Source organism: Kryptolebias marmoratus, linkage group LG21, assembly GCF_001649575.2.
Source record: "Kryptolebias marmoratus isolate JLee-2015 linkage group LG21, ASM164957v2, whole genome shotgun sequence".
NCBI classification, from domain to species: domain Eukaryota; kingdom Metazoa; phylum Chordata; class Actinopteri; order Cyprinodontiformes; family Rivulidae; genus Kryptolebias; species Kryptolebias marmoratus.
The window spans coordinates 17,615,761-17,742,383 of record NC_051450.1 but is presented as its reverse complement, the minus strand read 5'-3'; the positions used below and the strand labels follow the sequence as shown (position 1 = coordinate 17,742,383).

The 126,623-nt window shown below is 39.4% G+C and overlaps 4 protein-coding genes across 10 annotated transcripts; 2 read left to right on the top strand and 2 right to left on the bottom strand.

Annotated features, from left to right (window-relative positions):
- The first annotated feature begins 5,071 nt into the window (after positions 1-5,071).
- rttn (rotatin) lies at positions 5,072-33,932 on the top strand. 3 transcript variants are annotated; one of them, XM_037973252.1, is made up of 49 exons: positions 5,072-5,249; positions 5,479-5,666; positions 7,011-7,200; positions 7,305-7,403; positions 7,496-7,586; positions 7,831-7,945; positions 9,008-9,158; positions 9,891-10,059; positions 10,576-10,766; positions 10,952-11,064; positions 11,971-12,138; positions 12,225-12,437; positions 12,512-12,624; positions 12,725-12,851; positions 13,154-13,279; positions 13,457-13,573; positions 14,103-14,242; positions 14,845-15,016; positions 15,101-15,200; positions 15,430-15,515; positions 16,025-16,142; positions 16,586-16,682; positions 16,914-16,979; positions 17,083-17,271; positions 18,054-18,296; positions 18,804-18,960; positions 19,891-20,057; positions 20,255-20,474; positions 21,372-21,500; positions 21,624-21,734; positions 22,274-22,432; positions 22,809-22,886; positions 23,458-23,656; positions 23,793-23,902; positions 24,321-24,411; positions 24,723-24,924; positions 25,634-25,724; positions 26,029-26,179; positions 26,412-26,549; positions 27,455-27,657; positions 27,790-27,895; positions 28,016-28,113; positions 28,363-28,440; positions 28,722-28,848; positions 31,453-31,643; positions 31,821-32,091; positions 33,208-33,311; positions 33,604-33,673; positions 33,779-33,932. In XM_037973252.1, exons 1-49 carry the CDS (start codon positions 5,219-5,221, stop codon positions 33,856-33,858), a joined length of 6,744 nt encoding a protein of 2,247 aa, XP_037829180.1. In that variant the 5' UTR covers positions 5,072-5,218; the 3' UTR covers positions 33,859-33,932. The 3 variants fall into 3 exon arrangements, with proteins under 3 accessions (XP_037829180.1, XP_017262215.1, XP_017262214.1); XM_017406725.3 differs by having other exon boundaries at positions 5,219-5,249; positions 10,949-11,064; XM_017406726.3 differs by lacking the exon at positions 28,363-28,440 and having other exon boundaries at positions 10,949-11,064.
- Positions 33,933-34,084: 152 nt separating this feature from the next.
- On the top strand, positions 34,085-41,634 carry cd226 (CD226 molecule). Of its 4 annotated transcripts, none has more exons than XM_017406729.3 (6): positions 34,085-34,424; positions 36,102-36,425; positions 36,574-36,954; positions 37,324-37,429; positions 39,769-39,823; positions 40,323-41,633. In XM_017406729.3, the coding sequence occupies exons 1-6, from the start codon at positions 34,361-34,363 to the stop codon at positions 40,434-40,436; spliced, it is 1,044 nt and encodes a 347-aa protein (XP_017262218.1). In that variant the 5' UTR covers positions 34,085-34,360; the 3' UTR covers positions 40,437-41,633. The 4 variants fall into 4 exon arrangements, with proteins under 4 accessions (XP_017262218.1, XP_017262219.1, XP_017262216.1 ...); XM_017406730.3 differs by having other exon boundaries at positions 41,328-41,632; XM_017406727.3 differs by having other exon boundaries at positions 40,287-41,631.
- A 1,438-nt stretch (positions 41,635-43,072) lies between these two features.
- Positions 43,073-93,588, bottom strand: dok6 (docking protein 6). Of its 2 annotated transcripts, XM_017406323.3 has the most exons (9): positions 93,204-93,583; positions 69,055-69,162; positions 63,733-63,847; positions 59,322-59,441; positions 55,515-55,704; positions 55,051-55,189; positions 53,372-53,477; positions 48,068-48,100; positions 43,073-46,206 (listed from the first exon to the last, which is right to left on the bottom strand). In XM_017406323.3, the coding sequence occupies exons 1-9, from the start codon at positions 93,393-93,395 to the stop codon at positions 46,052-46,054; spliced, it is 1,158 nt and encodes a 385-aa protein (XP_017261812.1). In that variant the 5' UTR covers positions 93,396-93,583; the 3' UTR covers positions 43,073-46,051. The 2 variants fall into 2 exon arrangements, with proteins under 2 accessions (XP_017261812.1, XP_017261813.1); XM_017406324.3 differs by lacking the exon at positions 48,068-48,100 and having other exon boundaries at positions 93,204-93,588.
- Positions 93,589-106,298: 12,710 nt separating this feature from the next.
- crispld1a (cysteine-rich secretory protein LCCL domain containing 1a) lies at positions 106,299-122,700 on the bottom strand. The gene is made up of 15 exons (XM_017406392.3): positions 122,455-122,700; positions 121,167-121,517; positions 114,881-114,999; positions 113,130-113,262; positions 112,926-113,041; positions 112,688-112,788; positions 112,415-112,612; positions 111,649-111,709; positions 111,497-111,563; positions 110,076-110,206; positions 109,894-109,937; positions 109,715-109,787; positions 109,533-109,608; positions 109,289-109,422; positions 106,299-107,894 (listed from the first exon to the last, which is right to left on the bottom strand). The coding sequence occupies exons 2-15, from the start codon at positions 121,428-121,430 to the stop codon at positions 107,843-107,845; spliced, it is 1,569 nt and encodes a 522-aa protein (XP_017261881.1). The 5' UTR covers positions 121,431-121,517; positions 122,455-122,700; the 3' UTR covers positions 106,299-107,842.
- Positions 122,701-126,623: the final 3,923 nt, after the last annotated feature.

Genomic DNA, 126,623 nt, shown 5'->3' with positions numbered 1-126,623 from the left:
TATTAGATATAACACCAAGGAGACTGAGAAGCAGGGAGGCAATGTTTCTACAAGCCAATTTAGACCTGACAAACAAACTTTTAGTGCGGCTGATATTTGTTGCCAGACCATAAAAAACAAGTAAATATTCAGCCACGTTTCTTTTATCATGACAGGGTAAACAGATCCGATAATAGCAGGGCTGTTCAAAGTTTACAGAAATAATAATCTCGCTGTACTATGTTTATGGGAGTTATGTATCTGAACACATGGGAGTCTGAAGAACCATCTCTCTCAACTCTCAAAATCAATTCCTCCTAAAGATTTTGATTTTATGTATAAGCATGACTCAAAACATAGGATCTGAATTCAAGATGGAATGTTTTGCAGGTGAAGAGGGCCACGCTGTTTAATAATATACCTCTACATGTGGAGAAGCTCCTTGTATTTCATCTTAATTTCAAATGAACGCTGCATCAGCCATAAATTATTTGCACAGTACGTCTGCACTTGCTTCAGTTTGGCTGAGGCATTTGACTTAACTACTTTGCCGGTGGGGGGATTGCTGGGAGTAGAGGCGGAGGCGAGGTGCCCACCTCCATATCCTCAACACTTGAAGCAGAGCGGAAGAAGAATACAGCATGTCAGATAGTGACAGGGCCAGAGGGACAACTTGGGTTTTTGTTTCACGAGTGACTCTGGTGTAGAATATGAACAGTTTGGCTGAAAATATAATGTAAATACCAAAGATTAACGTTTTTTTTTTTTATGGCTGCTAGATTACGTTTATCAATACAGAAGGTCAATTAGGCTTTTATTTCAACATGACTATGACCCAAATCAAAAATTAATTAAGAAAACTCCCAAAATGTCACCCAGATATGAAGTCTAAGATTTAAACCCTGGAGGATTTCTTCTGGAAAAACCTTATTATGGCTCTGCAAGGCTGGCCATAACTGGTTGAGTTTGAATATTTCTGTTAAAGTGAAAGACCTAGCATTTCTTCAAGGAATGCATATCACCCACCCCATTCATGCCAGAGTGTTAAACTAAGATCATCTTATGTTGAGAAATGATGGAGTTGTAGCCGTTTTGGTCAAACTTTGAAAATACATTATGTACAATCTCATGCAGTATTGTCAAATTTTGCAAACATTTTGGCTTAACATCTGTAAAATTGACAGCGCTACATCCATTGTTGTGTTGGCTGATGTTGATTAGTTGCGGAGGCCACATTGAATCAGGTTGTAAATGTTCATGAAATATTTTGCTAACAGACAGAAACAGATGATTTTAATAGTTAATGCCAAAGTTTTAAAAACAAATCTGGCACAATCAGTTAGCCGTCAAAGTGTAAGTTTGCTGAACATTTTGAGGTTGGCTGAGTTAAAGTAATGTTGATGTTCGATAAAGTCGCTTAAGTGGTGGTCATCTTGAATGTGGCCCCTTCCAAGTTACACACATTCACATACAGGCAAAAACATTGTCGCTGCTTCACCTTCAGTGGTGGGCGATAATAAAAAGGAGAAACTTTCTAAATCAAAGTTGTCTCAGCCGGATTGCAGGATCTTCACCAAGAAGACCTAAAGCTGACAGTGGTGCCACAAAATGCCTTAATTGTTTAACTTATGATTGTATATTGTATGTATAATATTTCTATTTTTTTTTATTTTCAATACCTTCAGAAGGACTTGCAGTATTACTGCAGTAAGACTTGAAGTAAAAAACACAAAATATAGATACCTTATGGATAAGAATTAGCATTGTTTAAAATCCTTACATTAAATTTGAATACCTGGGCAATTAAAGGTTGAACGTATTAAGCAGCAAATATGCCTTCAAGCTAATCCTGTATTAACACACAGATGAAGGCAAAATTAAATACTATATGTTTTCATTTAATGAAAGAAAGTTCTTGCTCGAAGCCTAAGTCTGAAGCCATGGTTTACAACAAGAACAAGGTGGAATGCTCCTTCTCGGGGAGAGAGTCTCAAAAGGAGGAGTTCAAGGATTTTGGATGAAGAGCTCCATTCAGTAGGAGCTAAAGACCTGATGCTCCTCCTCATTGAAACGTGTTAGCTGAGGTGGTTCTGGCATCTGATTGGAATAACTCCTGGACATCCCCTGCTTGAGATTTTCAGGGCAATTCCCACTGTGAGGATACCCAGAACTTGCTGGAAAGATTAAATTTCCTGTTTGGCTTGGGAACAACCTTGGGAGGAGCTGAAGAGTGTCACTAAAAACAGGGAGGTCTGGGTTTATCTTCTTGCCCTGCTGCCTCTGCAACCTATTTTTGAGAGGAAGAATTGTGATAATTTGGTGAGATTTTTTTTTCTTGTCAGGAGGTGGTGTCAAACAATGATGTGACATGACTGAAAACTTGGACTGACCAAAAGTAGTGTCTTTTTCCTCCGATTAAAAAGACTTCTACTACTTTTTAGTGTGAGAAGTCTCTCTGCATCTTATCTTTAATTCAATAACTAAAGTGACCAAAAGAATAAAAAATAAACAGAGAAAATGTTTTTTTTTTAAACACCGTGGGTCACTGACACATCTGGTAGATTTATTACCAATATTATACCGATAAGGTTGCTTCTAAGCAGTACATTTTTCCTAAACTTTGCTGACATTATGCAGATGTTTCCAGAAATAAATATATACCATAAAATTTTAAATTGTGTATAAAATAAGTTTTTCTAAAATCTGAAGGCGCAGCAGTAAAAAAAAAAAAAAAAAATCCATATGATTGTGATTATTCGGCCTACTTTGATATACATGCATGAAAATGAAGATACTTATGGAATGTTGTTAGACATGAGAGATGAGAAACACATTTATCTAAATCTAAAGTAACTTGTAAATAATTTAAGAAACTTTAGCTAAATGCCTAAATGCAGCAGTCGCAAATTAGGAAACTGATCATGTTCTTTTCAGTTCGAGTCTCAGAGCATCACTGTGTTAATGTGTCAGTAGAACATACACTGTAAGGCTCAAATTAAATATAGGGCCTAAATCCCAGTGAAATTGTTAAAAATGTGATTACCTTATAATGATGTCAAATCTTTTGCTAAGCACATTAATTATCACCCTGCCGGCTGATCATATCCGTGTCAGATCTCAAGTGTGAGATTTCCTGCAACTGCTTTAATTCACACACAGAAAAAAGAAAAATAATTTAAATGTAGTCACTTGTTTGAAGAAGTAACGCACATGAGCTTTAAATTTTTTTGACAGCGTCAGTGTTTGGAAAACAAAAAGAGACACGTTTGATGACAGGATGATGTCACTGAGAACACGGCTTTATGTCAGCATTGCACAGGCTTTTAATGATGAAAAAAAACATCATAGGCAACATCTCAGGAACTTTATCAAGTAGAAGAAGTGCAGCATTTCCTTGGAGGAATGCATATCACCAATCACCTTACATGCCAGAGTTTTAAACAAAGATCATATTTTGATGGGAAATGATGGAGTTGTTGCTGTTTTGGTCAAACCTTGTAAATAAGGTTTTACACAATCTTATGTGATGTTGCAAGATCTTGCATGATCTGTTAGCACTTGAAGTATGTGCTGAGAATGACTCTCAGCTGGTACCGTGCCAACTTTTATCTAAATATCTGCAAAACTGGCTGAGTTGTAGCTATTTTTGTGTTGGCAAAGTCTGATCAGCTGTAGCAACCATCTTAAATTGGGCGAACCCCAGAGGATAATGGTGATTATTTTCTGGGAGTTTCTTTAAAATCCACCCTGTGGTTCATGAGATATTTGGCTGACAGACAGGCAGAGTTGACTGTATTACTTAATAGCAAAGTTTTAAAAATAGATCTTGCTTAATTAGTTAGTGCTAGGAGTATTTGTCTGGGATGGGATGTTCGCTACTAACGCATTAAATTTTAGCTCAATATTTGCACTGTAGTACATCATAGTAATAGTTACATCTCCAAAACAAGTTATAGGTTATTATGCAGAAAAGTAAAACATGCATGAAGAAGTTTTAGAAAAGCTGTCATGTTCTCTAGACCTAAGTTCACTTGAGGTGGACTGATGAGAGGTTTAAAACTGTCCTCTGGTCTGATGGATTATTCTTTATGGACACCATGAATGATATGTGTCCTCTGTGCTAAAGAGAGGGACCATCTGGCATGATATTAGCACACAGTTCAAAAGCCAGCATCTGTGATGGTATAAGGGTGTATTAGAGCACATGGCTGACATATCTGGGAGTGAGGGCACCATTTACAAATGTCAAATATGGGGTTTTGAAATAACATACGCTGCAACACGTGATCAATTTTAAAAGTTCATAGAAAAGAAAAACAACATTTTTGTGTTTTTTAGTAATGTGGGGGTTGTATTTTCGCAATGATTCTGTGCTTGCCTTTTTCATTTTTACAAAGAATGACAGTATGACATCATCTTGATGAAATGGCCACAACTTATATGGGTGTGCCCCCCCCCCCCACACACACACACACACACACCCACACACACCGCCACATACAGCTTGATTAAAGTAATGTGCTTTAATCAAATTTATTAGAAACAAAAATATCTGTAAAATAGTATGAAATGATTAGTTTAAATAATGTCTTAATTGCTTATCTTTCTAGTATTTTGGTCTAAATTTATAATTTGAACATCCTTGCATTAAGAAATACATTTCAAACAGCATTATGGTTTTAAAACAGGGTTCCATCTTGCATTGTTTCATTTTATTTTGACTGTACAAAAAATAATAATGTTAAAATTGCGAACAATACAATAGTTGCTCTGCATAACTTATAGCCAATGGCTACTTTGTGGTCCTTTTCCATGCTGGGACCTTTTAGCATCAAATCTCACTTTTCATATCACAGTTTTAGCCCGCGAAGTTTAGTTCAAGTGAACTAAATATTTCAAAAAAATATTTACTGATAATTGCAACTTTCTGTAAAAACGACGTGATTTGATTAACGTGGATGCGCGTCATTACCTTACGTATTTATTGTATGTCGTTGTGAAGCGTTGTGAAGCGCTGTGTGTATATTTCCCCACACGGTTGGTGCTCTTGAACGCACCGTGTCAGGACTTCCACAGGAAGTGGAGTGACGCTGGCGCGGTTGTTGAAAACAAACCCGGTTAGAGACGTCGTTGACATGAAACTGTCGGCGTACAGACACTTTTCAGACGCACCAGTGTCAAAGCAGCTTTTATAAGTCGTCTTTTAAACGGAAAAACGTGTTATACCAATACGACAAACATGGAGTTATCTCCCCTTATAAAGAAAACAGGTGGGTTGAACCGCTAGCTGGGTTTGGAGGCTCAGTTTTCCTCGCTTCTTGCTAACATTAGCTAATATATTTTCGTGAATTCTAACTTTTTCTTCCTTCTTTAGGTGGCTTTTAGCTCAAATAAACCGTACCTTGCTAGCTTTCGTAGCTGACCAAAGTTTGAGCAGCTGAGAATGTGAAAACTTTTACCGTGTCTGCTCCTAGCAACTTTGTTTTCTTCAAATCTTAGGTCACTCTTTGGTGGAGATAAGGGTTCGAGCGTTGAAAAGCATCTTGTGTAAACTGGACCATTCCCTTATCTCCGTGACTGACATTGTACAAGAAAAGATGCTGTTCGTGCATCTCCTGGAGTGGTTCAATTTCCCCGAGGTGCCAATGAAGGAGGAAGTCCTCGGGTTGCTTTTAATGTTATCAAAGGTAAGATATGCACTGTGCTGATAAGAGAAACAAGCCAGGAAGGTAAGATTTTGGCTGAAGGAGGATGGAAATTAATACACTGTTCGAGTACATTTGGTTCTACCTGCTTGGCTTTAACAAGAAGTAGGATAAATATTTACCATTGTTATAAACAATATAGAAGTCTTTAATTGCCCTTCACATGTGTCACAAATGAAATTATTCAACTTTAAGACTTATTTGGTATAATTTTATTGTCAAACATGTCATTAGGATTCATTACTTAGTTGGCAAACTTACCCTTATAACTTGTTTTCTGTGAGCGTCAACATTATTAGAATATATATATATATAGAATAAAGAGGACCAGTTTATTAGGTTTATATGCAGGGAGATTATATCTGAAGGTATGAAAGCCAGTATCAGATAATTTTTGTTTGACAAGTCTCTAATCTCTACACACTGATGCCTAAAAAGGCTCCTTAAATCAACAGGTTATCCAGTGTTGTGTTGATGCATACTTGTAGTTGACAATATAACAAATAACCAACATTAAATTGGATTCTTAGGTACTTGTAAGCCTTTAAAGTGGTCTTGATTGATAGTTCTCCAAACTATTACCAGGAGAATGTCACAAAGGCACAATTTATTATACTTTCTTTAGTCCATTCTGTTAAATAAATACTAAATATAACACATTGTGACACACAAGTAGTATTTGAGCTGCAACAAAGCTGTCTTTCAAAGAGTTATTAGCTGAAAGCTTTGCCTACAGTAAATGATCAACTGAACCCTCAGATCCTGTGACAAGTCTTTGGTTAATTATTTTCCCCTCTTTCCTAAAAATGTGACTTTTAGATACTGTTCAGCAGGTGTCAGTAGTTTTTTAAAATTCTGATTCTTCTTCTTTTGTCCTCCACTTTTCTACTTTTCTCACTTTTTAAGCACAAACTGCACAATTTCCTGTCATGGTCAAGTACAAGGGCCGGACAGAAAATGATTGGAAATGGCAGCCAAAGCCTAAAGAAAACAACAAACAAACAAAAAACTCTTGAAAGAACTATTGATCAAGATCATTTTAAAAGACTGAACGAATGTATGCCTCAGGAATGCAGGGTGGTTTAAAATGGTTTTACTGTCCTGTATACAAAATTAAGTAGGGAAAATAATGATAATAACTGCAAACATGGTGGGGAACTCATATACAGTAACTGGGATAACACAAATATTCAATAATTTTAACACTTTAAACTGCAGGAGTTATTTGTAACATTTTTAAAGCAACACCCAAGCACGACACTTTAATGACAACATGCCTGTCATTATGCCTCTTGTTCTTATTTTGTATTTATTTTGTCTTCCAAGCATCCCAGTGCAGCCCAGATGCTGAGAGATGTCGGGGCGGTGGACTTCCTCACTCAGCTAGCTCCTACGATGGAGCCCAGACTGCGAGCTGTCATCGATGGAACCCTGGACCAGCTGTTCCAGCTTCCCGAGCTTCTCCCCAGTCAGTCAGCTGTCTACTCACATGGACCATGCAGCACAACTACAACAGGTGTCTCAAGTTAAACCAAATCTCGCCCGACTTAGGAGTCACTGTCGTTTCACAATCTCGTGCTGCAGACGTCCAGGTTGTTATTTTTATTTTACCTTCTGCAGCTCCAACATGTGTTACACCTGATGGTAATTTGCCTAAAACGGGTTATTTCCACAAGCCCATTCACCACAACACAGACGTACCACCTCAGAAGATAGCAGGTAACTCTTGATGGGGGAATTTTCCTTCATTCTCCTCTGAAGGTTATTCTTTTCTATATATGACTCATGTTTTATTCTTCTCTTCGGAGCAGTGCATGAATCTGTGAGATGTCTGAGGTTTTCTGTGTTTCCGTGGCTGACTTTGACAAACACAGACAGGCACATACTTTCTTCCAATGAGAGGTAAAAAAAAAGAATCCCACAATTCACTGTTGTTGTTTTTTTCCTGTTTTCTAATTAACTTCTGGCACACTATAGTCTCTATGCCATATAAAGTGCTGGATTTATGCCCAACTCTATTAACAGGGTAGAAATATTTTTCTTCTTCTTTTAGAAGCTTTTTGGGGAGGTTACTTAAATTCCTCATTAATGTTTAATAACTGATTACTGAATATTAAATATATCTGCTTTAATTAACTTAATGCAGCTCTCTGAGGAGCACCAATCCCAACCTGGTGAGAACAACCTGTGAGCTTCTGTGTGACGTCATTATGCAGGACTTTCCTGCAGAAATCTTCCTGCAGAGACCTGGTATTGTAAAGGTACTGTTGCATCATGGTCTTCATGGACTGGTAATATTGACAATGCCTGGGTTCTTTTTCTCTATTTTTTTTTTCCTCACAAAATATGTATGCAGCATTAATACTTGTCTGTCCACAGAATTGAACTGTCTTGATCTAAAACCTCTGGAGTATTACCAGAGCAGCATGCAGACTTTATTTTAATTATTCTGGTTTCTGGCTGTCTACAATGTATTCTTCTTTATTCTGATCACATCAGTTAATTGAGTAAATTCTTTTTTGTGTGTAGTATGGCTAAAATTCTAATAGATGTAGAGGGTGGGTACTCCACTGTCAAAATAAAAACCTGTCAAACAGTATTTTATTTTGCAATAGGACGTGTTCAACCAAAAGTTCTGAGCAGTCGCCAAACTTCTTTGCTTGCTTTGATTTGAAGCACATTCACCACTGACGTCTGCAGTCTTTAACCTGAAGCCTGGAACAGCTTTACAATTTTAACATTTGCCAGATAACCGTTTTTTTTTATGTCACAAGAGTTATACTTTTAGACATAAAAAGAATTTTAGAATACAGCTTTGCAGCATCGGATTGAATTTGTTGTCTGAGCCTTTCATTCTGACGTGTGTACAGTGTTTGAGGAGACACCATTTAGCCCAAATGAGCCACAGTGAGCGATGCTATTTTATTAATAAAGTAGTGCATTAAATTAGATCAGTCTCAGTGTAGTATTAGCATACTGTCAGCCTGCAGACTAATCTTCAAAAGAAATCATTGCTGGAAAACACTTTTTCTCATTGTGTGGCCTTGCTTCTCCCTCTGTTGAGTTACTATTAATATTAAGCAAAAGTAAAAATGACTTGAATTTAGATGACACACAGTTCACGATAAACAAAGAGCAGGAAATTAAAACTGGTAACAAATTGCTGCTTAAGTGATTCAGTTCCAGTTGGCCTTTTTATTTATTGAACTTTATCACCACTTTCCGTCACCGAGTTTAAGTCCTCACTGAGCAATAAAAACAAGTGATTATAATAAGACAACGTAAAGTGATCAAACACAACTAATATAATCTTCTGTTTTCAGAACCTCCTGTCTCTGCTGAAGTTGGCTTTGGGGAAAGGTGAGGGGGTCTACCTCCACTCTCCTGCGCTTTCCTGCCTGCGGCAGCTTTGTGTGGGAATCAAAAGGAGGATGCGTTTTCATCAAGATCCAAGCTTCTACACTGCAAAGCAAGGTGCCTGCCATCCTATTAGGTTCATGTACAGATGATTTAAATGTTGACACCAAGTAGTGTCTGTATTAACAGGTTTTCTGTGCATCACTTTTCTATCAGCATGTAATTAAACAACTGTAAAGAAACACCGGGCTCTCTAACAGACAATTTTGTAACACTGCTATATTTATTTCTATTTTTTGCCATATGTTTTTTGCAGTCTAACTACTTATGCGTACTTTGTTCCATTTTAGCTCTTCATATATCAAAATGTTCAGCTCAGTCAGGAGATGGGTGCTAGGACTTTTAGTTTTTGTAACAATTATACTTTTCAAAAAGATTTTGCTAAATTTACAAATATTTTCTCCATAAATTATATGGAAATTTCTTCAGTTCTTTCAAAAACATTGTTCTTCTTTAGCATACTTGCTCCATTTTTATTTTTTATGCTACTTTTAGCTAGCCTTTTGTTACTTTGGCTTTTAGCTAGCCTTTTTCTGTTTTTAGTTAGCATGTTGCTATTTCTACCTTTTAGCTAACCTCTTGTTCTTTTTAGCTTCTGGCTACTATTTTGCTACTTTTAGTCTTTTACTTCTTTTAGCTTTACCAACTCAGTTCAAGCAACTTGCAGCAAAGTCGTTCAGCTCTCAGCCTTCATGCTGTATTTTCACAGAAAATGCCATTTCTCTAGTTCTGCGTGGCTTTTCGTAAAGACTTATGGATGCGAGTGTAACTCTTCTCGTGGTCACGTAGATCTAACGTCCCAGAACTCGTCCTTCTCCTACACTCATGAAGTTTTGGGGAACCAGCGTTCACAGGCATCCTCTCCTGCGGCGGCGTGCTCTCCACGCCCTTCTGTGGTGGGTCACGCAAGCCAGAGAGCCATGGGTGACGGCCAAGATGAAGACATCGCCTCTAACAGGTATGTGATTGAAGGTAACTTTACATATATTACATTTTAAAGAATAAAAGATTATTTTAACAAAAGAGGGATCCATTTTGCTCATCTGCTCCTGATGTCTAAGGTATTGTTTCTGTGGATTCTTAGTTATGATCAGTTTGGTTTCTCTCATGCTTCTAAAACAAATATGGTTTTAGGTTAGTCTTTTCACTCCTTTCCTACTGTTTTACTTTTTTGGAAATTTGTTGCACAGTTGGGTTTTCTGTGGCTTTTGTAGTGTTAAAACGGCTCGTGACCCAAGCAGCCCACACGAGCAGATAAAGCAGTGTGAAGATGAAAAAGAAGGATTTCCCACTTCTTAGACACAAACAGCGCAAGGAGCTGCCTCGTAGTCTTTCTGTACTTTTTTAAAATGAATTCTCAATCCTTTTTATAATCCATCCTTTTATCCTTTTCTTTCACGTTATCGAATAGACCGAGTTCTGTTTCTAAAAGGAAATTACTGTTGTCGTGCTTACTTGTTTTTGATTCATCTAGTGGCAGCTCACACCAAGGTGGGGCAGCAGTTCAGGCCCCCAGACAGATGCCCCCTTCACCTGCCGATGTGGCCCAGTTGGCGCTTCCTGATCTGGGTGTCGAAGATGTTTTAGAGCTGCAGTTACAGCAGCTCACGGTGGCCCAGTTCACAGTTGCTACCATGCAACATGCCATACCTCTACTTAAGACTGGTGGGAATCAGTATTGTTGTTTTTTTTTTTCATGTCTTTCAGTTTTCTTTCTTCTCTGCTTGAATAAACTTGAGGTTTTGTAAATATCCCCAGTCCTGCTTCTCTAGATTCTATCCAGTGTTATTTGATCTTGTCAGAAAAATCTCTTCTGCTTTTGTTCTGTTTCCTCTCTTCCCCCTCAGAAGGTTTGCATGTGTTCCACCGTGTTCTGGAGCTGCTGTGTGATGCCGTCCTCCTGCTCGGGGACAGCGTTTGCGAGCTGGTCTGGGACGATCGCAGCCTGGTGGGGATGGAGCTGGCAAGTCAACACAACTCATGACAGCCTCTTATGTAGATGAATGGATACACTTCACTGAAACAGGGAGCTAGCTTGGCCACCAGACAGTTTGTCACAGACACACAAGCATACGGTACTCAACTGTCAAGGAGAACTGTGGGCATGTGATAGAGCCGAATGAATTATATTAGGTTACAAAGGCTTTCTGCCAGCTACAAAGAGCTTCACACACGTACATGCAAACTCCTTGTCTGCTCCCCTGGGTTTATCCAAGATCAGAATTGCTGGGTTAGTAAATGTCTTCATCTATTATGTGTTGAAAGTCCAAACAATAGATAGTGTTAAACAGGTTTGTGAATATTAACCACGCAGTATCATTTATTATATTCCCTGGCAGTTTAAAAGAGTATGTTCTCTGCAGTGGGATTTAAACACTTGTCAAGTCCAGGCCCCTGTGGCCCTCTGCTGTTTAATACATGCCCAGAGTCATGCAGCCTAAGAACTATTTTGTTATCTTTATGTGGAGAGCAGCTTTTGTTTGCCAGACCTCTCGGGTTTTCCTTTGGGAATGAGCCGAACTGTGCAATGCACAGGGTATGTACTGCCCCCTGCTGGCCTTTATTTTCTACCTTTTAACTTCAACATTCAGAACAAAGTAGCTGAGAATAGATTGTTCCAATTTATTCATTCTGAGATAGGGTGGATATGTATCTCATCCTAAAATAACCCTGAAATCTGATTACATTCAATTCCTCAACCCTTGGAATGAACAATTTTCCTCTTGGCTCCCAGCCAGCAGCTGTGTTTGAGTGTATGAAAATGCACGCAGTCTGAGTACATTTGTGTTTGTGTGGCATGTGTGTTTTTGTTGACGTTTCTGTTTTTTTTCCCCCTATCTGTTTTCATTTCTGTCTGGGTGTACTTTAGAAGGAAAAGCTGCAAGTATGCATGGAGCTACTAGGGGATATTCTCAACTATCATCAGAACTATCCAGCAGATGCCCCTCACCGTTTCCATGTCCACCACAGAATGGCCTATATAGGCACTGCCATATTTACCATTAAACTCCTACAAACTATCCTCCCTCCTGAGAAGGTGTGTTCAGGTGCCTGGGCAATCAGATCACATCATTAAATTGTTATTTATATTTAAAAATTAATGTTTCTGTGAATCTCACACAGGCTAGTGATAATCTCCCAGAAAACACAGCAACAGCTCTCTTTCACTTATGTTTGGATGCGTCATTGGGAAGTTTATTACCCAGCATGCAAGAGACAGCAGTGGCCTACTTGGAGCAAGTGAACTCAGACAACCATGACCTCTACAGGAGGGCAACCAGAGCTGCTCTGTGGATGGAATCAACCTGCAACTTCCTGAAGGAAGTACAAGCTGAGGTGTGATCTGTAGCATACAGTTATTGAGGCATCTTTGAGATGGGATCCAGTAACTGATTTCTTTCTTCATAAAGGGGGAAAAGAACTGGTTGGAGTTACTGGAACTTGCAGAACAAGCTATAAGTGGCCTTCCATTTCACCAGCACTTGCACATCATCAAAGAATGTGTTCACATGTGCTCCTATCTGTAAGCGAAAAATGTGTTAATTGTATTGCAATTATTTATTTATTTTTTTAACAAGAGATGGTTCATGCGAGCTTAAGTGCATTTGGTTGTTTCTCTTTAGGTGGAAGTTTGATCAACCCAGTCCTCTCCTTCAGACTGAGAGCCAGAAAGTCTTCCTCCGGCTGCTGTCCCATCCGTCACTGCCTGTCAAAACAGAAACATACGAATGCACGTTAAACCTGGTCAAGGTCAGGGCAAGATGGTTTTTTTTCATAGCCATTGTTTAGAAGTGATTCCAAAGGGTCATGGAAAAACCATATCAGCCTGATGTTGCTGTCTCATAGGGCATCCATATGTAAATAAGTCAAATGAAAATGGATGACCCACTGCTCTTTGGCGGCATGCTAAAAAAAACACTTGACATTTTGAATCAGTCTTTCACTGATAGCTGTCTGGAATTGAGAGAGAATTGAAACTTATGAATGCAAGCACGAGTGAGAGAATGGCGATAATTTATGATGTGCTCTGGTGTGATTACATATACCCGTAGGACTGCCTTGGCATCCAGAATATTTCACGACAGGAATCAGCTGCGTGCACAGGCGTCAACTTCCTTCTCCACCACAAAGTGCTCTATGAAGTGAGCACTTTTGGACTCCAGGACTCTGCAGAAAAGGTGCCTCCATGTAGTGTTTTTTTTCTTATGAATTTCCAAACATACTTTTAAATATTTGACAAAGATCAGTGTAACTAGTCAAGGTGTCCTGTGTGTGTATTTGTTGATAATACAGACACATGTAGTACTTGTTAGTAGTTGTTTCGTTGGCTTCAGCAGTGTACCTGTGATCTATAGGTGAACACAGCTGCCAAGGATATTCTGCTATTCCTGCTCAAGGGACGATTGATGATGACACCATCAACCTGGGACAGATTCAATGAGGAGCTTTATTCGGTCATACCCATTTTACAGGTGTTGTTCTCTTTGTAAATGATTCATAGTAGTTTCACTGCAAGGCTCCTAAAGCAGCATCGTGTTTGGAACATTTCTTTGTATTCATGTAGGAAAGTATTATTAAGCAGCATGTAATATTCACTTCCTTGGATCACAAAGACTGAATATTGTGCTGCCTGTGGGGAAAAATGTTCTCTTGTTTACATTTTTTGTGTTATATTGTTTCCTTTTTGGGCGGGAAGTAAAAAAGAAAAGCAATCTTCCAACCAAGTTCTTTTAATTGTTGAGTTCGAGGCAACAGGAAACCAAGAAAGTCTTCATGAATATACATGAGATTTTGACAAGGCTGTCAAGTGTGATTTAATTCAAGGAGGCCATTCAGAGATGGGCCCACCATGTCAACAAGAGACAAAATGAAACCACCCCTAATCAAAGCGATGCAGATTTTATTTACTGTTGCACTGCTTAGCTGGAATTCCCTGCTGCTCCCTCTTTTGTCTTCTAAGACAGTCTGACAGTATTTTGTGTGTGTGTGTGTGTGTGGCAGGGCTATGCCAGCACTGAAGAGTCACTTGGAAAGTGTGTCCTGCTGATAAGCGACATGTTGGATGTGGCGAGAGACGATGTTTTCCCAAGCACAGCCCGGCTTAAAGCAGCACTCCGACTCCTTTTTACCAAGCAGCCCACGTGAGTTTGAGCTCTGGGTCCTCCCATTGTCTCTGTTTTGTTTGATTGTTAGGCGCTCAGATGTGTGTATGTTGTGTGTGATTTGTGTCTGGTATGTTTCTACTGCATCTTTTTTTTGTGTGTGTGTGAAGTTCTTTTTAGAGTTTGGTTTTCGGTCTCAGGGTTTTTGTAAGCCACATAAAAAAGTGTGCAAGATTTTTGACATATTTAGTGGACTTTTTTTTAATGGTGTATAGCTGTCACTCTGTGTGCTCATCAGTTCCTCTAAATACTCTTTGAGACCTGTGTAAATGTGCTTCCCATCAAGTCCCAGACTATGAATATTGATAGAGATGGAAATTAACACCAGTGAAGCCTTGGTAAATTTTAGTAGCAGTTAATAGATTTGTCTATATCCTGCCAGACTTTTTTTTTTTTTTAAGGAGATTACATCTAATTCTGCTAACATTTTTAATCATTAGTCAGTGCTGTGATGCAGATAAAACTTCATGCTTCACCACACAGCTAAAGTTGTTTATGATGGAACAAAATCACAACTGGGTTTTCGGTGATTTCCAAAATAATTGGTTTGTTTAAATCCTGGCGTCACTTTTAATTAACAGTGTAAGACTAGCAGCAGTGCAACAAATCCTGCCCCACCTAACCAGCAGCAGTGACGCAAACGTTGCCACACCCGACATGGATCAATCAGCGATTGCATCCCTCGCCAACCTCTTTTGCCTCAGAAACCCTGTGGACGTCACACTTGACACCAGCAGCAAGTCCATTTTAAAGGTAGACACTTTCAAGTGTACAGAAAAAGGAGATCTGCAGTGAAATAAACAGCCTCATTTACTGTATGTGCTTAATGTTGTTTAGATGGAGTCAGTGAAGAAGCTGTTTTGTATCCTTCATTCAGACACTGTTGACATTTCCCTCAGAAGATCAGCAGCAGAACAGCTGTCTGTTGTGCTGCAAGGTGAGGTGTCCTTAAAGCAAAGCAGTGTTAATAAAATGGAAAATGTTCAGACAGAAATCAGTTACAATTGATTGATTCCTTTACCCTTGTGAAAACTACTGTTTGCAGATATTGCAGCTGTGTTTGTTTCCTCCCACTGCCATATGTTTGAGACATCCAGGAAGAAAAAGGCAACAATTAGCTAAACGTTTATTGCTTTATATTGAATTGTTCTCTCTCTCTCCTACAGACACAACAATGCACCCAGTACTGAAGAATCTGAGCATAACAGAGAAAGTAATTTCTTTAATCACGGAGTGTGTAAATGGCAACAAGGTAAAAGGAAAAAAAAAACCTTGGCAAAGTGATAAATTCATGTTTATTGAAAGAATTACTGCTGCAAGCAAATCAAACAAACCTGAACTTGCAAAATGGGTCAGACGTGTTCCTGTTTATGTACATGGGTTTGATTGCATTCTTGTGTGAGTGTAGAGGAAAACCACAGAGGCTTGGATGACAGAAGGATGAAATGGCCTGTGTTAATAGTGTCAGACAGGCCCTGGTCAAGAGCAATTTCTGCCCTGAGTCCAAAAATACTTCAGTCTGCTGATCATTCCCAGTTCTGGAAACAGAAACTGCCAGGGGTAATCGTCCAGCCTGGCTACGTAGAATTGGCAGATCCGGGCTACAAAATCTTGCATTCACCTAACATAGAAGGAGCGTTGAGGATGTAGCTTCCCCATCACTAAATTTGGGTTTAGCTTGTGTGTATTGACTGTGTATCTGTGCCAGGATGTGTGTGTTTGCAATTAAACACCAAGCACGCATGTTGCTGTTCTCCCCAGAGCTTTGATTGTCTTCTGGAGCCGTGTGTTTGCATCTTGAGAAAACTGGTGTATGCTGATCCGTCTCTGAGGCACAGCCTGGCGCAGCGCAGCCCCCTGCTCCTCGCCCTGCTCAGGGGTACGCTCACACAACAGCTCATTAAGCAACAGCTACACACATTGTTTTGAGTGGCTCGTGGGGAAAATTTCCAAGTCATCGGGCGCACTATTTTTAAACATGTTGTCACACTGCAGTAAGCGGCATACAGTAAGGTGCATAACTGCACGTTCAGCCAGCAGCCATTTTTAACAGAAGTTGGCAAGAAATGGTGCAACTCAAACAAGTGTCAGTCTGTCGTTGAACACTTATAAACCTAATTTCAGGAGTTTTTGTCTAATTTCCTTATGTTGATGTAGAAAGTAAAGAGCTCTATTCAGGCATTTGTGCAAAAGCCACCTCAGGTTTTTATACATACATAGTCTTGCAGTGTCTTTATAAAATTTTAAGTAAAAAAAAAAAGTCTTCCAAATGTATTCATTAGCCTTTGGTTAATATGTTAACTATATGTTTGTTTATTGTAGCATCTTTGATACTGAAGGAGAACAAAGGAAATGGAGGTGAGACTGCTGTCCTCATGACTCTGCTGCTCTTTGATGAGATCGCCAGCATTCAAACGTGGTGAGTTTAAATTTCTTTTTTTATGACTTTATTTTTCTTTGAGTTTTCTGTGGTCTTATTATATATGTCAGGGTTTCCATCAAACGGAGTTCTTCAACATTAAATCCATTCATTCAGAGTGAATGAATGAATAAATAGTTTGTTTTCTAATTTCTAACTAGCAGATATCCTCTTCTCTGCTATTAATGTCCATTAATGAAATGTGTCCTAATTTGTAACTTTTCTTATCAGGTCAGACAAATCCACCACAGATGCAACCCTTTCTCCGTTCTCCTTACCGCTGACAGCAGTACGCAGGTACATGCATTCATAAAGCAGTCAGAAACATCCAACACTTCATTTATTCATCTCATAGAAACACCTGACAAATATTCTATTTTTTGACTAATGTTTCCTCAAGGTACAACATACCCTTCCAGGCAGCCACTTATCACGCCGTCAGCCCATACTGCTGTGTCTTGGCTCCTGCTGACCTCCTGACCCTTACCCCCGCACGCCAAGCCTTGCAGGTAGCCTGGAACACCGCATGGCATTCTGGGATGGATAACCTCCTGGAGAAGCTGCACAATGATGCTGATGATGCTGACCAGTAAGATGCAAATTTTTACCAACAGTGTTTAGATATTTTTAATAACAAAGCAATTTATTGTTATATGTTTATATACAGTTCATCTATTACTCTATTAAGTTTTTAATACTTTGGTTTGTTGGAGAAGATAGAACTAGAGCAAGTGTACAGCAGTATTTTTGAGCTTAAAAGGAGCCTGCTACATATCACTCTTGTCCAATGATGTCTCCAGTGGGGAGTTCAGTAAACTATTTGAATCAGAGTTGTGGCATATTGTGTTTCATCTGTCTTCATTTGGTACTAATGTGACCTAATTCAAACAAATGAGAATGTCTCTCCACAGTTTTAACCAGCTTGATTAAGGCAGAGACATTTGAAACACACCGTGGACAGATCAATCCATCTGAAGTGGTGTACAGGGCTATGACAGGGAGAAGGATAGCGATTTAAGATGGATGACTCTGTGACAACTGAGAAGCATCTTCTTGTTGCAAATGCATTTCTATAGACATATCATCATGGTATAATTAATTATTTTCTTGAATTTTGCTCATTGATCACCAGTAATGTGATCATTTCTGTCTCTGCTTGAGTCAATAACAACAAATCTGGAGGAAACTTTTTTTTTGAAGACTCATGAATGTTTAATCCCTGTGGAGTGTTGATCAAATATGTTTGTTAATGCAGTCATTAGTATGCTTTTGAGTACGCTGTTTATGCAATACACTTGTCAGCACATCCATAATCATGTAATCTGATTTTATTTATTTTTTCTTAACTGTTTGCACATTGATCCCCGACAGATTTCATCCCGATTTAAAACTATCAACGTCGCAGCTTGTGTCGCTGCAGGCAGTGCGGCTTCCGTTTGCAGTGCAGGACTGCATCCAGGCCATCACCACCGCGTCAGGTCACAGGTCCGTGGCCTCTGCTCTGTCCAGGCTCAGCCTTTACATGTTGTTTGACAGACTGGCTCTGCCTCACGTTCCCACCCACGGCTGCAGAGACATCCTCCATTCCCTCAGCTGGCAGGCAGCACTGACTAGGTCTGCTAACATTCACATCCTAATACCAAAATAACTGTATATGTTCATTGCTATGTGTAGATATGGTTTTTATCTTTATTGTTACTGCTACAATATGTCTGTAAAATGGTGACAAACCAGTTCTTTGTTTTATTTCTGCATTCACAAGACTGTTAAAACACTATTTTATCTTTTGTTTAATTACAACAATTATACTTCTTTGTTCTTATGTTGTTGCCTAATTCCAGAAAGGTTGAAATTTAGAAAAAATATAGTTTTGTGGCATGTCTGTGATTTATTTATTTTTTATGGAAAATTAAAATAATTGAAAGTACATCCTCTAAAAATGGTGATTGCATAATTCTTTGCTAAGGGTTGTATCATGTTTGGTCACAAAGGAAAATAAATAAACCAAAAAGCTCCATTTAAAAACAAGAGTGGATAGCACTCTTGCTTGAAATCTGTGAATATTCTTTCACCAGTTGCTCTTCCTCTCTTGTCACAGTGTCTGTCTCTTCCTCCCCACAGGTTTCTCCAGGTGCGCCCAACCTGTGTTGAGGATGAAAGCCTGCTGGTGGGAATTGTGACATTTTTGAATGCCTACTTCAAACAAATTCCCACAGAGTTTGTGTGTGAAGCCGAGGACAGGAACCTACACTGGATATTGGAGCTGCTTCTCAACCAGGTACAGATAATTCACACTTTCTGGACAAGCATGAAAGTAAAACCCACAACACCAGTCCACTTTCTCTTCTCAAGGTTAGGACTCGAAAGGATGCTGAAGATTTCCTATATTTTATTTCAAATATTTATTTATTTTTTAATGTGGTTCAACTAACTTGTGGTTTTGACACTCCATCTTATTTATACGTGCTTATTTAAAAATGTGTGCTGCTGTAGCGTGGTTTTAATGTGTGTGTGTGTGTGTGTGTGTGTGTGTGTACCAGTAAAATACAACACGCAGGTGAGCATCTTCATTAAGCAGTAATTTGTTTAGGCTTTTACCTCTTCAGCACAGAGGGTTTTATACCACCAATTAAAGCTTGAATAAATCACACTGAAACTATAATCATAGCAAAAAAGCAGCTTTCCCTCTTAGATGTGCCACAGATTATTTCCTGAGCTTTTTAAACATAACTGGTATTTTTGTTTGAGGAGAGGAATCACCACTCTCTTTTAATAAGAACAGCTACTTTTTTGGATTTAATCAGGCTCACCTTCTAATAAATGTGTGTAAACAATAAGTCCTCTCCTGGCAGCTTAAAAAAAAGACTCAGATTTAATGTCTGGTAGGGGTGAGCAGAGCTGCTCCATGCCGTCTTTTCTGCAATTACTGAGCTGTTTCAGGAGCATCTGTCGCCTTACACACTTTCATTAAAGCAGAATTTTAGTTTACATATTTCTATTTGTAGTTCACACCACATTGAAGCTGTTTAAACTAGTTATGGAACAAGCTGAAGAATATACTGGTGAACTGCTGCAATAAAAGCTTTTTGTAGGTCGATGGGAACAAATAGGGATATTTTGGAAGCATTAAAATGACGAAATGATAGCATCAAATGTAACATTAAGCTAGTAAAAGTCATTAGTTTCGTTTTATTCATTTGTGCTCCAGGAGACTGCAGCTCTCCTTCATTTGCTTCTTGGTGTGGAGACGCAGAGCTCCACTCAGAGCCCGGGGGAACCAGAGGAGCTGAAGGACCATGTCAGACAGAGGCTGCAGAGAGAACTCACCTGCTTCTTTAACACGTTACTCCACAGACTGTCACTCACCACCGACAGGTAGGAGGAAGGACACAAACCTTTGGAGGTGCTGTTTGTAAGGCTTGAGTTTAAATAAAAGGATTAAATGTAATGCTTGTTAGTTAGAGTTGTTAGAGTGCACCTTTAAACCTGTTCAACCTGTCTTCATTTTATTCCTGTCTGTTTGTGGGGTTTTCTTGTTTTCTCGCTGTCACCTTCCCCCCCTGTCTGTCCAGGCTGTGTTTGGCACTAGCAGGCCCCTTTAAGAGCCAGCTGGCAGTCCGTTTGCTTCAGAGCCTGCGGGTGTCCGATGCCCCACGTTTCTATGGCCTTCCCAGCCTGGAGAGGACACTGCAGGGCATGGTGAGCCTGACCGCCCAGCCTGGGTGGAGCTCCCACTGCCCCGACCAGGAGCCCAGCTCCCTCTGCTCCAAGTACCTCAGTGGATTACTGGAGGTAAGTGTTCCTGCATCAGCTTGTATTTGCACGTGACATTTGTGTGTGCGTGCATATGCTCATGTGTTGATTGGACTCATTCCACCCTCCTACTTGTTCATCAGATCTGAGAGTGCCTACAGAAAAGCCGAAGCATTGTACTTTATGAGGGAATAATTGAAATTCAGCTAAATGCAGTTGGAAAACAGGAATAGGAGAGGCTGAATATCTCATTGATAAGATCTGCCACACTGTTAGGATGCTGATGAGATTAATCAACCTTGCTTTTTCCATCTGTTCAGCTGCTCACCAGTGCATAAAACAATAGCCTAACAGTGTAGACCAGCTTGTACAGCACTCCTTAGCACAGAGGTGTCAGAAACTGTTGTTTTTGCTTAAGAATAAAGACCCCTGCAAATACACAACACAAATGTTTTCCTTTTTTGTCATGTATATGTCATTGAAATTAAATTAAAAGCATATTTACAACAATTTCTGTTAGATGCTTCCATCTACCTATTAACTCTGAGACTCTTTTCAACCCTTTAAATCCTCTGACCTGCCTCTTTTTTTTCACATTTTTTGGCAGCGTAGGATCCTAAAGCACAGCAGGCCTTTGGCTCCTCTCTTTTCATCTGCTCTTTCTGTGCAGTCTTGCATCCTGATGGCACACAAAACCAGAATAATTAGTCTCTCAGCTGTATTGAAGTTCAATTTGAATGCTGTGCATATCCAGCGTACAATTGGCAGGAACAGAGTTCTGACTGTATGCTCACACATTTAAATGGGCCGTTTGTTTGCAGATGAAACTTTAAATGATAAATTTAAACAAGCTCTTCGTTTGCATTTTTTTTTGTACGTATGCCAAATTTATGATGGAAGACATTGATGCATAATAGCGCTGTGTCATTACTGCAGGTGATCTCCTCATTCTACGTGGAGTGGAGGGGGAACTCCTTGTCTTTCATGGGAAAAGGTGTGACCAAAAATGCTGTCATCTGCCTGCTTCATCTGTGCCATGAGATGATGGCTGAAAACAAAGAAAAGGCAAGGATCAATCATGCTTTTTGCCGATCTGAAGATAGTCTTAATATTTAACTGATCATTCATAGTGTATTTTGATAAAGAGAGAATGCTACCCAGTTAAACTCATATTGTTATTTGCTCTAGGATTTGATTTCCCAGTGGTGTTTGGGAAATGAGGGAACTACTGAGGAATCTGGTTCTTCTCAGCTGGGTTTGGCCTGGCTTATCCCACTGTGGGTGGACCGAGATCAAGAGGTAAAATTAATCACTTATCTTAATTTTACTTGAAATAATACAAACGTATGAACTAATACTTATTGTATAATCATGGTGCAAGAAATATAGTCCCAAATATACAAAAGTTACCGTTCTACAGCTTCACTTTCTAAACTTTTTTTGTCATAAACCAAGTTTTTGATGTTTGGCATTTGGGATGAAATGCATAGAATTTGCACAAAAAAAAATCACAATGTTCATATGACAGATACTCATACCAAAGTTTCTGCTTGTCTCAAAAAATAAGTTCCCAGACATGTCAGTTAAAGAGTGTCCCTTGTGAAGAAAGAGTTTTTTGTCAATGACAACTGAAAGGCTTTTCTCTAATTAGGACAAATCTTACATTTCAAATTTCTACAGTTCGGTTTCTCATAACATCAGCAACTTGTTAAAAATCACTTTTTAACCTGCAGAGCTGTACACATCTAATACCTCGTGGGCCTCCTTCTTTTTATTCCCGTTATCTTTCTTCTTTGTTCAAGCATCCACCCAAATGCATGTCTCTCCCCTCCTTCCAGGTGAGGTTTGCCAGTTTGAGTTTGGGTTCGGCTCTGACCTCGATGCCCAGCGGGTGCCAGGCTCTGTGTGCCAGCTGTCAGAACATCAGCGGAGGCCTGTGGGGCACGTTGCTCAACATCCTCCTGGATCAGCAGGATAGCAGCATGGTCCGCAGAGAGGTACGCAGCTTAAAAAATTTGCCTTAGCTCTATGAAATGTGAGACTTCTCATGTTCTCATGTGCCATTGTTCCAATTAAAGAAAATTCTTATAGAAGTTTTTTGTAATGAGTGAAAATATAGACATTTGTGTGTTTCTGTCTAAGTTAAACTTTTGATGCTAATGTTCTCATTAATTATTTACTGTACTCAAACCAGTATTAAACAGTAAAATTAAAGAACTTCACTGGACAGAAAATAAGGCTAGACTTTTATGTATTAGCAGCCAAATGCAGGCAGATGGCACTGTTGCCGATGCAGTCCAACTTAACCCAGTGTGTCTGTCTGTGTGTGTGTTTATCTCTCTGTGGTGTGTGTGTGTGTGTGTGTGTGTCTAGGCTGCGTTTATCTTGCAGAACTTGCTGGTGATGCCGATGCCTGCCAACGCAGAGGAGGCCAAGGACTCCCACTGGCAGGTCAGCAGATCTGCCTGCCAGTTTAAAAAGCTTTTACAGACCGTGAACCTTTTTTTTTTCTTCTTCTTTTGGATCCGCTCCCCATCTCTCCTTTCCAAACCTAACCTTCCTTGTCTCTTTTGCTGAGAGAGGAAACTCTTGTTGAGTTCAGATCAGGGGTGTTGCTGAGTTGGAGCTGTGCTGAAGTGCAGGCATACAGCTTTCTCATCCAAATTAATTAAGTTTCTCTGTTGAAACACCAGAAGCATCCTAATTTAGGATACAGGTATCTGGGAAGGGAGCTGTATGTCTGAAGTATTTACCTAATATGATGCAGAAAGAAGTACAGAACTGAGTGAAAGGAATTGGATTTTGAAACTAGCTGTGCAGGGACCACCCAGGAACAAGAAACAAAAATCTGGGACACAAAATGTCATTCAGAAGATATGAAGTGACATTTTTGAAAATGTCGTATATCATTGTTTAAACTTAACAGATATCTGTTCCAAATCCCTTTTTACCTTTTGTACAGTAAAAAGGTAGTTTTACATCAAATTTCACTGAACTTTATCTTCCCTTTTGTCTCTTTCAGCACCCATGTGTCCACGATGAGGTGTCTGGTGTGTCTGTGGTGGGTCTTCCTGCGCTACAGGCTCTGCTTTACCACTGTCAGTATTTCCAAAATGTGGCACTCTCCGCTTCAAATTGTTACCGCGGCAGATACGTTTTCCAGGTCCAGCCTCGGGCCGCAGGTAGCACTGGCTCCACTCTTCAGGAGAGCACTTCAACTGGTAAGCCATTATTAAACTCTTCACAATGAATTACAGACAAGGAAATTATTATATTATAATTATCATAAATGCCGCTTTTTTTTATAATCCTGGTATTGTAGTATTTTGTTTCATTTTTGTGTATATACTCTTCTAGATTCTGAGAATTCCTTGCTGTTTTGGAGATGGGACCCACCACCCAGCATCAGCTCGGGACGACCTTCCAGCTCCCTTTCCACCTCCAGCACTGTGGTCAGCAATGCTCTGGTATGGTTTGATATAAACCCCAACAAATAAACTCATACATTTATAAAATGTAGTTTATTAATGAACCTAGGTCTCTTTTCCTCCAATTTTTAGGATCTATAAATTGAATATGAGCAAAAATATTGCAATTAGCCTTTATAAAACTGGTGCAATGTAATCTGCTGATTTATTTTACATCTAGATTAGTAGTTAGTGATATAAAGGCCACACGTTTTTATCTCCCACCCAACTTGTTGTGAGAGCCAGTCTGCACTGACCTAATCTACACGAAAATACAAACACATTCACTTTGATGGATATAATTTTAACTCCTTAAACACTAGTTTAACTCCTAAAAACAGGAAAATAAATCGTCAAAGTTTTAGTCACTCAAATCAAATGGAGCTTATGAATTTTTATGTTTTTTTTCCTGTTGCAGATCAGAGGTTCAGGACCAAACACTCCTCAGGTTTCCTCCCCATTGAGCATCCCAGATGATACTCCGGCTGCCAGCAGACTGATGGCTCAAGGTACCACAGAGAGAAATGTCTGTGTGTATAAATGTGTGCACGTGTGCATTCATGATTACTGTAAAAATGCTTTTATAGTTTCATACCACATAAACTTTTATACTACTTACCCTTGGACAGTGAGAACCTCAATGGGGGGTCAGCAACAGCTATAAACTAAATTCACTCCTAAATATACAGCTCAGAAAGTAAAACTGTGGGCTTTTCTGTCTCCTTTATCTTGGTTTGATGCTTTTGATTTTATAATCAAGATGTGGCCGGAGACAGACTGAGATGTGATTCACACTTTGCCTATCTGACGTGTCAAACAGGTCAGAGTGATGGAGACACAAGCAACTCGATTACCTCGCAGGATTCCCAACAAGCAGAGCCTTCAGCCGTGGAGCCCGTCTTCATGGTAACCCCTGACCTCCTGACAGCCCACTGTGGCCTGCTGACCAATCTGCTGGCCATCCTGCCCGAATTCACCCTCGCTGCTCTCCGACATAACCAGCTCCTCCAGGTTCTGGCCAGGTGAGAGGCCACACGTGAGCACCACAACACCACCACCTGTTGTTCTTTTGTTAATATAGCAAAAAATGTACCGTTAAGTTTAGTACTAAATTAATTCTTTAAACTACAGAGTGAGCCGTTTATATGGATACACCTTAATAAAATGGGAATGGTTGGTGATATTAACTTTCTGTTTGCGGCACATTAGTATATGGGAGGGGGAAAACTTTTCAAGATGGGGGGTGACCATGGCGGCCATTTGGAAGTCGGCCATTTTGGAACCAACTTTTGTTTTTTCAATCGGAAGAGGGTCATGTGACACATCAAACTTATTGGGAATTTCACAAGAAAAACAATGGTGTGCTTGGTTTGAACGTAACTTTATTCTTTCATGAGTTATTTACAAGTTTCTCACCACTTATAAAATGTGTTTAAAGTGCTGCCCATTGTGTTGGATTGTCAATGCAACCCTCTTCTCTTCACCCTGTACTACATATTTGCTATGGTTCTGACAATCATTTTATTATTTTGAACAAAACCACCACTGTCTCTTTTCTATTTTTCTACTGTAAAGACAAAATCAACACTTTGATACCTGGCACTATGCTAGAAAAAAAGACTAAGCAATAGATCTGTTTGTCATATTCTGTAGCTAATTGTAGCCTTATTTTCCTCATGCGTTTGTCTTTCAAACACTTTGTTCTTCTATTATGTGTATTTTCCTTTACAGTCTTGTGGATATAGAGCCTATTGAGAAATCTCTGACTGAGCTGAGAACGCCCAACATCCTTCCTGGGGAGAAAGAAGACATCAAGACTCAGGTGAAGAACACTGACGGAAACAGTTTTGAGAAGTTTTTTTTTTTCTGTAAGTTTCATTATTGTGATCCACCAGAAAATATGTGGGTTGGAACATAGTGCCAGTTTCATCACAGGTTATCTGAGGGCACCTCCAGATTTTTGGTGTGGGTGGAATACTTAACAAGTTTCTGCTCGAAGCATACAATTGGGGTTTGTTTTCTGGCTTTGTAACAATTTTTTGTTCTTTTCTTCAACATTGACAGCTCAACAGATTGTCTCTCCCTGCATTTGTTGTTAAATCTGCATCTATCTGTGTGTTTTTTAGCTCGTCACTGCACTTCGGTTCTTGTCCAGCTTTTCCAAACTACTGCAGTCTTGTATCATGGCAAGCAAGGAGCTGATTGGCCAGATGGACTTCCTGAAACAGCTGCTGTCTCATCTTTTGGCTGTTCTCATGCTGGATACGAAAGGATTAGGTCAGACTCGGTTAGATTTTGATGAAATAGAGTTGGTGAGAAAACTTTTTACAATAATGGTAATGACAAAATAATGTACTGTATGCATCAGTCCTGACCTTTTTAGGATACCCTCTCATCCAAATTCCAATCTCGCCATCTGCTCCAGCCTCCTCTGCAGTTTTTTGCCCCACAGTGCAATCTGTGGTTGTCTGGTGTCATAAAAACTGTGACTCACTCTTTCCCTCCTCAGACGCAGGTACCCGGGATGTGGTTCGTGTGAGCTGGACAGACGTGTTTATGCTCCTGGCTACTCTGCTGAAGAGAGACAGCTCAGCAGCGCACCCATCTGTCTCTGCCGTGTTGGGGAGACGCTGGCGGACATTTGCAGGTACGCATATACTGAAAGGGAGAGAAAGTGACAAAGGTAATTACTCTGCTTTAGAAGGCAAAAATAGTTTGGAGAAATATAGTTATTGAACAGAACATTATATTAGTTCTGCCAGAATAACTGTAGAGCAAAACTGATGGTAATCTTAAGGTTTTTAAAACAGTGTTAGCATTAAATGCGATAAAATATTTTAGGCTGGAGCTGTTTTAGATGGCAGCAGTCCACTTTCATCTTATACTAGCTGTTAGTTTGTCAATCTGGTCAGAATTAAACTCTATTTCTCCAAACTAAAGTTGTTTAAAGAGCTGTCCTCAACAGGTAAGATATTAATTGTTCATATGATTCTCACAGCTTCAAAAAATCAGAACGATCACTGTAACAAGTTGAGGCCTTACATCAGAGAAAAGACTGAAAATAATCAAACTGGTGGTTACTAACATATAAGTATTAGCATCTAAAGTATATTTGTGCCGCTTCAGTTCGAACTGAGAAATAAAGAATTCATTAACATTCTATTTGCATCATTTCTGTTTGTGTAAACTTTCTTTAACTGATGCGAGGATAGGATAATTAAACTACCTCTACACCTCCTACTCATATCCACCTCTTTGATTAATGATGCTGCGGGAAAGTTTAATGAGTCCAGTAAAAGATGAATGTCGAGCCTTTGTGTGTGTGTTTTTGTCAGCACAGACGTGTTTATGGTAACCAGGTGTCTGCAGACAGATTGAAATGATTAGTGTATCCTCCACCTCAGTCATAGACAAATATCAAGCTGTCGAGGGGTTTAAACTATGGATTTCCTATTTAGTCTCGCTGTGATTCAGTGTGTATTTCAGTGTCATTCATTAAAATAAAATCTATTCTCCTTCCAAACTTTTATTTTTTTTCCTGTATGTCTGCAGGAACAATATCCGAGTGTGTGAATGAGAAGTTTGCAGACTCTCTTCTCCACACAGCCACTCTGCAGTTCCTCTCCACAGTGTTCACAGAGGAGACTAAGTGCCGCAGCAAAGAGGTCACAAGCTCCGTATCCAAACACCGCACAAATCTGTCAGACATCCTAAATGGTCCCTCTGCCAGCCAGCTGTGTGAACTGTTACTGCAGGTAGGTGGAGAAGTTACAGATGCATGAGTCATCCCAGTTATCAGCTGTCAATGCAAGGAGGAAAAAAACGATGGATGTTTTCAATTCAAGCTGTGTGTGCTCGTGACAGAAGTTTATGACTGTTGTTGGCAGAGCTTTGAGAAAAGGACCCTTCAGGATCCGTTAAAGAAGCTCACAGCTCGAGCTCTGATGACGCTGCTGACCTGCAGTCCCGCAGCTCAGAGCTATGCAGCCAAAGGTAACCTGACGTTTGAGTCCAGTCATCATTAAGAGCTGGTTTTGTCAATGATGTTAATACACCAGAATAAAATCCGCCTCTTTTCACTCGGCGTGATTCTCTCACTGTCCGTTTGTGTAGCCGGTTTAATCGACAGCTGTGTGGAGCAGCTGAAGCAGACTCATTCGCAGCTCCGCCTGGAGTCGGTCCGACCCGACAGGGCTTCTCACCGCAAAAAGGTGAGGCAGAAACTCCCAATCTCAGCACTTTTCAGCTGCTTGCGAGCGTCTCTCTCGGTCGGATAGAATAACAAACCGAGCCGACATGAAAGAGCTGTGGGATAAATATTATGAATATGCATCGTACTATTCAGCAGAAAGCTCTCTTTCTCTTCTTGTCAAGTGTTTAATGAGGGCAGTAAAGGTTGTTTGTGGTTCAGGACTGATAAACGTGTTGATTTTTATTCCGTTTTTTTTTTACATCGTCAGGACGGGGGCTATTTAAAGGAAGTCAAGCGGACTGTGGAGATCCTGTGGAGTGCTCTTTATTGCAACGATGAATGCAAAGTGAGCTTCTGTGCCTGGCTTTTAATTCCCCGCTGCTAATTGGTTTTTAATGGAACCTCTCTAAATGAGATTCACCTACAGTAAACGTGCAAGGTCCTGCTAACATTGTTGCCAGTTTCGCTTCTTTATTCTTGTTTAGCAGTACTTTAAAAGCATTTTTCTAAGTAGCTGGTAAAGCAGGGTTTAACATGTCATATTCTGCTCCCCAGTGGGGTTCTTTTTGAGTTTTTTTTTTTCCTTTGCAAGCTCAAATCTATAATCTTCTTTATATTTGTGTGTAGGTGGTTGCTGCAGATGCTCGTCTAACCCCGACACTTTACGCTCTCTGGCCGTGGCTCTTGTTCGACGACACCACGATGGAAGCGGCGCTGGAGCTTTTGTGCGTCTACACGGCCGACTGCCCAGCAGGTCCGCATGTGTTTGTGTGTCTGTGCTGTCTGCCCGGAGTGTTTGCGCAGTCATTGTGCCCTGCCCGTGCCTCACTGAGTCATGCACACTTTGCATTAAAAGTCCCATTGTCCTTTTCCCAAAGACGACATTGTGTTTCTCAGTATACGACCAGTGCGTGGCTCCAATAGGTGCCGTGTCCAGATCGATCAGGCTGCTCGTCGTCCCGATGTCACTTGTATTCCAGTTCCGTCACGCAAATGTAAACACCCCGCATGTGAAAATCAGCACACCTGCAGACATATTTCGTCGAGAAGGGGAAACATTCAAAGGGGAGCGAACAGACGGGAAATTTCTCTTCAGCAGTTCACGTTGACTTTGATCTGTTACAAAATGACAAAGTTGTGCAATACAATTCAGTTTCAGCAGCAGGAAGACAAAATCTAAGCAGTTCTGATAACAAACGTCGATAAGTTTTGGCATGTTTGTAAGTAAATCTTTGATTGATTGACATCAGTTTCCACTAGATGTGTGTTCATTCTGATCTGAACTCACTTGCTCCAGACCCCCCCGTAAGCTCAAGCTGTGAAGCAGCAGAAATCGGTGAAGTCAGGCACACTATTCCTCTAAAGGTTAACAGAACAGCGGGTTGTGTTTGGGCTTGGTGTTGCACCATCCACCCTCGGGCTGCCGCTGACTCTCCTGAGACACCTACATTTCTACTCTTTCATCTCCACCTTTATCCAAAACCTTGTTAGATTTGCTAGTTCAAGTAGGATCCTTCAAGAAAACACCTTTTTGTTTTTTAACTTTTTGGATAAGATGGGCTATTTGTTGGTAAAAGACAGTTCCGGACTAAAATTAACTATGTCACTTACGTACGTGTGAATGTGGCACCAAAACAGAAATGTTGGTGTAGATCCTCAGTCATCCAGACAGTAGCAAACCTAACAGTTTCTTTTACATTGATTACACTTCTTTTCTTGTTATTAGAAGACATTTTGCTATTCATTCATTCATTTTTCTCAATTTAAACCAAAATATTCCAAGCTTTGAAACTGAAATGAGTTACCCCATTTATGCAAGTTGAACTCACATACAAATCACTCTCCCTCCACTCCCTCCTGTAGTGGTCTTTGCTGGTTTGGTCCATGTAAGAGATGTTTTAGACACATGCATGAAGGTGAAACTGACTGAGGCTACGATTCAACACTACATCGAATGTTTTGGAAAGTTAAAGCCTGACATGTTTAATCTTTCTTGTTTTCCCGTATATGGCATTCTTCACCCTCCTCTCAAACCATCCATCTTCTCTGTCCAGAATATGAACAATTATGTCCTCTAAAGAGTGTCCTTTATCCCTGAGTTGTAGGCTGACAGCTGGGTCTTGGTTCTGTCGGGCTGGCTCTCCCGGGTTGTGCCATTCGTCGGTGGAGAGGTTGTTTAGTTTCCCTCCTGTAGAGGTCAGGAAACATTTAGCTGCTCTGAACGACACACACACCGCACCGCCACATTTGTGTCTGAGTGTTGCACTCTTAGGGTGTAAGGACAAAACACCCAAACACAAACTCCGTGTTGTGGCTCAGAAGGAAGAGCGGCAGACTAACACAGACCCTAACAACCAGTCAGGAGAGGAGGGAGAGTGATTTGCATGTGTGTTCAGCTTACAAAACAAGGGGGATCAAACCATCTGGTTTATCTGGTTATTAGCTCGTCACCTTTAAGAAGTTAAGCATTTAGCTATCTCTATTAGCCATTCTCATCGTAACGCTTGTGTTCCTCTTCATGAGTCTGGTCATCTTTCTTGACAGCCTGTACGTAAAAAAGCTGCCCTACATGTAGCCGTGCATGTAGAGTTTTGGTATAGTGGCAGACAGCCGTGGAAGCCAAAGACCCAGTCTGTGTTTTTGCTGCGACTGGCGCTTCAGGCTGCCAAGCTCCCCAGCTTTAAGATAAACAGAAAGAAGCGAGCGGTTCCAACAACGTTCCATTGTTGCTCTGAGCGTTTCTTGATGCTGAAAGAGGCTGACTGGTTAAACAGGACCGTACAGAACATTACTGCAGCTTCCAGATGAATAATTTGAAATAACGCAGTTTTCCGTTTGGAGCATGTTTTTAACGTCAGCTGTCCTTCTGCTACTTGACCAACAAAAAAATTCTTTTTTACAATCTCATTTTTCTTTCTAAAATAAACCGAAGGGTTTTTTTTTTTGTTAGGCAACAAAAACATTTAGAAATGTAAAAACAAAGTGTTAAAGCCACAGTCTGGTATAGACATCCACCAACAGGCTTTGTAACATGTTTGTGTGAAGATGGCATTCATGCGTAACTGTATACCTAAAGTTTAAACAGACATATCCTGTTATTTATGTGGTGTCTTTTCTTGGGAAGTCCCTGTTTCTCATTAATAGAAAAATAACAGATTTTATTCTACACAATTTTAAGCAATGTGGGTTTATAGGTTCCTTACAGATATGCTCTGGTTACCAATAATTAGAAGTATATTGGTTGTATATCAGTACGTATGAGAAAACTTTGTCATAAACTGGTTAACAGCTATTTGTGATATTCTGTGTTGTGTGAGGGGATTATTACAACAATTGTTTATTTTTTTCCTGTTCCCAGCATGCAGTTCTCTGTGTAGCAGCAGCCCCAGTGGGGTACCAGGTTCGAAAGGCTCCTCGAACAACTCTCTGATGCACTCGGTCATGAAGCTGACCTCGCTCGCCTCAGACAACGGCCCCATCCAGAACCTGGCCTTCTCTCTCCTGGTGAACCTGACGGTGTCACGGGACTGCAGATGCATCCTGCAGAAGGTACAGTGATGGAGGACAGGTGACAGGATTTCTTTCAGGCACGACAAACTAAAGAAACTTAACTTTCTTTTTCTTTCTGCTCCAGAAAGTTTCACTTTATGTGAAACGGTCTTTGTAAAGTATCTTCCTGAGACGTTGCTCTCTCGCTCATTTGATGCTAAAACTCATTTTTTTCAGAACAATTTTCTTCAGGCGTTCCTCTCGGTGCCCGTGCCCAAAGCGGCGGGTGCGAAGGCCACGTCAGTAGGTGGCGGTGCGAGCCCCCTGGCCCTCTGGCTCAGACTGCTGGTCAGTCTGTCATCGGCGGAGGACGGCCAGCAGAGCATCCTTAAGGTGACCGGAGCCCTGGAGCTGCTGGCTGACTTGGCACCGCACCGGCGGCACGCTCTGCTCGCCCTTCACAACCTCTGCTTCTGCTCTGCCAACAAATCGCACGTCATCGCCAACGGTACGGGGGAAAAAAAAAGCTGAGGTTAAATTTCACAATCAGTTACAAATACAGGCACTGTGGGAGTCGTATAGGGTAATGTTCCTAGTTTTACCTCCGTGCTACAAGCCCGCACGAGTGGAATCAATCTCCTCGCCTACTGTAGCTCCTTGCAGTGAAATAAATATTAATATTTAGCCAAATTTCAAACTGATTACATAAAAAGAAATTGATTGGTTTAATGTGTCAGGGTTGCCAGCTGTGCTAAACTCCAGCTTTCATTGTTTTTTATTGTTATATTTCATTTTTGTGTTCATAAAAAATTTAGTTTCACTCTGGATCTCAACAGTCTTGTGATTTATAATTATTTCCACATGGTTCTACAAGCCGTCTCCACATTAAGCTGTCATCCATCGACTCTGGATCACTAAACCAGAGCCAAACAGGGAATGAAGTTAGTAAAATATGCCTTCTGCATATCATAATTCAGATCACTGATACTGAGACCTTCAGTTTCAGAGCAGAACCAATCAATGGTAATTTACATTTGTTGGACAAATAAAGACAAAAATGTGCACAAAAGCAATTAGATGCGCAGTTTAGTGTCAGATTTGCAGCTGAGGTTTAATTTTAGCAGTTTATGACCAACGCTGCAACTGCGAGAAGATCAATGATCTAAGACACGTCAGATGATGAAAGCAGAGGAAGCTGCTGAAGCCGCCCCCCTCCACCCCCGAACCCCCTCGCAGTGTGAGCTGCAGGGGCTTGTTGCAGGACCAGGTGCGTGGAAACTGTCACATGATGGTAATTTGGTGTGTTTCCTGTGTAAAATGACATTTCCTGTGTCAGTGAGACTTAGAGGATCATTTCAACCAATAAGGAAATTGACAGGTTTTCTTTTTTTACACCTATTCTGACCACATTGGGAAACTATTTGCCTTGTGTTAATAGAATTTAAAACGAAAATTACGATGTAGTTGGGATGGTAACAGTGTTTATGACAGTATTTAACCCTTTCTTTATAATTCCAGGTGTTCATTTTAAATTATATCAGCAGTAGAGTAGAGTGGACAGTCAGTAGTCGAGTTCATTAATCAGAAACTTGTAGGCATGTCTAATTTTCTCTGTTTTTTCCAGACAAAGTTCTGAAAGTTTTGCTGACATGTTTGGAAAGTAGAGAAATGGAAACGTGCTGTATGGGAGCGTCTGCACTGTGGGCGTTGCTCTACAACAATCAAAGGGTACACACACACACACACACAAACATTTCAGGACCAAAACAATCTTTTTATTGTTCCTATATTGGTCGTTTTTATTAAGTAACAGACACAATAAAACCAATAAAATCCAGATTTATATTTATTTATGCATTTATTTTACTCTGACTGGTTTTATGCTTGTAAGTCAAGCACATAAATCTATCTTAAAGCTTTTTCATCCTTCTGTATGTAAAGTATTATATTAATATTATACTAATATCCTCATATTTCCTACTCTGGTTATGATTTTCTCATTTCCTTGATCCCGTCGAAGGCGAAGACTTCCCTGAAGTGTCCTTCGGTTCGGTTGAAAATCGAGGAGGCACATTCCTTCTTCAAAAAAGGCACGTATTTATTTACTCCGAGAGCGACCCGGCTTTACGTTTGCACAAAAAGCTTTTTGCCAGTTTGTCGGTGATGTTTATTGTTTGTCTTCTTTGTGACCGTAGATGCCGAGAAGAAGCAGGAGCCTCTGAGTGTTTACCTGCTGAAGTGCCTGGAGCACGTCTCCCAGCTGCTGAAAAGCTGACTGTAGTAAATGGATTTGTAAAGATTTGTATCATGTTTTATATACAATAAATGTGATTTAGTTGGGTTAATAAAGTAGCATCACCTTCCTCATGTGTGTATTGTCCCTGTACAGGGATGTAGCTTCAGGCTGATGTGTTATGGTCGTGCTGCTCAGCTGCTGTCTCACACCAGCCGTGACGTGGTGAATCACTCACACCTTCTCAGGCTCTAAATTCACACTCATCTGAAATATTCTAGCTAAAAACGTTGGTTTAAGATGTTAAAATAGGTACGCCGTGTAAGTTTCTCGTGACGTTATTGAATCCGCCACAAAGTATTTTGTCGCAAGTTTCCCTAGTCGCAGAGACAAAGCGCCCCCTCTGTGTGGAGTGGCTTATCATGAAGTGCGCCCCTGAAGCTGAAGAGTTTCTCTGTAGCCAGAGAGCTAACAGGAAGTGCAGCTCGGGCGCCTCTCCACTCGTCTCCTCAATGCAGCTTTCATTCTCCCTCTGTGAGGCAAAATGGAAGCTGTACAAAAGGACTCCTGGTACTTCGTGGTACTCATCTTTCTTCATTTTCTTAAAGGTATGGAGGTAGTATACGTTTGTTTGTTTGCTTTAAATGTTCCTGAACCTGTTTTAGGTGTTTGTTAATATATTTACTGTTTACAGATTTGAAAATGATGCCTGCTGCTGGCTCAAAAAAAAAACTGATTGTGTTTACATTTTGGAGTAGTTTAACTTATTTATTAAATGATTAAAAAGCTCTACATTCAAGAGGTTTTTTTTTATATAACAAATTCTAAAAAAGGTTTTCTTTATATTAAACTTGCAAAATCTCTTCCGAGGGTGAAATCAGCTGCCCTTCAGCTGCAATAAAATATTTAGGAAGAACTTTAAGGCTTGAACACCAGCTTTGTGTGTACTGGCACAAAAAAGTAATTATCATTAACTGTGGGATGGCCTTAAAGCTGGAACGGGTTCTATTAGTCCTCCAGGTGGGGTTCAGAAGGATTTCTTCTTTTCAGTCCACAAGGCGTAGGAGTATTTGCACAGTAAGTAAAGAATAATATTTTGAACCTTTCTGTATTTACTTTAAAAATGTTTGAAACCAACTATAATTTTTATATTTTGCTTCTAAAGGGCCAGATTTATTTGTCATTTTTGAAATTGGTCTTGATGAACAGTTCTTCAGGATTTCTGCAGGTCCTTCAAAGTTTTTCTTTTAACTTTTGCTGCTTTTTGCTCCTTTTCTGTCCAGTTTTTAGACCTGACCATAGCAGCATTTGTTCAGTTTGTGTGTTTTTTTTTTTTTTAAAATAAGGAAATTAGACAAGTGAGTCTTTGGTGGGAATTTTTGTTCTTCTTGTTGTTGTAGATTCAGCGAAAGAAATGGGAACAAATTGATTCTTTGTGACAGGCTGCTGGTAACAAAGTGCCTAAAGATCCAATTTAAAATCCTAAGTTGTCTGAGTTGTGGAGCCTTTTTATGCCTGAGTGATTTAAAAGTCAGAGTTTAGAGGCCTAACACACAAAACGACCAGAAAGCCAAATAACTATTGATTAAGACCACTTTAAAAAATTGCAAAAAAATAAATAAATCCGACTGCCTGGAGGTAAAATATAAAGAAATGATAGACGACTCAAGACTTTTTCACTGTAGTCTTCTGTTATTTTCGATACATCACATAAATAAGCATTTATTTATAATTACAGGGAGGTTATATCTGAAATATTTTGTGTCAAATGTCTAGAGTTATTATGTAGTTTCTTTTTAGTATTTGTAGTTTTAGAGATTTTTTTTAAAATCCCAAAACTAAGTCGACACATTAAACCAGTGGTTCCCAATGTTGGGGTCAGAACCTCTTTGTGGGTCACAAACCACCCAGATGGGGGTCCTGAGATGATTTTCTTCTACAAGCATAACAAATAAACACATATAAGTTACTTAGAATTTGAGTTTATTAAAGTTGTTATTGTGCCCTTATTTAATTACTTTTTTCATCAATGTTTGTCTCGTTCAACAAGGATATTTGGGGCCATAAATCTTTGTTACTGTAAAGAGTCAAAGCTAAAACGTTTGGGAACCACTGGTCTAGAAGGCTCATCTACAGGATGACATCAATATGTAAAATTATTTACCGTTTTAAGTAAGATTTTATTAATAGTAGTAATGATGCATTTTAACTAGACAGAAGCTGTGATGTCTGGAGTATTTTGTGTCATAGTTCAGATGTAAACGGGTCAAACCCCCGCTGTCCAGTTGCTGTCCAACAGAAAGAAGTTGACGTGGTCCGGTTGGAGGAGGGGATGGTGCTCAGCTGCTTGTGCCCCTGGGATGGTAAACTGACCATGGTGTCCTGGACCAAAGTGCCAGACAATAATCCCATGGCTGTCTTACACCCAGACCTCGGAGAGTCGTTCTCTCACCTGTACCAAGACAGGCTGGAGTTCCTGAGGCTCTCGCAGATGGATGGAAGTATTTCCCTGAGGAATGTTACTCATCAGGATATTGGGGAGTACCACTGCTCCATCCAGACCTTCCCTAGGGGACCCTGGACCAGGAACATTCAGGTGGAGGATTTAGGTAAACAACAGAAAGGAGTGAAATGGAACCTTGAAGCTATTGAAAATGAACCTGCCTCTGTTGAACAACTTCCCAAACAAAAGTTGAACCAAAACCCACTAATGTGAGAAATGGAACTGTTTGCCTTTTTTTTTTGCTGTTCTTGCAGACGAGGCACCAGAGGAAGAGAACATCACTGAGCCCGTCCCCACAGAGGTGACTGTAGCAGACACAGTGTTGGTAGCGGAGCAGAGCAACAACATGACCATTAGATGTAACCACCAGCCCAACAGCACCGTCTACCAGGTCATATTCGAGAGGATGATGCTCGGCCATCACTGGGCCATTATAGGGGTGTGTAAGACGGTGGAGGGGGGCCTGGTGGGCGAGGACTACAGCGACAGGGGCAGAGTCGACTGTGCAGACAGCCTGGATGTCACTTTGCACCTGACTGATGTCGTGCCAGAGGACAGCGGCTTCTATCGCTGTACCTTCAACACAGATGTGGGGGTGCAGACCACCACGATCCAGCTCACAGTTGCTGTTTCAGGTACAAGAAAAACAGCTACACACAGACTTTAACACAGTCATTAAAATCATTTTTCATACTGAATATGATTAATAAGTGCAAACATGCCTCACAGATTAGAATGACTGATAAAATACAATGAAACTAAAATGTGTGTGACTGAAAATGCTTGTGACATTGGGCCCAACCAAAAAAGGTGTGAAAACCACAGACTCTTATGTCTGGTTTCTCAGCTCTGAGCTGTACGTTCAAACTTTGACTTGTTAATAGAACATTTTTTATGTGGCACAAACACTCGTAGAATTCCAGAGTTCTATTGATGAATTCAAGACACGCTTTTTCTTTCAGGTTGTATTTAATTTGTATTATTTTGCATTTTCATTCTACAAGCAGGTGGATTCAGCCTGTCGTTATACATGATGTACATTTACATCGGGGCCGGAGCTGCTGGACTCTTCCTGCTCACCGCCGTCCTCATCCTCGTTATGAGGCACAGGTACAGACCTTTAGGCTCGTCAGAAAACTTTGATTGATTTAAAAAATAGGTTTGTGTTCTTCTGGGTTTGATAACAAATGAACAGTAATATCTGAACAAGACTGTTTGACATTTTGAAATGCCGTTTTGTAAAAAAAAAAAAAAAAAGTTACCAGCAGCCAGTATCTTACCTGCAGTAGATAGCAGTCTAGAAAAGATCAATTCCAGAGGGATTTCTGCCATCTATAAACCAATTCAAGCTTCAAAGTTGTTGCAGTTGAAGTGAATGTTAAAAATCCAGCATCCCTCGGCTGCAGCTGCTTGCAGCAAACTGCCTTCAGGAGGGAGTTTCCAAAATGTCTCAAACTGATGGAGGGGGTTCTGTTTGCTCTTGTTCTTGTATCGCTTGAATTTTTTGAACATGCTCCAAAAGATTACAAGACATTTTTTTCTCTCTGGATTCTGCAGAGTTGTCACATGATCTGGAAAGTGTAGCTTTCGTACATCTAGAGCCCTACAGCTGTATGTTACATGTTTTTTTTTGTTTTGTTTTGGGTTTTTTGCACAAAGTTGTCGCCTTTTTTTGTCTCCCGGGGGTCGAGAATGTTTCTTGTGAAAACAGTCCGGTCTGATAATTAAATCAGAGGAATGGACACCTCTGCACCCACCTCCACCTGAAACGGGAGTATTTATAATTTTAACTGGGTAAAAATAAAGACAGACAGGTACAGGGCTTTCTGGATTGGATTTCTCATTTTATTTGAGGTAATACTTCTGGAATAATACTTGAGTTTACTAAAGGTAAATGGTGGAGAAATGTCTGTGAAGTAATCCAAAAACATATAAAACGAAAGTAGTGTTTCTGACACACATATATATATTAAACCCTTTGATGAAAGCCCCAACCTTGGCTCGAACCTCCAGCTTCGAGATCACTAAAACCCAGAACCAACCACTGACCTCTGCAGAACGAGCTGCAGGAAGCCACAGAATCAGTGAGATAAGATCCACCTGTGGTTGATCTACATACGTACTGACAGAAAATGAAGAAAATGTCCTGTTGCTAACTCCTCTCTGTCTTTAGTTTTCTGTGTTCCGTCTCATAAATGGATTTTTAACCAGGAAAAATCCTCACTGTTGGTTTTGCTGCAACTATTCCTGCATTAAATACGATCAGGTGAGGTGTAACGTTTGTAGTGGTTGTGTTGCTGAGCTAAAAGCAGCAGAATGGGGGCGTAATATTTTCTGCCCCAGTGAGACTCAGTTGGAGCTGCCCTGCAGTCCTGATCACTGCCGACAGGCGCCGTGAGCTGTACCACCCAAAAACTGAGAATGAATCAGAAAAAAAAAGGTTTTAAATTCCTGTTAAAATTGTCAAAATAGTTAAAAAAACATACAGAACAAAACAATACACCGCAAGCTACGTAATTAAATAATTAACTTTGTTTATTAGGAGGAACTACTTTATGGGGCGGATGATGTTTTTTTTTTAGGTGGGGGCTGCGCCTCACCTGTCCTTATGGACCAGTCGCACCTGGTGACATGCATGCAAACTCCCAGAACACACGCACACACACACTCCTAATGTGTTGTAAATACAAATTCCACTAGACTGCAACTGAAAAATTGCAGTTTTTTATTTTTATTTTTTATCATTTTTCTGCAATTTTGAGTCAACAGTTGCAGCTCAGTCAGACACTGAGTCTAAAATATTATGGATTTTTACACCACATTACTTTTACCTCAGATAGTTGCTTTTAAAACAATCTGGTTCATAAGAAACATGAGAATGGGCCGTGACTGTGTCCCAACCTGGCTGTTTTTAGTTTAAATGAAAATGTAATGAACTGCCAGTCGTATAAGTGACGTGGTGTACAAGTTTACATTACAACATTCACTCAAACTGCTCTGAAATCTTTAAAGTTTGTGATGTTTAAAAGGGTTCAAATATTGCTCTGAATCTTAGCTGCTAGCTTAGCTCCCTCGTGAGGATTCCTCCAGTTCTGCAGCCTGATATCTGCTGCAGGTAAGACACTCGCTACTTTTTGAAGTCAAGTTGTCACAAACTCAGTTCAAAAAGCGCCAAACTATTTTTTTTTATAAATATCAACCAGACTAAATCCAAAGCCACAGAAGGATTTCATCATCTGGAGTTGAATTTCTACGAGAATCTTTTATTTTGAAAGTCCGCTGTGCAGCAAACAACCATATTTTACTGATCCTTTCAGAAACTGGTGCTAGCAATAAATATATTACCAAACCTGGATGATACCTATATTATTATTCCTATATAACACTTTTATGTCATGCAGTAATAATAAATTCTGCGCTTATTGTATCTTTTTGTTCGATATTGACAGAAAGAAAAACAAGAGGAAGGAGTATCGAGTCAAACTGCACCCGTCTCAGAGACAGGTAGATGTTGCTTTATTCATTCTATCAACCCTCGTCTTCACACTTGACACCTTCAAGGCGCTGCCTCACCTCCTAATGCGGCATGCGCTGAGCTACAAACCTGTTACGCTTTACAATTAATATTTAAACAGCTACATCCCATCATCAGCTCACCTGATACAGGGAAATTCATGCTTCTTGACTCAACTAATGAAGCTTCGCCATCAGCAGCTGCTTCGTTTACATAACGTAGAAGAGCCCAGTGTTAAAACTGTGCTACTATAAGTGCAGTTTAAAGTAGCTGCAATTCTTTATGTTATTCCATTAATATAATTATTTTGATTATCTGGACTCCTAAAAATAAATCAACTTAATCAAATCTACGTAATTAAGCAGCTGTACTGTTGGTGAATCTGTTATTAACTGCAACATGTGTTTTGCTGACCTCCTGATAACCTATTAACCTTTTACTCCACCCTCACAGCCAAACCTGTACGAGAACATCCCTTTGTATCCTCAGATTGCGAAGAACTCCAGGCAGTCCAAAAACTGCCCGATCTATGCCAACCTGCAGGCCGGACGTTCCCTCCAGACCACACGCCGGCCTCGCGACAAACGAACGTGCATGCTGTAACTCCCGTGGGATAACGTGCGTCTTTGCCCTCCTCGTCCGTCAGCGCGCTCCCCGTGTACATCTGAGCAAAGGATAAACAAATATTGGCAGATTATAATTATCCGTTTGAGGGTTTTTTTTTTTCCCTCTTCTTAGTCAGATGCAGGGATCGCGCTGACGCTGTTTAATATTCACACGGCGGTTTGAAATGAGTTAACAAGCTGGTGCTCATCTTGGAGTCAGAAAGCTGACAGCCCTCTCTTCCCACCCCCTAATTAAATGTAGTGTGTAATTATTTTTGATGGAATGTTTGTGTTTGTCAAAACAATATTTGACAGTAACTATCACACAGAAGAGAAAAAGGACAAAAGCCCGTATAATCATTCTTTTCACTCCTCTAACCCCCCCAAGTAAAACGATTGACAAAAGCCTGTGTAATTGCCCTCTTTTCACTTTCATCCCTCCTGGTTTCTATTCAAAGCTTGACAATAGTGTCTAATCATCTAACGGAAAAGAAAAGCAGTCACTTAGCAATGTACCATCACTTGAGACTGCTGCTTTTCCCCCAGTAGGCTTTCTGACTAGTAGAGCTGCTTTCTAGTTCCGGCACGCTCTTCGTATGAAAGCTAAACTCTAATTAGCAAATCCTGAGCTGTGGTTTATGGCTCCTTTTCCTCTTCTGTGTCTGTTTTTGATGAACGTGTGTTCTTTTCTTTCTCTGTCTTAGAAAATATGGAAAGGAAAAGTCATTTCCTAGATGAACTGTCGAGCGTTTTCTCGTTTTGTATTTATTCTTTTTTTGTTGTTGTTGTTGTTGCTTGCTTCTGTAAATCAATATTTAAGGTTTATGGCACTGTCGTACAAATAAACTGTGTGTGCCGTTTGTGTAATTCCTTTCATTTATCTCCATAGAAATGGAGGCAGTGGCTGAGGCAGTAATGGATAAGCGGACTATTCCGCTAGGAAACGAGACAAATGTGGACGAGGTAGAAAAGTGGAACATAAAAGGGACTTTACTGTTTGGAATCAAAGGTTTTGCTTTAATTCTCCCCCTTTTGAAACAGTAGAAGCTGTATCTGTACATTTGACTGTAATACTTCTGATTGTTTCTGTGTGAACAGCAGCACTGAAGCTGATATTTGTGACGGAGAGAAAAACAAGTTGCAAAATAAAACTGTCAGTAGCCTAAACCTTGACAAGTTTGTTGTGGTGTGTGTGTGTGTGTGTGTGTGTGTGTGTGTGTTTGAAGGAAAATGAACTAATCACTGTGTTCTGAAAGTAATATCGGAAATCAAATAACCACGTACATTCTTAAATGAGAGGTTTCCATGTCTTTTAACTATAAAAAAGAAAAGTTATTTGAAGAAACTACCATGCCTTGAGGCTAAAGTGATTTCAAAATCCCCTAGATCTGCTTTCTATTTTAAAAAAAGGAACTTCTGAAGTCAATTTTTGTATTGCTTCAGATCCAGATGTCGACTCTTTTGAGACTATTATTCTGTTTGTAATATTTGAAGACGTCTGAGTTGTTTAAGCTGTTGACTGACACTTCAGCAGCGGCTCTCCGTTACTCTTGGATTTGCTTCTTGCAGACTTTGAGTTTCCTGCTTTAAAGAATACATTTTAATATTACTCATCTAAGTGTTATTTACTTGTGTTTGTTTTGTTGTGCTGTGTCCAAATCCCACCTGGCTACATCCTGGCTACACTATTATCCAAAGAAATCTCCCTACATCATAGCTTAATTGCACTGAATGCTCTGATCGTTGTATTCTTTTAAAAACCAAACAGGGGCAATCAGGAAGACATTTTCCTTCAAGGTCACGGTCACATTTTATACTTTTAAAAGAAGTGATAAAACTCAACAAACTTCTCCTTTACATAAAATTTAAACCCTCAATCAGGTTCAATAAAATTGATCTCGGTGCTTTTTGAGTAATCTGATCGCAGGTTTCCGTAGGGGGTCTTCAGGTACTTGGACGTCTGTGATGTCATTGATGCATTAGCAGGGACTGAGGCCACATAGGAGGCACTCACCATCTTTACTATCAGCTTTTTGTACCGCAGTGGGTTGTCACACTTACCCAACCAATGTGTAATGTTCCATCCATCCATTTTCTGCTGCTTATCTGAGGTAACAGGTCCAGGAGGGAAACCCAGACATTCTTTTTCTCCATGACCCTTTCCAGCTCCTCCTCGGTGATCCTAAGGCACACCCAGGCCAGAGAGGGTACATAAACCCTCCAGATAGTTCTGGTTCTTTTGGGGGTTTCTTCCTAGTGGGACGAGTTGAGATCGGCCCGACACCCACTCTCAGGCCGGTGCAAGTAAAGGATGTTGCTTAAGACTGTGTGTCTGTGTGTGTATTTAATACAATAAGGTCATGTGGCTTTATGACTTTATGCTGAGGATGCGGACACACCTCTTGCTTTGGTTGAACAGAGACCGGAGAACCCTTAAAACTGGAATGCTGCAGCTGCATAAATCAAAATGATAAACCTGCCTGAGGGAGACAATTACCTATAAATGAGTAAGGATGTGTTTGAACGTCACTGCTGTGTCCATTCTTAGTTTTTCACAGACTGAGCTGATTGTCGAACAAATTTCACCCGAGCTGCGTTTGAAATGTCACTACTGACATCTCAAAACAGATGAGATACATGAGAGAACATTTAATTTATTACCCTTGAGCATCAAAACATTACATATGTACATTTAGAGAAAACTGCAGTCCTACACTCTTGTATTCAAAGTGCTAATAACAGATAAACTTATAGGACAGAAAGACATTTAGGACACAAGCAATCATATTGTAACGAACAAGTGGAAGGCTACAATAAACCAAAATGGCAATGGGTTCTCTAGTCATTTCAGGAAGTACAAATGGAGGGGACTAATTTACATATAGTTAAGCACAACTGAGCTAAAACTCAAGAAAACTACGGTATAGATGTGGCCAAATATATCAAGAACTGTCTTCCTAAATTAAAATACTCGTCACAGATATTTGAGGCCCTGGAATGCAGACTAACTTTCTAATGATAGTCAAGTTGAGACTCAATATTATGCTTGTTTCTTCATCTGCATACAACATAAAATAACCACTGCCAAATGTAAATTTCAGACAAAATGTGCTTGTACTTTTGTAGCTCCTTGGGAACAGTACCTAGAGTACTTCAAGACAAATCAATGACAAGACAACATTGAGGGGGAAGAGACACAAAAGACTGAAAGGGCTGCTTTGCTGCCTACATTTGATTGTCCATGGAAACCCTTTTTTTTTTTATTACACTGTTACAGATTTATTTTTTTTATTTTTAACTTTCCCCACCTCTGACTTGACCAAAAGAACAAGCGTCTGATGACAGAAACCAGAGAGCTGCAAGCGTTGTACTTAATTTCCTCAGCGCTGGCTCTAAAATAATTCATGAAAACTCGAGACTTTTCATATCCGAGCCCAAAATCTGCTTTGGTTGGATGTCACTGCAGTCAGTGTCCGAAGGCACTTTGTATTGAATAGATTATAGGGTCGTTATCATCGCAAGGGTCATGTGTATATACAGTTACATTTCAGTCATGCAACCAAGAAAACAATAATAAGAATGATTACATATGATACATTTTCTGCCATTATTTTAGCTACAGTGCTAATGTCTTGCTAGCGCATACTGCTACTAACAGTAAACAGGAATTTGTCCTTTTTTTTTACATTTTGGGAAATAGTTTTTTTGTTGTTTTCTTTTTTTGACAAAAAAAAAACAACATGTTTGTATAGTAGCACTAAAACTTAACAGCTTGACAACAAAGGGACACTTCTCCTATCTTTTATAGCTAACAGTTTGGGCACAAACAACTCTAAAGATGAATTATAAACGAGTCAGACCTTCCGTCTTCAAACTATACATGAACTTTACTCTTAAAAAAAAAATCCTGAATTTACAAGTGGCGACTTTTAGATTTTATCTTTACAAAGTGTAAAACTGGCAGCTAACGGTGCAGCTATTAAATCAAAAGTGGGGGAGGGGTGTCGGACTCAAAGGCCACCATGATGTCACAACTTCAGTCCTGCTGGGAACCTCATGACACGCACACCCATTAATCAGCAACTTCCTCATTTAAAGGCTGCGCTGGGATACATTCTGCTGTAGAGCCTTTTTTGCTCTTCATGGGACAATACTATGCTATACTGAATGCTTGCTTATTTTAACAGAGGCTGCACAGATCTGCCATAACATTATGACCACTTGCCAACTTTGCCAACAAGTCAGAGCAAAGACAGAAACCACCAGAGGGTCCTGAAGTGATTCATATTGGCTCAGCAGCAGTAAATCCTTTTGACCCTGTGGATTTTTGGGGCAATCAGGGATTGGGCTTGCTTTCCATAATTGCCATCAGATCCCATCACATGAGTATTTGGGGGCGTTTGGAGGGGCGTTTGGAAGCCATACACCTCAGAAATCTGTTTTATTTCGCAGTTCATGCTGATGTCCAGAAAATAAGTTGGTACCTTTCCGATTTAAAATGTTTACTGTCCACCTGTCAGTGGTCATAATGTTATGATTAATTGGTGAAGAAACTCCCTTGGAAAGTGTTTATTGAGATGATACTTCATATGAAAAGTGTTCTGATGGACCCAAACACCATCCGGTTTGCTTTGACATTCCCAAAACAGAGGTCAGCTTTAAGGCACTTAACATTTGCTTCACTTCCCAGAACTGCAGCCTGCTTCCATCTTTAATCGACACTGAGGGACATAAACGATTTGCTTTCTGGTCATTTTATGAGCCATTTCTTTCCCTCATGTGTTCACAGAACCCATACACCAAATTGATCTCCCGTTTTGCACAGCGCATCCCATCAGGTCACTCTGTCGTCGCCTTTTGCTAACGAACATCTCATCAGTTACTCCTGACAGATGAAGCTGCTGAAGAGCTAAGGAGCTATTAAAGTCAATTTAGCCGAGTGAAAGTTAGTGAAAGGCAGAAATGAAAGCAGAGGCTGTGAGAGGGTGGCACTTTTATCATCTCCGACGTGGCGATACACCCTTCTATCCTTGGAGCGCATTTCTGAATGACTTTTGCCTTTTTTTGACGGTTGTAACCGATTAGGGAGTTTAGCTGATTCATCACTGCCATCAACGTCAAACCGTTCTGGTGTAAGGCAATGATCGATTTCACATTCGTGAGAGAAAGCAGAGTGCAGCTAAGTGTGGGAGGATTATGTGTCAAAACTGGTGGGGTTTCTCTCAAGCCGGTCGCTGAGGCAGCACATTGTTGGACTGAGCCTGATGTCATTTCATCAACTTTGGAACCGAAACCTCTTTTAAAAATTGAGATCATTAAGTTAGTGCTTTTAATGTTTTTGTCAAGTGCTTCGATAGGGGAAAAACAGGGAAGAACAAAGTAATGAAGACATAAAACACTTTAAATCCATCCTAAAAGAATTTTTGGTGCAATCGTTACCTCTGCAGTCACACAAAAAAAGGATGCAATCATCCTCTGAATCGTTTTCAAGGACCACTCATTCTAGTGTTGTTAATAAGTATCACCAAGAAACAATATATTATATGTCAGTGTACAGATTTCTGAATCTACAGTCATGGGTAAAGTGTCCACAGTTGCTCGAGCAGCTCACTGTCATTGAAGCAGTCTGAGGCTGCAACTTGATTCACAACCACTGGAGGGCGATGGTGCCTCTTCCTGGTGGTGGCTCTCCTCCTGCTCCGGCTCGTCAGACAGAAAGCTGGGGAACGTCTGCGCTCGGGGGATAAAAGTCATCGACAGCCGGGATTCTGTTCAGAAAAAGAATACGGATAAACTTTGAAAAGGAGTAAATTTAACCAAAAGGGTTTTCTTTTCTGTTTTTGCACTTTTACTCTTAAACAACAAACTAATATCTCCTTGTCAGTCTTGTCGCGGTACCACTGCATTGCTTAGTTACTGTTAGTGCTCGGAGTGTGTGTTGAGGATGACTCTCAGCGACTACCACGTCAAACTTTAGCTCATTATCTGTAAATGTGACTGAGTTGTGTTTGCTAAGGTTAGCTGTAGCAGCCATCTTGAAAGGGGTCGACTCAGAAAGTTCATTCGGAGATGTACATCCTGTTATTACCTTCTTAAAGTTTCATTAAAGTCCATCTAGTTGTTCATGAGATATCTTGCTGACAGACTCACACGACGACGTGGGAAAAAACATCACCCCTTGGTGACAGGTGATAAAAAATACATATATAAACCTGGCAAGCTTAGTTTAATTTGGAACAGTTGGTTAGATTGTTAACAGGTTTGTTTTTTTAAAAACACCATGTAAGATAACTTCATTAAATCATTTTCTAAACTGTTTTCTGTCATCCCCTTCTGCAACTTAATTGCAATGAATTGGACCAATTTGCTCTGCAGTTCATTTTGGTTAAACTCGCTAAGAGGGAGTAATGGATAGTTGCGGGCGGAGGGCTGTTCCTGTGCAGCTGTGGGGCCATTAATAATACATTAGGATGCTGTTTGGGGATGTGAACACAGAGGTGGGTTGAGGATAAAGTGGCTGGCAGGCTGCTGATCGTGCACCAAACAAGAAGGAAGTGGCCACTGATCAATATTTCAGGAGGTGCAAAACCAAACGCAACGCTGTAATCAAGTCTAACCTGCAGCACGCATGGAAGCCGCTAACGAAGCTGGTGGGAAGTTGTTGCGGGACTTTTGGAATCGATGTGCGTGCAGGGGTTAATTGAAATTTGATTCGCAAATTAGAGTTTTATTGTTTTGCTCCTGAACTGCAAATGGCAAAATTGACAAAAAGATCATTTTCAAAACTGTTGTTGCTGCAAAAATGCTGGGCAAATCATAGAGAACATGCATTCACACACACACACACACACACAGGTTTGTATTTCTACCCTCAGTAGGACACTGTGTTAAGACCAGGCTTTGGTCCTCATAAGGACTACCGGTCCTGAAAAGGTAGGTGATCATACCAAAAACAGGTCTTTAAAGGGTAACAGAAACCAGGTAAACATGCACACATAAACATGTCTTTCTATCCTTATTAGGACATTGTATTGACTTCCATTGATTTCTGTAGCCTAACCCTAACCTAAACTCAATTCCCACCTTAGCCTTAAACCTATTCCCTAATCCAAAAATGATTTTTCACCGTATTAGGTCCTGGCTTTGCTCCCCATAAGGACTACTGGACCTGTCAAGGTAGGTAATTAGACCGAAAAAGGTCCTAAAGGAAACCACAAACAAGTATACACACACACACACACACACAGAGTAGCTGCTGTGTGAGGAGCCACGAGTCATGATGCCATTAAAGGGAAACGGGCTCCGACGCAACTCACCAGGACTTGGAATATAAAACACGAGCCAGTTAGCCTGGCAATCAGTGTCAAGTGACTGGGTGAGTGCGAGTCAGAGCCACGGGGAGAGAGGGTCTAGTTAAAAATAAAAAAGAAGGCGCATGAAGGAATATGATGTGCAAGTAAAGAAAGAGAGAGACACTGAAAATGAAAAAAAAAAGAAAAAGAAAAACACAAAAAAAGCTTTTTCCTGTGCGAGTTTAGGGAACAGTTTGTGGGAGGAGGCGCAGAGGGGCCAGTGTGGGTGTGAGACCAAAACAGTATCTGTCATAACAGGTGAGTCATACATACACACCTCTGTCTTTTAGTCTTTCTTCTCCACCACTCCCTGAAACAAAGGAGAAGAAGAAACATAAGCCTATATTCACGTTTTAAATGCAGCTCAGTTCATGGTATAGAAAGTTTCTGCGTGCTGAAGAGGTGAGTGCTCTCTCTTTCCTTCGAGTTGCATTTAAGAGATTGCTGAAACGATTGGTGCGCAACCAGGCATATCCTTTTCACATCTTTGCCAAGACAATCCCTCTCCTCAACCAAAGCCAATTAAGGTTAAAAAAAAAAAAAGAAAAAGCGAGGCAGAGAGCCTAGAGAGGACGGAGAGGCCGAAGCACATCCCATCAGTCATAAACACTGTTTTTGTGGTGCCAGATCTTAGAAGAGGGCCATATTTTTGGACAGGAGACATAAATGTAGACACACTTACATAAAAATAATAATAAACCCACAGGGAGAGAATAAAACGGAGAGAGAGAGCGAGGGAAACGGAGGATGATGGCGTCAGCATCCCTCCTCCTGTGCTCTCTCTGTGAGAAGCAGACAGTGATTTGTCAGTGCCTTTTCATTACCAGGGAAGGTCATGTCATCTTATCTGGCCTGGGGTGGCAGCTGCTGGGGCCAGAGCAGACAGGACACACACACACACACACACACACACACACACTCCACACAGAGACAGAGAGGAGCGGCGAGGACACAAGCAGCTATTCATGCATGCATGTTGACACACACCTGTCTGCACCTTGCTTCCTCAAAGTGTAACAACCCAGATGGCAGCCTAGCAGCAGCTGGGACCACGGAAGCAGGGAGGCTGCATGTACCACGACGTCCAGATTATGCAAGGCAGCTGCAACTAGGAGCTCGAGGAAAGGAAACGACTGTCGCTCCGAAAGTGCAATGATCCACTCATCAAAGTCTGGAATATGATGATGTGAACCAGTGACGGAGTTCCACTAAAGGTCCAGCATTTCTCATACGAATGCACATCACCTGCCACCTTTCATGACAGAGTTTTAGACTAATATTGTCTAAATGTTGAGAAATAACAGAGCTGTAGCCATTTTGGTCAAACCTCGGAAAAACCTTCTGCTCAGTCTCATGCAATACCTTTCATGATCTGTTAGCCCTTGAAGTATGAGTTGTGAACGACTGTCCGCTACTACCGCACGACATTTAGGAGTTATAGCTATTTTTGTGTTGGCTGACGTTGATTCGTTGTGATGGCCATCTTGAATTGGGTTGACTCCAGAAGTTACAGATTTGTCAACATCCATTCATTCCCTACTTCTTGAAAGTTTCACTAAAATCTGTCCAGGAGCTCCTGAGATGTTTTGCGAACAGACAAACAAACACATGCATGCGCACACACACACAGGCAATCTGAGATGCAGGTTAGTTTTTGTTTCCCTGTAATAATGACACTATTAGTTCCCGGAGTAATAATTTGCATCTGAATAGAGGTTAGAAATCAGGTTTTTGGACCATGTTGGTCGGGTGTGTTTGCTCTCTGAATGTTTCACCGCGCACGTGATGAATATCCAATCAGCACAGTCAATTTGCTGAGTCATGCTTGGGTTGCTTTCAAACACCCCGTGGGTCCGAGGGAATAATTAAGGAGAACACTTCCTTTTTCCCCCACTGAGGTTTATTCACCCATTTGTTTATTTCTTTGCCTGACTTAGCAGAGGAGCACAGCACTGAAGATGTAAATCTGCTTTATCTTAGTAGATTTCACAACTGAATTTTATGTAGCAGGAAACCTCTCAGCAGTGCCTCCTAGAAGGTCTGCTCACTACAAATAAAAACAAAAATTATTACATTTTTTGCGTCTAAAAATTACATTTGTTGCAGAGACGAATCTTCCCTCAGAGGAATGTTTTTAATCTCCAGAAACTGCAGTAAAGACTCTAAGACAACATACCTACTTTCTGTCGAATCCCACCTTGTTCTTTCCTAATGTTATTCATTCTTTTGCATTTCAGTGAGGCTGCTGGCTGCTTCGAGTTTGCTGATGCATAGAAATAAGTGCACTTTAAAGTTGAGCTGGAAAAGCAAGGCCCCACGCCTGTCAGAGATGGTTCAATTATGTACTTCTAACTTGGAAAAGGAAAAAAAGGACAAGAATACTTATATCTTTTTTTTTTTCATTTACACCGTTTGCAGGCAATCCCTCTTACTCCTCCTCACTCTGTGTTTTATTGTGCTCCACAGTTTACTGCCGTAGCATTAGCAATTCTAATGAAATGGGAGCGCTGTACTTATTTTGATCCACTGGGAGTGATACTAAAGGGATTTTACCAAGAGGTAGTGAGTATCAAAGGCAACAGACGAGCTGCAAGAACAGGATGATGACACATTCTTACCTTTAACAGGCAGGAGAGATCAGTGCAGATGCAAAACAAGGGAAATAACTGGCGCTAAAGTCAGGTGAAATTAGGCTGTTTTGGTTTATTTCTAGTAGAAGATTGAGAAGTTTTAATTGCTTGCTACCGAAGGTAAAAGGTGATAATGTGTGTTTGTCATGTTAGCATAATATATTTTAAAACAGTAGATGGATTTTAATGAAACTCAGAAAGTAATCACTGAATGTACAATCCCAAATGCAAAAAAGTTGTGACATTGTGTAAGATGTAATTAAAAATTAATGCAATGATTTGCACATGTCATAAACCCATATTTTATTCAGAATGGAACATAATAAACATATTAGATGGTTAAACTAAGAAATTGGATTAAAAAAAAGGTAATTTAAAATTTGATGGTAGCAACACATTTAAAAGAAAAACTGGAACAGGGACAACAAAAGGCTATAAAAAGAGGGGTAAAATGACAACTTGAAGAATATTTTGCAACTCATTAAGCTAATTGGCAACAGGTCAGTAAGAGGACTGGGTATAAAAAGAGCATTTTAGAGAAACTGAGTCTCTTAAAAGTAAAGATGGGCAGAGGTTCACTAGACTTAAGTTGAAATTCTTTTTGGAAATCATGGTGGCCACAGTACTAAAGTCTACCCCAGTGCCTCTGGCATGGGCAGCTTACACATCTAGAAAGGCCCCATCAACGCAGAAAATTATGTACAGATTTTGGAACAACATGTGACCCCAATCAAATTATGCCTTTTTTCAGGGAAAGTCTTTAATATTTCAGCAGGACAATGCTAAACTGCATGCATATTATATATCAACAGCATGGCTTTGTAGCAGAAGAAACAGAGAGCAGAACTAGGTCTGGACCTGTAGTCCAGACCTCTCACCAATTAAAAACATTTGAAGCATCATAATACAAAGCAAATCTAGCAAAGTCTATATAAATTGAATTTAATTGAACTGAATCTTTTTAATAAAAACATGCTCAATAATATTACCACAACTAGATATTTTCCTTATATTCTGCAACACAAAATATGTGTACATCTCACCACACATACTGAGAACTGTGCTAAGAGTTTATTTTCTGTTGACATACATATACAGATTGCAAATTACCCCCAGAATGATAGAGACCTTACGTCAAGGAGGAATAAATGCAATCATTATCTACGGTTGGTTTCATTCCAGAATGGCTTGCCCCCAAGATCAAAGCAGTACCTGTCCTTAGAAACGTATTCATCACATGTCTTTCACAGTCCAAACATCCCATGACACAAGGAGACTTAAACTCCCATCGCTCCCCAGAATCACCTTGTCGTCCTCCTTGTCTGACAAGACCTCAAACACACTGATGCATTCAATTTATTCATAGGGAAGGAGGGAAATAACGGCAGCACTGAATGTGTATGAGCAGGAGAAGGTGGAGGTTTGTTGTGAACCGGCGGGACGCGGGGAAAGTGTGGGAGGACCAGTGGAGACGCCAAGGTGATGGATGGCAGAGAAGCTCCTCTGCTCACCGGAGTTTCAGAGAAAGAGTTTAAAAGGAGAATTCACTGAGACTGGGGCTACTATAGAACGAGCTCAGAGGTGGCAGCTTTATCTTTTAGCTTATGCTACATAAAAACATGTTGATGTTTGCAGCGGAGACCGCACATTTTGCTTTTAAGCTTATCAGGCTACAATTAAATGATAATGAGCTGGGGGGGGGGGGGGGGGGGGGGGGGAATGCTCTAAAACAGTCTTAGCTTTTCAAAGGAAAATTATGACGTTAGGTCGATGCTTTCATGCTTGCTTGGCTTTCTTTTTTGCTCTGTCAGTGAAAGCAAAAAGTCCCATAATCCTCAGATAAGTCTTCTAATCAACTAATACTATGGACAGGATAATATCATCAGCTCACTAATCACCTTTCTGCTGCTGGTCGTCATCTAGACATTAAAACACACACATTTCTTTTTTTTTTAACATAATGTGCGGTTGATCTGCACACACAGGTCAAAAGGTGTTGGATTTAGATGTTGTGTGTAGTGGTGCAGATGCATCTGTGGTGAATTCCTCCCTCGGTTGTAGACATCTCGACATGAAAGTGTTCCTTTGCATAATCACACACACAAATAAGATGTCATTGTGTAATTTAGCGAGTGTCTCTTTTTGTTTGTTTCTTTTTATCAAAGATCTAGTTCAGCGCTATTTTTGGCTAGCCTAAAACTTGGGCTCTGACTGAGCTGCGATTTTCATTTGCTGCTCTTGTAGACTATTTACCATGCTTGTGGTCATTAATCTGCTGCAGGTGAACACCCACCCCAACAATGTCCTGGGTGAGAGTTTTAAATTTGGTGGCCAATGCATTTTTTTCCTCAGTGATGTCCAAGCCCAGAAAATAGGGCTACAATTTGGTTTTCCAATCTATGCTATAATTGTTGATTACACTCAACAAACAGTTATTTTAATTAAAAAATTAATTTGTATTTGAAGGATGACAAATATTTCAAGGCCAAGGTGGTGAAAAATAGTTTGTCATTCAGATGGAAAGGCATAAAATACACATATGGTTTTGTTTTTTTCCTACAAAAGAAATGCTTCCAGTGCTTAACAAGTTTTTCTTTTATAATTTTGACTGCTAAATTATGGACTGTAGCTCTAAAAAAATAGATGTTACAGAAGAAGTATCAAATCTTTGCTGGTCAAGAGCAAATAACAGCTTTTGTCAGAAACTAGACTGGTCCTAAAATCTGCATGTGAGGTGTTTAAGTGACATCAGTAAATTCCACCCTCAGGAAATAACTAGAATTGTTTTCTTTCTGCAGGTACATCATTGGTATAGCCAAAGGCCAGCTATTGTAAAAACCCTCATTAACAGTGTTGTCCTGTGCTCGTTTGCTTTTGCTTTATTTTCAGGTAAAAATAAAAAGCAACACAGCGAGTTTGATAATTAGGAAAATTCCTGCTTGTACTTGTACCTTGGTAACCGTAGAGATCTCCCACGCTGGTTTGGCGCGTGATGTGCTGCCAGTAGGCGCTGCGCGGCAGGGAGATGGACTTGGTTAACATCTCTCTGGAGTGGAACTGAAACAGACAGAATATTTTAAGTGTTTCACTTTGCCATCACTCCCTCACAGCGAGAGAAACTGATCTACATCAGTCAATACACAAAGAGGAGTGTGAACGTGTCTCCAGGCTGAATGGCTGCTTGATGGTTAGGATGAGGATGCATTTAAGTTCATGATGTTTTACGACTGGATCGGTGCCTGAAGTGGAGGAAAAAAGCACCTGGACTATTACCCTACCTACCCTGTACCATTTGTGACATACTGTAATACTAGCAATTAGCAAATTACAAACTGTTAAATTTAACTACTGTAAAAAACAATACTTGGACATATTTCTGTAAACTTTATTAAGTTAACCTTTATTAAAGGATGCATGCAGTAAGTGGGGTATGCTTGTATGTGTATAGAACTCCATGAACACCCCCAAAAAAAAAATTGTGTGTCACTGTTTTCCATACTTTTTTTTTTTCAATGTTTTATAGTGTAACCACATTTTTATCTAAATAGTGTTGTATATGATGGATTATTAATATGTTACCAATTCGGTATTAAAATATCCCAAATTAAAATCTTGGCATAGATGGACAACAACATATAGTGCACAGCCTAGAATACAGTTTTGAGAGCTGCGCACACACAAAAAAAGCAACGATTTCCAAAAACTGCTCAAAGGCAGCCACACAGTTGACAAAACTGCAGCAGAAAATTTGCCTGTTTTTTTTTTTTTTTTTTCAATTTTGAGTCGTCAACTAGTCTCCAACAGTAGCAGCACAGAGAAATACCACCTTAAATGAATGTAGCTTTAACATATTTTATAGCAGAATGTCCCTCACATCTGGTTTCTCCTGGTGAGTTTTTATGAGCAAGAGTTTGCTGAAGTGAGGCTGACTTTAACTGGACCGTACTACTTGTGCCTAACTTTGAACCAATCATTGTTCGTTATGAGTCAAGCGCCACTTGATCCCCAAAATCCAACCCAGTCAGAAGCAGCGCAGAGTGGGTCACGACTATGAATGTCCTGTGGGTAATGTAGTTTAAATAAATCGGCCGTAGGTTACAGTTTGGTTATATTAGCTCTGTTAGACCTGTTCTTTAAATCATGGCATATAGGAGCATGGCCATATGGTCAAGGCTAGATAAATAAAAAAATACAGATGATCGCGGAGAGGAAGGAAGGAAGGAGGGGAAGGAGGGAGCAGAGGCCAAGACTGTGGGGTGTCAGAGGGCTTCTGGTCCAACACAGAGAAAGACGATGTAACAAAACCTAAGGAGAAATCTGCAGTCTTGTGTGTGGGTGTGTTTGAAAATCATGACTTATTAGTTCAAATGTTTCTAAAAATATTCTCAGTGAAATCCTTTGTTTGATCCAACTAAATCAAAACAGGAAGTGAACTTGAAACGCCTAAGAATCAAGGCTTTAAAAAGAAGAAAAGACAAGTTTTTCCGCACACACGTCTCGGTGTTTCTTTCAGCACGATTTCATTTGGTGCATGCTGTTCCTAAACAGAGTCTTAAATGTTTGAAATGGTGGCGGTGCAAGAATACGATCACATCATGAGGTAAAAAACAAGCCAAAAAAACAGATATACCTGGGAACTCTTCTCCATCTCTTCCATCATCCTCTCGTGCTGCTGGGCGATAGCCAGCGTGGCCGAGTGGACCCGCTGGTAGATCATCTCCCCCTCTCGCGTCTGGAACGTAAACAAACCCTCTCCTGTGTCACACATCCTGCGCCAGGAACACACACACAGAGACACTTTGATCGAGCTCACTCTCGGATTGCTGGTTTACAAATATGCACGGCTGAACGTTCGGTTTCGGGGAGGGCTGTGGATGAAAGCAGCCCTCCCCCTGAAGTCACGAACACACGAATGAAGACGCGCGTTCGCAGAAGCGGCTGTCACGTCATCGCCCGAAGGGCTCAGCGGCATATATCCCGGGATGTTTTCGGATATTAAAAGTTTCTTTGTGGCTGCATTTCCAAAACTAAGTTTCAGCATATCAGTCGCACAAATACCCCTGAGATAACACAAGCGTCTGCACACGCACACACCTGCCGGATTCAAATGTGAACCAGGTGGACTCTCGGCCGTATCTGCGCAGGGAGCTGAGAGGCCACATGACGAGCTTGATGCGGGCGTTGTGAATGTCCCACAGGTAGATGTTTTCGTGGGTGATCTGCATGGTGCACTCCCCGTAGATGTCCAGGTTAGGGGTGGGCATGAGGTACACGTTGAAACGTTCTGCAAGAATTCACAAACATTTCCTAAAAGGAGGAATCTCACAGTGAAGAATAATTACAGCAACAACTTCCTTTCACACTCACCTTAAAACACAGCACTTGTGATAAAATGCAGATATTTAGTAACAGGATTCATTTACACTTTCCATGGAAAAATATCAAACTGCTCCAGACTTAAATTTGGAGATTTCTTCAACAACATTTAACTCATTATTAATGTATCAGTAATTTTTGATTGTGTAAACAGATGGTTTTAAAATCCAGCTTTTAAAATATTTGATGTGTAATAGCAAACTGTTGTCACTTTTCTATGAGTCACATAAATCAATACCAAACCCATCGGAGTTTTATTCAGTGTTTCATTCAAATTGCAAATAAAAAGCAACAAACTGCAAAAGAGAAAATAAACTAATTAATCTTCCCTAATGTGCAACTCCAAATGAGCTGGGATGTTGTGTAAAATGTAAATAAAAGACAAATGCAATGGTTTGCAAATCTTATAAAGCCATATTTTAATCCCAGTGGAACATAGTAAATGTATCAAATGTTGAAACTAAGAAACTATATAAAACATCTCAAAAAGATGGGTCAGAGCCATGTTTCCCCTCTGTTCAGCATCACTTCTTTTACCTAGCTGTAAACGTCTAGGAACAGAGGAGAGCAGCAGCTGGAGGTTTTGGAAGGAATTTTGTTTTTCTGATTCTGGTCTGATTCTACCTAAGTCTTCTTTGATGTTTGTTTGTTTGTTTGGTTTTTTTGTTATTTTCTTGTTTGTTTTTTGTTAAATGGGAGCATATGTTATTCTAAAACCTGTATGTATTTTTCTGCATGGATGGTGCCTTTTTCAGATGTGTAAACTGCACATGCAAGAGGAACTAATGAACCTCCATACCATCATAGAGGCAGGCTAGGAGCTGATATCAAGCTAGATGGTCCTGCTTTTCTTTAGTATGAAGGACATGGTGTGGATGATTTTATGAAGTGTAGATGATGGGATACTAAATACGTTCATAATTTTCCATTGAACATTATTCTTGACAGGTCTAGTGGTCGCGACAGGGTACTTTTCCAGCCCCTGTGCTTTTTTTCTGACACAACACCTACTGACCACCCCACCTCCCCCTGAAAAAAATTAATAAGTAAATGAAAAACAACCCTGAGCATCCCAGTGTCTGTCTGCCATTGCAGTTTATTTTGAAAGGATTACAGTATTAAGTGGAAACGATGGTCACATGTGCGTTTAGCTTTACTGCCAGAATACAGAGGATCAAATATTCAAAGAAAATTCTGTCAGGATTCGGTTTAACTGGGTGTTTGTTTTGTATTTAGTGTTTCTGGTTCCTTTTGGTTTGGATTCATTGTTGTCTTCACGTTTTGTCTTGTTCTCTGAGCCTCTCTTGTCTGCCTGCCACGCCCATCCACACCTGCCCCAAGTTTTGTAATCATCTCACCTGTGCCCACTTCCCCTAATTACCTCCTGTCTTTAAAACCCGGTCATCCCTTCACTTCCTCGCTGGTCTGTTGTCGCTTCATGGGCTGTCTGGTTGTCCCTCTCAGCTCGTGTCTCAGTTTTGATGCCACGTCAGCCTTTGTTTTTGATTATCTTTTATTTTAATCAATTAGTTTCTTTATTTAGTTTAGTTTTCTGTGTTCTGGGTTCGCCTCCTTCTCTACCCAACATGACAAAATCCAATAATTACAGACAAAATTGAAGACTTTTTTTGTTTAAAACGCCCATCCCCAGTTAATGGTAGAGTGTGTGAAAGAATAGGGCTCAGAACAAGTTAATTTAAAGCAATTCTAGATGTTAAAACATTAGGTTTTGTGTTGTGATGCTTTTAAGACTACAAAGTCACTGGTGATGATTGAGACGATGACTTTGGTCAACAGTCTGTAATTTTATTTTATGAACTATAGTAAAGAATAATAAAGCTGAAAGTTGAGTTATAAAAATGAAACTATCTTTGGAATCTGCAGGTGTTGTGCCAAAAAGCACCCAAAGGCAGCACACTGACACAAGTTTTGTGCATTGTGCTACCCACAGAAGTGTCTGCCTTTTTAATTGGCTTAAAATGTTCAGACATTTTAAAAAATTGGCAAAGATCAGCCTAATTATTTGTTCAACTAATTAATCGAGTGGCTGAGGCTAGAGGGAAAAGCAGATGTCCACTGACTGGAGGGTCGCCGGTTCAAACCCAGCTTCCCCTAACATGTCCTCCCCCAGGATTCTCTTGAAAAATAAATAATTTATCTCAATGAAACATTCCTGGTTAAAGAAAACTGAAAAAAAAAAGCCATAATTTACTTTTCACAGTCTGCTATGCAAATCAATAACACTAGGTTTGTCAAGATTAGATTTGGCTTTACTTTTTGAGGCTGAAACCTTGAAATCTTTAATTTCTTGCAAAGATGATTAAATATGACCACTGTGCAGAAACAAAGTGTAGAAAAGTAGGTCTTATTTAAACATCCTTACTTGTAGTTAATATTTGATATAGCATGTTAGGTGTTTGAAATAAATGTAACCAAGTTACAGCTATAACTAGGCATCCATTACTGTGAAATAAAGATAATAAAGTGTCTCGTTCACATTAAACCATCTCTCTGAGGCAGACCAACAGGCAGAGAGAATGTTGCCCACAATCTAAATTAGGTCTCACTAATTACGTTTAATGATTCTAAATAAACCACGTATCTCCAGTGGACAGAAAAGCAGCAATGTCACGGTGTGGCATATTCTTGGGGGCAGTGAAAATGAACTCTGATCTAATTACTGGCCCCTCCTGTTTGGGGGGTTGGAGGCAATATTTGAAAGTGCAAGCTGAAGCTGTTTGAGTCATTTGTTGAAAGGCAGGGTGAGAGGTGCCAGTTCGGTGTGTTTCAATCACATCCTGCTGAAACCTTTAAATGAACAGCAAACAGCACGATTCCAGCCATGACAGAAAGAAGAGGGATTGTGTTACGCTTCAGCAGCATCACCCCATCTCGGTCAAAAGCTTGTGCACCAATATCTTCTACAAATGAGGCCAAATACGGCTAATTTCTTTCAAAACTCACTCTTTTAAAAACTTAAACTCCTCCTCCTTTTTGTGCCTAACAGAAAATGAGCTTTTCTGTGATAGCGGGGTACTGTTCTCGCCTCTATTTACCATTTTCTGTGAGTGGAATATTTGGCAAGGCACATTTATTTCACGCAGCTTTAGCGGCCATAATCTCATCCATCTCCATGACAAGCTTCATTACGGGGGAAGCCAGTAATGCACAGCACCTCTCATTAGGCCAGGAACAGAGGCCCCGACACAGCCTGTGACCTGTGCTTACGCACACACTCATCCAAACATGGCTCTGAAGCTGAACGATAGCGTGCTAATACAACTAAAGACTCTAACATGGGATTTTAAATCAAATATCGACAAAAACAAACAAAAAAAAAAACGTCCTTATTAGCAAGGCCTAATTGGACAGTGGCTGTTCCACTCCCCCGGCCCTCTGAAGTCTCAGTTGCTTTAACACAAACAGGCCCCCGAATGCAACAGCTAACTGCTCGGCAGCGAGCTGAGTGAAAGAGATTGACCCCAAATAGCAGTCTGTGTTAGCAGGGACTAATTGGGCACTCACCGTTCTGTTCTCGCTGCACCCCCGCTGCTAACAGGTCCGGCTCTCCCAGGCTGATGTCAGTCAGACGGGTGCCCAGACACTCCATGCACAGCAGTTTGCACCATTCCTCTGAATCCAGCTCTGCAAAGTGAAGGCACCTTTAAACAGCCACACAGCTCCCTCATATTAAACATCCTGCCTGTACAACTTTTACCTTCAGGGTCCTTTCACACAAACATGAGTCACTTGAGGAGTTTCAAAACAAAATGATGTATGTATTTAGCTGGAAAACTAACAGTAACTAAGGGGGGGAATCAATCTGATCTATTTGATGTAGGTGAAAAAAAAATCTATTGAGTTCAGCAAAACCAAATGACAGATAAAGGATGGGAGGAAGAGAGAAGAGATCCTTCTGCCTTTGCCAACACTCAAATAGAAAGCAGTCAAAATAAAGATCAGCACTTCTGTTATTCCTTTCTAAATATCCAAGGTTTTCAAAAGGTAAAAAACGGAATACATTACTTGTTTTTTTAATAGAGTTGATGTCATTTACCTCACTTTTGAGCAGAGCAATGACAGCTGATTTACCCTGCTTTAATATTATCACCCACCACTGAAGGTGATAATGTTTTTGTCCATGTCTGTGCCTGTTCATTAGTGTTTGTTAATGTGCAGATTTAATGAAACTCTCAGAAAGTCATCAGTGGATGTAAGTCTGTAATTAAGTCAACCCCGATCAAGATGGCCGCCACAGCTAAGCAATCTTAGCAAGGACAAAAATGGCTACAACTCAGCTAATTTTACATACACTGGGCTAATATTTGGTGTGGTGGTAGCACGGTAGTTACAGTTAACCCAAGATCTTGCAGTGTCCATGAGACATCATTTACAAGGTTTGACCAAAACAACTATAACTCCATCACTTCTCAACATAAGATGATCTTAATAATAAACTCTGTCAAGAAAGATGGAGACAATATGCATACCTTCAAGGAATTTAATGCACCAAAAGCTCTCTTCTTCACAACCAAATCTTAGTGATAAAATAAACAAACTTCTCAAAATGCTTAATATTTCTTTTTTTGTGTTGTTGTTTTTAAGTAGAAACATTCTCTGTTTTAATAACCCCATCTACCAGCACAGCAGAAGTCAAAGTGTTGTGAAATATGCAGTCTTTTAAGCCTTTACGCTGAGTTATGTGCAGGAGCGGCTCTTGGGTTTTCCAGTTTCTTGTAATTAGCTTTTGGCTGCCGTTCACATTTGAGCTCACTCTTTAAGAAATCTTTAAGACGTTTTTACATAATCTGAATGTTTTATTCATATTGGCTCAAACCTAATAAAGCCAAAGGTTTGCACCAAAATAAAATCAGCTCACTACTGGCCAATGTCTCATTCAGATGTGACAACATGGTGTCCAGTTTCTACAACTTCCCTTTTATATTATGGTGCAGCAGCTGTTTCAGATCATTTTCTTTGTTTGGACTTTCTTCTCCTTGGTCCACAATAGGGCTGAATGATATTAGAAAATGAAAGGACTTTCTTAAAGAATGCATATCACCCTTTCATGACAGGGTTTTAGACTAAGATCATCTTCGCGTGAGAAATGACAGAGTTGGAGCTGTTTTGGTCAAACCTTAATAAAAAATGGAAAACACCAGAGTTGTTCATCTACATGAAGCCTCCCGTTCATAGTCTTGGAGATGTAACTATAGCCACTCATGTGGACAGAAACACACACGCATGTGAATACTAGCATGTCGTGTGCTTTGAGGACATGCGTGACAGGTATGTTCATTTCTCGAGAGAAGGTTGTGTAAATGTCAGCATTATAAAACAAACTAAGTGAAAAAAAAAAGCAGATTGGACCGAAGGGTTGAGGAAAGGTCTGCAGCTGTTCTGAAGCACTTCATTTACACACACACACACACACACACACAAGAAAACAGAAATTCCGCTTTTTCCTCGCGCCTCCATTCATTCCCTTTGCCGTGGCCTTTAAGTGTTTTTGAACCCTACACTTTTTGAGGCCACTGAGTGGAAAAATCAGCTAAACAAACACTTCATCAGCGCAGCGGCACCTGGGCCGCTCGACGTGGGACGCATTAAGAGATACGGCAGGATGTGTCTAGAACTAGCATTTTGTGTGATGAGCATGAGAAAGCAAACACACAAAGAAAAAAAAAAGCAAGATGAGGCTAGAGTGAGAGTATGCTGCATGAAAAAATCAAATCGGGAGACTCTCTGAACTCATTATCAGACAATACGTACTGTATTTCCACGTGTCTCCGTATTTGTCAGACCCAAACCCTCCGTGGAATTAAAGAGTTGACATTTTCAACAATAGTCATAACTTGAGGTCACACTCTCATCTTTCTTTATGTGCATATTTGACAGCTGCACCCAGAGCTGTCAAAAACATAGGATTATATTGTTTTTCTCTGTTTTATTCTGTGTTTTATTGACAGCACACATGGCAGTGCTTGGGTGGGTGCTTCAAAAGGTTAGCGAATTTAAAAATAAAACACCAGAAGATTTTAATAAGTGATAAAAGCCCTCTGTCTCCAAGAAAGCAGGCAGCGTCTCAGAATGTTTTGTGCAAATTTGAATATTGTCTTTGAATAGGGGGTTCGAAAGGCTGTCAGGTTCACTTTTAAAATCCATTCTCCCATTAATACCGTTCTGTGGTTGAGGGGAAGCTTGCTAAATCTGAATCTTTTATACATGAGTTTATGTTAAATTAATTTGAATTTAAATCTTACTTAATTTTTCCATTTACTTACCCATAATGGCTTTAAAGATGTGAAAAAAGATGTTTGAGTTTTCCTATGGTTGTGCTTAAAGATAATTTGAACAATGAAAAAAAAGAAAGATGATCACAGTAGGGTGTTTATTTTGTAAAATGATCCATGTAAATCTGTAAGCAGCTAATGTTTGTGAACCTATTTTAGCAGTTATTTGGAGCACAGTGGTGGTATCATCATGGTTTGAATCTGTTTTGTTGTATGTGGCTTGTCAAAACTGATGTACCAGTGAACTGTGAAGTAAAATAGTAATTTTTTTAAAAGAAAATGCTTGAACTCCTGTCAATGCCATTAAGATTTAAGAGGTGTTTCTCTACTAGAAGCTGCAGGATTGTCACAAAAGTCTGACTACATTCTGATAGCAGGTCAAGCTGTCTTTTTCAGTGAAACAACTCTCTGGCTCTGACGAAGGCTGGTTGCCTTTGTGTGCCAACTGTGCAGATAAGCATTTTTGACAGTATACATCTTGTACCCATTATCTTTATAGCAGACATTTTTTGCTGCCAGGCTACAGCAGTAGGAACTGTCTCGTCCCATGAGAGTTTATATGGACCATTTTGAGTTTTTCCTGTCTTACATATTTACTGTTTTGTCACTCCAGTCTGTGATTTAAATCTCCTAAAGTCATGTCAATGGCCAAAGCACATTATTGTTTTTACCCTACAAATGCAAAAAAATTTAAAAGTGAACATTTTGGGTTATTTAAGTCAAAGTTCTGACCTTCATTCAATGTAAACCTTCAGTGAGCAGGTTATGAGAGGAGCATCCTAGAGTTGTACAGGAAAAAGGCAACAAAAATCCTCCAGATCAAAACTCAAGACTGATAAATAGTTTTTGAAACAGTTTGGTTGCAGTTTCTGCAGCACACAAAGCCAACATCCCTTCCTGAAAGCAAGCGTTAACATGCTTCCAGACATGCAGTGTTGGTTTTTTTTTCAGAAATATTTTCAGGATGGAGTTCATATTTATGAAGGACTTCCAGGAAGTGAAGTTCTATGGGAGGTCAGTGGTCACAAGATTGGAAAATATCAGCGTGAGGCGGGACTGAGCCAAAACTAAAGGACAAAAACTGAAAGATTGTAGAAGACAGAGTTAAGAAAAACATTCTGCCCTTTAACAGTGCCCAAATATCCAAACTTTATGCGCACACATGCATGCACACTCCTTCAAGCATTCATTTTTTTATTTTTGTTAGTTTAGCTATAGTGGTTCAAGCCGTTTTCCATATTCAGCTCTGGAGGTCTTGTGCCTCTTTGGCTTTCTACCCACGTATTAGAAGCAATCTCTATTGTTACAGTGCATAATTGGGCAGAAAAAAACCACAAATTATGCCTAATATTGCTTTTCATACCTGCACAATAAAAATCAATATTTCAGTACACACTCTCCTACTTCTTAATATTGTGGCAAATGAGCATTACTTGGCTCAGCTCCAATTCTCCACCGCCTCCTTCACTTTTCTCTATTTTTCTTTCCCTTTTGGCCTCTAACTTCTCATTATTCCTCCATCAAACTTTTCAAAAACCACATCCTACATGAAAGGAGAATCAATTGATCCCCCCCCCCTGCTTTGCTACCTCTGTAGCTAAAAAAGACAATTTCGAACTTTGCATAAAGAAAAAGGCACTAACCTGATTCACAGGCAAATGTCTTGGACGTGTCATCACAGAAGATGATAGCGACAGCATGCTTCTTTGTCTCCCGTGGCATCCGGGTAATGTTCTTGATGTTACTGAGCTCAATAATCTAGCAAAAAAAAAAAAAAGGAGCACAGTACCTTGAATGAACCCAGCAGCAACAACAGCAAGGTGTAATACAGAAAGTAGAAGAGTATGTTGATGGTGATGGAGAGTCGTAAAGTCAAAAAGACCATAAGAAATAAATAAATGGTGGTATTTATCCTGAAGATTCTAAAAAGCTTAAGTAAAAAAAGAAATCACACAAATTTCCCTTTTTGAAGGATGGTGCCTGCTGTAATGTAATGTGTAATATGCACGCATGTTATTTATGTTAAAAGCACTCTTATGAATAAATGTGCACTAAAGCTCGCTCTGGATACACTGCACATCCATTGTTGTGCGTCTTCTTCAAGCGACTCTTCCAGTTAATACAGAGGAAAGCAATCATAAGCATCTAAATCACTTTACCAAGTGGCTTATGGTGAATGAAAAAAGAGAAGATTGCATTTTATTGAATATCACCGGCATTCACAGGCCATTTTGTTCAACAGTCTTCTCCCTGTTCACTCTCTCCAGCAGATAAGACCCATTACATTAATGTAGTCTATTGTGTGCTAACTGTGGGCCCTTTGCCAGACTGTTACAAATGAATTAGCTGGGCTCACTGCCCATGTTGTAAAGCTGAACTGTTAAAGGTTAAAAGACCAAACCTTATAACACACTGACACACACACACACACCATATTTGGACTCTAGATTTCTTTGTTCGATACCATGACATGTAATGAATTTTCTTCTACTGTTCTTCTTATTGAAGCTCAGCAAAGTTCAGCAGAAGATTGTTCTGTAGTGTGCAGCTCCCCAGCCTCCCGTTTCTTTTTGTTTAGCCTGTAACAACAGCTTTTCGTTTATTTGAACGTTGTTCTGTAATTAAGCTTTCACATTCTTAACTGAAGTCATCTCTTTCCAAAAGCAAGTTTAAAACCATAAACGTTGCTCATTTTGGTTATTCTTGTATATACAGGATGTATAATAATTCTCATTCCTACCTTGTCATATGTATGATTAAGAGCCCATTGTACCAGTTTTTATTTTACACTGATGCCGTTTACCATTGGCTTTTGTGCAGAGAACTATTCTACAGCTGCATATTTAAGGGTGCCAATGCATAAGCACTGACGCACCCTCATTACTATTTTGTTAAAAAAAAAGTCTGTTATTTTACGGCACAGCTTTAAAATTCACATGCAAATTATACATCAAAACATGCAGCTCAATGGGGAATAGTGTGATATGACTTTAGGCAGTGGTACGTCACACAACCTAGAAAAAATATGCACAAATCTACAAGAAAAAAAGGATATAAATGGGATTTTGGTGAAACACATAAGACCTCACTATAATTTGCCACTGGCACCAAATTTAAAATCATGGTTCTCTTCACACTTTTTATACATCTTAGATTATTACAAAGTTATGTTGGATTTTGGGCAGTATAGCTGCACTCGCACCGTGCAAAATTTCTTCAATAATTTTCTAGTTCAACTTATTTTTCTGTGGCCATGCTTGATGCACACCCTGTGGCAAAAGTAAATGATGATAGAAAACATCATTCTTTAGTGGCCCTTATCTGCAAGTTACACCGTCCTTGTAACAAGGTCAGAGGAAGTCAGTCAGCTATCAAGCATGGGAATAAACTACGAGACATTAGGACATAAGAGTTTTACACATCCTTCCTTTCGTGCTATCTTTATTTTGACTTTCCATCTCTCTATTACTATTCCTACATGCTTTTGGAGTACTTAATTATTGTTGGACAATAAAAGTACTAGATTAAGATTAGGGAGACATGGTGACACATAAAATGACTCTGAAAATCTCACATGATGCACTCACATCAGTAACTCAAAAACTGCACAAGGTATTACTTTATTCTATTGAAACAAATCACTAAAGCTAGTTTCTCAAATTGTGATACTTCTGCATATAATGTGCTATTTTTGTTGCAGTTTATTCAGAAAATAAATGATTATGTCTCAGTTTGATTGCAGTTTATTCTTTTTGTTTCCAGTTCCAGTCCAGTTCCAATTCAGATCAGTGATTCCCAAGCCTGGTCCTCAAGGAACACTATCCTGCATGTTTTAGTTGTTTCCCTGCTTTGACACACCTGATTTGAATGAGTGAGTGATTAACAGGCTTCTTCAGAACTTAAAGACCTGTTGAAGAGAGGAGAAACAATAAAAACATGCAGGATAGTGTTCCTTGAGGACCAGGCTTGGGAACCACTGTCTTAGATCACCAAACCCTCCCAAAATTGTCTCACATTTTCTGACTCTCTAAACTGAAAGGGACTCAAGACTGGTTCCAAACATTAGCAATGACTTTGTGACTATGATGAGAGTTAATTTGTTACACAAGTTTTTCAATCATGTCCAAAGTTCCTGCAACATTAGAGTAAGGATCCTGGTTCGTGATCTCCAAAAAATGGTGGTCCCACATGATGGTTTACACTTTATTAAAACGATTAGGCTGTAGTAGTAATGTCCTTATTCACCTACTTTTATTGTTTTCTAGGGAAGGCAAGTGGCCAAGTCCAGTAGCTTTTCCAAAACCTAAACAAGTAGATTTGTTTCCAAACAGTGACAAACCCCAAAACAAGAAGTTTTTCCCAAAACTAAACAGAACCTGCAAACAAAGATAAGAATAGCCTAAAATAAAATGCCGAAGATTGGAACTAGGTCAAAAAGTGTGCACCCCACAGGGAAAAGTCCTGGAAAAGCAGTGTATTAAAGAAAGTCCTGTGTTCGTGTCAGTTATGTTCCCACCCTTGAACGTTGCTACTTCATTGTGTTTGCGGCAATTAATTTTAACAAGATGCTTCGCAATACCATTTAATTCAGTGTTGACATATTGACGTCTTCTCACTTTTTTTTGTCTGTATGGCAAGAACGGTGCAAGACAAAAACAGCCACCTGTTTGAAATAAATTGGTTTCACCCTGAGGCATCAATAATATCATAGCAAATTTGCATGAGATATAGCTCAACAGCTGTTTTACTTTAGACCTCTGTGGTGAACGAACAAACATGTGCCCCATTTGGATCAGCCCTGCTTACTTTACCCGTTTCCAATATTGAGAATACAGCTCCATCTTTCCACAAGGGAGCACAACAAATGCAGTCCACCCAAAGACAACTCTGTGGAGAGCTAAAAATATGTCTAAAATTATGCAAGGTCCATTTTACTGTGTGGGCCAGTAGTCCTCAGACAGAGAAAGCTGCAAAAGAGAGCAGAAAAGAGTGCCTAACAGATAAAAGAAAGACAAAAGTGAGAGAAAAGATATAATCCCCCTTGTGTTGATTGTGTAAATCAGCCACCATTGCAACCCATTTCCTCCCCAAAGCACTGCAGCGTTGAATGAAGCCCTCAGACAGGACCTTTCTTGATCTTGGAGGCAATGCATTACCAGGTGCACTGGTGCATGCGCGAACCCATTGCTCCCTCCAGCACTGGCTGTATGAGATCCCTCTGGGAGGGGGCTTACAGCCACACAGGTTGCCCCAAATGACAGCATGATGTACTAGGCAGAGAGACACCCAATTCACAAGACAAGACTGATACTACAGCAGGAAGTGATGCTAACAAAGACGATATAACCTCTATCTAGCTTGTGCTTACAAGAAAAAGCAAGAATCAGAAAACAAAATAGTAACATTTCAGCTAGAAATGAGACCTCCTCATTCTGCCTCATAATGACAAGGTAGTCAAAAGATAACTAAATTGCCTCTCAAACTAAAACCACGTAAGAAAGCTTTTTTTTTCATAGTCCTCTATTATCTGCTGTTATCTCCTCTCATTACGATAAAACACTGTACATGATTTTCCTTTAACATCGTCTCCACTTACCAGGATAATGAATCATAATTGGAGCATTTCAAAGGGCTCAGGAGGTGAGGAGAGAGATAATATACAAAGGATTATTACTTTCAAAAGAGAGGAAAAAAGGCCCAAAGGACAAGATAAAGTTGTAAAATGAGCCCTAATAGATCCTTAACGCCATCATTCAAGGCCAGTGGAAAAAACTTTTAATATAAAGGTGCTTATCTTGTGTTTAAAACAGCTGAGTGCCCTGTAGATATAAAGTAAAAACACTGAGTTTGAAACAAAAAGTAAAGCAATTTACAACAAAATGATTAAAATAAAAACAAAAAGTATCACACTATTATTCTGTGTTAAGTATTTGGTGAGTAATTCTCAGCTGATGTTACCATCTGAGGCTAATTAATTCCACTGGTTGGCCAAATTACAAAATGAAACTCTTGGCTGTTGGCTGATAATTGTGCTCTGCATGTTAATATCCAAAGCTGCCCGTGAAGCAAACACACCAGGTTTAGTCTTCTTTTAGTTTTTTTGTTGTTTTTTTTAAGTGTAAAACAAATACCAATCAAGATCTTACCACCATGAATGCCTACAAGATAGAGAAAAATCCATATATTGACAACATTATCACAGACTTACATGTCATATGGATGCACTTAAGTTTCAATATGAGACTTATGATGGCATAGGACAAAAAGTCAGTCAGAGTCATACTTTAGAAAACATCGATACTTCATTTCATGGAAATTTGACCACTACATGATGCAGTATCTTGATTACTGGATAGGCTGAGCGACACAAACCTCATCAGTGATAACAAAACAGCTGATTGGAACACCCACCTTGCTAAAGCAAGATACTGCAAGAATTCAAAGAGTAAGGATGAACCGATCAATCAGTTCATGACTGGAATTGAAGACATTTTAGCTTGGCTGACTTAACCAGTGACGAGCTGATCTGACATTCAAAAACACATTGGTTTGTTGTATTGTTTCTCTCCCCAGTTGATGAATATAACATAGCTAAATGGATATTTTTTTCTTAAAATAGTCACAAAGTTGTTGCGGATGTCTCAAACCCATCTCAATCTAGTTTCCATAAAATTTAGCGCTAGAGCTGTATATCAGCTGCCAGGGTAAGAGCGAAGCAAGCCAATGTGGGTACGATGTGGACAGAGAAAGGCAACAAAATAATGTGTAGAATACAGTAAATAAAGACTTAAACTTTAATTTGTTCTGATTATCAAGCTGTAATTTGCCGTTTATCTCAGAAATATTATGTTCTAAATCCACTTTTCATTTCAAATAGATTGTTTGATCTTATAGACAAGAACAAAAGACATTCAATAAAGAGTAAATTAAAAATGACTAATAATGTGTTCATGACAGCTATTTACCTTGTGGAAGCTCCTGAAGAAGGCTGCCTTCTCATCGGGGTACTTTTCTAACCGTCTGGGTCCTTTACTGGAGGCCTTCTTGAACACCAGCCAACACCTCCTGAAGATCTGACAACAAAGAGTAATGGCAACGCCGTTACAAAGGCACAGCTCGACTAAAATGGAGCAATACGTGTTGGTGGCTGGAAAACTAGAAAACAGCAAAACACAAGCTGCACATCTATAGGGGCTTGACCTCAGAGAGAACAAAATAAAAGACCCGCAGAGATCAAACTGACATCAAATCAACACTACAGGGAAAAAATTAAAAATGATTGCTGCGATACTAAACGTATAACAAGCACATCAAAATAAATAAAAATGCATTAAAGCAGGACTGAAGGCTTTTCCATTGATCAAAATAAAGATTGGCCCTAATGGTTCATTCATGTAGTTTATTAAGGGAAAGCAATGACATAACATAAATTATACAGATTCTTCCTCTGATTAAATCCCTAAACTGATTTTGATGGAATGCTATTCCATTTTGTACAATAATCAACAAAGGATGTTGGAAAGGAAATTAAATCTTTGTACATTAATCAAAAAACCTCTGCTAATATATTAGTGCAGATTTCAAAGCCCATCATTCACAACGTCATGTTTGTGTCCATGAGTGATGATTCTGCATCAGCGGTTTGAGAAAACATTTTGGTCAAATTTAACTCCAATTACTCTTCCTTTGACTGTGTCCCCTCCTTTTTGTGGACTCAGGAGGCATTCAGACATTGCACTGTTGCATTGAAAAAGGACATATTTCTTCATGAGTGATTTCTTTTTGCTTTAGTGTGTTAGGTTTTTATGCGTCTGTAAAGGATCTGTAATCTTCCCTCAGAAGACATTTACTCCTGAGGTCAACGAAACAATTTGTTGGCAGTCCAGCCTTTTTTTGCTGTTACCTATCTGTTTTATCGTGCAATATTTCCACATTGTCTTCTGAGTAACCAGAGATTCACATGTTGCCATTTAGACCAGAGATCCCCAACTCTGGTCCTAAGGGATCGCTGTTGTGCATGGTTTAGATCAGTGGTGTCCAATTCTTATCCTGGAAGGCCACTATCCTGAATGTTTTAGATGTTTCTCTGCTTTGACACAACTGATTTGAATGACTAAGTGATTAACAGGCTTCTGCAGAACTTAAAGACCTGCTGAAGAGCAGGGAAACATCTAAAACATGCAGGATAGTGGTCCTCCAGGACCAGGATTGGACAACACTGGCTTAGATGTTTCCCTGTTCCAACGTGCCTGATAAAACGTTTTTGCAAAAAATGATGGAAAATTAAAAAGGCTATAAAATTACAGTTCAGAAGATATCTGTTTAGCACCTGTAAAAACAGGTCCTTAACATAACTATTTCTTATTGATTTGACATGCAAAAACAAAATGAAGAAATCTCTAAATGTATGTGCCGTGTGTATCTCTCTTGAGCTAAGTAGACACATTATTGTTTGTGCAAACAGCTGCAGCAGTCTGCCGATTGCATAGCATTCCCTGACTAGGATTGTATCCTATCAACACAATCAGATGCTTATCAATGCAGCCCTGTGAATCTGCGCTGACAGACAGACATGAAACAAAACATCCTTTTGTGTGTGTATCTAGAGTGGCCATTGCATTGTATCAGTGCGTACGCATGCATTGAAGTGTCTGACATCTTTTCAGATTAAAAATAACAAGTGTGCGCTACAGAGATCCGCTCAGCTCAGAAGGATAAAAAAAATAAAAAGTGGTGTAAATCCATACCCTGCCAAATGCCCATCCACCATGCAACTCAAGCTCAGGACTTGACTGATGTAATGTAAATGAAGAAATCAACCCTAATAGGAGGACAACCAACTTAATTCAGATTTCTCTTCGTTTCTACAAACCTGTTACATCAGACAAGTGGTTTCAATCACATTTAATTGTAGCTGACTGGCAGTGCTACACAAACCTCAAGCTGTCATCATATTCAAGCCTGATGGGTGCACAAACATGACATAACCTTTTCCTAGCTGTCCAGGGTGCATTTGTGTCAATAAAAGCCCGATTTGCTGTCATCCGAGTCACCTCTTTGTTAAATGTTTTAATGAAGAAAAGCCTCTTCAGCCTCTTTGGCACGAGGATGAAATATCTAAAGCTCCTTTTTACAAAACACTTTTAAGCCGAACTGAGAGGCCCTCTTTCTCTCAGTGGGATTCATGTAAGGATCAAGGCAACATGGGGGTTTGAAATCAACCTGCTTCTGTTGCACATCTGAGCTGCCAAGGGAGCTGAAATGGTCAGTATGTGTAAGGGTAAGTCAGCATTGTCGATCAAGGATGGGATGGAGTTATGACAGGTGTTCTGTGTGACCAGCTGGCTACGAGTTTTAGAATGGGAAATGTTTGACATATTTTCTGTGTAGTGCTTCAGACCATGGTTCCTGCTTCATTGTTTCAGCTCACATGTCATGAGACCAGGTAGACCTGATTGGGGCATCTCTGAATGGCAACGCACAGCTTAAGAGGGGCTCATTTTTGTGGCCATTTTGCAGAATCTTTTGTAAAATAAAAAAGAAAACAAAGGACTTCTAGCAGTTCTTACTTTACACAGAAAGACTGGTTCAAAAATTGAAAAAAAAGTTTTTTTTACAGCTTTTCAGACTTGCTCTGATACATGAACTGGTACATGATGGCTAATTTAGACTAATGTTGACTGGAACACAAATTTAAATCAAAGATGAATGGGTTTGACCTTTTTGGATTGAATCATAAAAATTGGACTTTCTCTTTTTTCATTTGTGTGAATTTTTGAAGTAGTGACTATTTGGTTTGATCCCAGAGGGTGTATATACCTTCAAAAGCAGTTTAGTATATTGACTCATTTATTATAGCCCACCACTGCCAAAAGGTGGGCAATAATGTAATTGTCAATGTCTTGGTATGCAAATAGTCCTTTTTCTGTTCCTCTGTCAGCAAAATATCTCATGTACTATAGTACAAACTTTAATTAACTTTCAGAAAGTAATCTCTGGATGTACGTTTAGAACTGATTCATTTTTGGAGTCAATCTAATTCAAGATGGATATCACAACTAATCAAATTCAAAAAATACAGAAATGGCTATAACTCAGTCAGTTTTAACCTGTGATAGTAGTTAAGAGTTATCCCCAGCACATATAGTGCTAATAGATCACACAAGATCTTTGTTTAAAACTTTACATTCAAGGAGGCAGGTGATGTGTATTGCTTCAAGGAATGATAGGCTATGACTTGGTTATTGATTGGCATGCTGAGTTCTGTACATTTCAGTTCTGTATTTTTCTTTTCTCGGTGCACCAGTGCATTGCTTATTTACTTCTAATAAGGCAAATACAACTTTAAAATGCTTCCAATCAGACTACAAGCATACACATTAAATACTACTCTAAAGTCTGAAATTTGAGGTTAAGTGTTAAAAATGTTCCCAAATAAGCAAATAACTCCAGAGAGCTGTGGACAAACTGCACTCGGCTGTATAAGCTTAACAACCTTCTAACTTAATTTGAACCTGAAGTGATGTGTTTCCATTTTTAGATGCTGTGGAGCACACACCGTTTCTCCCGCTTATGATGTAATCTGCAGTCATATAGAGAAACACACGCACACACACATATATAAGAACAGATACACAGAGCTGCCCACTCTGGTGCTGCAGGTTATAGTACTTCAGTAATTACTGGACCAGTCTGGTCCAATACCGGTTAATAAAGACACTACTGACGGTTGCTGAACTGTATATGAGACTAATCGAAAAAACAAACCATAAAAACGACACTTTCCTGTTTATACAGACAACACAAACATATATGAAAGTGAATAATTTTGCCTATTTGTTCCTTTAACTCTCTTCATGCATAGATCAACACAGAAAACTCTTAAGACTCTTATTCAGTTTAGCTGCACTATTTTATCAGTCAACAGAAGCAGAGCAGTGTACTTGAGAGGGAAGGATAAGTATGAATTCCAGTAACCAATGGGTCCTTTGAGGTTGCCTATCTTTAATAGTAGGACCCCTCTATTTGCTGGTGGAGACAGTTGCTATCACTCTGTCTGATGTATGATTGCCCCAGGCTCCGTCATTGTACTGGGGAACCATGGCTGTACGATTAATTTGTTTACCCAGCTGGTGTACTCCATAAAAGGCTCACTGAGTTGAACTTGCCACTTTGCAGTAAATGACTAAAGTAGATCCCTAAGTCCTTATCGGTCTGCTCTGATGGGTTCCCAATCTAATAGGGTGTTACATGGGTCCATTAGAAACAGCACAAAGCAGAAAAAGTGCACTAAACACTTTGAAATACACTGTGGATAATTGTGTGAATGCTAAGTCAGCATTCATGCCATCGTTTTCCTGTTTATAGTTTCTTCTGTATATGTTTTTGCAGTCAAACTACTTCTGAATACTTTGTGCTATTTTATTCATTCACATATCAAACCGTTCACCTTATCAGGAATAGTGTGCTATTGTAACTTTTATACATTTCAAAATATTTCACTATTTGAAATAAAATTCCCCACTGAGACCACTTCAAATCTTTCAAAATGTTTTTTTTTTAATCTGTCAGTATACATGTTTGATTTTTAGTCTTCTTATACTAGTTTTAGTTACCATTCTGTGGCGTTTAGCATCCATTTTGCTCCTTTTAACTTTTAGCTACACATTTGCTAATTTTAGCTTTAGGATTTTTTCTAATTTAAACTACTGTTTTGCTTATTTTAGGGACCGTTTTTGCTAATTGAAGCTACTGTTTTGTTCATTTTAGCTTCTGTTTCCCACAGAGAATGCCTAAAAAGATCAAAAGCATAGGTTTAATGAAGTAAATAAACAAACTGGTGTTATTTTAGTGGAACAAAATCCAGTGGCTTTGATGGAAACACACATACAATATGTGAATCTTTGCTGAACATCACTGCATTTGTAATTTTAAACCAACGGCCCAAGTCAGTTGGAAGCTGGCTTGAGGCTTCTAAAGTAATGCACCTTTGGAGCTCTCAGATGAAGTCATTGTGCAGCAGCAGAAAAGCACACTCAGTAAGAATGATCCAGCATAATAAGAACAACAAGGTACGAATAGAAAAGAGCTTAATTTTTCTTGTTCCACTGTTGTAAATGCTTTATCAATGCGGTCCTGTTCTCGGGCTGCTGGTGGGTCTTATTCAGAGAGACTCTTACACTGATTGTAATTACACAGAAATAAATTAGACTATTCGCTGCTCTGGTGTGACTCATTTAATGCTAGAACAGCAGAGAATGCACAGTTGAGCACTTAAGGCCAATTTACCAGTATTGGAAAATAAACAATACAATATTAAAGAACCCGGTCTGATGAAAGTAAAGCCTCAGAGGTTTTGCTTTAAGTGTCTCCCAAAAACAGTTTTACCTCCACCATGTTTTCTTATGCATGGGTTTAAAGACATAATGGCAAACATTTATGTTATAGTCTTAAGAAAATGAGACAAAAAAAGTAAAACCACCTTCAGATTTGTCCTGTGCAGAACACCAACAGACTGACCTTGTTTTCACTGCCTTTGTCATTTCATTGCCCTTGAAATTCCCTGAAAAGTTCCAGTGTCCTAATTAAAAAAATATATATATATATATATATATATATATATATATATATATATATATATGTATATTGGCTTTAATAGTTTTGCATAAAAAGACAAAATTTCTTGTTTTTAGAATTTGCAACTCTTCTTTTTCTTTCGGCTGTTTCCTTTTCAGGGGTCACTACAGTGAGTCATCCTCCTCCATCTGTCTTCTGTGTCCTCTGTCCTCACTCCAGCTACCTGCATGTCCTCTCTAACTGCATCCATGTACCTCCTCTTTAGTCTGTCTTTAAAACAATTTTATTTACAGGTGATGTTAGGGGTATTGTAAGGCACTTGACTTCCCTCTTATCTTTTCTGTGAGACATGTTTTTGCAGATGGTTGTATAGACACAAAGTACACGTGATAATTTTTGAGGACAGCAAACAGTTCCCACAGTAGAAAGACTTATGAGATTTTGCAGTAAACAGAAAAGCAAAAGAAAGAAAAAAACTTATTGTTTCTGTTTCTGAAGTACTGTGAATCCAGCATGATCTGAAGTTGACATTAGGAGGAAATAAAGATGAATAGACCTAATTTTCTCAGCTTTAAGTGGTTAAAGTGATGTACTGTTCCACTATATATCTGAAATGCTAAAAGAAATGACAATGTTGAGGTTTTTAACTGTTTTTGAGTTAATGGAGGCTTCAGACACCTAGAAATATGCCATTAAACCAAAAAAAGTGGCATTTTTCACAATATGCCCACTTTAAACTGTTGAAAGAAAATGCTTGTCTATAAACTACCTTTATGATGTAGCAACATTTAATGTGCCTGTCTGCGGTGTATAAAACCATGACTGAGAGGGCGAGTGGCACATTTAGGAACTCAGACACTTCATGGTACAAAGTATTGAGCCATCTTTAGAGCCATAGCCATTTTCTGTAAATGGCCTCAAACACAAAGTCCATTCACTTCAGGGAACATTATGAAACTTCTGGTGTTATTGAGGAACTGTCTTGCCTCTCAATAAAATATGGGCCCTGTTCCCCCCACAGGCAAAATCGCTCATTATTTGGATGAACTGAGGAACTGTCTAAAGACATGAAAATGATTTCCAATGACAGCTCTCCTCAGTTTAATGACTAATCACGCAGCAGAATAAAAATAGCCGTCTGCTAGAATGGGGGAACCAGTGACTATTGAAACGTAATCGTAATACTTAAGAGGTGCAAATCCATTTACTATTCCTTGAGAAGGGACAAATGTGGGAAGGGTTAGTAACCTCTTGATGATTCATGTCTTACAAACTATGATTTAGGGATGATTGGTGCTGTTCTTACAGGCAATACAAGACATGAGAACACTTCAATCAAGGTAATCCCGCAACACTCACACACAGTGGTACCAGGCTGGATTTAGCAAAGACTTAGGGTGTTGCATATTTTACTATTCAATAGTATTCAAAAAACCTTGAAATATACAAAAAAAAAAACATACATTTAAAACCCAAACACGGCTCTGTCTGTGTTTTTGTTTTTCGGCAGTTTCTCGCAAGACAGCAGATGGCTTCTTCCTCATTCAGCTCTGCATAAGGTTTAGAGTTCCCTTGGCGATAATGACTTCTGATGGACTATGACAGACCAGACCCGGCAATATCAGCTCCTGGTGCTAGCAATCAATTTCAGACAGCGGCGGGGTCTGTGCTCGGGTGTCCGTCTTTATAATTTGATTTGTTATCCCGTCGGACAGTTGTTACAGCAATCATGGCAGCGATCAGTCCTCCAAACCATGACCCCCAGCTTACGATTCCCTCTCCACAAATCCTCTCAAGACTCCACCACCACTTCAACAATTCTCTGACAAATCCAAGGACTTATAAAAAGGGTTTGTATCGACTGGGCTACATTTGCTGTGTCACCTATTCCCCAACGGCAGACGGTCACCTTTGACTTCATGCATAACGTTCATCTGGCCAACTTTCACCCCGCTGCTGTACCAATATGTATTTCCCGCTGCACCTAAAATGTTTGGACATCTCATAATTTTGAAATCCCCCCCTGACTACAGCTGTTGGCAGGGTGGCAGGACAGCCGTGCCCTAGTTAATCATAGATTACTTTATCTGGGCCGTTCCAAATCCTCATGTGTAATGCAGTGCTACCTCAGCAGCAAGTAATCACACCCCTGTATACACACACTTCATCCCAACACACACATATACATTCCCCTCACTAACTATCCAAGCATGATTTACCTTTTGCCCTTCTCTTCCTTCCAAATTTCTTCTGTAGCTCCTTCTTCTGTTTATGCATGATTGGACATTCTCATTAAGCATTCATGAGGCAAACTAGTCCCTAAATGTAATATCATAGCATTAGCAGGCGTTATTTCATTAGTCGAGGCCTCGGCCGTGGGATCACAGTATTCAAACTGGAGTATTCACAGATAAATGGATCCCAGAGGGAGCGTGGCAGGGAAGATGATGGATATCAGGTTCTGACTGACTGCTTACCAAAATCAAACAGGTTCCAACAATCTTTGTAGATCATAAAACAAGGTAGGGTTAAAGAACAACAGCAAAGGTGTTTTCATTTAGCTTTCTAATACATAAAGAACAAATTGTCCTGCAATGGTTTTACTTTTTGTTTGTTTCCTGTGCAAGAGAGAAACAACCATATAGGACAGAGGTTGGGAAATATCAAACTGAACTTTTTTGGGATGAAAACACTTATCATAAGCACTTAAAACAACTAAAATAATCACTTAATAAAAACATACGGCTACTGATATTCATCCTTAAAAAATATCAAAGAAAAAAGCTAAAAGAAAGCATAAATTCAAGCTATTTGTATTTGTTTTGGAGGACTATTTGTTGCTCTGATATGGTCTGATGGCCATCAGCCTAAACCAACTACATGACATCTTTTCTTGGCTCCAAGTTCAATCAGCCATGTTTGGTCATGCAGAGGTGCTCTTCTGACGTCAACATCAAATGGATCACTGAGAAGTTCAAACTTCATTTTGTCAGCTTCAAAGTCAGCACACTGCAATGTGGACTTGGTAATAAATATGCTGAATTTTTCAGCGAAATGTGCTCTTGGAAACACAGTTATGGAGAATTGGTCTGCACAGGCTGGCAGCACAAAAAATGATTCAGGTTTCCTTGCGGCGGCTGCTTTTCCCACAGGTGCAGCTCGGTTGTAAAAGCCCTCTCTGCAGCGTGCATGTCGGTAAATCTGCTCGTGAAGCTGCAGGTTGAGGGTGTAGGGATGGTTTGTTGTGTTTCACAGAAACACCGGTTCACACAGGGTCTGTTCCTCCTGGAACTCTGTGGCATCTCTTTGTTTGTTACTCATTAACACAACTAAAACAATATTTGGCTTAGAAAATACTGACAATATAAACTAATATTCAATGCAAAAGATGAGAAAATACTTAATGTTTTGCTCAAAGTACCAGCAAAGCTTTCAGTAGCTGTTAGTGTGATTCTCCAAACTAAGATTGATCTATTGCAGTCTGTTGCAGGTAGGATACTGACTGCTTGTAACAACTCCATACAACCCCACTTAAAACAATAATTATTCCTTTACGGGAAATTTTAAAATAAGGTGGTGAGAATGGCGGCTGAAAGGCCAGAGACACAAAAGCGACGTGGCTGCAGCTTTCTACTTGGGTTCATGACAAGTCATTCTTTTAAAACCAACTCTGAGGATAAGTTACAGTGATGACTTTCTGTTGCACAGCTCAAAGGGATCTTTAAACTTCACATATAACATTATAGAGCACAGATTAGTGGTTTCAAAACTTCATTCTGAGCTTTCACAACCCTTATAAACACCCTTTGTTTCTTGTGTAAATAACACTGGTGAGCTCTAGAAAAGTACATTTACTGTTTCTTATTTGTGTGTGTGTGTGTGTGTGTGAGAGTAGGGGTTGACAAGGGGGACTGTTTGACCCAGGCAGAGCTGTGCAGCCTTGAGGAAAAAACACAACTTAAAATGTCACATACTGTGTGGATCCAGCCATCACGCTTGTGGCAGAGCAGCGTTTTTGTTAAGGCACTGTACAAAAATAGCAGCAAAATTATTCTGAAGGAGATGTGGGTCAATACCGAAGTTTCTCTCTCAGGTACGACGGAGCAAAGAGAAGTAGGGTGGGGGCTTTTTTAAGCTATAAATAGGGTGATGCATTGCCTGCATTGTCTCAGGGTCAACCTGCTCTTTCTCTGGGGTACTGGGCGTCTAGACTGAGCGAGTAAACACTGATTTTACAAGAAGGGAGAGGACAAAGGCTTACACTGTAATCATAATCCCATAATCTACCAATACAGTTTTATAACACTGCTTACTTCACTGTGGTGAAGTTATTCATTCATAAATTTTTAGCCAGTATTGATCCGAGTGACACTGAGGCTGGCAAGCGTTGCTACAGTGATGGACTCGCGTGCATGTGCGAAACATCTTTACGACGGTACAATTCTGGTTTAAGTCATCATTATGACAATTGCCTGCTCTTTAAACCATCCCTCTTCCAAAGCTCTTTATGTATTACAGCTTTAGTCAGCAATCCTCTGCACACAAACACACACACACACACACCACAATTTCCATTTAATCCATGTACAAGCTAAAGCTTTCACAGTCAATAACACACAGACAAAGAGGAATTTGACTATGGCAGAATGCCCTCACCGACAAGAATACTTAGACCACCGCAGGAAAAGTGCACCAAGCAGCACAGTGTTATGTTTTTATAGACCAAAATAAGCTGTCCAACAATTTGTATCTTTTCTCCAGGCTGATTGATGAACTTATAAAACTGATCCGGTGGTTCATGAGGTATTTTGCTAAGAACAATTAAGGTTGTCATTTTAAATAAAAGTCTCATGCGACCTGTTGGTGCTTGGGGAGGAGTCTCAGCAACTACTACACCGAATTTTAGCTCAGTATCTGTAAAATTGACTCAGTTATAGCCATTGTTGTGATTCGGAAGGTCGATTAGCTGTGGCGACCATCTTAAATCGGATTGATTCCAAAAGTTAATCAATTGTAGGCACACATCCAGTAAATACGTTCTGAGAGTTTCATTAAAATCTGTCCAAAATAAAAGAACAAAACTTACATTTAGATTCTGACGTAAGATAGAAAAAAAACCCTTTTTTTTCCCATTCTACATTTTAAATCGAAATTAGCATTTAGCTCAACAGGTGAAACATTGCCACGTGGAAACCAAATCCCATGCGTTAGAAATGGCCGACCTGTTGGAACAGGATACAAAGATGAAAGGAGCTTTTGCCCAGAACCATCAAGCATCTCTGCCAAGCTTGATTACCATTAGCTGACCACTCCATTATCATATCAATAAACACTGTGAAATCAAACGAGGCACAGAGCACTGTTCAGTGTTCCAGCAAATATTTGCATGTTGAAGAGGACAGAACAAAACCAGCGCTTTCCAGGACATTTTGTTTTCCTGAAGCTCATCAGAAGCCCTAAAAGCAGTAACTGTCATGCAGTGGCGCCATTAACCCACCACCCCCCTCGGAGGATTATTTTTAAAGAAGTGCCCCCTCCCTGGTGTTCGAGCAGCTTCTCGGATACGGTTTACTGGGAAAGCGGCAAGCGTTCTGGGTCCACAACAACTGTTCCCTCACAACTTGGTGGAACTAACTTGACTCAGCCACATTCAGTCTGCAAATCAAAGACGACGCTCGGGGAATAAACATGCGAGTGTGTGTGTTGCGAGCCAGGAAAATACGGACCTTTTATGTCAAAGAACAGGGTCCGATGGAGTTTGTCATATTGTTTTTGTCTCATTTCCTCCCAAAGAACACACTCTCTCGGAATAAGTGGGCTGCGATTCAGCGTCACTCTGTGTCTCAGCATGAAATCATAGAGGAATGCAATTATCACTTCGCCCAACAGACATTTCTCTGAAATGAGAGGGAACAATTGGGAGCGTGAGAGGGGGAGCGTGGTGGGAGGAGGGTGTATGAGTGGGAAGGGGTTGACCCCTGTGCTTGCTCTGAGGTTCAAACTTCATTTTATGTTTGCCGAATCTGACTGTGCTGGCACATTTATATTAAACAGTGAGTGAAAAGTTACTTCTGTTTAATATTATTCTACCTGATGTTTTCTGTAGTTCTATGATTCTTAACAGCAATTATGTTCCCCTAATATATCGTTAAAATTACCTCCTTGGAGGGCTAGGACTATTTTTGTTTGCTCTTGGCAGATCTTATCCAAAATTTATTCCACGAGTAATATTTCTTGGAAAATAATAAAAGCTGTTAAACAGTGAGAAGATCAGATTACCTTGGCCTACACTTGAGATTATTTTGGCTCATTACTAATGCTTTTCTGAGAATGCCTCACCTAATCGGGCGTAGCCTTTATATTTCTTCTAGAAGAATATCAGATTTAAAGATACAAAGTCTTTGATCCCTTCACGTCTTGTTTGTGAACCGGTGAAGAAGCAAGCCATGCCAAAAGGAAGCATCTCTCCGAGCTGTGACTGTTGGGGACTTGTTGAAGACCCCAAATTGCGAGAAAATTGGCAAATCTTTACTTGGAATCACACTAAATTGGTACTTATAACACAATACATTTTATTTTATATATCTAGGTTTTAATAAGCTAAGCTAAAGGTATAAAACTCTGACTGCATCTTGTAGCAAAAACAAAAATACAACTTTTCACAAACATTTCAATGTACATTTTAATTTGCGTGTGCAATCGATGTAAACAGCAGTGCCAAGATACAAATACACATAAAAGTAAAAAAAATTACATTAAAATAAACAGGTGGCAATTCACATACAAAAAATACACAGCTCTAGAACTGTAAAATTACAAAAAGTCAAAAAATAAATTGACAAGGGTATCAAACACATTTTGAGAGAAAATTAGTTTTGTTAATTTTTCGTTGTTCAAAATTCCAGCAACACTTTGGAACTCAAGCAAGGAAGTTTGAAAAAGTTTGTGAAAGTTTCAAGACATATTGGAAACTCCACAAATGTTGTTTTGTTTTTTTTGTCGCCAAGAGTGACAGCCAGGAATGGACACTTTTAACAAAAAATACTCTTCAAATTTGTAGGTAGTTATTCAATTTTTCATTAAATATTCAATATTAAATATTCATTTCTTTCCCCCTTATGTTTTTGCATAAAATATGATTGTGTCCACACAGTTGGGACTTAATAAATAAAGTTTATTCACTCCAAGTCCTGCAGCTGAAAACTCTCTAATGAACCAAAGGTTTCAGGTACAGAGACGTCAGCTGCTGCTAATCCTGCTAGCTGGGGGCTCTTTATATTCTTATATAATCACCTGTCAAATGGATCAATGTGGAGGGAGACGCACAAATTCTGACAAAGCTGAGCTCACCCGCAACCATAGTTTCCACTTAATTCTTTAATCCTTTCAAAATAAACTACACTGACAGAAACAAAGACTGGGACTCTCTGAATTGTTTTTTTTTTTCTTTTATTCTTTTTACTTATTTGTTTTTGTTAAATTATGTTCACATATTTTAAAAAAATATATATTTTTTGCTTTTTATTTATATGTCCAGTTCTATCCCTGAAATCGTAGGGCCTGACAGTCGGATTGAGGGCAAATTTAAAACCTTTTGCATGCAATGTGAGGGAGACCTCTCGAGTGTTTTGCGCAAAGCTGGGCAGGAACCCAAACTGTCACCCCCTGGTGCTCAGCCAGATGCAAACTGTCACCTCCTTACTATTAAAAGAAGTCCCAAGAAAGGACGAGGGAAAGGAGGAGAGCGGAGCGTCTAAACTCGGCCCCAAACTAACAGAAACAAACAGGAGCTCCAGCGCTGACAGGTAACACACACCACTTGTTTTCTTTTTTTGTCCCCCCCCCCACTTACAGATGACTCAGAGGTCAGGACGTTTGTGACGGCGCATTAACAAATAATATTTTAAAAAATCACCTAACAATTAGTGCCACAAATAAAGCCAGCTGACAGAATTGCCATGGGGACATTATTCAACGAGACTGCATTTAATGCAGAGCAGGTGCAACATTTTATTCGTTTAGCAAGGCCATAATAATGTTTACCTATGCACCACAGCGAGTAAATTAAGAACACAGACACAAAGACAAGCCCCTTAACACACACAGACACACAGCTGAAGCTATCTTTGGCTGCACACTGTACTGAATGTGCTTGGCAAGCAGGCTGATGAAAGGTAACTGCAGGAGAGGAACTCATTATAGACAATGATTCAAACATAAAAGCTAGGTGAGACTTTTCTCCGAGAATAACTTCCTCCGACTCCCCCCCCCCCTTTAAAAAACCATATGCACGCATGGTTTTTAAACAAGACGACTCATCTCAAAAGAGACAATTTGGTACAATATTCAAAGATCAAATGAGGACTAAATTGAATTTGGCAGCACTTTCGGTGAGATAAGTGACTGATGAGAGGCTTCTCTGGGGAGAGCTGACAGTTACGATGTTAGTTTCTATCTGATTTTTAATTTGACAGAAAACTGAATTAAATCAAATGCGTTCACGCAGAAACAAAATCACTGTGGGTCATTTAAACACATAAAAATCACCCATGCGTGCAATCATATGCAAATACAGACACAAACAATGCCCTTGTACTGTACGCCCACACACACTCAGACACACACTGAAGGGAGAGCTTAGCCGCAAAGTAGAGCCCCGAGGGCTGGTCTGCTGATTAATGAGGGGAAGAAGGCAAGGAGAGGAGGATGAAGCTGAAGTTTTAATGGAGCTATGATAGATTCTTCCAGAACCGTTGTTTTCTAGGTGAGTCTCCAGAGTATCGTCACATTGTAGCATGAGAAGTGAAATATGTAGATCAAATGGAGTCGTGTAAGGCACAATATTTTTCGGAATTCGACTGCGCATCTCTTGCATTACTGAGCAAAATAAATAATGTTATCATAGATTTCTCTTGGTCTGGCTTTTTTTATTAATACGACATAGAATCACCTCTAAAACAAGACTGGCTTGTGACACACTGTTGAGTGACCTACGCTTTGACAGCCAACTTTATGATAACAGTGAAAGCAGTCAGTGAAATTCTGCATGAACAGCCAATTTGTTCATGACTGGAGGCAGGAGGAGGTAAAGCTCAATGAGGTGAAATGACAGCATTATGATGGTCCTAATATAGTAGTAGTAGTAGTAATATGATAGTCTCTCCCTGAAAGTACTCACTGACTTGAGTGAATGTGATCATAATGTACGTGGTAAAATGGAGATAAACACCAATTTTTAAAAAAGAATTTATTTTAAAGCTAAGATCTGTTCTTATTAGCTTAAACTGCACTCTGATATGGTGTTGAACCACCAACATCCTGAAACTAATGAGATTTTAAAGCCAGTATCACACTGGGCTGTGACTGTTGGAGGCTAGTTTGTGACTCAAACTTGCAAGAAAATTGCAATATTGTCGGCAAATTTTCTGTTGGACTCTCACTGATATCCGAGTGCAGCCAAGCAAACCAGCGTTTTGGGCCGTCACTTTTTAAAAATTACAGCCTATGTTCATGTGCACAAGTTGGAAAACGGTATTCTAGGCCAGGCGTATCATTGCTCTGTGCCCACCTTGACAGCCACTCCCACAGTTATGATTTAATCTTTAAGTACACATTTGAAATGAAGATAAGCAGATGTGAACCAGGTTTTTATTCCTATTTACAATTGGAGTGATTAGACCAGGACAATCGAGACTTTGGCTTTGGATATTTTCTGTCGTAAGGAAAGCTCCTGTCAGGTGTCAAAATACAGCTCTAGAATTATGCAATCTAAATTGAGTCGGGTTCAAGAAATCTCATAGCAGTTCATGCAAACATTATTTTAATAACATTTACATCACTATCACTTTTGCATTACACTGAAGACCGAATCAGTCCGCAGTCCTTTACCAGTAATGGTCAATGTGAAACTCGCATAGCAAATTTTTGTTTCTTACACCACATTACTTTTGCATCAGAAACTTTCTCTGCCTGGCATGCTGATTATGGTTCGTTTCACAACATAACTTTCACATGAATCGTTACTGGTAATGGACCACAGACGGACGTAGTCTTCGGGGTAAATAACCATAAATATCTTTGTAAATAACCACCTTATGTGAAAGTCAAGGTGAATGGTGTAAAGGGTTATAAGACAGCAGATGCATGAACCGCTTTAAAAAAATCAGATTAGAGATGTTTTAAGACAGCATCAGTCTAATGGAAGTAGCCTCGTTCTGACCAGACAATAGCTCAATTTCCCCTAAAATAGCTTCTGCTTGATATTCTAAACTGATAATCTTCTGAGTGATTCTTACTGCAGGTAAGATGTCTATCTAAAAAGTCATTTTTTTTTTAGCTTGGTCTAAGGTGGTTCTGCTGACAACAGAGTGTTGTCAAATGGCAAAGAAAAGCATTTGGTAATAATGAGCCATTATTTACAAACCTTAATCGAGCATATTACTTTATCAATTGGGTTTTAGACATGAGTAACTGCTAATAACAGCATTAGGCCCTGTTCAATATCTTTTGATAATTAGTAACGACATGAATCACTAGTGTGAAACGTTCGAGTGAGGTCCAAACAGAGATTTATTCACGAAAGCAACTATATAATAATAAGAGGCACATTTTTCACCGTGAATAATGACTGTTGGGCTGTTGTTCCCATATCCTGCTAGAAATGCATTTCATCAGGGCCAATAAGGCCTGGTGATTTGTCTTGAGGTCTTTGTCTGATGGAGGAAGCTGATGAAAACCCAAGAAAATGACCACACAATTTATAGCTCTGCATATCAGTGAATTAATGCCCCGAATCCGAAAGCATCCATCACAAAAGGAGGAGCTTAAGGTAGACAGAATGTGCCCACAAGGCACAAATAAAATCATAAACAAAACTAGGCTTAATAAAAAATCCTCCAGCTGCTTCAGTTCCAGTTTTAAGTTCCAAGTTTCTACTTGGTAATAGAAAGACATAAAAGGTGACACAAAGACAAAATACACATATTTAGGAATGTAATAACTTGCTAATTAGTATTTTCTGAGTATGTTGTGTTGCTTGGAAGTACAACAGCTCAAAATGCATTCTTGACATTTAAGAACTAAACAAAAAAACACTGACAATCACTAATCTGGCCAGCCTGTCACTGATAAAGTGAGGGATTGAAAACAGCCAGATCATATCTTAACTAGCTGCCCTATCTCAGACAACAGACTCATTGTTCTCCACTGCTTTGTTGTGTGCCTGTGCACCAACAAGTGGGAACATACCCAGACACCATCACAGAACACGCTCACTTATGGGCCACTGGTTGCTGGACACAAATGCTTGCGAGTCAAGAAAGCTGAGAGAGACAAAATAGTAGGGATGAAACTAACACTAAGTGCGAGGGGAGCGAGTTAGTGGCTGAGCGCAGAGGTGTGAGGAAAGCAGCGCCAGTCCAGAAGACTGATAACTGTTGACTTTGTCACTATGCTGTGTTTGTACTGTTAGCTTTATCACTATGCACAGCTGCTGCAAGAAGCTACAGAGTGTTTTAGATGCAAGAAAAAATGTCAACAAAAGAGAGGTTTTGTGATTTCTGATAAAAGATTAGATTCTGAGTGGATAAAAATATATATAATTTAGTTGTAACCATTAAATCTTGGTAATGTTACAACTCCAGATTATAAAGTCAATCCAAGCTAAGGTATATATAGTTGTTCACTGGATAATATTTAATGCATACTTAAGATCTAGAGTTTATTAAGTTGTTCAAAACAGGTTTGAAATAAACAAGCATCAAGTTTCCCAAAAATGTATTCAGCTTTTTTGTGTGTAATTGTGTCAAGGTTGAGACAAGGACCCAACAGCATGACACACATGGCAAGATGGCAAAGGCAACATTTTCTGCTTTACTAGCCAACAGTAAAGGCTGTATAAAATCAGGCAAAGTAAACACATAGGGGAATGTCAAGTATGAATCCAGAATGACAAGCATGGCACAAACTGAGAGACCGAAAGCTGGAAAGCATCAGCGCAAAACAGCCAAAAGTGTACCCGAGTAGAGAGAATCAGGAAAAAAATATGCAGAGTACCACAGGATGTTTTAGCAGGTGGAAAAGAAGGCGAGTGGGTGGTCTTAAGAGACACAAGTGTGGAAAAATGAAAATGAAAGAAGAGAAAATTCAGAAAGTGAAAGAACTATGTCAAGATTTAGCACAGCTAGAGGAACCTTTACAACACGATACAGCATCTTTCATAACAGGAGGAGAGAGAAAAAATAAAGGTAACTTTAAAGAGCTCTGATCTGCCAAACCAACACTGAAAAACTCTAACATGTTTCATTTATCATGTCTGTTAAATTAAAAAGTATGCAGATGTAATATGAAGGTAATCTGGCACAGGTGATAACCAAGACGAAACTAAGGTGGTTTTACCTTCTAAAATGAGACTGGTCTTATTTTTAAAGCCACTTTATTGTTAGTTATCAGAACAAAAGTGAAACTAATACAGGTAATATAAAAAGGACTATTTGTCACGTACCCACTGAGAACTGATGCTGGGATTTCACTCATCTCTGTCCTACTTTTTAAGCAAACAACTTTGGTTTTCCAGCTTTTGTTGTTAAAATTTACAGCCACTGCTCTCACTAAATCATTTAGTCGACAGCAGGTTTTCAGCAACTAAGTTTGATTAAATGTCTCTACTTTTAGTCTTTATGAATGAGCTCATTAACAGTGCATTTAATAATGTGACAATAATTAATAAACAGGACTTAAATTGGGTTGAGCTTAAGGATTTTGACTCAGAAACATGCACTGTTAGGTAAAAAAAAAGGTTCTGCATGGCGCCGAGCTGGTGCCTAAAATGATGCATGTATGGAGAGTCATGTGCATGAGTGGATATGTGCATATAAGATATGTGAAGATTAACCTATTAACGGGCAGCAGAGCAGCCCTGTACTGATGCAAATTCGGGATTAAAGCTAGATCCAACGGTTTGATTTGGTTTTGAACCAATAAAATTCAATGTGTTTAATAAATAAATGAAGAGTCTACAAAGAAAATATAACAAAAAAGTTAAAAAATAATTTTAAAAAAGTGCATTTATGTATGGAAAACAAATGCCCTATTGGGGCATAGCGCCGTTTAGCACTATTGTTTTCTCATTAGTGACACCTGCTGTTCAGGAGGACTGCAGCAGCGCCAGTGTGAACAGCAACAAACACTCTGAAAACGTGCAACACCCTGATCGTTGGAATCAACTAATATCTCAGAAAAAAATGAATATATATGTTATTATTTCTAATGTAGAAAACACATTTCCAGCTCACTTTTATTCTATTCGTCATTTTAAAACAAGACCTGTTTTTGACTGGTCATTTTTTATTCCGAAGTAAAATTTTATTCTCAATCGATGACATAAACTCATTCATTTGTTTTGTTGTATTGCATTGAATCTTAACGTGTTGAATCAAAAGGCAGAAGTGTGTCGTGATTAGGGGTTGAATCGTATCAAATCGGTTTTTGCCGCTCATGTATCTTTAATGGATTAAATCGTTGGCAGTGTCTTGAAATATGCATCATATTTGCCACAGATCAGAAATGCATAACCCCAGTGCTTATGGTAAATGCATGGATGTAAAATGTTGACAGCTGTGTAACCTATTGGTACGCAGTGGGAGTACGAGTTGGTGGAGGCACGAACTGACCAGCATCTCCAACTTGACCCCTGCTCATAAATTAACAATAAATCTCCACGCCTTCTGAGTTTATTGTGTCTTTTTATTTCATAAAATGAATCAATGGTTCCTATGATGTAATTAAATCTGTATGACTGCGGAGTGTATTATATTTGTTTCCCAAAATTTTCCAGTTTCTATGAGGAAAAAAATCATTTTAACAAGATGCCAGAAGTGTGAAGCCTATGTGTGAAGTGTTCTGCGTCTTCTAAAAATATTACACGTCTTCCTGTGAGCCAGTATCTAATCTCCAGCTCATTTAATGTGCCAAAACATGAATGTAAATAGAAGGATTGGCAGACCAACGTGCAGCTGCAGCAAAACTTAAATGGACCATTTTTTTATGACGGCTAAAAGCGAAAGCTGGGCAGAAGATAAGAAAATATTCAACAGTTGACCTTTTCTATTTACCACAGTGATCCTAAGCCTGAGAAACATGTACCTGGACTGAGACTGACACACACACACACACACACACACACACATTCAAAGGTCATGATATTCAGCCTTTCAGGAGGAGCCCTTCCCACTGATAGAATCAACTGTTTTTTCGCTGAAAGAAAAAAGCCGGCATAACGACAGCGATACCACAACTATCGCTGAGACATTTTCTGGTTTTATGTTTTTTGTTTTTTTTTCCTGCACAAACACTTCACTTGTTTTTGGCTCTCCAGTTTGTCTTCATGTAGAAAATAAATTACCGTATGGTACAAAGCAACAGGGTTGAAATTAATTGAGAATCTACACACTGTTCTCTGGCAGCAGATTGTTTACTTGTTTGTTGTGTGTATGTGTGATGTGTGTGCCCAGTCCTTCAGTGTTGAACCAAGCCAATTTGTGTGTGTGTGTGTGTGTCTGCCTTTGCACTGTGTCAGGGGAAATAGCCTGTTGGGGTTATGGAGGGTGCAGTGTGGGGTGATGAATAGGATGCTTTTGTGCACAGTCCCGCAGCTGTCTACAAACCAGTGAAGAGGAGAAAGGTGAGAAAGAAAGGGGGTAAGGTTAGGTAGATAGCCAGATAAAAAAAAAGAAGAAAGACAAAGAAAGATAAAAGTGGGAAGGGAAGACGAGAGAAACAGTTACGTATGTGAGATGGGGGGGAGGGGAGGGTGATAGAAAGGGTTTAGGGTTGAGGAAAGAGGAGGGGAATGTGTGAAACAAAAAAATAAATAAAAAAAAACACTTGTGCATTCAAGAACACAACAGCTAAAAGACAAATAAGTTGGCTAATCTAGGGAATCATTGACATTCAAGCCAGCAAAAATAAATAAATAAATAAAACAAATGTCCCAGAACGAAGAGGTAGAGAGAGAAAGTGCCTCGGCTGGTAATTTTGATAACTCTGCCGAACACAGAGCTGACCTCGTGGCCCTAAACCTTCCCACATGATGGGGTTTGGAAATGAGCCAATCACAGTGAGTGATGCTGATGAGTTCAGCCAAAGCTCTTCAAGTTGCTGTGGCCACATGCAAGCATAGGGAGAACCATTCAAGTGTGCCACACTATAATAATAAAAAATATATATATAATGTATAATTCATTCTTAAATGGCACAGCATTACATTAAAATCAATGTGGGAGCAGGAGAAGGTCAGCTGAGATCCAAAGTCTTGATATGTGGTATTTGAAAGACCTTTAAAGCCCCGAAGAAATATTCAATAACCATCAAATAAGGAGGAAAACATCAAAATTATGTGGTCATAATCCTGCTTGTGTTTACATAAATTCAAGAACCCAAGTTTTAATGATGTGAATTTGTTTGATGACCCAAACCGCATGTGTTGCAGTTTTCTAAATGGAAAGATATTTTAATATTATCTTGTAATTTGAATATTTATGAGCATATAAAGGTTTGCTGAAATGAAATATAGTTTTAAAAGACAACAACCTGCCCTATTATATTAAAAAATGAGAACATGTAAATAAGTGCAGCTTGTGTTTTATCTTTTTGTTGAGGTCAAATTCTCTGTAATTACCTTGTTGTTATTTGCAGTTTCAAAATAAAAGTGCATTAAATAACCCCTCGTTTGGCAAGGATGACATTTATAACCTAAATGGAAATCTTTTGATAAAAAAAAGGTCTATAGTTTTTACTTACAGCTAAATATTTAATTATTGCCTGATGCCAAAAGGCAAAAACGTTCAATAAAGTTTTTGCTGCTGTTGTTTTTTTTTTTTACTAAAAATTGATGGTTAGTGGCTGAGACTGATCCCAACAAGCAGTATTCTGAGTACTTACAGTGTTTTGTTTAAAACATTACCTATTTGCAGTCAAATGTCTGTCTGTTAGTAAAATATCTCTCTTACAGGAAATAATCATTGGCTGTACAGTACATTTAGTCAACCTAATTCAAGACAACTAATCGACATTAGCCAACTCAAAAATGGCAAAAACTCACTGAATATTACAATTTTTCTGATTGTGCCATCTCACAACATGGAATGAGACTGTGCATAATGTTATTTTCAAGGTTTGACCAAAACAGCGACAATGCCGCAATTTTTCAACCTAAGATAGTTTTAGTCTTAAACTCTGCCATAATAGGCGGCGGGCGATATGCATTCCTTCAAGGAACGGTCGGCCTTTGGTTCTGAAATGCGACTGAGACTGCAGCAGAATTGTTAAGGTGTTCAATTGTAAACTTCTGGTGCCAAATTGTGCAGTAAATTTGCAAAAAATTGTTTCCTTCAGTTCATTTTTTTGGCATATTTACACAACACCACAGTGGAGAAAATCTTCTTGAAATACAGCAGTTTTTAAAGACTTTAATAGTAATCTAACAAGCAGTTCTCTCTTAATTTTTCTCATCTTGCTCCCTTGATCCCCGCTGGTCTTGTTAAATAAAACTGAAATACGAAGCAAAATGAGAAATATTAGCAAGCTCGGATCATTTGGCTTCCCCCGTAAACTGCTATGGAGGACGTTTGTTTAATTATCGGCAGGCTAAATGTATGTTTAGAGCAGCCCATGGCCTCTGATTGGTGGGAATCGGAGCATTCATAAAACGCTGATATTTACATCAGCTGTCCTTTTTCTGAAGCGGAATGTGAATAGGCCATTTCAAGCTGATTAAGGTGGCGGTGAAGGTTATCTGAGATCTAAAAATCTGTCGGGGTTTTAAAAACCTATCCCCCCATTATGAAACTGCAAATTGGAAACAAACAAAAAAAACAAAAACAAGAAGTGTGCTTCGTCTTTAATCCCACTGCCTGCACTGTTGCACGCAGCGGTCGTTTGGTCACAGAAAACCTACAGCGTCAAGAAAAGTATTGATTGAAGAAGCATCTCTCTCCATCCAAGTTACTGAATATGAATGTATAAATTTACCCTTCTGGTTTGAATTGCTGTATAGCATATGAGAAGGATGACTCACTTCACACCCTTCAGTATCACTGAGCTGTGAAACTAACCTCCCCCCCACCATCACCGCCACCAAAAAAAGAGAATAAATAAGACAAAGAATAGGTGCATTTAATGCGATGTTAAGATTCATGCTGCAAACGAACTGCAAAACAAAATCTTCTTTCAGCCAGTTGTGAATAATCCCCCAGCCCACATCTGTGTGTCACAGTTCCATGTAGATTTTCCTCTTTTTCTCAAATGAAACATTTAATTTGATGGCATTTCCACGCACAGAATAAATAAATAAAATAAACACACAGATGGGTCGGTGCGTGCACACTGATCCAGGCATCCAGATGCCTGATCCCACTCAGTTTCGTTGTGTCGTTCTGTCTGATTCAAAATGATAATCACCCTGGAATAACTAAGCGCTCGCAGATAAATCCTTCCGCTCTGCCCACACTTGGGGTCTTCCGAGGCTATCTCAGCATGACTTTTCTATGATGAAACGGCAAGCGAGCGGTGGAGGGCTGAGGGAGTGGGCGATCAGGACACAAACTGTTTTCCTCAACAAACAGCAGGATGAGATGGGGGGAGCTGGCAGCGATGTGGCATCCGTACCTCGAGCACAGCCGACCCAGCATGCCTTCCTCGGTTGGTTTTGCAAACTCACTGGCCATTTTAAATAAGGCAAATTCAGAGGGAGAAAAAAAAAAAGCAAATCAACTGACTCAGTTGGATATGAGCCTATTTGCATATTATCATCAGAAGTTTTTGGTGCCTCGGTCTTACTTTTCCTCAACAATGATTACTCTCTTCGTGGCGGTAAGAATAGTAGGAGACTGTTTGATGAAGCCAGGTGATGATGATGCGAGCAGGCAGACATCATTAGCCCCCATCATCACACTTCATCAGAGGAGAGGAAGTGTGACCGCTCTGTTATAGCTTAATGAGCTGCAGGTATGAACAAAAGCAGATGGCTTTATGAGTCAGACAACGGGGCGCTTATGATTAAATACATATCATTTAGTTCTATATAAGAAGCCTGGGCTTTTTGTTACTGTGCCTTAATGGAAATCTGTTATCAGGGCACAGAGAAGCTGTCGTCAAGCTTTTCAGCGCAGAGAATAAATGAGCAAGACATTGTCACTTCTATTGTATCATCCACCTTATACAGTAATGTATGTCCTGACATCTTGTCTGGGATTCTTACAGAAGCATTTTTACACCTAGATGGAATTTGTGAAGTCAAATGAAACTTTCTTGAAGAAAATAAAAGTTCAAAGTTAAAAATAAAAGTGGACAATGGCACCAGCTGTCAATCATCTGATGTTTGCAGGAGAGAAACTTGTGTTTTCCTTTGAAACAACTCATAATAATAATAATAGGACTGATGCGTTTTTTTACTCCAGCTGTCCTTTCTCTGCAGACAGCCAGAAGTCCAACACCTCCTCCTGTTTCTCCTCCACCACACAGCAAGTGCAACAGTACTCACCCCCAGCTTCTTGCTCCGTATCCTCACGTACCCCTGCTTCACTATGTCGTTGAAGTTGGAAGCCATGGTGGTGCACGGTGGCTCTTTCCTATCCGAAAGACGAGGGCGAGAGGGGCTCAAGTTGTTCTCGTTTTGCCGCGGCGGAGGCACGAGGGGCTGGTCCCGGTAGGTCCCGGTAGGTCCGCGCGGCATCCAACAGGACAGGAGAGGAGAGGAGAGGCAGCAGCAGCAGCAGCGGCAGCGGCGGCGGCCGACCTGCTCCGTCAGCTGCTCCGGCGCTCAGGCTGGCCGGCGTCGAGCGGCGCGGTCCATCCGGGAGAGGAGGGAGATACCATTCGGCGGCTGATGCGCCTCAGCCGGGGAGGAGAGGCGAGCAGAGGCGCGCTTCCTGGACCACACCATCCCCCCGGAGGAGAGAGGGGGGTGGGGGGGCGTCTTCTTCTTCTTACTTTAAAAGCGCCTTATCAATATATATACATATATATTAAAGAGCACATTTTAATTTATTCATTTTCAGTTATTCCAATAAGACGTCGCCTTATGTTGCTGGAGTGGGAAGCAGGGGCGTTAACAAGGGAGGGGTCAGGGAGGGCAGTGCCCCCCACCCTCTCCCCTCCCAGATATACATCTACAACTGATTAACTTTGAGAATTAACCCCATTCAACATGGCCGCCAAAGCTAATCAACCTTGGCAAACATAAAAATGGCTTGAACGGGTAACTTTACAAGTTTGGGGTGTTGTATCCAATTTTAAGACGATGCTAAAGACTTTTTTTATGTATAAATCGTACAGTTGGGGTTTCCTGAGCTATCCCCTGCGATAGGCTTCGGCTGCTGGAGGACAAACTGACCTCATTTCCTTACTCTGCTGCCTTTACTTGCTCTACTCTCTATGTTTGTATTTGTAATTGTCTCAATCGGTACCATGTTTTTGTTTTTGTTTCGTTTTTTTGTCTTTCTTTCTATAGAAACTACAAATGGACCAGCCATTCTTTGTTTGTTTGTATCTCTATTCTGTCCTATCAAACCCCAGCTGGTCAAGGCAGACAGCAGCCCATCCTGAGCCTGGTTCTGGTTCTGGTTTTGCTGGAGGTTTCTTCCTGTTATAAGGGAGTTTTTCCTTTCCACTGTCACCAATGTGCTGCTCAGGATGGGAGACTGCGACAAGGTGAAAATTCAACGCAGTCTACTGGTCTCTATAGATAGATCAGTTTTACTGATTGGCTTTTTATAATATATGTGAATGTTTTTGAACAGTGCCCTGAGAGGACTTTTGTTGTGAATTGGCTCTGTATAAATAGATACTGCCATATGAGTTGAATTGTACATTGGAATAATCCCCAATACATAATCCAAGCACTAATAGATTGTTCACAATTTCAGTTTTTAAAACTTTAGCATTAATTTTGCAAGTGAACTCTGTCTGTTGGCAAAATATCTCACAAATCAGTGGATGGATTTTAATGAAATTCAGAAACAACAACAACAAAAATAAAATAAAAAATTACAAATGGCCCCCATCTGGCCACTGGTTTGAGCCCCTGGTGAGATGTCTTGAATTTCTTATTATAGTATCTTTTTTCTGTCAGCGAAGATATTTTTAAGAAATGTTACAATTTTGTATTTTGTTTTTTTACATAGTGCTATTTTTTATGATTTTGCACACTACGGTCAATACTTTCTGCTACGTTAAGTGTTTTAGATAATGCAGCATTTCATAATAAGCAACTAATTGGACCGAAGTGTTGCGGTTTTATAAGACTACAGAGAACAATCAGTTAGTAGATGGATAAGTGGAGTCATTGAAAATTACCTAAATTAATAATTACTCGTTCCAGCCAGTTGTGAAAGCAAGCATTTGTTTTTCTGCCTTCAGCTTATCAGAGATGAAATATTTCTGATTTTCATTCTCTTATGTGCTAATATTAAAATGAAAAGTTAAGTGAATAGGTAAGCCAGCGGATGACCTGATTCCTATAAGACGTAAAGTTAAAAATGAAACATATTATGAATGTTTTATGTCATATTACTTTTTAATTGCCATCTTTCACAAGTTCAAAGAAACAGAGAAGGGAAAAAATCTAAATATTGGGCACACTGGCATTAATTTTTAACACTCCTTTCAGGATATATAACAGCCTGATGCACCCTGGTGCCACCTAAAGTGTTTCAGTTCTTGTTCGCTAATTTTTTCTTATTTTTTTCCGCCTTTGAGAGCGTTTTCCTTGTTGTAGGTCTCAACTTGTGCACCTTCAGCATTACAGATTTATAAATGTGTACCACATTGAATAATAATTTGTTGGGTTTTTTTGTTGCACCCAAAAAAAAAACCAAGCAAAGCAAACATAAACATATTGAGTTCCGGTTTAGCAAATTATTTGCTGTTGTTGGTTGTAAATGTAATGAATCAGATCAAGCTCTGGCTAAAAAAAAGAAACATCAGTCTCAAAGGATTATGTCAACCAATCGCAAGAACATTAAGTTAAAACAACATAATTGCATCATCTGGGACAGAAAATTGTACAGGCAATGGATTTTTTCCTACAATGTTTTATGCAAGTCTGTTTTTTAATGTCTTTCTTTAAAAAAATAAAATCTTTTTACAGAGCATGTACTGAATCTTCCATCAATTTATTGTTTTCTGAGCTACTGAGAGCAACCCAAGCCTGATTAATTCAACTCTTTTGTTTAACAAACTTCAAAACTGGAACCAAAATCTTCAGTTTTTGCTTAATTAAACTGCAGAGCACAAAATAAATCTTTCTAAGGGGTTTAAGAAGTCAAACAATAGTCATAATTAGATATTTTATTGCTTTTTTTGTTTCATTTCTTTTGTCGATTTCATGACCCAAACCTCAGCACCATGCATCTTTAACACTCTACAGGCTTTAAACAACTATTTGATTTGTGGATTTTGATGTAAAAAAAAAAACATTCATTGTTTTCTTTTTTTTTTCTCTGAACAGTAAGTTTCAAGAAAATACACAGATATACAACAGATCCTGGTGTTCAGAATAATGTGGTACTTTCTTTGTACCTTGCCTTTTGGTTGCTATCTGCCTGAGCATGAATATCATTTCCATATTTTTCACCAGACGGCCCACTAATAGGGAGCTACTGTTTGAGCTTGCCAGTGTTCCAGCACTGTGTTTTGTCATTAGCAGCTGGCTCTGAATAAATGTTGGTTGATATGTTGAATTATAAAACCAGTTGCCCTATTAAAAGATCAACAAAAGGACGGTAATCCAATCACATGGTTCAACGCAAAAAAGCCACAGATTTAATTTTATTTTTTTAGCTGTTATTTCATTTTTAATTTTTAAATACACAGTGATGCAGTTCGACAGTCTTGAAGCAGAAAAATAAGTGGTAAATTCTGATCCCTGTCAAATCTATAATTCTGATGGGAATGGGATGAGAATCTTCACTCAGGTTGAAACCCTGGGTGTTTGACAGGAAGGACTCAAATACATTGATACTGACTGCTACTTGTGTTGTTTAAAGCACAAAAAGAAAAGTGGCTTCTGTATCAAAGCTGTGCAACAACAATATATGATTAAAGAAATAGTCTGAATCATTTCAAGTGGGGTTATCTAGAAAGGTCATAAACAATTAATATCTCACTTGTTGCAGATCGCTCTTAGAACAAAATCATTTTGCAGAAACAGGGTATAATTTTGACCATATTGACAAGCTAACAGCTAGTCTGAGCGGTGCTAAGACCAAAGTGCATCGCTGCTGTCTTAAAACATCTCCAATCTCAAAAACATTTCATAGTGGATAATGTGAACGTGTTTTTTTATCCAGCTAGACTCACATACAATTTAAGAACACAACAACACTTGTCTACACTTAGTAGTCTGCTTTACAGTAATTATAGCAGTCTAGTTTAGAGAGATTGATGATGTATTTTCAGAGAAAAAAAAGACAGTAATTATACCATTTATTGGCAAAACATTGGGCTGAGTTAAGGTTTTTTTTTATGGTTTGCTGTCATTTTGACAGTAACTAAGGACACCACGTAACAAAATGGCGGCACTAATTCTCGCCTCAACATAAACTGTACTGTGGTTGGTCACTGTAGTGTATTTCTTTTTCACTGGTGTGAAGATTGATAAACTAGCGTTTGCATGAACCGTTATGAAATTTTTGAGACTGAAGTTAATTTAAGGAGCCAGAGATAGCCTTTAGCTCGTCAACTCAGTCCAAACTAATGAATGTTTCCCCACAGATATTGATTGTTCATAACCTTTCCACAAAACCCCACTTCAAACAATTTCAACTATTGCTTTAAGTCAAAAAACGATTCTTTCAGTTCTGGAGAACTTTACCTGTTTGACTGTTTTTTTATATTGGAAAAAATCGAAGAACAACTAATTTTATGGCAAAAAAGGCCGATGTTTTTGCTCAGCTTGCACATTTTTCCACACCTCTTGCCATAGGATTATCCTCCCACGATGATTGCATTCCTCATACTAAATCATTTATTTTCTGTGCCCTACCAGAATAAAATATCTGCTGCTGAGAGGGGGCTCTGTTCGGTGTGGCAATGACAGCTGCCACTTTGAGAAGTGCCATTCTGTCAAGTGTCAGCCTCTGAGTCCGGAGGTAAAACTCACTCTCTCTGTTCTCTGTTGTGTTCATTACATTCACAAGGGTGCAGAGAATAAACCCCTCGAACAAACAGCTCGACTTTGATCCTCTTCATGTCCCCCTGGATGTGTCCTCAAATTTCAGACTTGTCAAAGTTGTTTTGTCCTCATAATCCTCTCTGTTCGACGGGGCTCCGCGTCCCTCCCCGCCGCCTGTCATCCCTTCTTGTGAAGAAAACAGCGTTGACAGCAACAATTTCTTAACTAAACATTCTGCTCCGGTGACTGTCATTACCGGGAAATGTCCTAGTTTTGCAGGACGTAATTGCCTGCAGTGATAACAAAACTAACAATAGAAGCATTGTTTGAAGGAATGCATATCGCCCGCTGGCTTTCAAGTCAAAGTTTTTTAAACTAATATTGCCTAACGCCAAAAAAGGATGGAGTTGTAGCCATTTTGGTCAAACCTTGTAAATGACTTTATGTGTGATCTCATGCAATACTGCGAGATCTCGGAAGATGTGTTAGTGCTCAGAAAATGTATTGAGGATGATTCTCAGCTACTACCACATCAAATTCTAGCAAACTGAATTTTTTTGTGTTTCCAACAGTCAATTGGTTGTGGCAGACATCTTGAATTGACTTGACTCCAAATGTTGTAGATGTGCACCCGATGGTTGCTTTCAGTGTGTTTGCTAACAGACAGGCACAGTTGACTCCTAAAGGTAATGACAAATTTTTTAAAACTGATCTTATGTGATCAGTTGCTGCTTGGAGCATGTGTTGAGGATGACTCTCAGTTACTATGACTCTAAAGCGTTGCTAAATATTTGTAAAACAGGCTGAGTTACAGGCTGTTTTGTGTTTTATAAGGTCACTGAACTGTGGCGACCATCTTGAATGGTATTAACTCCAAAAGTCTTTGAGATGTAGATGTACAGTTAATGATTATTTTGAGAGAGTTTCGTTAAAATCCGTCCAGTGGTTTGTGAGATATTTTGCTAACAGACAGACAAACAAGCATGTACAGACAGGGGGAAAAACATGATCGCCGCTTCACCTTCGGGGGCCAGTTTAACTTGCTGGTTTCAGGTAGCTGGGCTGCCGCAAAAAGCCAGCATATGGCCCTGACATACATGAGCGGGTGCCAGCAGGGTCAGATGTGTCGAGACTCACTCAAGAGCAGGAAGACCTTCAACCAAGGACATGTGCAGAAGCAGCCAATATCTGGTGAGCTGTGAAAAAAACCAACCCGTGTCCAATACGGCAACTTATGAGCCACTGACCTTATAATCATCGCCATTTTTCACTCTCGTTTCACATCGTGTATCAGTCCTTTCATGTCTGTGATGATTTATAGACAGAAACTGCCTGCAGAGAAGCCACAGCATCTATTAAATAACCAAGAAAAAAAAAACTCTGATCTGTTTGTTCAGTCACCGCAGAGGCGAAAAATGATTTTAATGGTGTGGTGAAATATTAAAACCCACTTTTGAATTAAATGCATAGTTTGTCTCCGTGCTCCTTTTGGCTCACGAGCACAAACAGCTAAATAATTAACACTTTCTAAAAAGATAAGCAGGGAAAAGAAGAGTGGGAATGAGAAAGCAACGCTTCTCCGTGGGTAGCTGTTTGCCAGGTAAGCATTTTTCCATGTAGGAGAGAAAATAGAGATCACACATTATGGTAATGTTTTGCTCCAGGATCCTGTACTTGAGCTTTTTACAGCAACTCGTATCAGCCTGATATGTTAATAGTCACAATGGGATTCGATTTTGATTAAATGTCAATGCCTGGAGGAGAAAAGCTCGTGTTGAAAAAAAAAGAGGGGGGAAAAAAAGCCATTTTCTCCGAATAAGAAATGTAGGTGGCCTTGTACTCAATGGGTCTTTAGCCATTCAAGGAGGACGTTGGTTAGGCTGGTGTAGGACAGCAAAAGGTTGTGTGCAGTCCCAGAGGATCAGGCCATGACATGTTTGTGATTTACTCCATTACAGTAGGAGGTGGAAGTGGTTGGAGGGTCTCACTGTCCTTCTGCAGAAGGTGAATCATTAAAGGGACTGACTCATGAGGATCTTTTACTTTGGTAAAGAAAGACTTCTTCACCTTATAAATTTGCACAATTGTTTGGCAGAAAAACTCTCTAGCTGTCCAAATTGAAGCAAAAAAATGTATTTAGGGTTAATTCAGGTGATTTTGTGTTGGTTTAAAGCAGCAGCAGGCCACAGATTTTTAAAGTGGGGTTCTGTGGAAAGAATATATACAATTAATATCTTACCTGCTGTAGATTAGAGTTTAATTCTGACTGGATTGTCAGGTGAACGGCTAATACGTTGTTGTCATCTTAAAACAACTCCCAGGGACAGACATTTAAAAGCAGTTAATGCATTTGCAGTTTTATAAACCTTCACATTGGTGTCTATTTATCGTTGCACAGTTATTAAATCAGAAATGTTATGGTATCCCTGCCTGCAATTCATCAGGCTGCAACAGAAGTGCTACATCTAACTGCTGCTGCTACTATTCTGTGTAAATAACTGTGTAATGGGAAGCTGACTGTTAATAAATTAACATTCATATGAAACACGATAAAAGTTTGAGACAGTTTTAAAGTAGCAGTAATCCACTTTGGTCTTGGACTCTCAGACTAGCTGTTAGCTTCTCAGTTTGGTCAGAAATAAACTCTAAACTTAAGTCAATGAAAGAGCTACTGTATCTACAACAGGTAAGATAGGGATTGGCATTTTAAATAAAGCTACTTCATTTTGTTGTTAATTATCTTTCTTCAAATATCTGACCCCCCAATGAATCGGTGTTGAGAAGGAAGGCATGTTTTATGGCAGTAAAGCTGATCTCACCCGTGACCATTGTCTCGACTTCCTAATATTTTCAAAATAAACTATGATGGCCGAAACAGACACTGAAATACTGCTAGCTGTTTTTCTTTTATTTTCAGGAGAGGGAAAATGAAAACCAAATGGAAAAGTGCCATTAGGACACAAATTAATCTATTATTTAAAAAAAAATCTGTTTTAATTGCAACTCTTTATTATTGTCTTTAATCTATTTAGGAGCATTTGTTAAGAATTCAGGTCAAACATATTAAAAGCTTGTAGACAACCTCAACAATCCCTCCCCCTCCAAGCTCTGTATGGCTAAACTGAACCCTCAAACTATGCTGGATTTTTATTTTAAATTTGATCCTTTAAAAAAATGCTTTAATTTGTTATATATTTACTCTACTGCTCTCAAATTTATTAACTGATGATCAGATAAAATCCCACGTTCACACACAAATATCAGATTCTGAGGGTAACTCGAATGAAAAACTGTTTTCTAAAAAGAGAGAAAAAAAAAGGTCAACTCAGCACCACAGATCATCATATTCACAGAAGAAGATTAATGGTACGTCAGGTAGAAAGATGATGACAGTGAACGGAAAAAAAAACCATGCAGACAAGAATGAAAACTACAAACAAGAAAGAGACGGATATGTTCAGACGAAGAAAACAAACTGGATTGCTTTCTGGGAACAAAACCTCCTGCTGGTCTGAGTCAGTGTCCGTGTCCTGAATTGGGGTCCATCTTGTGTGGTGGTGAGGCCGGAGCCCACTTTAGGTCTCAGGAGTCCGTTCTGTTCTGCTGCTGCGATGTTCCTCAGAGAGAACAACGGCTGAATCCAGGTCATCAAACTCTGCCCTTCCTGGGTGATAAAGAAGTAAAATGGGTGCACAAGAGTGATGAGTGATTCTTTGCTTGTTGGTTCTTCACACTTATATCTTCACAGACCAGGAACTGAATCCATCAACTCCCTGCATAAATTGAAGGTGTAAACTGAGATTGTAGAGAAATATTTGATCTGATAACTCTTAATAAACCAGGGGCTACAAAATCAGTTTTTTAAAGACGTTATTCTGAACATCTTGAATCTGTTCTCCAATATTGTCAATTAATTTGAAATTTTCATAGAATGTTTAAATTTCAGAGGTAAAAAAGTACAGAGTCCTTAACATCATAGCTTTCTTTAAAATTAAATAAAGACAAATGGAAAGTAAAGACAGACATACATACTTATTCATGAATGCCCTGCAGAGGGCAATATTGTCTGCAGAGCTAGAAGTCCTTGGAAAGTTCCTTCCTCTGAATAATTAGATCTGTTTCGACTTCTGCTATAATTTTAATAAAGCGATTAATAAGAAAAATGGGGTGTTAGAGATTGCTTCTGTTGTTGCAATGATCTCTTTTTGAGAAACATTTTACGGCCACAGAAACTCTTTGTTACCCCCAAAGGAAGGAGGATGTGTAGTTTGTTGGATAAAATTGTTTCTATTTTTAAAAATCAAAGCTTGTCCTGGCTGGAGTCAGGTTAAACACAGTGTGTATTCAGCGGGTCACGTTTGGGGCCTGCAGGTTATTGACTTCTGCATTTATTCTGGCAGGTTTTTCACGAAACAGGTTGCGCTTCCTTTAAATGACTCGTGGGTCCGTCTTGAGGACTGGCAGGAGGACACGAGTCCAGCGTGTTTACTGGACGGAGACAGAGCTACTCTTTCACCTGCTCCACAACGGCCCGTGTGTGAGCCTGGAAGACGAGTGGAAATCAAACCTCCTCCATAAATACAGGAAAAAGTCAGCGGTTACGTCAGAGCCCGGGGACGGGCCCCCGCTCAGGACGCTGGGACCCATCGTCAGGGACCCATTGTAGCTCTTTATGTTTTGCTTATGACTCTGTCTGCTGATCCACCAGAGTGTTAAAAAAATGGGAAGGCTTTGCACAACACAACTTGAACCTAAAGTATATTGAGATTCCACTTGTACCACAGGTTGTACGTGGAGAATTATGTAATTAACCAAAGCAATAAAAATGGCTATAATTCAGTCAATTGAACAGATACTGACCTAATATTTGGTGTACTAGCTGACACTGATCCCTAACACTTACCCTGAGTGCTGTTTGTAATTTGCCATTCACCTTTTGAAGTCAACTTTGTCTGTCTTGTACAAATAGCTCCTCTGCTGCATGTGAGGAGAAACAGCTCACTTTGTTTCTAACATATGACCTGTTCTCCCTAGAGAGACACATTAATATAATTTCATTTTTTTTCTAACTCTCCTGATTTGATGCAGGCCTGTCTTTATTTATTTGCAGTAGCCGATCTAAGAGCAGCGCAGTCTGGGAGGCAGCCAGCCCGTCCTGGAGAGGTTCTGTAAGCACAGCTTTCCTCTCTGCTTGTTTTAGGAAGACGTCTACATGTGGCCCACATCTGTATTTCGAGCATAAAACAGCCTGACTGACACCTTTTTATAGAGGAACAAATGTCAGGATTGGAGTTAGACGTGTGCAAACTGTTGACAATAAATCATCTGATGGACAGCTTTTTCTTTTTTTTTTAACTTCACGCCAATGAAGCATTTAAAAAATATAGCTGTGGCCTTGTCATGACAAAAGTAAGATGAATGTATGTTAATTACAGAGGCGCAGGAGACGAAAACCATGAGACACAGAACAGAAGCTAATTTATATAAATGTGCATGAAAAGCTGCTCCAACTCACAGATTTTTTGTTAATTTCTATAAAACATAATAAAACCTTTGTTATAAACAGGCCCTTTCTATTTGTGTTGGAATCCAGATAGAGGGACTTGATCTGATCTAACTTGATCTGTCAAAACCAGGGGTGCCTCCAGAACACACGCGTTTGGGTGTGTGTGTGTGAAAGGTGGAAAAAATGTACCAGAAACCCTGAAAGGGAAGTTAAAAATAAAGAAAATGATGGTGGGATATTGCATTTTCTAAGTTGGACTAAAGAGAATTTTTTTTTTTGTTCTTTCTTGTTCTTTCTTTACAACCTCTTTCAGGTCGTAAAGAAAGAGGTTTCAGACAACTTTTCCAAAGCAAAAGCAAAGCAAAATTGTTTTTCTCTAAAAAGGCAAAAGGAAAAAAATAAATTGTTAGACCTAGAAAAAGGGACACCCCATGGTGGTTTTAAAATATCACACACTAAAGAGAAAAAGAGGCTTTAACAAAAGCATAGTTTCATTTTTAGCCCGAGTGTCACATTTAAAGCATCAATTTCACTACATGACACCGCTTTCTAAATTTCAGTCAAAATAAGTGGGTTTGTTGCCGAAGTTGTAATGAATGGTCATTATAAATCAAATGTCTCAGATTTGTCAGAGGTTTTGGAGGCCTTAAATAACACAATAATTATATGAGTCACGTTGCCACTCAAGAAAAACTTCTCTTTTTTTTCTTTCCCCACCAGAGTACCCACTCCATCTTTGCAGAAACTCATTCACAGCGTGGCTGTGTACATGCAATATTTTTGGATCGTGAAGGGGGGAAAAAAAAGCCCACTCCCTGTCAAATGTTGTGTTTTGTTCATCTGCCAAAGAAAAGATTTGACAAGAAGGAACGCAGTCATTACCCCTGGCAACCCCAACTTTTCACTTGGGCCCCGACGGCTTCACCGACCGCTTCACTACAATCTGACTCCCCTCCAACTGTAGTGGGTCCAGACAGCACAGAGCCATAAACAAACAGGTGAGAAAATTAACCTCCTGAGATCCAAGCTTTTGTTTGGTGTGCATTTTTTTAATGCAATGTCCTCGTATGAGAACGTAGGCTCTCAGGAGGATAAAAATAAATCAGTGAATAAAAGTAAATATATAGCACACACACACACACTTATAAAAATATATAAATACACCCCAACAAATTCACAAGCACATCTCTGTCAACGTCCTCCCTCCTAAGGTATATATGGTCAATTTGACGCAGCCTGCCAGTCTGCTGCCGTGTAGCGCCACATTTAGCTGTGCAACAAGTGCTGGGCTGCAGCCGAGCTGAGCCGAGCACAGTGAGCAGGTTATTAATGGCCTTCCTTATTTTAAACGACAGTCTGAAAACACTGGTGGCACCACGCAGGCCCTGTTTGCTACAAGCGTGTGTTTCATCCCATCTGTCTTCACTGCACTCAGTCTTCTTGGTCCTAATGGGGCCCGTGGCTTTCGCCCTGTTAGTTTTGGGCCTTAATGCATCCTTCTCTGTCTGCAAGGTCCAATGGACAGTCTCAGTGGGTTGTATATGAAAGCACACAATCATTTACCACAATTAACCAATGTTTTGTGAGTCTTAATTTTCTTTTAAGGAACACGAAACGATTCTAAAAAGAAAGGCCTTAAACTAAGATTATTGTATGATTAGAAAAGGCCAAGTTACAGCTGTTTTTATCAAACCTTGAAAATAACATTATTCACAATCTCACACAATACTGTGAGATGTCAAGATGTTATGCAGATTTTATTATATCAGCTTTCACATCACCTGCAACTCTACATTACACTAATTTATATAAAAGTCTAAAGCATTTTGCAAGCACAAGCAGCAGCAAGAGCAGTTAGCTGTAGCACTTCTGGTGGAGTAGGGGCACTTCCTGCTGGAAGATTGTAATACTTCTGCTGGAATAACTGTTTTATTCAAAAGGTGTAACGGTTCATAAAATAGGACTCACGTGAACAGCTATAAAGGTTTTAGATTTTTTTTTTAAAGACAACAGAATCTGCTTTCTCTCAGCCTCACTCAGACTAGTCGCTAGCTCGTCAGTGTGGTTAGAATTATTTCTCCAAGCTGAAGTTATTCAAACACTTATCTACAACAGGTGAGATGTTATTTGTTCGTAACTATTCCACAGAACCCCGATTTGAAAGCTCTGAACTATTACTTTCAGGGCTAAATGCGTATAGTGCTAATGTGTAACCCAGTGTATGAAGTTCCTTAATCCTGTACAGGAGGGTGTTTATATACAGGTCATGTATTCACAGTTATGTACAATAATTATACTGTGTGTGATCGTTTCATTAGTCATTATTAAGTGAAAATTTATTTTATGCTTTAAGTAGTTCTATGTTTAAAATAAGCTTTGTAAGATTTATGTCTTTGCTGTTAGGACCTATATATATGTAGCATGGACTGTTTTCTATGTACAACATAATGACCCAGTGTAGATATGTTTGTATTTATTGGTATGCCTGCAAATTTACATCTATGTAGCACACAGACCATTAATTCAACAAGACTGTGTTTATATTCTCTCATATTGTTGCCACCAAGCCTAAAGCTGCACAGTCAGCCCATTAGGTTAAAATTTAGCAGCACTTGTCAGGAAAATAACAAAGAATGGCAGCTCGAGTCAAAACTTATTGCAACCCTCTAGACATCATAACACCGCTGGACATAAACTTGCTGGAACTCATTACGAACGGGACATTTTTCTTCTCTGCTGCTCAGAAACAAATGAGTACTGACAACTTTGCTCCCTGGTAATGAACACTTAAAGGATCCTGCATTTTTAAATTTTATATATAAAATATCATGCAATTAAAATTTTGAGACAAAAGCTGAAAAACAACCACTCAAAGCCTTCTAATTGTTGTTGCTTAAAGTGTACGAAGCTTCTGCAAATAAAAGAGTTTAAGTTTAAATGTAAAAATCTGACAATAATTTGATTCTTAGGTTTTATTACAAAACTTACTTCTTCATGCTATCATTGGCAGAAAAATGTATACAAATGTGATTCAAAGACAAACAAAAAATAAAAATATAGTAAAAAAAGAAAAGAAATCCCAATATAACTGTTTACAACTTGAATAAAAGCTGATAAAACTGGAAACGATGTGGACAAAGTGTTACCGCTTCCCTTTAATAATGACAAAATGAATTAATTACACATAATCTTAAAAAGAAAATTCAGCTTTTACAAAAAAGGGTTCTGTTGAAAGATTAAAAACAATGAATACCTGCTCTTTTAGCAACCTCAGTTTGGAGAAAGAGTTTAATTCTCACCAAACTAACAAGCTAAGGGCTAGTCTGAGAGCCAAGACTAAAGTCAAAGGCTGCTCTCTTAAAACACCTCCAGTTCCCAAAATTTCACACAAACACTATTTTATAAACCTTATTTTGGCAGAAATAATCTGGTATTCCTGCAGGAAGTACCCCAGTCTGCACTGCAAACCACCATAATTTCTTTGTAAATAATCATGTAAAGTAAAACTGGCTGTGATGTAAAGGTTTTTTGAGGTCGTAAAAGTCTACAAAATAGTTTTCATTTGTGAAATTTTTGGCACTGGAGTAGCAGCAATTTGCTTTGGTCTTAAGTCTACCTTGGACTAGCTATTAGCTTATCATTCCAGTCAGATTTAAATTATATTTTGCCAAACTGACCTCTATCAAAAAGCTATTTTCAACAGGTAAGATAGTATTTAATCATAACTTTCCCCACAGAACTCTACTTCAAAGTACATGAACTATCCCATTGAAACACAGTAGGGGTAGTGACATCCTGTAAAATGTGATGAAGACAGAGAACAACGACTCTGCGGGATGAGTTTACTTCCTGTCCTGCAGGAAGTTTAAGCTCAACTTCATTACTGGGCGAAGAAAATACAAACAAAACCCAATACACAAATGAAATGAAACAATGCACATATGAAAATAACAATACACAAAACGTTTAGCAGCATCCATTGCAATTCATATTGATACATAGCATAAAATATAAAAAAATAAATGTATAATATTTTTTCCAAAAGATTTTAAAAGTACAAAAATATGGCAAGAACTGCTCCAAAGCATCAACAAAAATGTGCCAAACTTAAAACAATAAAAACAAATACATGTCTTCTTATGTGCCAAGAAAATGTAGTTTCATAATCAGTAATTATATAGAGATATTTGGCAAGACAATGGCACACAAAAATAGCCACAATATTTAAAAAATATGTACAACCAAATACCCAGCCCTATTTACAGTTTGTGAAATTCCCATTGCTAAAAAATTGACATAAAAACAAATAGGTTAAGGCAAGAAAAGCAGCTTTTAATTGTTTATGCTTTTCCTTGCTGGTTTAATGCTGTCATGGGGATGACCTCTAACCCCTGACGTGTAGCAGAGCCTGAACGATTTCAGTTATTGATTTTGACATCTTGGCTTAATTACTGTCTTTTCAAAAGCGCCTTATGTTTGGTGAAACCGCCTTGCCAGCAGCTCAAATCACAGCGAAGACCCGGAACGCCTTCCCTCCAGGAGGGTTCTGAAGGCTGGGGGGGAAAACAGAGAACAAGAGTCAGTCCGAGTCCAGCACGTGCAGAACACGTTCCTCGCCTTTGCTAACTGACACAGATGACAGACACGTACAAACAGATGGTCTATACTGTCCAAATCTGACATTTAGGACATAGGCAGAAAACGAGCAAAGCCCACTGAGAAAACAGATAAACCACACATTTTTACATAAACACAGGAAAACCTGTGTTCATCCAACAAAGACAAACCTGTTGCAAAGTGAATCGAGACATAAAGGATGGGAAGCTGTGAATCATCTCAGCAAAAATGACAAATGAAATGAAGACAGACGAGAGACCAGAGAACGTACATAAACAGAAATGGCCTCTGAAAAAAAATGGTCCTCCGAGTGTCTCTATTACATCTGTCATAACAAAAAGAAACCACATCCAAAAATAGGTATAATTTAAAATCTCTTCATTTTACCCTATCCCATGTTTTTGTCAAAGATCTAATCTGTTGATTCTTAATTCTGAATAGCATGGTCAAAAAACACAATTTAGTGCCTATATACTCATACTGGGTAAGTACTTAACTGGTTTAAACTCCTTAACATTCCAACAGCTGTGGTACAAACCAGTGATGTCTTGTTTTCTGTTGTATCTTAGCACACGGCACCAGAGAGAGAAGTTTACTCTTAATCCTTCTTTTTAATTAAAAAAATAGCTTTTTGATACAGGCAAGATGTTTAGGTACGCCGATGATATAGTGCTCTACTTCCAAACCTATTTTCAGATTATAGAATATTTGCTGAGGAGCTGCTGTCTCCCTCTCTCAGTATTAATATCTTGGTGATTACTTCCAACAATACAAACCATTCCCAGAGCTACATATAGATACACTCTTCTCAACACTAATTGCAAAGCAATTATTTTTAACTAGAGGCATGCTAATCACCCTCCAAGGCACACTGCATAAGAGATGTAATGAACTATTCTGCATCTTGAAAAGATTAGAGCCACAAGGAAGGGAAAAAAACCTCTCACCCTGAAAAAAAATTGTTTTTCCTTTACTGCAATACTTCAACAATGTGATAACAGACAACTAATGAACTATTTTACTTGATTTTTTTTCTTTATTCCTGTTAAAATGTGGAATGTGGGACAAATAAAATAAAGCAAGAGAAGCTATACTACCCCAAACAGAGATGCGACAAAACAGGAATTTAATTTTTCCAAATAATAAGTCATTATCATAAAACTATAACTGGATTTTAAACATACATAACCCTAGCAGATATATGCTCTATTTTTGTTTTGCATTATCTTATTTTCTCTTTATATTTTTCTTTTCTTGTAGTTGTTTTGTTTTATTTGTTTTTCATAAAAAAGCACATGTACACAAATGCTAACTTGTAGATTTGCCATACCTCTCTGAGGAGACACCATTTTGATACGAGGCAATGTAGTGTCTCCGTCTGTCCACTGGCATCACGTCTATGTACCCACCAACACTGTTGCTGATGACTCCAGCGTGGACAGCTGCTCGACAGATACTGGACTTCTACAGGTGTAGAAGGAGAAGAAAACATTCATTTTTTTTCAAAAATATATTTGTGAAAATATGTTTTTGTGAGTCCAAGCTAAAAAATAACAACAAAAACAGAACCTTACATCAGAATATATTCTGGTACCAATGACTCTGGATAAATGAGGGTTCTCTTCTAAACAATTCCTTGGGCAGTATAACCTAGAAAGACAACAATTTGACAACTCCAGTTGAGAAAAGTTGGAGATGATGAGCTGAGATATAAACTGACAGTTGGAAAAAGCAGAAAGTACGTCAAAGTTCTCACCTTGGACAATGTCTCGTAGGCTTTTCATATGGACACAATTGTGAAACTGTGGTTTCACATGTGATGGCTTGAACTGTATGAGATAAATACAATAAATATCCACAAAAGCAGCTGAAGCTTATAAAACGTCATTGTGTATGAAATATAACATTTAACAATCGCCATATTGTCAGACTAACCTGCCACTCTGGAAACTGTAAAGGAGTTAGCACTTTTGTATTTTCTGTCAAGTGGAAACACAAACAAAAACATAAGATTTTATTGTTTTTTTACTATCTTTATATTCTAATGAGATGACTACCAAATATCTTTAGCACCCCATAAATTCATGCCGATGTTGTTTCTACGATTACTGTCTTACCCGAGGGACTCAACTCCGTTCTTGTTGGATTTGATGAAAAAGTCCTTTCTGCCTTGTCTTGTCACATCCAGCCACCCCCCATCGTTATCGATGACACCAGCGTGTAGAGCAGCTCTGCACACACTCGATTGCTGCAAAAAAAAGACATTTCATAGACAACATCATGTACATTTTGCTGATACTGCAGCTATAAAGTTAGCTCTTAGTTGTTGTTGTTTTTTCAGACTGACACATAGCTGCACTTCTGCACAATACTGAGTACTACATTATGTTGATTATGCATTATAGACAAGGAGAGAAACACAGGCATCCCTCTCCCTATGCCTCCACAACATACACCCCATTGATTTGACTGATTTCCACAACCTGCAATGCAAATAAGTGAGTTGGAATTTAATTCAGCCTCATTTAAGTTTAATAATTTTTTTTGTCTGGTTTTAGTTATATTGTGTTTCTCTTTTGTTGTGGTCTCTTGAGAAAGGAAATAACAATAGGGGAGACTTTTTGCACACAACTTCATATCACTCAAGAGACAACAGTGTGTGTTTGCAGTATTGTTTTCTCTAGATACTGTACCATTTGATGTCCACCTTCCATTCATCCATCTATTTTTTTCCCACTTAGGTCACACAAGTAATGGGTTCAGGAGGAAAGCCCGGACACTTTCCTCCCCAGCAACACTCTCTAACTCATCCTGTAAGATATACAATATAATCCCTCAAGTAAGAGCTGGGCCAGCACCAGGGTATTCTCCCAGTGGGATATTCCTGAAAACCTCCAGAGGAAGGAGGCATCTTAAATCAAACCACCTCAGCTGCGTCCTTTTGATGCAGAGGAGCAGCGGTTCTACTCCAAGCTTGTTTCAGCTTTTTGTATCTTGGATGTTATGACCATAGGTGAGGGTTGTAAATGGTAAATAGCTTGCACTAATAGCGCTTTACCTAGTCCAAGGACCCCAAAGCGCTTTACACTACAATCAGTCATTCACCCATTCACACACTGACGGTGGTAAGCTACATTGTTGCCACAGCTGCCCTGGGGCAGACTGGCAGAAGTGAGGCTGCCATTAAACTGGCACCACAGGGTCTTCTGATCACGACCAGTAGACAAGGCAGGTGAAGTGTCTTGCCCAAGGACAAAACGGCTAGAGACGGATGGAGCGTTTGAACTGGCAATAGGATGAACCCCTACCTCCTGAGCCACTGTCGTCCCAAACGTAGCATATATGAACCAGCTCCATCATACCATCACTAGTGATCAAAACAACCAGATGAAACCAGTTGAACTTCTTCTCTTGAGAGAAGACTCATTCCCAACCCAGAGGAAACTGGTGACGATCTTATTTGTCATTAATGCTGTGAGCTTTAATCTAAGCAATGTTAAGGGGAAAACATCATTAGTCTGTTAACTTGTTTACCTACCATTTCATAGTATACTGTCCCAACTACTTTTCCTGTTGCATCCAGGCATCCAGCTGGACACTCGTACCTGTTGGTTCATGCAAAAACAATCCTCATTAAATGACTGTATGCTCTTCATTGTGATGATTTTTAATGGTTTTTCTTCATTGTACCTATTACAAGTTGTTCCTTTACACTGGTCTCGTAGCTTAGTGTCACAGGTTACAAGCTGAGCTGAAACACATAAGCACAGAGGGCCTCTGAGTGAGTTCTCCTACAGGAAACAAGATATAATGTATGAGCCAGCAACTCTGATGCAGATCACTAGCTATGAAAAGCCTAAGCTGAGCAAAACCCAAGGGAGACATTGCTACAACGCTTCCAGGACCAAAGACAAAAATTTCTGCAGCAAGGGTCAGAGTGGTCAGCAAATACTAAAGGAAATATCTCATCTTACACTTACAGGCTCCTTACACTGCAGACAGGAAGCCATTTAAAAACCACAGCAAGCCCCTCTCACCCCCTCAACACTTCTCAGTCAGCCAAAAACAAACATAAACTCAGGGGATCAGGCTAAAATAAAGCTCCCCACACTCCCCTAAAGAATGACTTGCAATTTTAGAAAGAGTTCAGAAACTGTCCGTATTGATCAGAGAAATGACAAATAAAAGTTTCAGAGCAGCGAGTCAATTTAAGATAAATTGGGGACAAACAAAGTTCTGTCTGTTTTTTAATATGTAATTGCTTCCTCAACACTAAGCAGGCAACTGTTTTTGATGTATTTGGTTCTGACCCAGTTTTCAAAGGCAGGCTTTGCTGTACAGTACATATTGTGCTGTACTTCCTCTCTTTGGCAGTCCCACACCTAAAAAACAAATTCTAAACCTCCTCAATTTAGATGAAACTAGATCCAGAACAAACAGTTAGACGGCAGCTTACACATCTGCTGTGTGTTGACCACTTCATTCTGCAGGTCCTCTGTGGGGGGCTTGGTGGGGGCCGGGGTAGGGGGAGGGAGGCCAGGAGGTTCAGGCTTGAAGGCCTGGGACCAGGGCTTCGTACCACGAGGGGCCTCTGGCTCAATAAAGTTGTTTTCTTCTGTTTCCTCCTGCAGATGACTGGACCTGTCATCTTCAACTAAAGATACAAAAACAAGGAATGATGAGCAGGCTTTTTAAAAACATCTTCTTGGAGTGTACAGGTCTAGCATACCATTGTAGCAAAGATTGTCCTTGCATCCTCCTCCATAGCTTGGAGGACAAGCAGAGCATGGAGTCCCATGCTTGTAAGGTGCATGACCCCACCAGTTCCCCCTGTTCATGTGAAATAACAAGCCAGGTTTACTCGACACAAACAACGTATAAATAGTTAAAGAAACAATGTTATACTTCATTCAGATTCTACAAAGACCGAAGGGTTTATGGCAATGGCATGCTTCATGTTTGCTTACTTTGGTGAATAGTTGCAAACAAGATACACAGCTTTGGCCCAAATCTGCCCCCACACGTTCATGTTGTAGCATAAATTGACGGCACAGCCAATTCGGCTGCTTGTGGCCCAAACCAGCTGTAAAACAATGACAAAACACATTTTACTGACACAAATGGACCTTAAATCAGTTAAGTCGTGCTTTAAAAAAGGCTCACATATTTACCTGTGTGTAATGTGTACAAACTGGTCCAGAGCACCTGAACGGGCAGTAGGGATTACACTCCTGAGGGTAAGGGAAGGAATAATCCTTCACCTCATCATACCAGGCCTGGACGTGGGACGTAGGTGGACGGTATCTGGTAACATCAGTAAACAGACATCCAACAACAGTGTTTCAAACAGCATTTCTTTTGTAAAGAGCTTCTGTTTGTGTGGGTGTTGTTCTCTGCTTCCTGTAAGCTACAACACAGTCTTTCAAGATCTTTGCAAGTGATTTTTTTTTTCCCTATGTTTTTTGTAAATATTTTCATAATTATCTGTTTAGTTTCATTTAGTCTACTCAAGACTTTAATTTTTTTTTTAGATAGCAAATAATACCTCTAGGTGCTAGAATAATACAAAAAAAAACCAACTCATCATGATACATGCAGACTGCTTTCACAGGAACACAATTTTTTTAATGTAAGTATCATTCCTGAAAGGAATGCATATTGTTGACCAGCTTGCATGCAAAAGTTTTAAATAAAATTAGTACTGTGGATGACTCTCAGCTACTAACACACCAAATTTTAGTTCAGTAGCTGTAAAATTGACTGAATTGTTGACATTTTTGTGTTTGCTATTGTCAATTATCCATATTGATTCAGGTTGTCTCCTAAAGTTAATCCATTAAAGACGAATGTCTCGTGTGATTTTCATTAAAATTTGTCAAGTGGTTCATGTGATGTTTTGCTAACAAAGAAACACACACACATGCTTTTCACAATGGTGGATGATAATAACTTATAAAACATGACAACTTGTACATATCTATTATCTTAATGTAAATAGACAATGAAATTTGTGGAACATCAAATTCCAAAAGATCAGAAACTGCTGGTTTAATTTGAAATCATTTCTTGGATTTTAAAATGTATTTACAATATATAAACATCAGCTAAAGAGACAATCTCTTTATCAGATTAATACAATAAAAGATGAATAAAACATTTTTTCCTACTTTCTTTTCTTGGACAGGAACATAAAGTTGAATAAAAAGAAAGAATTTAATAACTGATTTTATGTATCACCACTGATTATACCTTATTTAAAAAAAAATTAATTTTGCTTCATTCACTGATAAACACACCAATTTAAATCGTTTTCATGTCTCTAACGAGGAGTCTCAGTTCAGTAACCGAGGACTCTGATCTGGGACCAGGTGTTGGCGGTTAATCTAATTAAAATCAAGCCCACATCTTGAAATTGAGGCAAATTAATTAGATGTGGAACGTAATGTTTCTTATGTGAAGCACTGATGTTTTCAGGACCATTATTTGATCTCGGGGACAGAGATCAAACAGGCAAACAGAACATGTAGGAGTCGGTGCTGTGTAAATCTATTTGCATTATATCTATAAATCTTTATATCATCTACCTTTTGGACTCAGCCCAGTTCAAGATGACCGCCACAGCTTACTGACTTTAGCAAACAATAAAATGGCCAAAATTCTATCAGTTTTACAGATATTGTGCCAACATTTAGTGTGGTAGTTGTTAGAGACCTTACCATAACATATACTGAACACTAAGAAATCAACCCATATTTTTGGCTAAAACCTTCATGCATGGTGGCAGGTAAATTCATTTCTCTAAGGAAAGATAGTTTCATTTAGTCATCAAAAGTTGGGCTGTTCATTAAATAAATAGGCTTCTAATTTTAGAGTTCCCTGAGATAAAAGTCCACTTGAGTATACTGTGTTATCGATTACTTACCTTCCCCAGTGTGCGCCCAGGTTCTGCCCAATCTGTGGCAGTAAGCCCGCAGGTCCGTGCTCCCACAAACACGTCTCGGCCCACTCCTCCGCTGTACGCTCCAACTCTGTGTCCCACACCTATTCAGATGACAAGACAAACAACTTTAACTTCGTAGATTATTTTGGATGAAAGGCAATTTACAGACAAACACACCATTCAGTCACTCAGCTGCTAACTGAGCCTAACATCAGGTAAGAAAGCTGCTAGTGTGTGGTGATATTTACAGCTGTCCATGCTTTATTCTGAGGTCAGAGATGAACAGTATCATATGCATATGAGTTGCTAAGTAGCTCCATTTATTTTCTTGTTGCACTGTAGAGGGTTTTGACTATATTACTAGTCAGTAATAATGTTCTTGATGGATTTGTCCCAAAAAATTGTAGAGAAATTTAAAAAGGAATGCTTGCATTGCATAATACTTTCCATATGTCTGAGTAGAAGAATGCTTTTCTTGCACTTTACTGCTCTCTGACTTGCACTGCTAAATCATGCTGGATACTAAAGAATGGTATAAATTTATGGTGGGGGGATTTCTGGAAATGCAAAATGTTCTTCCTTACAAAATGTTAGAATAACACAGCTGTAATCCCACTGAAGAACACCGTGTTCTTGTAATTGGACACCTTTTCATTCATTTTCGGTGCTGGATGACCCATCTGACGGAAAATCAATTAGTGTGGTGTGTGTGGTGGAGTAATATAACAGTAAAAGGTGTCAAAAGTTTTTTCCTTTCACACGCTGAGCTCTGTTTTTTTGCCCATTCTCGTCTGGTAGCAGACCCTGAAATATAATCCTGCACTTCCACGGTCACCTTCTCCTTCATTGTTCACTGTAAGTTCCACCGCAAGTAACAAGTGATCTCTGTGTCAGCCCTGAAACACACACTGAGCTTCCAAACCAGATCTCTGGCAGTGCTCCGAAACTGCTTAAGAAACTGTAATCAGTTTCTTCATTTACTTGTTGCAGTCCAGCTGGGTATTAAATAGATGTATTTGTTTAAATCAACAAGACTGACATGACTTCCTCACACGGTTAGCTGCCTTTGCATTTTATAAAGCCCTGCAGAAAGGTTACATAACTGATTTCTTGCACAACTGCAGACAGTCTGGAGTTTCCTGTGGTCTGATGATGACTGACAGAGTCATGATTCAAGCATTAGCTGGTGAGCTGAATTAAACATCAGTACAGTCATATCAGTTTGTATTCCTTTTGTGGCACAATGATGGTTAACGACCTTGAAACTGCAATACTCCTTGCTGGGTATCTTTGACTCCACCCAAGGCACTGGGCTGACAGATGGCATTGTGGCATAAAATACTGGTTTCCAGGCTAAAAATAAAATCAAACCAAAGAGGACCATGCGATAAATGCCAATTAGCAGATTAGCTGTACGGGTCTTTTGTCAAGCAGCTGTTGTCACCCTCAAACTGTGCGGAAAGAGCTTCAACATTTTCTGCAAATAAATGAATGTTTTATGCTGCTGCCTGTTTGTACTCAGAAGTCAGAATTGTCAAATTTCAAGTTGAAACAATCAACTTAAACACCCTCGCAAGTCAGAATTCGGACTTTGAAAGTAGGAGGTTTCTTCCCAACTCCAACCTCAAAATCAACATGGTTGCTGCACCCATAAAACGTGGCAACAGCTTCAGTAATAAACCAGTTATTTACAGTTCGAATGGCTTGTACCTCATTAAATTAGTCACACACATAGTACTGTTAGTACTGCATGTTGATTTGGAGTTTGAATGAATAAAATACAGAGAAATACATGTTATCAGCTTGTATAGCTAATAGCAATTAGCCTGGTTACTTGGCACAACAGTAATCAAATCCCTCTGATTTTCCAGCTTGCAGCCGGAGCACTGTTAGGTTGGATTTTATATCATTTCCAGATCTGAATTCCAACTTCTGAGGGAGACTTTGATTGCTCTGCTCTAGAAACAGTTGTTTGGCGCTGTTGCCTTGCAGCAAAAAGGTCCTAGATTTGACTCCTGACTGGAGCCTTAATGCATGGAGTTTGCATGTTCTTCTCCTGCAAGTGTGGATTTTCTCTGGGTACTCCAGTTTCCTCCAGCAGTTCTACATTAGTCACTGGTGTGTGTGTGTGTGTGTGTGTGTGTGTGTGTAAATGGCTGTTCTTTTCCAAGTGGCTCTTTGATGGAGGATGTAATGACGTCTTGTTCAGGATGTACCTTAATCAAGGCGATAAAAACAATGGATGAAAGGATGAACTTCCTAAAAATGAGGCCACTATATACAGAAAATAATATGTATTTACAGTGGTAAATCAGACAGAGTTGTAATAGCAGCCATTTGATCTGCAATACTATAAGCAGTGCAAAAAGCATTTGGTACTCTTGCACCATCAATAAACGAGCTTTAGCACTTCAAAAACATTTGAAACCTATACAGTAGAATAAAATTAATGAAACTTTGACCCAACTGCTTGAAAGATGGGAATTTCAAATTTATAGTTTGTATCATGAATACATGACATGTGGATGTCTGGAAGCAGGTTGTAAATAATGTTAAACCCAATCAGCATCTACAAGCTAACACCTTCTGAAAGGTTTTAATGAAAGAGTCAAAGAGCGTGTCGGACGGTGGAAAGCACATTTTTCAGCTGCTGCATCTGTACATTGTACAGCCGGGTTGTCAAGATGCTGTTGTTTGCACAGTTACCCCAGCAGGAGAGGCCTTGCAACCACAAACCACCCCACCCACCACCCGCTACGACCGCACTTCTGCAGGGCCTGTAAAGAAAAACACCTTTGCAGCTAATGTCTTTCAGCACTGCACACACGGCATTGTTTATTTCGCTTAACACTTCATTTGTGGTCTGGATTTTTTTTCTCTCCCTTCTTCATCTGGTTGCACTCAAGGGGTGCATGGGGTACTTCCTTTGCAAGTACAGGTTTCCTGCTAATAATCACTGGTGCATACTCAGAAATACTGAGAAGTGGGGGAAAGATATGGGAAGGGAGAAAACAAAGCAAACAGGAGAAGAGGTGATACATTGCTGGGCGGATGCAAATGAGTGAATTTATCTGATGGAGCATAATCGAAAATAAATACTGAAAATCAAACTGTGTGTGGATTTTAATCTACCTGATGCACTCTTACTTTTACTCTCAGCGTGATTCAGTTTTTCATGCAGTGTGGAGTTGGCCATTGTATGCATCGAGCAAAAGCTATAATTTCACTCTTATATCCTTAAAACGTTTGACCACAGCAAAAAATAATATGTCAATATGAGAAATTATACATTTGCAAAACTGCAAATAGCATCACGATGCCAGTACATTACAGAATGTGTTGGCAAAATGAAAAAAGGCTGTTTTTAAGTGTCAAAAGTCAAACTGATTTGGTTTTTCTATTGGTTCTAGTTGTAATAATGGAGTTGATCTCTCACAGGTTGTCTGAAATTGCAGCAAAACTCATCTATCATACAAGCACAGAGATGCTCTGAAGGATGACTTCTGAGGGATTCCACAGATGTTTGAAAGAAAGCTGACTAATCATAAATAAAATGGAATAAAAAGAAAAGTTTCGAGTCGGATTTAACTGTTTGCTGCAACTCATGATGCCGTCCCGAGGATAAATCAGCACTCGGTTAAAGGAAATCACTTTTAAAGAAAACAGCAGACCAAAAAGATCCAGATTTGTTGTTATAGTTTGATAGTTTTCTTTACAGACAAAGCCAAACTTTATAAGTCATGGCAGCTGAAAGGTGATTTATGAGGCCATTTTCTTTGTTTGTTTCTGGGCCATAACTATAAAACTTTAGTTTCATATACCATACAGTTTATTAAGTTTGAAAAAAGGAATTGGAGAGGCAGTAAATGCCTGTAATTTGTGGCCTAATTTATTGGCCAACAGATTAGCTGGTCCTCCCCTTTGACCAGTTTCAATACAGCTCATATTTTGACACATCTTTGCAAACAGTCCTGATATCCAAAACACATTACCAACAAGAAGCAGGTCAAGTACTCTTTTTTTTTTTCCACTTTCCCTAGAGGTGTCCATCCTATCACAGAAAACTGTGTCACCATTTGAATGTCAGAGAGTCTCCAAGGCATGCTCTTCTTAAACAGGTTACGAGTGCCCCAGGAAGGATTGTATGCTGGTTTGAATTTTACTGGTCCAGATGACTATGACGAACACACTGACTGGCAACGCAATTTAGAGTCAAAGTCTTTATTTAATTCAGTATTGAAGCCAGTGGAGGTGTTGTTGGCACCTGTTTTCAATGTCCTTTGGCACCCTCCTGTGGAGACATTCTAGACATAACCAGCTTACCAAAAACCAGATACCCTAAACACTAGAAATAATCCATCTGACAGCTGAAACTTTTCTTTCAGTCAGTGGTGCTATCACTGTTACAGATTCACGATGCCATAGTCAAACATTTTAGACTAAGTTTATTCAAGGTAGATATTTTAACCTAATTATTGTCTCACAGGACTTCAAGCGTCTTACTCATAAGAGACAGATCTACCTGAGAATAAACTAAAATGCACAAAGCTTGCAGTGTAGCTCTGATTCATCCAGGACAGGAAAAAAAAAACATCAACAGAGCTCTCTCATAAATCACTAACATCACCGCCACCTCAGTCCTGAGCGCAGGCCAGCGAAGCCAAGTTAAACATTTAGGAAGGTGGGGCCTTTTCTCCCAAGATGCCATCTGTTTGTCTTGCAGGCCTTCAAATGCTGACACTGCTCTGTTTATACCTGTGGGTCAACATTTGAGCAGGAGGCAGAACCTCTTGTCCTTGTAGCTACATGGATGGCTACATAGTGCAAATGCTTATTCAGGGATTTTTTTTGGGTCTCTGTGTTGGATAATGACAGAATGGGAACAAAGCCACAGGAATAAGGAAGAGGGAGGCACAGTGAGAGGGCAAGAAAAGGAAGCAGATGAAGAGGGAAAAGAAGGGAGGGATTTGAATAGATGGTATCTCTGAGTCTCTCTGCCTCAGAGGGTCACTGGGGTCGTGGTTTAATACAAAGGCTTACAACAATGGGCGCTGATGGGCGAACGGTTGTGCATGTGCTCGTGGATTTGTGCGAGTGCGTCTTCATGCATGGGTGTACATCTGGAGCGCAGGCGAGCATGTCTGTGAAGTCTTCCAGCAGACTGGAGCTGTGAGGTTTCTGAAAGGTGACAGCAGTTCAGTGCAGACAGGAGGAAAAAGCTCCTTCGAAAATAAAAGGCAAAAGCAGGCACTGAAAACACATCTTGTGCTTTAAATATCAACACATGCAAAATTGCAAATTAAGATGTCCATTTTTTCTTTGTGGTTTCCTCTCTCATGTTGTTTGGCTTCACTCTTCTTCCAAATCTTTTCATTTTAACACTTGTTTTGCTTCACTCTCTCCCTCCATCTGTCCCAAACAGCCTCTTCTTTTTATTTGCAAAGCTCTTTCGTTGTTTCTCTTTCTTGTCCTCTCACATTCTCAGCTAACGTTCTCTCTCTCTTTCTTTTACTTCACATCTTCTTGCACATATTTAACCCTTCTGTGCCCCCTGGGGCTAAGAAAAAACAGTCTACTATAACAGGATTCAGTAGGAAAGATCTGCTTAGCTCAGCAGTTTTCCACAAACGTGTGTCTAAACCAGAAGCTTGAGTCCAATTTTCACAAGAGCTAGTCAAGCACAACCTCTCAATTACATGATTACACAGTCCAGCAACTACCCCCAGCAGGAAATGTTTATTTGCCTTTACCAGAGGATAATACAGCCTTTTGTTCTGTTGCTCTTTAAGTGAGGATGTAATAGTCATAAAAGTTTGTTACAGCTGAACAAAGTATTGATTTTTTTGTTTGTTTTTTACCTGTGAAGTACCATATCACAGTCAAGCTGTGCTTACACATGTAGTCCATTTTGCAAAGTTCCACACTTTCAGAAAGTGTGAGCACATACGTGTGTGTCTTTAACGGGGGGTTAGACAGCTGGTAAAACAAGGCCCAGTGCCTGATTCTAATTGCTCTGTGAAAAGCGATCTGGCGCCGCACATACACGTGATGGCCAACGGATAAAGTCAAACAAATCTCAAAGCGTGAGCTGAGAGAGCCTGAAGAAATGTGATCATTGGCAAGTTGGTGAAATTCTTCTGTTCTGGCAAAGCAGCAAATCACAGGGGTGCAAGGTTATATATGTGTGTGTGTGTGTGTGTGGGTTTGTGTGTGAGGGTGCTTAGTGTGAGCAAAAGGAGACCAGTACAAAATGGTGTCCTCCACCTACCATGTACTCCATGTTGGAGGCAGGAGGGTAAACCTGGCCTCGGAGCTTGTTGTGAAGCTCCAGGATGAGCTGAGCGTCGCTGTCCGTGATGGCTCGCCTCCCCCTCTGCTTGGCCTCCCACCAGTCGCCATCCTCATCCAGGTACTTATCTAAGATCTGCTGCCAGCCCGTGGAGTTGGAGGGCATCACCATGGACGTGGTGGTGTGGAGCAGCAGGAGCATGGACGCTCCTCTCAGCCAGTGGGACGAAGAGGCTCGCTTCATCCTCGGAAGTGATGCAGATGAAAAATGGTGGCGGGAAGCTTGAACTCAACGAATGGATGGATGTGGGGAGGAAACACACCTTCTAGTCTGAGAAAAAGGGGAAAACAGAATCATTGGAAAGCTGGAAATGAGTGCTTTCTGGCAGATTTGCTGAATAACCTGAGTCAATATTGAACTTGAACAGTGCATTAGCTTGCAGACACCGTTATGGATCTACTAACTGGGTTCACTGAGGGTGAACTGGCAGGCTGTTACAACTTTTCTCTGAAATCCAAACAAAACAAACAGAAACTAAAGTCCCAGCAAACCTTGAAGAAGTTGTATGTGGTGTGAGTAACACAGCTACTGCCATGTCCAATTTTAGCTCAATATCATTAAAACTGACAGACTTATAGCCATTTTTTGTGTTGGCTAACGTTGATTAGCTGTGGTAGCCATCTTAAACTGGATTAACTCCAAAAGTTAATCAGTTGTTGAAGTACATCCTAATATTACTATACGAAAGTTTAATTAAAGTCTGTTCTGTGGTTCATGAGATATTTTGCTAACAGACAAACAGGGTTCACTCCAAAATTGTTAGCTAATATTTTTGCACAAAAATCACATGGAATAAGTAGCACTTGTTGAGAATGACTCTCAGCTACAATCACATTAGATTTTAGCACAATACATGCAAAACTGAATGAATTATAGCCAATTTTTGTGTGTTCTAATAATTTGTAATGAAAGAGCCAATGATGATTTCCTGAAAGTTTCATTAAAATCAGTTTAGTGGTTCATGAGAGGTTTTGCTGACAGACAGACAGAGTTGACTCCTAATAGGCAAAGTTTTAAAAAGAGAGGATGCTGTTATAGCTCATCTGAAATTACAGTATCAGTGATAGTTAAGGAGAAAATGAAAGTCCCTGCATTTACGTTTGATATGCAGGAAGGATCCCTGATAAAACTGATATATAAGGAGTTCATATCTGAGTCAAAACAAACAGAGCTCTGTGACTTTAAACGGTCTGTGAAAGTGATTTACCTTAAATGAACTGAGACGACGTCCACCTCTGAAGATCTCAATGTTGCAGAGAGAAATCTTCAAAAGGAAGAAGAATAAAAGAAGGCACGGCAGGACGACTGCGAGGACGCTCCTCTCGCTTTCCTGCAGGCTTCAGAGGGAAGCTGGACTTTCTTCTCTGGGGAGGTTTTGCACCAAAGCAGCCAAAGCATCACTTATCCAGATTTTATCCTCAACTTGGCTGTTCTTCCACACAGACCACACCCCTCCGAAGGCTGGAACAGCCCTCAGTGTGTGTGTGTGTAGGAGGGGATGTGTGTTTCTCTCCTCTGACAGTCAAAGCTGGGACTCCATGACACAATTAAAAGTAAAACAAAAAAACTGTGTTTCTTGAGATAAATTTCTTGTTCTTAAAGTCATAGTTTAGATCTTTTGTTGCTATAAATAGTTCTTTGCTTTAGAGATTACTAACCTCAAAATTGCTGATTTACACATGAAAGTTGTGATGGTTGTAGAAAAATACTTTTTATTTTAGAGTATTGTTTTGCACCTCAGTAATCCAGTCACATAGTCCCAACCACTATTAGTGGCATTAGGAGCTGTTTCTTTGAATGCACAGAATGCAGAGAAACTCATTGTTATCGGCTTGTATTGCTCATGCTAGTCAGCCTGGTCACTTAGCACCGCATGTTCAAACAAAGTCTGACATCATTCCCAGACCTGAGTTACAACTTCCAAGATAAATGGTACGCAGCATAGGGCCGAAGTGGATTCCTGCTGCCTTAAAACGCCTCTGATGTCAAAAGTTTCACAGCAGTTTATCCAATTTTTTATTTTTATAAACATTTTCATAAATTCTATGGTTACTTGCCAGTGCAAACAGCAGCAGCAGATAGCTGTAGCACTACTGGTTGCACTTCCAGTAGAAACAGACTTTTTTCACAGAAACCAGAAGCTTGTAGCTGACAGGTTACCTAATTTCTGTTGTATACCAGACAGTAAAATAACGAAGAATAGACTCATAAGCACTTCTCCCTTTTTTATTGTTGGAAAAAACTCCAAAACAGGTTTGGAACCACTCCCTTTTCTAGACCACAGCCTTGTTCAACACAACTATCGAGACAAAAGAAGGGTGTTTTCGTCTGAAACATTGGTTCCCAAACTTTTCAGCCTCTGACCCATAAAATATCAGCAACAGAAACTTGTGACCCAAGCTATATTTGGTTAAAGTATGCAAACATTACAATTAGGCCAATTAAACAAGGGTTATAATGATATATAATGACCAATATGCCATTTATTTGAGTAATAACAACACATTTTATTTCTCATAACAATTATGACAGAAAAATGTAATTAGCAATTATTTTTTAACTTAATTTTATTTCTGGAAATAATCTCGATGTTGTGTGACCCATAATGGGATCTCGATCTTAACTTTGAGAACCACTGGTCTAGAGCACTAAAACCCTTTTTTTTTTTTACATTTTAGCTATTTTAATATCCCACAGATGCAATACCTGGAAAGTTGTGCTATCTGCCGTAATCACATTCCTCTAGAAAAATGCTGAAAAATGGTCTGTATCAAAATACTTCTGGCAGAAACAATTCAAAACTGACAGCAGTATAAAGACTTATAAGTTTGCATGAACTGCAATGAAATGAGACTCAAGTTGTTTTAAGATTTCTCCAAATTCCAAAATGTTCAGCGAGCTATAACATATAAGGTGTTAATTGTTCACAACTCTTCCAAAGACTCCAGTTAAAACACTGAACTATCCCTTTACTATAAGTAGTGAGGTCATTTTAATGTGCATGTGTAATCCTTTAGTTGGATTTCCTCTGTAATGGAGGTAAAACGTCCAAAAAAAAAGTCAAAAAATGAGATCTGCTTCATTTGTGGGGTCCTGAACTCCTCAGTCTGACGGCTCACAGATGACTCCTCTTTTGAGGAGGGGGGTTTGGGGGGTGGAGGGTAATTAAAACACAATCCAGCTCTCTGTTACTTCCAACACCTGAACCTCACTGTTTCCCCTCTCCACTGTAGCACAGAGCAAATTCAATTATGGAAACAGGCGGCTTTTGTCTTTTGTCATCTGGACATTTTACTGGTTGCTATGGCGCACGTGAAAACAGGAGTGAATCATTACGTCTCATGTGTTTGTCCAACACCCCCCTACAAAAACTCATTTTGTTGTTTTTACCTGAAACATACAATAAACCCAAGCACTGACCAAAATGACAAATTTTCCCCTTTGTTTTTTGTTAAAACCTGATATTTTTCTATATTTAGTTTATGTTTCAAACTCTATAAAGACCTTTAAGCCATAACAGCTGTAAAAATACGTACATTTTCAGTGCTTTTGCTTTGAATTTTTATTCCTCTAATACAATTTCTACATCAATAAATGCTTGTTTGGGGGTTAATGTAACGTCAACGTATCAGGGCGTTGCGAAACAGCAAACATTCCTCATCTTTGTTGACAAGTAAATTTGGTAATCAGTTACAGAAATTCTCCCATTAAGAGTTTGAATATCTCGGCACAGCTTGTTTCATCTGATCTTACCCCCAATGTTTGCTTCAATGCTCTCGACGCTCAGTTTCCTCCCCCAGCGTTCTCACAGCTTTCTGGCGTTGTTTCTTTTCAGAAGAAGAGAAGAACTTCACCTTTTCTCTTTCAACCCGGCATCTCTGACTCCATTATTCTCCCTCTGACTTTGTTTACATACAGAGAATATTTTACTGACTCGCCATCCATCAAGCGCTGAGACTGTCCAAAGTGAACTCCTCAATGTTCAAATGTAAACAAACGACTTGTAATTATTGGCAACAAACTTGTCTGATTTCCCTTATTTATTACAAATTATCCAGTAGACTTTTAGTAGTGAATGATGTGTATTTAGTGGTTCTTTTTTTAATCATAGAAGAAACAAATATACAAAAAAGTATTTTGACAGCTATTATGGCTTTAAATATCAGGTGTATCAAAGAGCACTCTGGGTCTCTGTGTGCCGATTATCAATACGAGTTCTAAGGTTTACAATCAGGCTGAAGATGATTTACAAAATGCTGGAAGACAAACATACTCTGTTGAAAGATAATGAATACAAACTACGCAAGAACTGCCAGTTTTGGAAGAAGAGATTTCATCCTTTTAACTATCAACACCACAGAGAATAGAGGATTAATTAAAAATCAATTATGAGTCAAGGATGAACTGAATAGAGATATTCAATGGCCGATGCCAATCTTTAGAAATCAGAGCAGCCAATGGCTGATTTATGAAGCAGATTTTTTTGTTTTGTTTGGTGTTGGCTGATAAATAAAACAGTTTAATCTCCATATACAACAAAACAGTGATATCCTGTCATCTAGTTTTGACATACTGTATATTAAGATCAGTATCTATCTACAGTTAATTGAAAACTTAAGCACAGAGCATAAAGTTATCTAAGTTACTTTAATTACCTATCTAATTAAGGCTCTATAAGAATAAGATAAGATAAGAAGTAAGGTATTTCCATGTTCATGGTAACATTGTTCTTTCAATAGTCTAGTCACCTTCCTTTAGAGTTTTCCAGTTTTGTAATGATTGATATAAATAAAGATGGGCAAAGCAACTCTGCTAACTTCTATTGTCTGAAACTGAAGCCAAAATGAAGCCACACAAGACGTATCCAACTGCAGGTGCCACTTTCAGGCCTATTCCGGGTAATACATGTGCAGAAATATTTCAGCGATGTGCTCGACATGCCATGCTCCAACAACGTAACATAACTGTTCCTTCCATGCCATGCCAAACAGCCAGAATGCTTCAGATTTGTGAAGTGGATTACAAATATGTAGCTGCGACATGAAATCATAAAGAACTGACAATAATAAAAATGTTGTTAGAGCTTTTAGTTGCATAAAACAAACCAACAAACAAAAAGGTTTAACAGACTGAATCACAGTGTAACATCACTTTTTTAAAGCCTCAAAAAAAAAAAAACAATAGAAACGAAACGTTTTGAAAAACTGATATTTGAACATAGAACTAAGTAAGAGCTGAGTGAATTAATAAAAATAAACACCTGATTAAAATGATCTGTGGTATATTTTTATTTTTTTAGCCAGGAAAATGTCCCATTTGTTTACATGGAGGGGCAGCAAGCCTACAGGGGGAGCTCCACTTTTGTGGCTTCAACTT

Excerpts from the sequence above, each read along its gene's own strand:
- cd226 (XM_017406727.3), top strand. The coding sequence starts at position 34,361 with ATGGAAGCTGTACAAAAGGACTCCTGGTACTTCGTGGTACTCATCTTT. Across the intron at positions 34,425-36,101 it reads CTTTCTTCATTTTCTTAAAG|TTGCTGTCCAACAGAAAGAA; the intron begins GTATGGAGGTAG and ends CCCGCTGTCCAG. Across the intron at positions 39,824-40,286 it reads TGCACCCGTCTCAGAGACAG|CCAAACCTGTACGAGAACAT; the intron begins GTAGATGTTGCT and ends CCACCCTCACAG.
- dok6 (XM_017406323.3), bottom strand. The coding sequence starts at position 93,395 with ATGCCGCGCGGACCTACCGGGACCTACCGGGACCAGCCCCTCGTGCCT. Across the intron at positions 69,163-93,203 it reads TACGGAGCAAGAAGCTGGGG|ATCTTCAGGAGGTGTTGGCT; the intron begins GTGAGTACTGTT and ends CTTTGTTGTCAG. Across the intron at positions 46,207-48,067 it reads AGAAAGACTAAAAGACAGAG|AATCCCGGCTGTCGATGACT; the intron begins GTGTGTATGTAT and ends TTTTCTGAACAG.
- rttn (XM_017406725.3), top strand. The coding sequence starts at position 5,219 with ATGGAGTTATCTCCCCTTATAAAGAAAACAG. Across the intron at positions 5,250-5,478 it reads TCCCCTTATAAAGAAAACAG|GTCACTCTTTGGTGGAGATA; the intron begins GTGGGTTGAACC and ends TTCAAATCTTAG. Across the intron at positions 5,667-7,010 it reads TGCTTTTAATGTTATCAAAG|CATCCCAGTGCAGCCCAGAT; the intron begins GTAAGATATGCA and ends TTGTCTTCCAAG.
- crispld1a (XM_017406392.3), bottom strand. The coding sequence starts at position 121,430 with ATGAAGCGAGCCTCTTCGTCCCACTGGCTGAGAGGAGCGTCCATGCTC. Across the intron at positions 113,263-114,880 it reads CTGGGCGCACACTGGGGAAG|ATACCGTCCACCTACGTCCC; the intron begins GTAAGTAATCGA and ends TGATGTTACCAG. Across the intron at positions 112,789-112,925 it reads GTTTGCAACTATTCACCAAA|GGGGAACTGGTGGGGTCATG; the intron begins GTAAGCAAACAT and ends TCACATGAACAG.